This window comes from Platichthys flesus, chromosome 16, assembly GCF_949316205.1.
Source record: "Platichthys flesus chromosome 16, fPlaFle2.1, whole genome shotgun sequence".
NCBI lineage: Eukaryota > Metazoa > Chordata > Actinopteri > Pleuronectiformes > Pleuronectidae > Platichthys > Platichthys flesus.
The window spans coordinates 16,589,599-16,711,494 of record NC_084960.1 but is presented as its reverse complement, the minus strand read 5'-3'; the positions used below and the strand labels follow the sequence as shown (position 1 = coordinate 16,711,494).

The 121,896-nt window shown below is 40.6% G+C and overlaps 5 protein-coding genes, 1 non-coding gene and 2 pseudogenes across 7 annotated transcripts; 3 read left to right on the top strand and 5 right to left on the bottom strand.

Annotated features, from left to right (window-relative positions):
* The first annotated feature begins 299 nt into the window (after positions 1-299).
* Positions 300-12,194, top strand: grap2a (GRB2 related adaptor protein 2a). The gene is made up of 8 exons (XM_062408900.1): positions 300-482; positions 6,336-6,498; positions 6,615-6,706; positions 7,227-7,346; positions 9,446-9,635; positions 10,549-10,641; positions 10,772-10,888; positions 11,623-12,194. Exons 2-8 carry the CDS (start codon positions 6,421-6,423, stop codon positions 11,803-11,805), a joined length of 873 nt encoding a protein of 290 aa, XP_062264884.1. The 5' UTR covers positions 300-482; positions 6,336-6,420; the 3' UTR covers positions 11,806-12,194.
* A 673-nt stretch (positions 12,195-12,867) lies between these two features.
* fam83fa (family with sequence similarity 83 member Fa) lies at positions 12,868-26,497 on the top strand. Its single transcript, XM_062408528.1, has 5 exons — positions 12,868-13,398; positions 19,664-19,831; positions 21,368-21,489; positions 24,053-24,825; positions 25,728-26,497. The coding sequence occupies exons 1-5, from the start codon at positions 12,925-12,927 to the stop codon at positions 25,775-25,777; spliced, it is 1,587 nt and encodes a 528-aa protein (XP_062264512.1). The 5' UTR covers positions 12,868-12,924; the 3' UTR covers positions 25,778-26,497.
* Positions 26,498-27,089: 592 nt separating this feature from the next.
* On the bottom strand, positions 27,090-37,933 carry LOC133971248 (cytohesin-4-like). Of its 2 annotated transcripts, XM_062408529.1 has the most exons (13): positions 37,835-37,933; positions 37,110-37,180; positions 36,784-36,839; positions 35,763-35,829; positions 34,493-34,611; positions 33,503-33,583; positions 33,252-33,364; positions 32,909-33,057; positions 31,927-32,038; positions 31,758-31,834; positions 30,569-30,640; positions 30,198-30,346; positions 27,090-29,362 (listed from the first exon to the last, which is right to left on the bottom strand). In XM_062408529.1, exons 1-13 carry the CDS (start codon positions 37,872-37,874, stop codon positions 29,284-29,286), a joined length of 1,185 nt encoding a protein of 394 aa, XP_062264513.1. In that variant the 5' UTR covers positions 37,875-37,933; the 3' UTR covers positions 27,090-29,283. The 2 variants fall into 2 exon arrangements, with proteins under 2 accessions (XP_062264513.1, XP_062264514.1); XM_062408530.1 differs by lacking the exons at positions 37,110-37,180; positions 37,835-37,933 and having other exon boundaries at positions 36,778-36,837.
* A 35,549-nt stretch (positions 37,934-73,482) lies between these two features.
* sstr3 (somatostatin receptor 3) lies at positions 73,483-75,138 on the top strand. Its single transcript, XM_062407215.1, has one exon. The coding sequence runs from the start codon at positions 73,483-73,485 to the stop codon at positions 74,938-74,940; it is 1,458 nt and encodes a 485-aa protein (XP_062263199.1). The 3' UTR covers positions 74,941-75,138.
* A 7,765-nt stretch (positions 75,139-82,903) lies between these two features.
* eif3d (eukaryotic translation initiation factor 3, subunit D) lies at positions 82,904-90,302 on the bottom strand. Its single transcript, XM_062408177.1, has 16 exons — positions 90,172-90,302; positions 88,489-88,614; positions 88,349-88,394; positions 88,090-88,226; positions 87,640-87,725; positions 87,413-87,485; positions 86,916-87,031; positions 86,699-86,831; positions 85,970-86,117; positions 85,480-85,610; positions 85,122-85,207; positions 84,585-84,714; positions 83,914-84,056; positions 83,537-83,729; positions 83,332-83,425; positions 82,904-83,015 (listed from the first exon to the last, which is right to left on the bottom strand). Exons 2-16 carry the CDS (start codon positions 88,609-88,611, stop codon positions 82,999-83,001), a joined length of 1,656 nt encoding a protein of 551 aa, XP_062264161.1. The 5' UTR covers positions 88,612-88,614; positions 90,172-90,302; the 3' UTR covers positions 82,904-82,998.
* On the bottom strand, positions 88,725-88,821 carry LOC133971651 (small Cajal body-specific RNA 18). The gene has a single exon (XR_009924401.1). It is a non-coding gene; the product is annotated as a small Cajal body-specific RNA 18 (non-coding RNA).
* Positions 90,303-91,115: 813 nt separating the features above from the next.
* LOC133971461 (uncharacterized) lies at positions 91,116-97,482 on the bottom strand (annotated as a pseudogene).
* Positions 97,483-102,395: 4,913 nt separating this feature from the next.
* LOC133971463 (uncharacterized) lies at positions 102,396-116,840 on the bottom strand (annotated as a pseudogene).
* Positions 116,841-121,896: the final 5,056 nt, after the last annotated feature.

The following is a 121,896-nucleotide window of genomic DNA, read 5'->3' as shown; positions in this document are numbered from 1 at the left end:
ACTTGTTTGATATCTAAACAAACCTATGATCACCTCCTCTGAATCCCCATTTCAAAAGATTTTATCCAATGCAGCTTCATATTCAACAATTGAGATTGGACAACTTTACTTTCTTTTCTATAAATCCCAGTAACAAAATATAAAAAAACTACTTATTTTAATACACAGGCTTTGACGCTTCGGCTTAAATTAAACGCCATAACGCTATGTTGCCTGGATGTATTTTGAAAATCCGGCCGGAAATGGCACCTCACACTTCGTGTGGCTGATCCTTCAGAGAGGGGGTGCTCGAGCTGCCGGTTTGTTCATCTTCCGTTTTAACGCGACATCACATCAAAACACAGAAGCAGCGCTTTTATTTTGTCCGGCGACTCAACTGCGGACTCAGAAATATGCAGCTGTGTCCTCAGCTCGGCGGGAGAAGAGGCGAACCTTAGAATCGACTTCGGACCAGTTCAGCTCCAGCCCAGAGAGGAGGAAAGGTGAGCTGATGGACTCTTTCATATCTCAGGGAACTTTCGAGAAATCACACGCCAAACTTCACAGTGCATTTCAAAGACTTTTACTAGCAACTTATCTCTCTTCCTCTTTCACTCCCCAGCTGTTTCTCACTTCTCTATTGTTCGTGTTACATATTTACTGTAATGTCTAACTATACGTATTATAAACATGAATTTGTATAAATGTCTACACATATAATCACGATAATCTGGATTCGTTTTTAATTCATTGTAATGGTGCAAATCAAGCCTGCACTCCACTCTGGGCATTAATATCCTCAAATACTGGCAGACAAGGCTAAATCTTAACTTCTGGAGCATTTGTTTGTTTGATTTTTTATTTATTGTTGTTGTCTTTGTTTTTTTATTTACTGGATCTTCTTTGTTCAATTGTTCATGTGCGCCTCGGCTGCATGCTTTGACGTGCCTCGCTTTCAGGAAGTGGTTATAGAAAAGGCTGCTGTTGAGGTTTTGAATGAGAGAGAGCTCGGGTTTGCAAGGGTCATAACTGCAAAGATTGATAAGAAATAAATATATTGTGAATTATACATAATTGAAATTTAATTTGCCCATATTGTTATTTTGTGTGAAGCAGTTTATGTCTCTGTGACCAGAGCCCTCAGACATCAGGAACAACCCACCACTGCACTAAACTAATGTCATGTATAAAAGCACATCAGTCACAGGGACATTAAAGAATTAAATGTAGAAAGTAAATCCATTACTTCTAATACAGTATTTTTACATTGTCGTCTTTGACACACTTTTACCCATAAAGCACTGATCCTCCAACAGTCTGTACAGGCTAACTGAGTCAGTGTTATTCCTGGAATGTAAATGTTTGAAGAATAATTTGCCTGTTCAGCCATGACCGTGTTATTTGACTGTGGAAATGGTTAGCCTCCTCTTCAATGACCAATGAGCAGCTGTCTACTTACAACAGAAAGAAACACCTGCAGCAGTTATGTACAGTTGAGGAAAGTAACTAAGCACATTGTAGGATTTTGAGGCACTTGATTAAATAAATTATTTTCTGTATTGTACTTCTACTCCACTATACATTTCTGGGTGGAAATCTGATTCGACGTATAAACATGATAATGGTTTACGGTATAAAACAGACTAAAACATTTTTTTCTGGACTTTAAGTACTTTTACTTTAGCCGGGGCGATAAAACAATATAAATTATAATTGCAATATAACTTGAAGCTATAATAGCAAGACAACACACACACACACAGTTAATATAATGCACAATGAGGAGATATAACACATAGGTGATGTACCTCAGATTTGTAATGTTTTGCTGTTATGCGTGTTTGTTATCCTCATGAAGAAGAGTTTAAAACCCCAACCTTCACTAAGGAGCACAAATCAGTCTTTAAACTTTATATAATAAATATAAATAACTTTATACAATAAAGTTTAAAGATTGAAAATTATCAATCAACCAATATGAATATTGTATCTTGATATAATTGTTTTGCCATTTTGTCCAGCCCTGCTTTTACTTTTGGTATTTTCAACAAGTTCCCCAACCTGGAAGTTCTTGTGTTGTTGGTTCCCACCCTCTGATACAACCCCTGGTGTCCCTTGAAATAATAATCCAATGGTTGCAGGTCAACCAGACGTTGGTCGCCATGGCAACAATAGTAATTACACATTTAAGATTATGGAACAGTAACAGTTTGGTAAGGTTTATTATCTTATAGGAACAAAATCTGGTTTTGGGGTTAAAATAAGTACTTCCTTGGTTAACGGTTAACAGTCATGGATGAAAGAAATAACATAGACTGTTCCACATGAGAAAAGAACAATGGTGTCAACCCATCCATCTCATCTCCCCCCTTACATGGACTGGGACGCTTAATGCTACACTTCACCTGACTTCCTTCTTTTGTCCTGTCAGAGTTACTAAAATCACTAGAGGTCACCTAACAATAAAACGTAATAGACGATCTATGAGGTCATCTTTTCCTTCTTTTTTACAAGTGGACAGTCTCTCTCTTTCAGGAAACTTTTGCTCACATACAGAAATATTACTTGAGATGGAGTATCTTCGTATTGCAGGATTGCATGTTTACTAAAAAAACAACTAAATACTTGACTTCTGTAAAAATTATTCTGATTTCAGTCTTTTCTCGTAAAAGCCGTAACTGCTTCTCAATGATTGTTTGCAAAAAGTCACTTCATGCAACACTTGCAGAATAAGAAACCACCTGACACATTGCAGATTGCACCACTGCAAGCAACACTTCTTACAGCTGAATCTATCGGCTTTTTATCACCACTGATAAAAATACTGCATTTTGAAATAATCTGACCTCTATATATCCTCCGATTGTGTGAAGCAAAATATGTATTAAATTCACGGAATATCCTATAGTCTATAGATAACATTTAAAAAAAAAACTTTCAGCTCATTAGACTGGATTATTTATATTGTCACTAAAAAAGCAAAAAAAAAATTGGATTGTCATTAATTGTTTTCGTTAATCAATAGTAAAAAAAACTGTTAGTTGCAGTCTTTTCTGTCGAATGTATGTAACTTGTTCTAATTATTTCTAATTTTACATTTCAAATATGTGACAAGCACAAAAAGGCTGAGACTCAAATTTTGCTGCAATTGTAGGAAAACTATTAGTGCTGCTGAAATGTCGATAACAGTTTTGTCAGTGATACTGTGGTTATGTCCTGAGCCAATAGTGCCACTTCAATCACAAAGATGTCACCATTAACAGAACCATCTGACCTTATTTCAAAATGACAGGAATTGACATTGTTACCTGATAGTTAAGTACATTCTATTAAATGTAAATACAAAAAAGAATACAATTTTCAGACAACCTGTCACATTCACTGGTTTTTGGCTTGAAAAGCAAACATGCCCCTTAATTTTTTATATATAATAAGTTAAAAAAGTAAGTTCATTTTACTGAAAATAGGCTCATGGATGGTATCTGCACCTCTGCACTTAACTAATCCTTTAAATCATACTAAATCTAAGATCTGTACCCAAATAAAACTAAGTCAGAAGTCAAAGAACCATACGGTCCATGACTTCCAGTAGTTTCAATAATTTGGTGAACCTATGAAGCCATTTGGCTAGTAATGGTTCATGAATTGACGATCACATCCTGCTTTTACACTCTTCAAAGAGTCCTCTTGTTGCCAGAAGCGGATACGAGGCTGTGTGATATCAATCATTACGTGTTGACTTAATCATGGGAGATGTGAGTTAGAGCAGATAAGATAAAAAGTCATGTAAGAACAGCTTTATGGTCCAAAACCGTGCTTGGTATCCCTTTTATCAGCAGAAGAGACTGGAATGAGAAGAAGAGAGGTTATTTTTACGGCTCGAAGACGAATTAAGTGTCAAAATTGTGAACCTTAACCAAATTAAACTTGTCATATCAAGATTAAGGTAAAATATATGTTGAATAAGTGACAATAAAGAGCAATCAAATGCTGTAAATATTCAAAAAGTCATATCGACAGGGATTCAGTCCTTTGAAAAGTTTGATTTGGATTTTTTACTGTCAGATTAACAAAGTTTGTTTATATAACTTTCAACAGAAAACACTTCAGTTGGTAACACGAAAATGTATTCCTTTTTTTTTTAATATAAAGTTACGAATTATGTCAATATAATTTGTTAACATCAACAGGAACCAATTTAATCCATCCTTGCGACACTCAATGGTATCGCAAATATACTTATTGATTTAGCGTTTTTGCAGTGTTGTTTATCCGACAGTAAAAGATGAATCAATCTTTGGTGCAGCCAATTCCAGAGTGGAGGAACTTTGACACATAGGCCATTCATCATTCAAGTTATCGATTTCCGTAAGCTAACTATTTAATCTGTTTATCTGTAACTTTTGTTAATGGTTTAAACTCCATTACTTTTAGCTGTTTCACTGCTTATCATTACATTAAGCTCACTGTTTCATGAAGGGTTAATGTCTACCAAATTGTCTTCTGACGATGGGATGGCATTGGGGACTTATTCGGTTTAGGATCCTGCATTCATTTTCATTATTGTTAGTAAAAATCAACTGTCTGTATGTGGGACGTATATCTCGAGAACTGTTGATTGAATCGGTTTCACACATGTGTATTATAAACAGCCCAGGGAAGTGCAGAGCTGTGTTTGGTGTGAGTTGGACATGCAATACATTTATTAGTCATACAAATTTTTTGAAGCAAGCTCTCTGTAGCAGCTGTCAGTGTGCCTTCAGTCTGTGGACAGTTGAATATGTCTTCATCTACGTCCTTGGATAATCTACAGCAGTGGTCAGAGGCCAATAGCACCTGGCCATCCAAATGATATAGATTGTCTTATTATTTTTATGTGAGCATATTGGACTAAGACACAGACACACGGCACAGGCCCAAAAAAAGAACATCCATTTAGGAAATCATTCAAACAAATATATAAACCCCAATAATGAATAAAATCCTCATTGCAGATAAACCAGGTAGTATGAACACAATGTTCATACTACAATAAAAAACTAGAAATTAGTACATAAAGCATTAAGTACTCAAAAGGCACTTCTGGCAAGAGTGAGTGTTATCATATGGGAAATATATTTAAGTGTGTATTTACAGACTTTAGTTTTCATGATTAAAAATCAACAACTACTATATATTATATCACCTCAATATTAACAGCAGTGTCTTGTTTTTAGCAGGTGTTGAGCATAACAAACATCCTGGTGGTGGTTTATCCTCAAACTATTAAACTTGATGATAGAACTAAATTAAACTTGGAGAATTACACTGGTTGGCTCTCAATTCATGACGAGTATAACGAAATTCGGATTTGTTCTAGATTTAGCTTCAAACTGTTTATTCATTACTTTTACTTGAACATTTTCACAGTCTATCCATTGCTTTGATTTCTCGAATGATTTAACTATATTCAACTGTTTATTCATCTATTGTTGCTTAATTTGAGGCATTCCAGGAGTCTTGTTTTATGGGTGTGTAGACTCTTTTTATTAAGGGACGTTTGGGGGAAAGGAATTATAGAGAATGTTTGACATCTCCTCACTTTGCCACAGGTACATGTTCAGTGATAAAACTTGTAATCTTGCAAAGCGCTCTACAGCTGCTTCAGCAAAGGTATTCAGTATTTTTTTTTTAAGATAGCTCACCACATCCTTCACAACGAAACCACAAACATAAGGTAAGTTTTCACAGCTGTGGGAAAATACTAAATTTACACATAAGACAGAAGCTATCATAGGAATTGAATTTGACTTTTCATCCATGTTTCACTGTACTGCTGTTTACTGTACTGCTCTGTATCACTGTCACGTAGGTAAACAGAAATTGGGGAAGTGGCTTGTCACATCCCAATTTAGATATAGCTGAATGAGCTTTACTTCCCGCATGTCATTTCCATGAATTCCTTAATATAAGTTGTGTCACATGAAACCACATTCCACATGTTATTGGTTGAGTCAAGTAAAAAAGCACTCTGCTTTAATTATGACCCCTAAACATTACAATAAAATATTAGTTTAATTTCAACTCGATGCCATAGTCAATTTCAGTGATAAATTCAGGTGCAGATGAACTAAGTCAACTTTCAGACCAAAAAGCTATTTTTGTATCATTAACATTATTTCAATCATTTGTTTTAAAAAAAAAAATCTGAGCTGCTCTCGTGTCTGCTTCCACAGATCAGTTTTGTATCCAACATGCTGGTTGAAGCACCATGTTGAGCTGTTTAGAGCAGAAATCTTAATTTAAGGACAAACTGCGGAAATGTAACCTTTTACTGGATTAAAATATTTGTGTATTCTTTCTTTCTCTCTGAATAGAAACACTTGTTGTAGACCCCCGGAAGTTGCTCTCCTCATTTTCTTCTTCATTTTCAAAACCTCTGTGACACTTCAGACAGTCCTCATGGAGGCAAGAGCAAAGTTTGACTTTGTTGCAACAGCAGAGGACGAGCTCAGCTTTAGAAAGGGTGATATCCTTAAGGTCAGTATATGTATATAATTATATATATATATAAATATGTTTGTATACATATGTGGTGGCTTCATAATATTTCATAACTAATGTTTAGCTTCTTGTCGTTATCTTATTCTGATCAGCTTCTAAGCTCACAAGATGATTGGTATAAAGCAGAGATGAACGGACAGGAAGGATTCGTACCACAAAACTACCTTGATAAGCAGCCTCCTAGGTGAGACACAGTCGTACTCATTAACAAACACTGAGCCTGGACATGGGTTCATCACCTTGATTAGGATAATGTTGGATTCTCACTAAATTTTCATAAATATACTCCACTTAAAGCAGAATTCATTGTGATCCTACGTTTCTTTAAAATAATTTTTCAACCTGAACTGACTGTGAGCTGTCATTTTTACTGTAAATGCTGCTATTAGTCTACATCTGCTACGTATTTATATATTTTTTTCTACTTATACATTCACACCAGGGAATAAGGGCGAAATGGCCTTTCATTCCCATCTGCGTCCTGTTCATGTTGCAGAATTGACAATAAAGTTGAAGCCTAACATCAAAGTGACAATAATTGTGAAATTTATAGCCAGAACTGAAATCAGAAGAACAGGAAGATTTATGGCATTTTTTACAGAAAGAAAAATAGCACCTTTAGCTGTAGAATCTGGCTGTAGCTCTGTGTGAGGTTTACAGCAGATAAGCAGAAGCTCATGGCCTCCGTCCGTTTGTGTGTCCAGATGGTTCCAGGAGAACGCCAGTCGTAACGCAGCAGAGGATCTCCTGAGGCACAAAGACGTCGGAGAGTTTGTGATTCGAGGGTCCCAGAGCTCCCCGGGAGACTTCTCCATCTCTGTCAAGTTAGTGAAACAGTCTTGTGTTCTTTATTCTGCCAAAAACAATGCTCATGTTAAGCCTGCCGTGTGGTTTTAGATTCAGTCTATCTATTTTACGATTTGCGAGGATGATGTCCAATGCCAGTAAACCTTGATGAAAATGTTGATCAAAGTTTTCTGCAGTCTCCAACCTGTGTTTTTACCAGAAGGTTATTGTACTCAACCTCATTTTTATCAAGATCTAAAGCCTTCTTTTTCAAATTTGAAAAAAAATTGTTCAACATTGCACCTTTTTCTCAGAGTATCTTCACGTATCATGTATCTTGATGGAACAAATCAGTTGTGTAAGAAGGACTGATATGTAGGAGTGTGTGAAATGTAGTGTCGCTTGATTTAATACAAGGTGACTATTGGGCCTTGATGGCTTGTGCTGCACTGAGTGATATTCCAGGGGTCAGTAAATTTAATTGAGTATTTGAATTAGAGAATTATTATTAATCTCATTGCTCATCCGGTGCTTTCAGTCTTTGAAATCATTGAAAAGATCTGTGAAATTATTTAACCAGAGAAATTGTGAACCAATATTTCTACTCTCCTCACACTGTGTAAACAGTTAATTGACTCATGTTGCCAGCTTTGAGTTTCTCATATGTGTTGCAAACTCTGCAGGAGTTTATTTACAACCAAGAGACTATGCAGAAGCAGCGGCAGAATAAATAAGACAGCGGAAGAGAGATGGGGTGATGTTGATCTGAAAGTGTCTGCAGTCGCACAGACCACCGGGGAAAACGATCAGTGTAGTAGAGTGACTTGTCTCTCGACTCATTTTAAATCTCTGTTCACTGCAAGGGTTTAAATAACTTATTTTTACTTTAAGGATTAATAAAACCAACAGTGTATGGAATCGCTTAAATGCTAAACTAAATTATTATTATTATTATTATTATTAAAATGCATTTTAAAGCATCTTTAAGACTCGCGATTTAAGGGAATTTGCATTTCATTGTAGATTATGGAACAATAATGCCTACAATATGTATCCATCACAGTAAATCTCATCCAGTAAGGGCCTGGTAGGTCATCAAGTGAAGTAATGTTGTAATTTTCCAAACTGACCAGCAGAGGGCGTTGCTGCTGAGGAAGCAGTCCGGAGATCCAGGCATGTAGGAGACAGGGAGCTAGTAGTTGTTCCAGTTGTCTTTTTGGTGATTCTTCATAACTCTTGAGGTTGAAAGTGGCGGAGCGTGGGGGAGCAGAGTATATGGGAGCATTCAAAGATCTGCTGTTGGAAAATTAAACTCAGTCCCATCCTTTTCGGAGGAAAAGTTGGGGAAACTCAGGGGTTTTAACAAGAAGAACAAGTTTTGACAAGAGAGTGACTGAGTTCGGGTGGTTGCATCATGGATTTGGATTCAGAAACGCGTCTCTTGGATCGCCAAACCGACAAATCAAGGACATGCACTCACAGGTGGAGAGTGTTGAGTTTATTGAACTATGCTGCACGTGAAAGCATTCGGCTAACATTGATCCCAAATAAACCACCAAGCTCCAACATTCCCAGAATGGCATTCATTTAACCGCTTACCTTTGGAGAATTTAACATATAACTGGTTTGGAGGTAAAGGTTTATGTTTTTGATCATATATGGATTCCAGTCCTAGATGAAGTGGATCCCAGATACGCCAGTAAATTCTGAAAGGCACTGCCTAAACCAATGACTAATGTTTGAATGATGAAGGGAAGCCTCGTTTTTCAGATTTTTATATTATTTTTAAGGAATCCTCCTATACATGAGAACTGGAACTGTGCTGTGCTCTTTGTGTTGGGGAGGGGGTATAAAAATGAGGGAGGGGATTTCAATCTAAAATCTCTCTATATATCTGTGAGTAATATGTGGATTTGATATCTGATTTTTTTTTTTTAAAAGACAGACACTGAGTCAGTCCTTAACTTTCTAGGTGTCAAACGTAAAAACAAAACTTTCACTGCTCAAACAGGTATTACTACACACAGATCTTGTCAGCGACATTTACGTCACATTCTTGAGAAAATTCAAGAACATTTCGATTTTATTATTGGAAATGTGCATAACGCTTTTTCTGATTCTCCATCTTTTCCCCCAGACACGAGAATGATGTTCAGCATTTCAAAGTGTTGAGAGACAACAAAGGACAGTACTTCCTGTGGTCGGAGAAGTTCACCTCCCTAGACAGGCTGGTGGAGTTCTACAAGAACACGTCCATCTCTAAGACCAGGGATATCTACCTCTATGATGGCATCTCTGCTAATAAGAACGCCTCCTTGGCCCCGCCGGTACGAGACCTTTCTGTCTTTTGCTTTTATTCACTATTAAACCTCCTCAGACTGGATTTCCTAAAGTCACCAAAGGATCCGACAACAATGACCACAGACCACTTACATGGGCTGTTTGTTAATAGTATATCAAACCTGTCTACAGGTTGGATTGAGTAATTTAGTCTTATCATTGTTTTATCTAACAGGTATTCTGGAAATTAATTGATTTATTGTTTGGTCTATAAAATGGCAGAAAATATTATAGTATAAAGTTAATCCCAGCATCAAAGTTGTAAAATGTAGTCAAAGCAACTACTCCAAACTTAATTTTTCCATATCATAATCCATCGTTTCAGCTTGAAACACATTTAAAGTCTTATTTCACATTAAAGAATTTCAGTAAAAACTTTTCTTTGCTCAATGTGAGAGCATCAATTAATTTAAATTTAAAGCACTGTCTAGATTTTTTTTATCTTTTATCTCTTCCATATGTGGTTTTTTTAATAATTTCTGAATTTGTATTTGTCAGCAACAGTTTAAAGCTACACCTGATAAAGCCATGAAATCGTAACATGTTATGATGTTGAAAGGAACAATTTGAGTTATTAATTAGTTAGCAATGTTGAAAATTGTTTAACTATGATTTAAACTATGTTTATACAGAACTGCAATGACAATGCAAAGAAAAGTAATAATCAATCATTTGCTAATTAATTTCAGATATTTATAAAGAAGAAATACCGAATATTTCATGACTCCAGCCTTATTGTAGATATTTTATGTTTCATTGTTTTCTATGACAGTAAACTAAACATTTAGGGGTTGTGGACTGTACAAACAACACTCGCGTTGTTAAGATTTCTACAGAAGTTCCTAATATATTTATGTTGATGATGCCATGGTAACTTTGTTTCCCATTTCTATCATCCAGGCAAAGAGGGGAAGTTTGCCTGAACAAAATCACTCTGCTGCAGCGATGGCTACAACACAACGCAGAGCATCAGACCAGCCTCACAACCAGCTGGTACACTCTCCTTTTTATAAATACACACAACTCAAGAGCCCTCACAAACTCTCTATCTACCTTTATAGTAATATCAGTTTCATTCGGTCAAAACAGAACCATATACTGGAGTTTCTTTCTCCCTCTTTAGGTTACGAGAGTGGGTCTGGAGGAACGTGCTCACACCATCGGTTACTCAGGAAGAAACAGCCCCGTCAGCTCAGCTCAGCCTCCCCGTCGTACATCTGAAACCTTGCCTCTGCCTCAGGTCAGCTTGCTGTCCTATCTCCAAACACTTGGATTTAGGTTGAAGAAGTCCAAAACTAAATTCCTGTCACCTGCTAGATTCAAATTGTTTACCTTCATCTTTCAGCCGATTCTCTAAAACTCAATGTACAGAAAAAGGGAGGAAAACAAGTTTTCCGTTTTGAAAATTTAACCAGCAGTTCATTCTTGGTGACTGACTTGATTGATTAATTGACTATAAAATGTAATGACTGGATAATGTTCTGTCAAATGACTCATTTTATAATTTATGCAGCAATTCAAATGTATAGATAATGTGGGGTAGTTAAAGTAGCCTAACAGTAGCATTTGTCTATCAAAACATGTAAATCTCCAAAGCAATGAGGTAGGTAAAAACAAAAAGGCTCAATGATCCAAGATGGAACTACATTTAAACATTATTTGAATCTACACTAAATTTCACAGACTCATAAATATCCTTCTCCCTTAATATGCCTGATTTTCTTCATCAAGATATATGACTTCCTCTCTGGGCAATCAGTGAAATATCCCCCCCTAAAAGAATACCCTCTGTCGCCACAAATTTTATCCATTTAAATCAGAACTTGAATTTGTAATTTGAGAAACTTGTCTGCAATTGAATCTACTAAAAAGATAAATGTTGGACAAAGCTACTGTAAATGTTGGATTTTTTTCTTTTCAATGCTCCACTGTCAGGTAATGATCAGTGTTTGGGTTTCCTCCACTGTCCCACAGAGGTCGTCTGCTGTGCAGGTGAAGGCGCTGTACAACTTCACCGCAGAGGAAGGCGATGAGCTTGGTTTCTCGGCAGGAGATGTCATTGAAGTGCTGGATCGCTCGGACGCCTCTTGGTGGAAAGGGAGGCTGCGGGGGAAAATGGGTCTGTTTCCTGCCAACTACACAACAGCGCAGCTGTGAGAAAACACCCCAGACAACATACTTACTCTGCCTGCACACATCCACAGACTCGCTCTGCAGGTGCAACGGCACTGAATATGTGTGTGTTTTTTTTACACTGAGTCAGTGACTCATCTAATCTCTGCACCGCATGTCTGCACTTCATCAGCACTCCGGTTTCCAAATAAGTGAGTCAGTTTGTGTTTTCAGATCATATTCGTATATATATACAAACTTGTTGGTGCTGTGCTTGTTCAGGTTTTTTTGGTCTTACCTTTTAACAAAGGAGCAAAGGCACATCCTCAAACAGGAGCTGCTGCAGATGGCATCCGTACTACATGTCTGTCAGCATATTTATTTGCTCGTTTGCCTTTTATACCAATAAAACGTTTTGAATAAAAAAGGTTTATGGATTTGTCAATGCAATGTCCTGAATGGTCACTGACGTGGTTATAAATAGTAATATGATATAATAATGATATTTAATCCTACTCTGAATGACGAAGGCTCTCACAGTTGATTTTTATATTCTGACATTTATATGGAATCTTGGCTTATTCTTTTTCATCAAATGATTTTTGCAAAAGCCACAACTACTATGAATACAAGCAGAAATAAGACGGTAGAGTAGGCCAAAAAATGGCTGCACTAGATCCTGTACCCTAGTTTAAGCTGCATCCTTTGTGCTGGAGGCTTCTTAGCATGTGGCCTTATATGTCAGCTATGGTAGAGTTACCAATGGATCTGTGAGAAACTTGTAAAGTTAAACATTTGAAAGTTTGGATTCAGGAAAAATGGAAAAATCTTCAATATGCAAATATAGAGAGATTAGCAGCAGCTTTACAGGAAAATAAAACAAGCAAATAAGAAAGTAAGAGAAAGACTATCAAAATAAAGAAGAAGCAGCATCAACATTGCTCACCCTGTAAACATAGATCCAGATATAAAAGCACTCACAGCTTGGGCTCAAATCAGGAGCTTAGTTGTAGCTAGAAGAGACAGTTTTATTCTGAAAGGTGTGTAACAGGAAGCTGTTCAACACCAGAGGGGCTTTATTCAAACGGTGGCCCCGCCCCCTGCTCCTACCTGTGCGCTCAGGTAGAGTCAGGAGCCGCTGGACCAGGAGAACTGTTATCTGTCATGGCGGAGTCGCAGATGCTGTGTATGGACGATGAACACGTCAACGAGAAGATCCCGGAGTCCAGACCCGAGTTTTACTACAGCGAGGAGCAGCGAGCGGCCCTGGAGCAGCTGCTCCGGAGCGGGGACGGCGCCTTCAAGATGCGCCTCAAGGAGGACAACGTCAAGGACTTCCTCTCCGCCCGGGAGGTCAAGTCCATCCGCAAAAGCTTCCAAGAGTACGACTCCGAGAGCGACTCCGAGTCCGGTGACCCTGACAAGTGCAAGGGCTCCTCCAGCGCCGACTCCGGGGTCCACTCCACCTACTGGCCCGAGATGTCCGACACCGAGGTCCCGTCCCTGGACATCGGCTGGCCCGGCAGCAGCAGCCACTACAAGGGGGCGACCCGCGTGTCCGTGTACACCCACCCACCCAAAGAGCCCGGGCCCCACATCAAGGAGGTGGTGAGGAGACTGATCCAAGAATCACACAAGGTCAGTTCAGCTCCAGTCCAGGTCTGCAAAATCCGGGTTATTTTTTATCCTTTTTATATTGAATAACCACTTTGTCTATTAAAAGGTCAGAAAACAGTAAAACCCAACACGGGTGGTTTCTTGGATTTGACCTAAAGTCACAAATCTGACAAACTCCCGAAGGAAGCTTCAAACCATCACATGATTAGAGGCAAGAGCAAATATTAGTCATGTGTAATGGATGTGTAATAGATCAAATAGTTGATGATTAATTGTGTAAATAGAGAAATTATAGCTGAGAGAAGAGATCACATTCTGCAAGATCACTGGAAACCGAGTCAATCTACAGTTGACAGATGAAAATTTGTGTAAATAATGACTTGTGTGGTAAATCACTTCTTTATCAAGTAAGGCACTTCAGATGCTCAATTATTTAGAAAAGAATAATCACATCCAGGGCCGGCCCTGGCAATGTTGAAGCCCTATAGGCGAGATTTCCGATTGGAGCCCCCCCTGGCCTCCCAACATACACACGCAAAACTGCAAGCGCCTGGGGCCTCATTATATCCGCTGCCATTTTAATACTTAAGTGTGTACTCCACTTCTCACGCAAACTTTGGGATCTATAAAATCTAACTTGACGGGAGGATGTGCGCACTTGTATGCACTTGCAAAAACTTGCACTAGCTGCAGTTACTGCAGCACTAACTAGGATAACAGCGGAACTCTAGGCTAAAAATGTTATGTAAATTACACTGTTTTAAGTTGATTTGATTATCAGGGCTTACGGACACTTGGACGACACCACAGGGGCAGAATGGAGACATTTTGTTTTTTGTTTTTGAAAAACATTTACTTCATTTGCATTGTATCTGTTTATCCCTGAACCTCCACCCCTGGACTTAAACACTTCACCCTACCCTCCATTGGCATATCAGGGTGAAGATAATGAGTGAATGTTCAGTTTTTGGTGTACTACCCCTTTAACTCGATCAACAGGATCAGCAACTCGTTGCCACACGATGTATTTTCTTTTAGTAATGAGATCACTGCTGTGGCCACCAAACAATCTGTCTTTCTTCACCTCCCACTCACCAACAAGCTCCTCGATGTCCATGTCATAAAGTTGAACTTCTTCGTCTCATATCGCTTGATGCCAAACAAAAAGAGGGAAATACCTTGATACATCCAATATTGATGAAGGTGGTGGGTTTCAATGGCCTAGGAGCTTCATTACGTATTTCTTCATGTCCGTCTGACAGTTCAAAGAACTCCTGCAGCAGTTAGCACCGAGGTTATAGTTCTTTTTTGAGTATTTACTTTGACGAAGGTCCCATTTGTTTGTAAACAATCTGAGTAGTGCACGTTTGGTTCTTTACTTTGCTGTTGTTTCGCCTGATGCTTGATCCTCCCTATAGCTTCAAGTTAGCTACATCACATCCTGAATTTTTGACCAATGGCTAAAGACAAACATACTAGATAAAATGAAAAACGTTAAATCTGACTGATGAAGAAGCTCTACTACAAAATGTGAAGTCAACAACACACATTCTGATTGGTTAAATTAGTTTGGCCCTTAGGATTCAATTACTGCCTTTTTGTGTGAACTCTCCTTCATTAGACACATTTATTACACCGCTATCGTGTTGGGTAATAACCGACAGTGTAATAAAACTCATCAGTGTCTTCTTCATGTTACTTGGCCCACAGCCAAGTAACCGATCCTGATATTATTTAAAACTCATTACATCTGGTGTTAATGTGTGTACATTGTCCACAATGAGATCTGATCGCTCAGTTTATCTCTCGTCATCCTCCTTCGATCTCCACGATCTCCAATTGTACCAAAAGGAAGCAAAAATATCTCTGATTTGGAGCCAGTCTGTGCACTAGTGAGCATGTGTATTTTGATATTTTTGGGTTATGACCCATTGCAGCTAGTCCCCAGGACGTGATCAAAACGGCTTGGCTTCACTTTTAGAAGAGCCGTCATGTTGCCCAGCTCTCTGTACGGTATGTTACATTTTTAACAATCACGTCCAATCATTATTTTATGTGAATTGAAAATGATCACCTCCAGAAGTCATCTGTCTGATCAGGTCACAGGGTGCATTTCCGCCTGAACTGTCCTGTGATAAAACTCTGTCCTGGTGTTTCACAAGAAATACTTTCTTATGCAGCCTGGTGTATATTGAGCAATAGTTTTTGTGGTCGGTTCTTGTTGTGTAACAATTCTGCAGCACAACAGACCTCTTCCTCCATAGCAACGTTTCCGCTGACCCCCCCTTAAAACACTTTCAAGATCTGAACATTATCGCCTTGAGTGAAGTAGGAGCCTACTGCAGGACCATTGTATAACTACACCGCATTATTTTGTAATATGTGTACATCTTGAAATGTACTCAATGTACAAAAAATAAATACATTATGCACCTGGTCCAAAATTCAAACTGTAAAAGTTTGATGTCTTTTTAATTTCATCGTGAAGAACAGTACAGTAAAATCAGTTACAGGTAAATTATCCACAGGTGCTCTCACCCCCAAATACAAGTCGTTATAACTGTTGTATAACTAAACATCATAAAACCAAATGTGTATGAACATCATATTTTGCCCGTGCAGAATTTTCCATGGACTGGCTCCCAAAGCCAATGGCATTAATTTCCATTTAAAACAACGGGAAAGTTGTGAGCAAGTTTTTACAAGCTTAGTCACCTTTGGTTCAGGCTTGAGGGGCCGAGCTTCTGTAAATGTCGGCTGCACATCAGGACTTGCACCAGAGAGATTAAGACTCTCAGCCTGTAGCCCAGTCACTCAGGACTTCTTAACAAGCCTCTCCTTTATTTCTCCCACTCAGATTCCCACTGATCATTGACCTGCTAGGTATGCACAAACAAAAAAAAAAGCTGACGAGGGGAACATTCATGTAGGATTGGGCTGATGTTAAGCACCAGAGGCTATAACAGTTTGGTAAAGACATACAGTTTGTTCTGAATAGAAAGAACAGAGGTGCGGAGGATCGTACAGACTGTAGCTTGATTCCTATCTGATATTATGATATTCTTGATCAGGGTAACTGTTGTGTTTTTACAGGAAGTGTAATATCAGTAAATTTATTTCCTTTTAAACGCACAATTTAGCAAGCGCAAATTTTAACCGAAATAAAATGTGAGTAAATGTGACTATTCCATCCACGCGCACAGTGTGAATATTAGAAAATAAAGACTTAGAGATGCCATTCTCCAGTAGAGTGCCATAAAAGAAGGTTTATCAAGATGAGGTAATTAAAAGAAAAGTGAATAGAAATACAGTATTTAGGCTTTAAAAGTTACACTTCCCTCATCGCTCCACACAGATCTGATGTTTTCGTCCGCTGAGTAAAGACTTTTCTGTCTTTTCGAGATTTCTTTTTTCACTTTGACATTTCAACTCTTTTTTCACATCCCACATCAAAATACACACGAATACTTGAATACAAATCAACCTCATGTCAACATTTGATTAATTTCAAGTTTATCCCAAGTGAGACTTACACAACATGCTTTTCAATTCCTTACAAAAAAAGTACAAAATTAAAGTCTTCGTATAGTTGCTGCCACAAAGTCTACTGTGACCATTTCTGTTTAAGTCGTCAACGTATGAAACAAAGATTTAATCCCAACTAGTTGTGCCAACGGAAAGAGTCTGAAACCTGCTCGAATAAATGTTACATGGTTCATTACAATATCATCATGAATCCAGGATTAGTTACTTTAACATTTGATTTGCTGCGTATCTGCCTACATCGACATCCACGATGAAAGATACGACTAAATGTTAGTCTGACTCTGCCGTCACACTGCCACTGACCTTCACTGATGTGGCTTAGATCATCATACCGGGAAAGCTCTATTTACCCAACGCACAGTAAAACACACATTGGAAGCTGCAAACATGGTTTTAGACTGGAAGAGAGTGAAACTGAAAGAAAAGGACGCTCAGAGGTAAAAAAAAATGTATCCGGTTTAAAGTGGATGCCCTGCGAAAGAGTAAATTGATTATCTCTAATATCAGTTTATAGGAGCTTTGACAACTTAATTAGCTGCTCATATGCTGAGATTGCTCCTCTTGAGGTGTAGTCATTCTTTACCTGTGAAAGGCTGCCAAATACATGACACAGTAGTTCTGCATATCAGGATCCTGAAGATCGATTGTTGCTATCATACCTTGCTCTTTGTGATGGGCTGAGGTAGAAAGGTAAGAGGTTAGGAATGGAGAACCACGTGCAGATAACATCAGACTTTACTTATCACATTTTGTTCATAACAGAAGTTCAGTCAGACGACTCAGGTTCCAACGTTTATTGCAGCAGTGGAACAGGTTTAGTGTTTGGCGTCTAGGCTCCAACTTAATCACTCCCCCAAATGTTTACACAGGAACAATGGGAGTGATGGGCGACTACTGGTAGCCCCCGTCGGAGCCTTCAGGTGGATGCATGGGTATCGGAGGGGCTGAAGCAACTGGTAGCAAATACTGCAGCAGCAGTGCGAGCTAAGGGGATGATGGGACATTTCTCTCTGATCTTTTGAGGATTAACATCAGATTACACAGATCATCAGATAACAAAACATTGTCACTCATCAAGACCAGTGCCAACGGATGGAGTCTGACTGTCCATCAGTTGCTTTGAACCAACTATTTCACAACTCTTTGTCTTCCTGGACTGACAGGCTGATAATGTCTCGACATTTAATAAAGTTCATATTTAACCATCAGCTACAAACCCTTGAGGCAGACAACATGTCGCAACCTGCCTTTTAGCCTTGTCAGTCTACAGGATATTTCAAAAGAATCGACTGCATTTAAAATAAAGATTCTCTCTCGCAACTGACTAAACTCTTCTAGGTTTAGACTGTACACTGCAAAAGTGAGGCTAATTTGTGGTAAAGTTGTGTTTGATGAAATTGATTAACATAGAAAACGTAATCTGCAAACTAGCATTATTAACTCATAGAATTAGTGTAAGGTAGCAAAGTTACCCCTTTGTGACAAAATGTAATGGGTAATCCCCCACCTTTCCACCAAGTTTTGTGGAAATCCATTCAACAGTTTTTGTGTTATCCTGCTGACAAACAAACAGCAAAGAAAACATCACCAGCTTGACAGAGGTAATAACTTGAGACCAATTCAATGTTGGCAGTTTTGCTTGAGACAAGACTAAAACCATGCATCATTAACAAGTTCTAACCTTTTAAGTAGTAAACATAAGAGGAACACAGAGGTGCTTTCCTCAATACACGATCCAACCCTCAGGTAGGATGAGTAACTGTTAACGTGCACTTCATTCAGACTGATGCACTGATTACTTGTCACAATTTATGTTGCTTACCTATCGTATGATTGTGTTTCACACACACACACACACGTGTCTACCAGTAGAACCTGTTTGATCAGGCTGATGCATGAACACCAGAGCCGCAGGAAATCAGGACCTTGAAAAACTCTCACATGATCAGGCTGAACTGTAAAACGCTCCACGTGTTTGTCTATTAAAATATACAATGCAATTAAATGGACCATAATATATCTTGTGACAGGCTGATTTAACTGTGCAAGGTTCCTAAAGACACAATCTGTGTGCCATGTATGTTCATCAGGGCTGGACTGATATCAATGCGCCTTTAATTGTCTGGGAAAACAACTTCCACTGACTCATCAACTGCTACTTTCCACTTACCATTTGAATCCCAGCTGTAATAGCAATCATTGTGTTTACCTGCAGAGGGAGGGTTGGAAATTCTTTTATTGGTCTTAATGGTGCAGCAGGCGGGGTATACAAACATCAGTAACGCAAATAGAGCCAAACAGGAAAATAAATAAATGAAAGGGGACTGTTGGACCTTGGCCAAGGTATAAACATTTTACTGAGTGTCAATCTAGTTAGTGGTATATTTTGATACAGTTCCAACACAGGGGTTTTGTGTAGTTGCTTGGGCATTCAAGGATTTTGAAAACAAGTGTCACTGGCTCTGCTTTTTTGTGTTTATCAATATTAAAGATAATTAGCTATTGTAAATATTTCTTATTTTAGTTTATTAAGAATATTTCAATTCAGAATTCAAGATTTCAGAGGAAAACTGATGACCTTTCTTTTGGGGAGAGGCTGCTGCACTTGTATTAAATTCAAATTTTGTATGGATATATTACAGAATACTTTTAATGTGTCGGGATCAGGCTCTACAGGATGTGAACAGCCTCCATCGCTGCTGCATTATAATTGTCCCTCCCAATTCTAATTGTTTCTCAGGTGGTGGCCATAGTCATGGACCTCCTGACGGACCTGCAGATCCTTCAGGACCTGCTGGATGCCTCGTCGCGTCGCGGGGTGGCCGTCTACACTGTGCTGGAGGCCAGGGGAGTGCCCCACTTCCTGGATATGTGCGCTCGGCTGCAGATTAATGCGGTGCATCTGCGGGTGAGAACTGAGCTCAGCAAACAGTGAAGGGCACGACACAGGGAGGAGACGTGCTTGTACAACACACAAAGAACTTAACGAGTTTGAAGGAAGAAACCTAAATGGGTCAGTGCTGTAACTCCTGCAGTAAACAATGGCACTGACTGCAATAATTGTCACGGCTTAAAGTGTCTTATGTATCCTGGCCTTTGAGAAGGTTGGAGAGAGTTAGTTTATGTGCTTAAGGTACAACATTAACAACTGTTAAAACATGACAAATGGCTTCTAAATGGATCCTTTCTAAAGGGTGAATAACTGGTTTAATTCATTCATATTTTACCATAAAATGTAAGCCAGTGATAAGAACACATTTTGAGTTGACAGGTTGTGTAAAATCTGATCTTAGCTCTTTATATTAGACAAACCTCACCAAAGGAATGAAAAAGTAGCTGCAGCACATCTACATTAAAATCCACTTAGACTGCTTACCGACATGTAAAACTGAAGTAGGTGTAACACTTATTAACTATGACTATAGATATTTGTTTTGTGCAAAACCTAAAATATTACAAATTAAGAGAAGCTACAGTTAATTGGTTTGGAACTTTCCCATTTTGTTTGAGTCAAATGCATAGTTGTGTGTAGTAAGTAATAATCTTTGGCTTTCATTTGTAAGTAAAGGTGTTTTGTTGTTTTTACTGCATGTGTCCAAATTAAGTATTTTTTTTATTCCAAGTTTTTAAACTTGGGTTAGGGTTAGTTTGGAACCTAAAATAAGCTAGCTAGCTAATTTGAATATAAAAGCAGATTTTCATTTCTACCTAGACCATAGACAATAATAGATACAACATTTTGACCCACCTGTGGAAGACTGCGGTAGAAATACATAAACTTTATTTTCTTTTGAATACCTGAAGCATGACCCAATATTACAACCATAGGTTGAATAATATCATATAGTTTTATATGTGCGCATTAATATTATAAGTTACAGGTCCTGTAAGAAATGACCGTGAGTGCTGATCTAGATCAACAGCGAACCGCAGTACACTGAGCCAGACTGTCATCCTATCTCCTCAGGGACCTAATCTGCTGTAAGGCAGAGTTTCCTCGCTCCAGTCCAGTTGAACTGGAGCGCTGAAGTACCTGGCAGTTGTGGTGTCAGTTGATAGGCCTTTTCAGAGCGCTGGGCTCTGTTACTCTTACTTCTTACAAATGAACATTCATAGATCCTGAGAACAGATCCGAAAACTGTAACTCGATGCTTCAACCACACACCGGGGTTGACAGGCAAGGAAAGCCTCCTCCCAGTGTGTCTACTCACTATTTATGTTTCCCTTTTCTTTCTTAACTTCTCAACCTTTTATTACTTGAGAAAGATTACTTTATTTTGAAAGGTGTGACCGCAGAGTTTAACTCGGCATCACCTTTGATCAACCAGTCGTTTGTGATACAACAGGGGACCGTCGCTAGCTGCGGCCCAGTGCGTTTACTCAGGCTTACCTGTGTGATGTTAAGCCTGCTGAAATGTGTAATCAAGCGGGTGTTTCTTTACAGAACCTCCGTGTGCGGATTGTGAAAGGTGCAGGGCTGCCAATGTCATTTGGAAAACTGCCGGGCTCCCTGTGCTCCAAATACATGTTGGTGGACGGAGAGAAAGTTATGTTTGGGTCTTACAGGTGAGCAAATTATTTCTTAATATTACATAATATGCAATAGAATGTGTTCCATGATCAATGTCTTCAAAGAATTGAAAAAATATAATTTCAGTAATTCCACTTGTCAACTGCACGTCTTTATTTGCTACCTTTGGTAAATAGTCTTTAAAAAATTAAGTAAATGTTTAAATGTCACACTCAAGCACATTTTGTTTGGAAATTGTGTCAAGCTATAACTGATGATAATTACACTGTCCATCAGATCCTAATGTAAATAACTGGCTTTAAATTGAATATAGCCCGACAGATTCATCAGTTAAATAAAGATAAAAAGGTTTAAAACAAAATAATTAAATGGACGATATCAGTATCTGAAATGAAAACTTGTTTTACAAAATAAACAATACCAATATATGTGCATTCATGTTTATATTAGAAAAATTATAAATTAGAATTCTCAACATAATTCTACATATTTTGTTGTATTTGTGTGTTTTTATTTATAGTTATTATACAAGTAAATATAATAATAGTTTTCATAATAAAGACAATGATTCAACTGTCAAATATCAAACCTCCATCAAAGTTACATTTCTTTGTCAGAAGGGTTTGATGATGACATCCTAATAATCATTGCCCCTTGACATGTACAAGATTTGAACCTATGTATGTATGTATAATGTGTCCACGGAAAGATTGTCTTGTATGTACATATGTGCTGATGTATGTATGCGTTCACTTATGCATGCATGTTAAGTTGCGTACATCATAAGTTGACATGTCAGGCCTGCATGGATATCGATGTGGTGTTTTGAATATTATTTGCTCTTGATATCACTATCAGCCTCGGTCAGACTCCACTTAAAAGCACATTTCTCTCAGAAGCAGCAGCTACAACACAGGCAGGAAGACTGATGACCGCCCTACCCGCAGCACATTTTAACATGTTGACTGACTGGAATGCTTTCTTAATTGCTCTATTGTTGCAGATCAACTTGTCGTCCATTATCACTCGTGTTGGCAGACGTCTTGTATTAAACCTGAGTGAGATTAATCTGAGGTGGAAATCTTTCCCAGTATAATTAACCAGGCTCAGAGAAATAATCAGTACACCTACATTTGTTAACCCTTGTGTATGCAAAGAAAGGTTTTCATCACATTGTACAATATGCACTTGTTGGAGCGTGAAGTACAGGAAGAGGAGTTGACAGCCATTGACTCGCACGGCAGTTTTTTACCCTGCAGTTATGCTTATTGTGGTTGTACGGTTTTTTCGTTCTGTGACAATGTTTTTATAAATGGGTCCCTGTTGTGTATGCACATGAAATCCACTTTGTATTCCATCTTTACTTGAAATTGACATATACGTGACCCAGACTCCTTTTAAAAAAGAATCTGATTGAACTGTGTTGGATACAGAATTAAGAGATAAGCTCCTGTGTACAGCCGCATGTGTCTGAATGCAGAAGACTCATCTGTCAGCACGTCATCTCTCCTTACCTGGAAATGACTTACACTGGTTAAACACGTCAGTCCGGAAGCAATTTTCAGTTCTTATCACGGACACGTTCGTGATGCACAAAATACAGAAGTGCAGTGACAGCTTCGTGCCAAGTGACATGAGAACATTCATGTTTGGATTCGTCACGCCGCTTTAGGAAATAGAAGTTTAAATGAAAAATTCATGGCAAAGATTACAGAGGGTGTCAAAACAAATCTGTTGTAGTTTCTTAGGGCTGATATATATTATCAAATGCTTTGAAAGGATTCAAATAAGAGATGAAGTGTGGTAGATAGATGATAATCAGCTTCAGCAGTCATCAGTTGCTTTACTACAAAAGTTGACCTACCAACAGTACAGCACTCTTGGAAGCTTCATAGTGTTTATATCTTTATAGAAGACAATATTGTTAAAATGCCTTAAAAACAATAGCTAAAGTATGCCTATTCTTACTTTACAGAGTTAAATGAGAAGATTTGTTTATACTTGAAACCGAGGCTTAGCTTATCTTAGAATAAAGACTTAAATTTAAAGCACCTCTGATGTTTACTTATTAAAGTGTTATAACATAAATATGACTGGGGCCTTTATCTAGGTTGGTGTGAGAGATAAATTAGGCTTTTATATCAGGGCCTTAATTTCCAATTTCCCTTTTTATGCAAACATCCTCCATATAAACCTGTTTATCTTGATAAATTCAATGAAATTTCCATCTTTGTAGCCTTTGTTCAGTCATCCGTGCAGCAGCAGTCACACCAGGCAGTGGCTGTATACTGTTTTAAAGGGACTATAATTGACCATGTGAGCAGTGGTAATTGATGCCCTCAGCTGTTGAGACACTGCCATTATTTAGATAATAGCCGTTAAATGACAATATCCATTATGCTGTGTAATTTGTATGAAATCCAAGGTGTTGAAAAAAAAAAATTGTGTTAATTGATGAGCTGGTGGATTTTGCTTCTTTTTAGAAAATCTCGCTGTTGACACAAGTTAACAGGCAGAGTGCGTTGTCAATCTTCTCACTTAACCCTCGCAAGATTCCCTGAAGAGTTTGCTTTGGTTAACACCCTTTTCCTCTTCCAGCTTCACCTGGAGTTCGTCTCGGATCGACAGGAACACGATCACAGTGATGTCGGGACAAATCGTGGACTTCTTCGACAACGACTTCAGGGAACTTTACGCCGTGTCTGAACAGGTGGACCTCTACAAGGAGTTCAACATCACCAAGCCACCCATCGCTGCGCCAAAGCCAAAGGTGGAGAAAGCTATACCTCTGTCAGTCTCCACATCTCGCTTTCAAGTATCGGTCGGGGACTCCAAACATATCGACCTGAAGGTGCCAGCTCATAAATACCACAATCCAAAATACTCTCTGGTTTTTGGGAACAGCATGGGCCACACAGGCTCCCTACAAGACCTTTCGACTCATACGGACTCGCTGCTTGGACTGAACCAGAGGAACGGCCTGCAGCGAAACTTCCTTCCCCCCAGCAGGGAAAAGGAGGAAATAGTCTCCCCGCAGAGTCCAGCTTCACCCACAGAGGAGGAAGGAAAAGGAGGCTTGAAGAATAACCTGTTCCCCCGCACAAAAAAACAGCGTAGCTCCTTCAGGCACTTCTTAAAAGGCAGAGGAGCCAACCAGTGCACAGAGACTATAAAGGAAGGAATAGTCACTCCTCAGAGCCCACCGCCTGCCTCGAAAGTTTCCGAGACCAAAGACATTGTCGGAGATGCGGTGGAGGACTCTTTTGACATCATCGAGAAACCAGGTGTACTAAAATCCAAAATAAAGAAGCCGCCAAAGGTCATGCAGAGGAGCATGTCTCTGCAGACCATCAACACAGGAGATGAAGACGGTACGTGATCCAATATCTATTATTTCACTTTGTTTCATTTGAATGAGGACTGCAACAATTATTTTCTTAATTTGTTCACCTGGCTGTTAAGACTGTATAAATGGAAGAATGTAGTGTTTACAATTGGGCAGAGCCCTAAAAATTGCAATATGGTTTACGCCAAACATAATCTTCACAAAAAAAAAAACAATCATATCTGTTGATTGACAGATTAATTAACTAATCACTTCAGCTCTCATCCAATTACAACCAGAGTTTTAGAGACAAGAACGAAATGAGTGACTGCAAATACCAATTTATTTTATTTTATTTTTTCAATCTTCTTGTTTTGTCATGTAACGGTGACTCTGAATCAAGACAAAAAAAAAAAATCCTTTTCTGATCAATTAATCAACTCAACTAAGTCCTCTACAGAAAACTAATAAGAGCATCACTCACTGCTCGGAACAGTGAGTGATCTGAGGACTGCAAATCTGAGGAAACATTTGACTTCAACGTGATTCACTTGATTTAAAATGGCTATAATCAATATTTTGTCATAATTTATCAAATGACAACGTGACAGTCTTAGGGCACTCAGAGTTACTCAGCAGCAAACAGCTTGTGCACTAGGGGTGGAGAACAAAAACAGAGATAAAAGAGAATCAATGTTGAACTTAGATTAATCAAATGAAACGAACATGACTCTTAAAGAAAGTTTTAATAATGTTGCACTGTAGGTAAAATATAAAGAGACAATTAAGTGATATATTTAAATGAACTTGTTTCCACTGCCGTCAAAAAGATTATTGCAGGTTTAACCAATCTTGAGACACAAAACTGTCTCAATTGTGATAATAATATCTTCACCTTGATAATTCAAGTAATTTCTTAATGAATCTCGTCTTTTTTTGTTTGAACAGGACTGAAAAGCCGGAGGCGTCATCAGAAGAAGAACTGCATCCAATCATGAGATCAGAAACAAGAGTTGCGTCTGTTAGAGCCATAAAGAGCAGATGGAGGATCTGATGGTTAAACATTAATCAACAATTGAGTCACAGTGTCACCTGACAGCAACCAGGTGATGTTACCTTAGGAGAAGTGAGTTAGCGCTGTGACACTGCTTCAGTGTGGGTGACCAGTCCTCTGCTGTGCATCATGGGAATCCCCATTAAGGAGATGTTTAACTGATCATGAGGAAAAACTGAGGCAAATCTTCAACTCTGTAGCCAAAGTGTTCTGATGGAGGAGATCTCATAGCCATCATTTTGTTTCTGTTTTTTGGTATTAAATTATTCTACAAGTGTTTTCATATTTGACGTGCTTGAACACAACAGAGTCGCCATGGCGTTGTCCAGGCTGCGCGGTTGGATTACATGATGCCCCTGGTTGCTATGGAGCCAGGAAAAGTGATCAGTTGTGCTGTTGTCCCTGAGTTTCACCTTACAGACGACCCTTGGAAACAGAACCAGCATTCATCAGAGTGTGCTGTACAGGCTGTGAATAATGTAGAGTCGGCACAGTCTCGCTGTGTCAGATCTATCATTTCTCTTCTTTAACCCAAGTGAAATTTGTAAGAGATAAAAAATGTGAATCCTTGAGAACCACTTGATAAGCAAATGATGACTGTTTTGTAGCATAATTTGTATAAATAAAGTTTTTCTAATTTGATAATGAATCAATACTGGTTTTTGTGATTAAATGTAGTGAAATTAAAAGTGAAATTCGGTGTTAATAAATTAAACACTTTTTCGTGAAGCCAAAAATCATAATAAAAGGTTCAATAGTTTTCTTGTCTTCAGGACAGCTCAAAGTGATTTACATTCAACAACCCTATACAGAGCTTTTCCTACCAGCCCTCTGGAGCTGAATACCCCTACTTTAAAAAACATGGCTGCCTCCATAGAGAGTAGCTGCTCCCAATTTAAATGTAAGTATTTAAATATAAGGGGGCCAATAAAGGGCAAAAAAAAAAAAGGATCCCTGCAATTTTGGTGAAACACACATTAAAACATCGCAAACACTATGAACACTGAACCTTTTAAGGTGCAGATTTAAGTCATTCCTTTTTTTATCGTTAGCTCTATAGCTTATCCCCAGAATATAGGCCACTGGTCTGTGCAGAGCGTCACTACAAAATGTCCTTGAGGTTTGAGAGTGAATATCACGCCTCTGTGATTCCGTCGCGCCGAGGACTTGAGCCGTTGATAATTCCAATGTCAAGATAAATGTCCGGATTAGTAGGAACTCAAACACGAAAAGATTGAAACGGAAACTTTCCATCATGTTTATTGCTCTACGACCCACATTTAACAAGTCATTTAGAATAAGTGTAACAGGCGAGCAGGGCAGTAAGATCTCAAACAGCTTTGAACGGATAGAGGCGACCTTCTACCAGAAAACAAACAGTGGGCCACAATCCCAGGACACTCAAGGCCCAACAGTCCCTTGAATTCAATCAAGTTGCACCAAAATACACACATACACATATATCAGTCCTATAAACATGTGTAATTTGATAAAAATTACAATCCATGAATTATTCCCTGTGAAATCAACAAAAATTATGAAAAAAAAAACAATATTAAAAGAGTGATCCACACGACAAAATTTAAAACTAATGCAGAGGGGTGAAGACATAAGCTCCTCGGAGGAGATTAAAAAGAAAAAGTAGGGCCGCCCGTCGTTTTCATTGAGTCAAACTTCTTGCAAAGCTTCCGTACACGTTGTCTATGAAACTGTATTGAGTTTGCTGATGATTAGAACAAAATATCTTAATTTTAAATCATAAATAAAGTACAAAGAAAACCACTGTGTTGAATGTCCTGACCTCTATCAGGAGACTATTACTTTTCACAGGTGGGTCAGTGCTCTCACACCTTCTCATGTTTGAAGAACACTGTGATCAAATACATTGAGCAAACAGCAAATATGTTTCGTGCAAATAAGTGTGTAGCTGCTTCCAGGAAACCACAGCTCTGTATCAAATCATCACAGACTCTCAGACAGGAAGTGCACAGGAAAAGTCTTAAAGTGCCACGACGTCAATTCATCTGAAAATCCTTAAACTGATAATAACGAGATAAACTATGGTCTCTCTCTACACCACACGTTATAATCTGATTTTAAACTTAAACTTCAGTGTTTCATGTTAAAAGTAAATATTTGAACATGAGCTACCTGATGAAAGAGCAAGTGACATGTGGTGATAGCGCCATCTGTTGGAGAAACACTCAACACACTTAGAATAAACAACTTTATTGTACAAAAGATCATTGATTCCCTGTAAATTAAATTATACAATACATTGAAATTATGCTGAAAGAATATATTTACATAAAATGTAATTGTTGTTTTTAAGCTTTTTGTGCAGTTAAAGACATTTACAAGAAAAAGGAAAAGATTGAAATTACATTTCATCACAAAGTGAAGTCAGAAAAGTGTAAAGTTATAACCTTCCCCTGTGTTCTTTTTTACCTGATGTAAAATCAAATCATCCACAACAGGCATAACAAAGTGCTCCACTCTCATCTGCTGAACTCGAACCTTCAGACGTGAATTCAGCAGGTGAACATATATGATCATCATTAGATCTTTCAACAAGTCGGGTCATAAATGAAATAAATAAATTGAATCAATATCAGTAAATATCTGCTGTTTATATCTTCAGTTACACTACAGCTATGGACTAAGTATATTAGAAATGAGGACATGCAGGCCCCCATACCTTCGCTATGCAAGAGCTTTTTTTTAAATAATTTTGTGAACAGTTTGCATAATTCTGTGCTTGTTTGGTGTCTCGGTATAGTATTTATTTTACATTTTGTAGTAAGTTTTTGATACCTTTGCATTAATGATATCTTTATTTTTTTTTGTCATTTTACATCCCTTTATGTATCTTATATCTATTCTTTGTGTTTTTGTGGTCGTTTAGTGTCTAGCCGTTATTTGTTATTATTTGTATCTGTTTATTTATGGCTGTTTGTAGCTTTGTGTCTGTTTGTTTGTTTGGATCTCCGTGGAGTATTTTTGTGTTCTTGTTTACTGGTTGTACGGCATCTTGTGCTTATTTGACTCTCCAGTAAGAAATATCAACAGTCACTTCATGCAGAGGCTTGGTTGGAGGGCCTCTGGGCCTCTGGTCCTGCACACAACTCAGTTATCAATCCTGGATACTAACACTCCAACCACTACGGTCACCTTCTGACCCTGGTGGCCCCCTGGGGCCCTTTGGGATCTGTGTCAGCCCCTGAGGTCGGAGCAGTAGTGCAAGCAGTTTGCAGAAGTGAGTGGAAGTATCACACCATGAACTACAAATAGTTCATCGAAGTGTCACTTCCCGGTTTGTACATATATGAGAAAAGCTGTGTAATTCAGTTTGAGTTTTTCCTGAACAATCTGTGTCATAAAAGCCAAGAATGTTTCATCAATAAAAACATGTCCATGGACCAATCGTTTCCCATGAGGTCTGTTTCAGTCCTATGAAGACGTGTTGTTGATGAGCCGCCTCTTACGTGAAGACACCAGGTCATAAAAAGGAGCCTTGGTGACACTTGCCCTGAGAAAAAGATTAAGGTTAGGTTTTAATCTGAAAATTTGATTATAGTAAAACAAGGTGACACATCATGATTGACAGCTGAAACTGACTAGTCATTGGTCAAAAGCATCGATGGGACCTTGATACTGTGGCTCCCCTCCACAATCACTACTGCACTGACTCTGTCTCCAATTTCCATCCATTTGGAGGAAGTAGAGACGTGTTGTCCATCTTTATGTACACCCTACGTATATATCGGCTGTAACCAGCAGGTGGCCATTTTAGCTTACCATAAAGACTGGAAACAGGTAGAGCTAGCCTCGCTCAGTAAACAAAAGTAAACAATGACAAGATACACTGTCTTTATTAAATCATCTTTTCACAATTCGCCCACTCTTTTTGCACCTCCTTCCACTATCCAGAAATGAAGCCAAACTTTCACGAATACAATTGACGCCATCTTGTGCTGCTAAAGTTATTTGGAGCCCTAGTCTGCACAATAGCAATCGGAGATGGATCTGCAGTAGTGTCAATTTGATCAAAATAAATAACATCATATAAATACTTAAAACCAAACATGAACTCTTGAACATTTCAGTGTGATAGGAACAACCTAAAGTGACATAAACCACCTTTAAGAAACATGTATAAACTTGTTCTTTGACTATTTAGCATAGTCCATATCCGATCTGCTAACATGAGAGGGAGTTTTTAAGCCCTATACTACAGCCAGCCACCTGGGGGTGATTGAGCTGGCATTTCGTCCATCTTTATATTCAACCTGTGGTTCAACCCCTGCTGCTGATTTACACTTCTTCTAACTACGTGTCCCGTCACACTGAGGCACATGTCTCACCTGATGGCGTCCAACCAGTTGTCCCGTTCTTCTTCGCTTGTGGCGCTCAGCTTATAGGACTGGTGTTTACCCTGCACCACACGGCCTTTGTTCTCCGTCTTGCAGGCCTTGATCTTTTGTCCTTTCGTATTATATAACTCCAGACAATACTGAACAAACACAGACAAACATGTGAGCGCCGCCATCTGTGTGTGTGTGTGTCCATTTCTGTTTAATCAACACTCCTCTGATTTCCTAACTCTTTGGAGCACACGTGTAAGAACTGTAGCAGCTGCAGTGATTCATTAAGTTCTGTGGCGGCAGAAAATGGGTTAGATGAGGCTCAACACTTGTTAATATGCTGTGATAACAAAAGAAAAAAGATTGTGTACCGGTTTACTTGTGTCTTGTGACTTCCTGATGCTCAGGTTCTCCAGAGGAATAATTCCAATCGGATCTGTATCCTAGTGGGGAAGATCGGAGATTAAAGATTATACACAGTGTAAATATAGTGGATACTAAAAAGAGCAAAAGAAAATATTTGTTGTTATTCAGAATAGTTTTTACACAGAGCTAAAAGTAGAGTGTTTCAGGTTAGGTGTTATAGTAATTGTTTTCTTATTATATTTTCATCTGTTTAAGGTTTTTTTTTAAAGTGTTATTAGTTGTTTTTGTGTTCTCCCCTAGATGGAGGTATTTTGTAAAAGGGTGTGGACAGAGAATTATTTTTGAACGGAGGGGAAATATCCACAGTAGTCGAGACAAGGCCTCAGCCTCACGTTTATTACAAACCAAACGCATACTTTATAGCATAGGTCTTCAACAGGGGGTCCGCGACCCCTAGGGGGTCCGCGGAGGTACTGCAGGGGGGTCGCGAAATGTTTGGTTGATTAGACAATTTTTTACATTTTTGTGATTTATTTTCTAACAATTTTTTTTCCACAAATTTAAATGTCTTTAAATACTGATAACAAGCATCCGACATATTGAAAGGCTGATTTGACCCTCTGCCTGACAACCTCCATACGTCCAAGGTTAGATAAGTTGTGTGCTACCCATCAGGGTCTGACATTTCACTAATGTGGGAGTATGTGTGCCATCCACAGATGGCTTGAGGATTCACTGTCTCTTCTACATATATGTTTAAAATAAAAACATGAATCTGTGAATTACTTTAATAGCCCTGTTTTGTATGCAAGATGTATGTTTATAAATGGCAGTGGCATGGCCATCCTGTGCCGTGCACATGTTTAAATTAAAAACATGAATATATGAACCTGTTTTATATTTGAATAGCTTAGTATTGAATGCACAATAACAGGGTAGCTATGTTTATATATGGCACTAGGCCCAGTTTGATATAAATCACAATTTTTTTCAATATATAAAGTAGGGGGTCCCTTCTCCATCTCTCCACCAGTTTGGGGGTCCTTGTCCTGAAAAACGTTGAAGACCCCTGCTTTATAGCAGTTTTGCCAAAGCATATTTACATAAGATATTTTATTCTAATGTTCTTTCATTTTGTCTGTCCTCATCAAACAAACAAATTATGGAATAAACTGAGCATTTGCAGATACTCACTGTGGTGTATTTAAAGTAGTAGAGGCAGCTGTCTGTCAAAATAAACCACCTCCTCCTCCACGTTTTAACACGGCCACCTTCAGCAAAGACAAACAAGCACTTACATTAACTCAAATGCAAACCTACAGCCTCCTCAGGTTTGTCTGGGCAGTACTAACATCATTCTCACCCATTTTAACTAGCCAGCCCTCTCTGTCTGGATTAAAAAACGTCAGCGTCAGGTCGTTCCCGTCATCCTCTGGGATTTTAAACGGCTCGCTGCGGATGCTCGCATACAGTTTCTGTGAAAAAGATTTAGAGCAGGAGGAAACATCAGCTTCAACATCAAATGTATATACGTTACTTTCTAGAGATTCATTTAAATCACCTTATGAAGCTGTAAGGTCAGAGGTCAAGGTCATGGTGACCCCATATTATTTTGATGTATCAGGAACACCAATAGGGAAACGTATTCCATCTGGTGCAAAAATTCACTTGGACTCCAAATGAACTGATTCGATTTGGGTGGTACGAGGTCAAAGGCCGAGGTCACTTTGACCTCATAAAACTCCTTTTTGCCTTTTCAACGTGTTATATAAAGAGCGCCTCAAGAAAATCCTTTTCCATTTGGCAGAAATGTTCATTAAGACTAAAAGAATAACTGATAAGATTTGGGTGGTAAATGAAAAAGGTAACTGAGGCTTCAGAAAAACATGTTTGGAACATGATAACTCAAGGTCACAGTGACCTTTGTGAACTTTGACCACTGAAATCTTATCAGTTAATCAGTGAGTCCAGGTGAATTGTACCAGATGTAGTGAAGTTCTGTACGGACAGTCCTTCTATATCACATCACAGGGATGTGAGGTCCCTGTGACTTTGACCTCCAAAAACTAAAATCAATTCCCTCAAGAGGTTCTTGAGACATTGCATTGATGGGAATGGGACAGACGGACGGCCACTTGCTTTCACCTGCGTGGAGGCCTAACAAATTGTATTTCGACTGAAACTGAAGCTCTGTATTTTAAATGTTTCTCCCTCTTTTTTTTTTATGTATCACAGAGATCCCTGTTTTGCAAATCGGTGGCATCTTGTGATCACATGCCTGATGAACCAGATGTTTGACGTGAGACAGAAATTAAACATTGATACAAAATCATGGAGCCGCTGACCGCAAGCAGCTCGGAGGGCAGGTCCTCCCCGTTGTTGATGCCTTTGTTCATTGAAACAAATAGCTGCAGACTGGGTTTCTCCTTCACGCTGGGGTTGTGGAGACTCGTGTTGAGCATGATGATGGCGAAGGACAGGATGTAGCAGGTGTCTGTTTCAAGAGAAAAGCACAGTGAGTTTTCTTCAGCTGAATATTCTGCATTTTTCCATATTCTGCATATACCATTAAAAGTAATAGGGTTTCCAACCGACATGCTCCTGTGAAAGGTGTCAACATTGATTCCTTTATATTGCAGACGACATGTGTCCTGTCGCCGGGCCACACAACGCCTAATAAGCCGGTACCTGTGGACTGGAAGACCCCTGGGTTACAGTCACAGTAGCGAGTTGCAAACGCCTCCATCATCCTGTCAATCTTCTGAGCTTCTCCTGGGAGACGAAAGCTCCACAGAAACTGCCTGTAGAATGAAAAAGACACACACACTCCAGCTGGTAAGAAAGATAACGATGGATGGAATGAGGATGGAAATTAAGCTGAAGGTGAAATTGCTGCAATGTTTTCACACAGACTTTTCACACTGGTTTGGGAGACAGACCTTAGCGCCTGCACCAGATTCAGGTCTGAGAATTCATGCAACTCCACAAAGGCTTTCAGTATCTCCAGATGCATCTTCTCCCTTTGTGACAACCAAGGCAAATGGAAACAAATGGAGAAAAGAATAACTGAAACAACAAATTCAAGGTTATTCTTAAAATTGAAAAATGAAAATAGATTCTCTAAGAACAGAACAAGTGTTGTTAACAGTTGTAAGTTCCTCTTTTTTTTTTTTAAAGGAGAACCTGCCTCCTCTATGAACTGACTGGGGGGGGTGGATGAGTTGAAAATGAGTCGTCACATTATTGTTCCGTAAAGGAAGAAATTTCTGAAATTGACTAAAATTGATATCAAGTTTTGACCAACAGCGGCAACAGATCCTCTTTCATGTCAACAACAGCCTCTACATCCACCACAGGCAGTCATGAGGATTTATAATCACTCACAACATTAAACACACGTTAACTACAGAGTTTAACCAGTTGTTGATATGCACACAAAAGACATATAACAAGAAGCGTTAAGAAAGTTAATGAAACATTAAAGATCATGATAGAATAGAAAAACGGGTTATCCTGTAAGTATGTATAGTATAATATAAAATGATATAATATATAAGTTACTTGAGATTTGCACCTTCATATGTTTCCTTCTGGTTTTGAATTCAAAAGTCTGTTATTTAAGTAAAAGTAAGTGAAAGAACATCAGCAATAGATGTCAAAGTACTAATGGAAAGTCCTCCATGATATATTTCGTTATATAGTTATTTTTCCTGATAATTTAATGTATAAGCAGCATTTCAATGTTCATCGTTTTTTAGCTATCTTGTTAATCCCCACCTATGAGGTTCTGTTTTCATCCCCGTCTGTCAGCAGGATCACTCAAAATCGACCGAACCATTTTAAATTAAATTGTCTAGAGCGGTGGGTCGTGCAGTGAGTCACCGGTCACATTTTTCAGGCGATCCAGCGAGGACTTGTGATTACCGTACCTCTCCCCCAGAACATTTCCAATAGCCGTCTTGTTAAGTCCCTCCTCTTTGTAAAGAAACTCGGCCACAGACACTGCTCGCCACTCCAGCAGCTCATTTTCAACCAGGTAATTGAAACCCTGCAGGAATGAAGAATGGGAAGTAGACAATTATATGAAAAGGGTTTGGAAAACAGGAGCTTGAAAATCAGTCAAGTCCACATTTACACACAGAAACTTGAATCTTACATGATGCCGGATAGAGGGGTTCGTGTTCAGACTATAAAACAGGGTGTGATCCGTCAATTTGCTTTAAAAGAGAAAACTCTTGAGTGGTTGAGTTGATGGATCAGAAGTTTTATTTGTGTTTCAACCTAGAGGGAAGGAACTAAGAGCCACAGCGATCTCCCCTGTTCAATTAACTTAAATTCTTATCAGTGCTGCACAGTCTTAACCAGTCATATTTTCTTCTTCCCTTTAGGGTCGCTGCTGTCATTAATCACCGGAGCAGAAGCGGAGAGAGGTTGATTGAATATTGCATGCTGGTATCTCTTAATCTCACTGGGTGTTCAGAGCCGGAACTTCAAAATGCGAGCCATTATTCTGGGTTGGTACTCCTGCTAAGGTTCGTCACCTCAATTCCAGTTGAAGACCAACTTAACCCTCAAGAGGTCTCAGAGCAGCTCGTTCAGCCCCCTGCGCACGTCCTCAGACCAGAGCGGAGGTCACAGGACGCACACAGGAAGGATCGAAAAGATGAAAGTCACTGCGTTGAAGTGGTGCTTCTGCCCCACTTCAGGGAACAGGATGTGGTTTTTTCGTGCTAGTGCGCCTTCACGCCGTGTACTTCTGCACCTCACACACACAAAAACACACACCGCTCCAATCCACATCCGCTGCCTGAGCTATATCCGCTGTGTCGACCCTCAGATCAAGAGGAGCTGAAGTGAGTGAAACAACACATACAGTCCACTGTTCCTCTGCTGAGTCTCAGGTGGACCACAGGAACAGAGTTTTCACACCAAGCGCTGAATCAAGTGACCTGTTGTCTGTTCAGGGTTCTCGGTGTCCACGTGTGCGGGTGAGCTATTGGAAGGTTTTTTCTTAAGGTCAAGTCAGTTCACAAAAATACTCATTGAATATTGTGATTTAAATGAAAAAACGTAATTGAGGCATAAACTTTCCAACCACTATCAAGATTTAAGAGGGTGCAGCTACACGTCACACCTGCAGAGCAAGAAACTATGTATACATATTTAAACTATATAACTATATATGATATATAAACTCACAGTTTTGGGGTCCATGTTGAATTTCTTTTTTCCTCGTAGGAATCTTCTGTTCCTCACCACAGTTTTACTGCAATAAAAGAGATCAAATATATTCAAATAAAATAATATTTGTTTATAAAACCTCGGTTGAACAATATCGTTCTTTGTTTGCTACAGGTTTATTTTTGTGAGAATGTAATATTGATATGTTGAGTCCAAAGGTTGGACCTTAGCAATTTACCAAAATCTTGAAAATAAATAAAAATATCTGAATCATTTTGAGGATAATGACAGGTTTATAAATATAGCTTGTAGATATCTGATGGAGTTTTGTTTTACTTTATGAGCAGCATGTGGGTTATGGTGGTAAATTATGTTACAAGAGCAGAGCAGCACAAAACTGTGGCAAACCAGTTTACTTCTATATTTAAACAAGATCATTCAACATGCTTTTAACCTAAAAGTACTCAAGTGTAAACCTAACATTTAAAATGTATTATGGGAATTTCCACAGGTCAACTTTGTTGCTGTAAATGTCATAATCTTGCAACAAAGATAAAATCCAAGTAGTGTCCAAAAGGGATTTTTCTTTTGCTGATGAGCTCACTATATAATCCTTTCACAAATAAGTCCCTGAATAGTAGTGTAGGGTGTGGTGAATGAGGTGGTGCTTTATGACTCAGCCACAGTTTAACACTTAGCTAAAAGTAGAAGTGATGTTTTAACAGTGAAACTATTATTATAGACTTATTGGTCAACAACTGAAACTTAAGTAGCCTTCAACTCAAGCTTTAACATTGATCAGCACTTTAAAACTGCTGCTCAAAGTTGCTTTAAGTTGCTGACGCACCACATTGAAAACTTCTGGACTTCTGAATCAGGCAAATCTAAACGGCTCCGCAGCCTATTGCATGACTGACAAGGTCAAGCTGAGCATCTTGTGTCGTGTGGGAGACTTAAGTGCACTGACGTGTAAGTTAGGTAAGAGGAAGAGGTTGACTGACTCATGGAGGAGCGTCTGTAAAAATGTGCTCACACTCACGTCTGCTCAGAGCTGTGGATTTCAGGTCTGATGTGATCGATCTCCAGCCTCAACTTCTGTGAGAGAGATGTAGTATGAGAGCAGGTATGTTAACCAAGCTTTGGTATAACATCTAACACACATATATTTATATCCAATTGTAGGCTATATGACCATTATCAACCCTTCCAACAGCTGTTATAAAATAACCTTCATTGCTCTAAAGGTGTGCAAATGGAATTCTTTTGTGTGCTGTGAAAAACTTTGCTGAGGCTGCCGGCTGTGGGTAGATAGAGGAGAATAATGAGGCATTCTAAGGTTAGACCTTGGAGAGACATATTCACCACCTGAATGTCATCCAGCAACTTCAAGGTTTCATTCGGCCTCCTCTCAGCCGGGGACAGAATCGGTGGTGGAGCTGCGGGGGAAACAAGAATCATGGACACTGGGATGGGTGGCGTTCAGGATGGAGGCACATATTTTACTTGATGAAGCCGACGTTCAGCAGCAGCCACTCTCCTAACAACCTCCCTCACACCTACGCCCGCTCTCACAGACCGGAATGAATCACAACTTCATCCTTCACTGCTTAGAAAAGGGGTCAATGACTGAGAAAGGGGAAGAGAGCTGAAGCTATTTTTTGCCTTCCCTCTTTTTAATGAGCCAGGCTGACATTGTCTGCTCTGTAGCCATAAAATGTCAGCTCTTATAAGCCGGTACCTAGGAAGAATATATGCAAGATAAAAACACTAAAATTTAAGTTATTGGCTGTTCAGGTATTTAGTTTGAAATGATTGAAAAATTGAAAAATTGAACGAAATTGAATAACACAGCCATATAATACGTGGTACTTGTAGTTTTTGAAATATACATATATTAAGACATTATCTGAACAGTTTGTAACCCCCAAAATCTTAATTTGCTGCATTTAAACTGAATTCTACAGACTAAACCAGACATAAGGTTTGAACAATAAATACTCTAAACAGCACAATAACCATATTATTTAATTTTGAGCAGCAGTTCTTTAGAAATTCAACTAAGTAATATAATAACAATAATAAAGGCGTACCTTTTCCCCAGAGGAAGCTGTCTTTTCTGCGTATGGCCATGTTTTTACTGGTGCAGAGCGACTGAGCAAGTGCACAGGAAACAACTTGTGTCAGAGTGAGAAAAGGGCCGGCGCTGCCATTCTGAGAGCTGTGACACCGAAGAGACTTCATACTCAGGCGTCACACTTACCACAGATCAGATGACGTGCACGGCAACATGTTGGCACGTATGTTTGTGGACATTTCATCAGGACACAGAAATCTCATTCACGTTCTGCTACAACTTTTGTTACATAACATTACGAGTTCTACCAAAGCAACAACTGCTGCTGCCACTGATACTCACATCAGAAAAATATATAACATATAATATTTCAACAGGGTTTTCAGGACTTTAAAAAGTCACAATTGAGGTATTTACATGTATTGTATTTTGTAGACTACATTATTAAAATTATTGTCTTGTCACAGACCTTCTTTCAGAACACTGAAATTGAGTATTATAAGAACTTGTTCTTGATCATTGTATCAATGTAATTTTCTCAACTGCCTCGTTCTGTACCTTCAAATCAGGGATTAAATTGTCACTGGATTTTTAAATGGAAGTGGTTTTCAAACTTCTTCTGCTGGAAGGATACAAAACCTGAACAGAACGGGGCTTCTTTCATTTCCAAATATGAAGCCCCATCTAGTGGGGGAATGCTTTTCACCTCCCACAGATGGACTTTCAGGAAACAAATTTATCTATCATATAATATTAATAATAATTATATAAACTGTGAGCTGTATCTCACCTTTAAGGAAAGGTCATATTATTTATTTACTTTACCACCTCCAGTTCTTCAATCCTTAAAAAACTGGTCAGACAGTTAACTTATTCATTTGATTAAATAAGAACTAAATACATAAATTAATGATTAAATATTGCACTAAAATATTTCAAATCTTCTCAGCCCTAAACCCTAAAATACTTGTTCTTGAGAATTGGGGCCCTAATTATCCCAGAGAATATAGATTTGAGCTACAGCTGCAACTTACGTGCAAATGCCACAATGTTTCTTGTGATGCTATAAATATACATGTTGCAACTGATGGTCTCTATAATCCGTCAATATCCATTCAAGTGTTTCAGAATCAGTAGCCTTTTTTAATGCACGGTTTTATTTTAAATCTCACTACTATTACTCATATTTTTGTCACACTAACTTTATTTGATTCATAGAAATCATCTTGCGATGTTTTTTTCTGTTGGATTTTTCAGTTTGAGGAAGTGGTAACCATTTACTTAAATTGTATATTGGATTTGGCTACAACACAGTTTATCCCTGTACTCAAAAAGTGTTTTGTGGACTCTTCACCAACCCCTCCCACTCATTATCTACACACCACTGTACCGATGAACAGTGGTGTGTAGATAATGAGTCAATTTTCCTTTCTCTGTGAATAATCCTTGACTTCTGTCTGTGTAAAGAAAGATTGGAGGACAGCCACCAATGTTCAGCAGGTTTAAGGTGTACACACTCTCTGCTCTCATCACACACACACCCACACAAAAACACACACGCACACACATACACTAACGCTATAACACTATTAACGTTGTTAGATTGCATTCCTTTTTCACTCAAGGACCCTTGCATGTGTTGATCCAGTATCAATCTACAAATGTATTCAGGTCAACAGCTTGCCGTAGCAGTAGCTACATCCCAGCTTATGGCTACACAAAGGACATCACACATGGATTTTCCACACGATTATAGAAAACAGAAAAGGAAATCGAAGTAAAGACAAAATACAACAAGATTTAAATGGCGTGGAAGCCAGGAGGGAGCCAAACAAATCGAACTTCATCCATCATGACCTGAGGCCTACACTTTGAAGCAGGATTTGCGGTTATTCAGATATCTTCGGATTTAACTCGGAATATCCAGACCCGCGAAGCTGGCTCACTTCTTATCATCATGGTAGCTTATTCTTAACTGTTAGCCTGCTCTGGAGAAGGTCAACTTTGGGACAAAAGATCAGATCCTGTCAATGACCAAACTGCTGACCAATCAGATTACTGAAAAACCTGAGTCATCGATCTACAGTATACTGAAAGGGACATATTAAATTAATCTACAGTAAAGTCAGCGGATCCCTTTGTAGATTTTGTTTGGCCATAGACTGTATATAAAGATGAGTGACAGCCCCCAAAAGTGATGCAGAATCCCCTTTATCACCCCCTATCGGCCGACTGCGGTAAAGGTCATTAACCCTGCTTCACCCATGTTAGTAGACGAGACATAGACCAAACTCTAAATACTTTTTTCATTTTAGGGAGTTCATATCACAAGATGTTTGCTCAAGTGTTCATCGTTCTGATTAATTTGGTTTGAATTATTAGTTTTTTGATGATATAAGCGCATGGTTAAACATCATAAACTTTGGTTTCATCTCTGGATAGTGGGAGGAAGTGGAGCTACAACGTCCATCTTAACTTACAGTTTATGGTGTAGCCCATGCCCACTGATATGGCGGAGGACCTTTACTGCAGGCAGCCACCAGGGGGCTATCAATTGTCTTGGCTTCACTTTTGGCGTAAACATGCAAAGCAAAGTGGTCCTGCCTGGTCTGCTTACTCATAGGATACAAAAGGCTATAGAAGCATTTGGACTCAAGTGATGACGACCATCAGCACAACAGCAGGAGCATTATAAAGAAAGATTATATCCCCCGACACTTGTGACGCAACCCCCACATGTTGCTGTGTGAATGAGACATAAACACACATTATCATGCCTGCAGCAGAGGAAGATGCAACTCATTCTGGCCACAACTGGACATAATTCATGCAAACACACCCGGCCGTTAACACACTGGGAGACTGTACAAGATGGAAGGTCGAAGTCCTCAGAGAGTTTGTGGATGCTTCATTGCTGGCAGCAACACCTGTAGCCACATACAGCAGAAGCTTATTTATAAAACAATTCCAATGCAATTCTATAAAGAAACTGATGGATATAAACACAGCTTCTTAGAGAAATGTGATGCAAGTGTTTGAATCATTAATGTCCATCTATAAAAGCAAGGAAACGTGCCTTTAAAAAAAGCATACTCGCTCTCATGCTCCAAGGTAGATTCAAATGAATGCCAGGAGTTGATTGAGAGCAACAGGATTACTGGAATATACCTGATCTTCCCTTTCCTGTTGAACGTCATTTGTGCTTCTGACATTTTGAACCGTGGTGAGATGCCAAGAAAACAAAGGTTCCGTCCAAAGAAATGTTATCATGAAGACGGGGATTAAATTAAAAATGAAGCGGCGCTGTGAAGGTGACAACCTGAAAGGAGAGCTCTTATCTAATCGCCTGAGCAGCTGGTTTCCTGACAAAGAAGATATAAGGTGGACGGGAAACAGCTTTGGTTTTTGATTTAGCGTTGATAAACATAAGCAGTTGACATACCTGACAACATAAACACAAAAGATGCAGCTTTGGTTTTATTTCCATGTGGGAGTGGAGCAATGATTTGATATCTGACTCACAGACTAAACCAAATTTATATAGAACTACTTTAAACTTAGCTGCATGAATCGATCAAAGAAAAAGGTTTCTAAAATCTCATCAATTTCAAAATATGACTATATACAGCTAGGCAAGCAGCTCTGTTTGCAAAATAGTAATTGCAGCTTGTTGACGAGCAAAACAACAATGTAAGAGAAAAAACTCTTCTCTTCACCAAATAAAGCAAATTTATGTTATTCTGTTTGCTATCATTTTAAATGTGCACTGCTCCCTGACACTGTCATCTTTCACTAAACTGTATTAGAAAAAAAGATTTGAGGAAATATAAACAACACCAACAGGAATCCTCAGAAAGCTGAAAAGTGTATTGATAATTTCACAAAAGAAAAATCACAAAGTATGTTAACAATTCAAATGAAGCTAGCGTAAGTTCAGTCAGGTAGACTTAACCTGCAGATGATCAGCTGATCAGGGGCGTTCCTATACATAGGAACACCCAATGGAGGACTTAACCTGCCTAGTGATCAGCTGATTGGGGGTGTGCATTATCATCCAATCAGGTCGGGCGCGGGCTCTGTCAGCCAGTCATTTAGCAGCTGTCAAAACTTTAAAAATCCCTTTCCTCTCTCCCTCAGCCTGCCATCATTCAGCGTCTCACGAAACCGTCAGCGTCTCTCAGTGGCGCGCGTAGTTGATCATCTAGTTTATTCACATCGTTCATCTCGACGCCGGATCCTGACACAGATTACTCCCGAAGAGCTTCAGACCTCCTCTTCGGCTCCGTGACCCAGCGGTTCAAGTAAACCGTCCGAGATTCTACCGGATCACAGGTTGGAGCACGATCCAGCGGGTTCAGCGGGTCCAGCGGGCCCCCCCCCCAGCGGACCCCGCCGGTCGCGGTCGGGAAAAGTTTCAACAAGCGACCTCTTCTAAAGCCCTTACCGAAGATAAGTATATTATCATCCTTTAAACACTCATGATACTACTTTAGCTTTAGATAATATTCTGAAGACCGCTTTCCAGTCCCCGGTCCCCACCGAGCAGCACATTTACACTTTTCTTAAAAACACTTGAACGCCGCAGCGAAGCTATACTGCGGATCAGTCGCACTCAGCGAGTGTGTCCCGTGATCAAACGGAGATGTCAGCTGTTCCTCGTTGCTTCTGCATTAATGAGAACACAGTCTGTTTCGTCGGTAGAGTCAACAACTCTACGTATCGGTGTATTCAGCGATCTAATCTGAGACCGGAAGCAATGCACCTTTCAGAATCATAAACCGCGCTGTGCATAAAGCATGCTATGTACACCTGAACTGGCCCGAATTACATATCTTCTAATTGAGTACAGGTGCGCGTGCACCTGATGGCTGTCTCGCACATTCCGAGTCCATTGTAAGTCAGTCGTGCACGTCCTCAGAAACTAACGTTAGGTGAACGCCAGACGCAATATGCACTTAAATATATGCTATAAATAAATATAAAATAAATGATTAAATTATTACTGGTAGCGAATTTCATCAAATTCTCGCATCAGTGAACTTAGAAACATACTGGCGTCACACGTACTCGATGGATGGGCACATTGACAATCTACAGGCCGCGCTGGCTCTTCTGCGTAAATCTTAAAAATTAACAAAACAGTAACCTCCTCCAGCGGGTTGCACGCTATTTAGGTCATGCAATTCCAGGAGTCCTACACAGTCTGAATTATCAGATGTGCCCTCCAGTGGTATCCTCTGGACACACGTGTAATACGTTGGCAAGGATGCACACAACAATTCAAGCATCAAATTGTTCCCCTCATGTCCCCAGCGCACCGACAGGCCCAGTTGCATAATTAAACAAGTTCCCAAATTGAAATCAATGAACTTTGGAGTTCGTACATTCCAACAGCTAGTTCCTAACAGCCACAAGACTCTCATCCCGGTCAGTCTATCGGGCGCTTGATCCCATGATGGATTTTACATATGCAGGAGACAAGCGTTGATCTCCAACCCCTCTGCGGTCTCGTATCTCCAACACGAGGAATAATGAGACCTAGGCGGTCGACAAAGCAAATAAACGAATAAACTCACAGGTCAAGGCGCTTAGCCTCCTTAAGCAGACATAAGGTCAGTTCATATATATATCCTTGGCGGCGCTGGGAATTACGCGCCCGACTTCAGGTGCAGACCACCAATAAGTTGCCAAATTCTCAGCAATTTCGTTATTGTTGCTAGGGTTTCCGGTTTAATGGGTAAATACATGAATCCATGTCACACTGCTCATTTTCTCACTGACTGTGAGAGTCACGTGTTGTATCGAGTGCAAATTATCGAGTAAATTTCATGACGTTCAAAGGCTGACTCCGCTTAAACTCTTGAACGAGTTCAAATAACATAAGTTACTTCACGTTCTGATCAGGTCCTGGTAACTAGGGATGAGTGGTTATTAGTTCAAGCGAGAGCAGAGTGGAGGAGGTCATATAAACTCCTTCTCGGCACAAACCAAGTGAAGTTTCTGCTCCGAGCCGAGCAGCCGTGACCAGAGAAACCAAACACACACAACACATTTGCGTACCTTGTATTTCCCTTTATGGTCTGCTACTATGATTTCAAAAATAAATAAATATATATAGATAAATAATAATAATTCTAAAATTAAAAACATTATTGTTTACATAAAATAAATAATAATGGACGCATTCTCTTATGCATTTTATACAAACGGTCTCCAGTGGCGAGATAGTAGGCACGGCTTGACTGGACCAAGGTGCAAGTGCAACAGCTGACTTAATTTTAAATTGTCAGACGCATGTACCTGAGAGGTCCTGCAGTTCATCTGTGCGGGGGGATTCCCCGGTAGTTCCCCAGAGTCAGGCGCATCCCTCTCCAACTAAACGCTTGAATCACTCCGCGCCCCGCGGTCCGAATTTAAATAGTAAATATAATTGTATAGCATATTCGTGACATCACAAAATCCTCCCTTGCAGCTAAAGATGTCAATAAATACATAAACAGACTAATAATAATAAAAAAAATTGGTTATCTGCAGTCATTCACAAATGCACTCCATTTGTGAGTTTTTGGGGGATTTTTCAAAGTAAGCGGCGGTCCCCTCTTTCCCAAGTTGCAACTGGCTTCTACAAAACAAGCCTTCTATTAGCATTTGTCCCGTATTCCTCATCCTGGTACTTGCTCGTCAAAGCAAAACATGGCTCTATCACCAGCCTGGAAGAGTCTTAATAAAGCAAACTATCGCTGTACTCTACTCAGCTCACGCATTTAGGATATTAGTGCTACTCTTCAGCCAGCCAAGATGTTCTTTTGTTCCGCCAGAGCAATTTGGAGATTATGTTTTCTGCCTTCACTTCGTATATACGTCTTCAAACAAACGCACACTCTTTCTGTCTCAAATTTTCGAACCCTGATATCGGTAAGCCATGCATATAACTGGTGGTGGTTTGTATGTTCTGCTCACTCCGTGCGAGTTATGCTAGCTATACAGATAACTATTCATGTAAGACACCCGGGCAATCTCTATGCTCATTGCTACGCGGTCTTGCTGACCCTGCTAGGTCGGAAGGACCTCACACATGCAGCAACGGTCGCATGCAGTCTATTTACTTTCGGTCAAGCGGACCCTGCACTCACCATGGCTTAACTTGGTCCGGCGACCTTTAGTGAAGTGTGCCATGCAATTTAATTTATTTTGTTGGTTGCTACACCACCTCTCCTGGAACCGTCACCTTATCGTGGTGGAGAGGTTTGCGTGTCCCTATGAATGTGAGGGCTGTGTTGTCTGGAGCCTTGTGCTCCTGGTAGGGTCTCTCATGGCAGAGTGGTCTCAGGTGAGGGGCCAGACTAAGAATGGTTAAAAAAAAAAACCTCAATGAATAACGGAAGGAGAGGAGATGTGACCCGGCCCGGAGGAAGCCCGGGGCCCCCGTCTGGAGCTAGGCCCAGACGGAGGGCTCGATGGCAAGCGCCTGGTGGCCGGGTTTGCCACGGAGCCCGGTCGGGCATAGCCCGAACAAACTACGTGGCACCCCCCCTCTCTTCATCCCACGGGCCCACCACCTGTGGGAAGACCCGTTGGGGTCGTGTGCGCAGCCACATGGGTGGCAGCGAAGGTCAGGGGTCTCGACGGACCAGACCCGGGCGGCAGAAGCTGGCTCTGGGGATGTGGAACGTCACCTCGCTGTGGAGAAAGGAACCGGAGCTTGTGAGGGAGGTGGAGCGCTATCAGTAAGATCTGGTGGGGCTTACCTCCACGCACAGTCTCAGCTCTGGTACCGTACTCCTGGATAAGGGTTGGACTCTATTCTTCTCCGGAGTTGCCGAGGGCGTGAGGCGCCGGGCGGGTGTGGGGATACTCATAAATCCCCGGCTGAGCGCCGCGGTGTTGGAGTTTACCCCGGTAGACGAGAGGGTCGCCTCCCTGCGCCTAAGGGTTGTAGGGGGGAAAACTGACTGTTGTTTGTGCGTATGCACCAAACAGCAGCTCAGAGTACTCGGCCTTCTTGGAGACCCTGAATGGAGTCCTGTATGGGGCTCCAGTAGGGGACTCTGTAGTTCTGCTGGGTGACTTCAACGCCCACGTGGGCAACGATGGAGACACCTGGAGAGGCGTGGTGGGGAGGAACGGCCTCCCTGATCTAAACCCGAGCGGTCGTTTGTTATTGGACTTCTGTGCTAGTCATGGATTATCCATAACAAACAACATGTTCGAACATAAGGGTGCTCATAAGTGTACCTGGTACCAGAGTACCCTAGGCCGAAGATCAATGATCTATTTTGTGATTGTGTCATCTGATCTGAGGCCGCATGTTTTGGACACTCTGGTAAAGAGAGGGGCGGAACTGTCAACCGACCACCATCTGGTTGTGAGTTGGATCAGGGAATGGGGGAAATTTCCGGATAGACCTGGTAAGCCCAAACGAGTAGTGCGGGTGAACTGGGAACGTCTGGAGGAGGCCCCCGTCCTAGGTATCTTCAACTCACACCTCCGGCGGAGTTTTTCTGGCATTCCTGTGGAGGTTGGGGGCATTGAGCCAGAGTGGGCGGTGTTCAAAGCCTCCATTGCTGAAGCTGCGGTGGCTAGCTGTGGCCTCAGGGTCTTAGGCTCCTCAAGGGGCGGTAACCCTCGGACACCGTGGTGGACACCGGTGGTCAGGGAAGCCGTCCGATTGAAGAAGGAGGCCTACCGGGATATGATATCCTGGAGGACTCCGGACTCGGTTGCAGGGTACCGACAGGCCCGAAGGGCTGCAGCTGCTGCCGTGTCGGAGGCTAAGCAGTGGGTGTGGGAGAAGTTCGGAGAGGCCATGGAGAAGGACTTTCGGTCGGCACCAAAGTGTTTCTGGAAGACTATCCGGCACCTCAGGAGGGGGAAACGGAGACCATCCAAGCTGTGTACAGTAAGGATGGGCCTCTGTTGACCTCAACTGAGAAGGTCGTCGGACGTTGGAAGGAACACTTTGAGGAACTCCTGAATCCGAATAACACGCCCTCTATGTTGGAGGCAGAGCTCGAGGTTGATGGTGTTTCGTCGTCAATTTCCCTGGTGGAGGTCACTGAGGTAGTCAAGCCCCAGGGATTGATGAGATCCAGCCAGAAATGCTAAAGGCTCTGGGTGTTGAGGGGCTGTGTTGACACGCCTATTCAACATCGCGTGGGAGTCGGGTACAGTGCCAAAGGAGTGGCAAACCGGGGTGGTGGTTCCCCTGTTCAAAAAGGGGGACCAGAGAGTGTGTACCAATTACCGGGGTATCACACTTCTCAGCCTCCCTGGTAAAGTCTACTCAAAGGTGCTGGAAAGGAGGGTTCGGCCGATCGTCGAACCTCAGATTGAAGAGGAACAATGCGGTTTCGCCCCGGACGTGGAACTACGGACCAGCTCTTCACTCTCGCAAGGATCCTGGAGGGGGCCTGGGAGTATGCCCATCCGGTCCACTTGTGTTTTGTGGATCTGGAGAAGGCGTATGACCGGGTCCCCCGGGAGAAACTGTGGGAGGTGCTGCGGGAATATGGGGTAAGGGGGTCTCTCCTCAGGGCCATCCAATCTCTGTACTCCCAAAGCGAGAGCTGTGTTCGGGTCCTCGGCAGCCAGTCAGTTTCATTCTCAGTGGGCGCTGGTCTCCGCCAGGGCTGCGCCTTGTCACCAATCCTGTTTGTGATATACATGGACAGGATATCGAGGCGTAGTCGTGGTGGGGAGGGGTTGCAGTTCGTGGTCTGAGGATCTCGTCACTGCTTTTTGCGGATGATGTGGTCCTCATTGGATCATCGGCTTGTGACCTTCAGCACTCACTGGATCGGCTGGTGGCCGAGTGTGAAGCGGCTGGGATGAGGATCAGCACCGCTAAATCTGAGGCCATGACTCTTAGCAGGAAACCAATGGATAGCTTACTCCGGGTAGGAAATGAGTCCTTAGCCCAAGTGAAGGAGTTCAAGTACCTCGGGGTCTTGTTCGCGAGGGTACTATGGAGCGTGAGATTGGCCGGAGAATCGGAGCAGCGGGGGCGGTATTGCGTCCGCTTTACCGCACCGTTGTAACGAAAAGAGAGCTGAGCCGCAAGGCAAAGCTCTCGATCTACCGGTCGATCTTCGTTCCTATCCTCACCTATGGTCATGAGGGCTGGGTGATGACCGAAAGGACGAGATCGCGGGTACAAGCGGCCGAGATGAGTTTTCTCAGAATGGTGGCTGTCATCCATGAGGAACTCGGATTAGAGCCGCTGCTCCTTTACTTAGAAAGGAGTCAGCTGAGGTGGTTCGGGCATCTGGTAAGGATGCCCACTGGGCGCCTCCCTTGGGAGGTTTTTCAGGCACGTTCAGTGGGGAGGAGACCTCGGGGAAGACCCAGGACTAGGTGCAGAGATTATATCTCAACACTGGCCTGGGAACGCCTCGGGATCCCCCCGTCAGAGCTGGTCAATGTGGCCCGGGAAAGGGAAGTCTGGGGCCCCCTGCTTGAGCTGCTCCCCCCGCGACCCGACCCCGGATAAGCGGATGACGATGAGTGAGTGAGGGGTTGCTACACCAATTTTAATTTCTGTTGGTCCTGCGACTTAAATTTCTGTTATCGTTCTCATTTCTGTTGTCATTTTATTTGATTTGGTTCTCGGACCTTAATTTCCTTTCGGTCAATAGACCTTTCATTTAAGTTCGGTCCCTGCGACCTTTTACTAAGTTCCACATCTAGGCCCTGCTCTCACCATGGCTTAACTTGGTCCGGCGACCTTTAGTGAAGTTTGCCATGCAATTTAATTTACTTTGTGGTTGCTACACGAATTTTAATTTCTGTTGGTCCTGCGACTTAAATTTCTGTTATCGTTCTCATTTCCGTCGTCATTTCAATATTATCTGTTTCTCTGACCTTTTAATTTCTTTCGGTCAATTGACCTTCTACTAAGTTTGGTCTCCACTGACCTTTGCTTAGTTCTACATGCTCTCACCATGGCTTAACTTGGTCCGGCGACCTTTACATAAGTCTGCCATGCAATATAAATTCTTTGTGGTTGCTACGCCTATGTTAATTCTGTTGCACTTCATCATCCATTCTGGCACTTTAACTTCTTTATGTGTGTCTACATTTTAGATCCCGGGTCATCTCTATATTCTATCTGATAAATGTTATAATGATTGTCTGTTTTCCAAACATGTTTATTTGCTTAGGAGGCCACTTATGAGGTAAGACTCATCATTAACTCACTCTCCTGTTCCCTTCTTCGTCTTATTTCTTTTTGGGGGTATTCCTGTTCGATGCTCTGCTACACCCCCTTCTAAATCCTGATGACATCTCACAGGGGTCTAAAATGCCAAAGACTGTTTAACATTCTCATTTCTGTGCGTGTAGAAAGAAAATAAATAAAATCTGTTAATTGGAAATCAAGTCTCTCCGGATTGAAATGAAGCCAGCGTAAGTTCAGTCAGGTAGACTTAACCTGCAGATGATCAGCTGATCAGGGGCGTTCCTATACATAGGAATACCCAATGGAGGACTTAACCTGCCTAGTGATCAGCTGATTGGGGGTGTGCACTATCATCCAATCAGGTCGGGCGCGGGCTCTGTCAGCCAGTCATTTAGCAGCTGTCAAAACTTTAAAAATCCCTTTCCTCTCTCCCTCAGCTTGCCATCATTCAGCGTCTCACGAAACCCCTCCTCCACCCCATTCTCCTCCCGGCTCGAAGGACATTCACCTCATCCGGACCCCGACCTCAACGGATCCCAGATTACGTCAACGGATCAAGGATCATAGCAGCGCCCAATCATGGTGGCAGCTGATCGCGGACAAAGAATATTCAAAACTGCCTATCAAGATACGATTACTAGTGGCATTCATTGCACTTCTGTCCATCCTGGAAGAGGGATCCCTTGCATGCGTCTCTTCCTGAGGTTTCTACTTTTTTCCTGTCAAGGTTTTTGTAGTCTTTCCTTACCCTTGTGAGGGTTGAGGGCAGAGGATGCCACACTAGCAAGCTCAATAGGACTACGAGCATTAGATTTGCCTTCCAAACGTACATTAGACAATAAACCACCAATGGCTTGAGCCATTGTTACAACCACATGGCTCAAGCATGGCATAACAAATTGGGAGACACGCAGTGACAAGTTTTTGGTATATTTATTTAACAATAAAAGGCCCTAACAAGGAAATTAAGTATCAGTGTAGATGGCAGCTTAACTATGTGTAATGTGTTATGGACTGGTGTAATGAGTCTTCAAACCAAAATGAAGACGATGAGGTTTGGCAGCAGCTTCAGTCACCCGAGACGAGAGCCCGACAGGCTGGATGTCTTCCTCCTTTTATAGGCCAACCAGGCCAATCAGGTCAATCAGTTGCACCTGCTGCAGAAAGGGAAGAGCCAAATGGCCCAAGTAGTGAAGCAGCACCTCCCCCCACCACACAGGGGAAGGACACCTTCCCTGACCGCCAGGGAAGGGGGACGTAACACCCTCCCCCTTAAAACAGAGGCCCAACATATGTATGTGGCCTCTGTAAACAAGGCTGCGGCAACAAAGAAATTAAACAATATTAATGTCAAAGGGAGGAAAGGCAAAATGTTAAATGGGATCGGTCAGGGAAAACGGGAACTGGTTTACTTGAAACCTTCTGGCGCCCGCGACAGCGCATCGGCTATTACGTTGTCCACACCACGAATGTGTCTGATGCTCAAGTTATAGGGCTGTAAAAAGAGTGTTCACCTCATTAACCGCTGGCTTGGACTCTGCAGAGAGTGGAGGAAGGTTAGAGGGTTATGGTCTGAATACACAACCACCGGATGGACCCCACCTCCCACGTAAACATCAAAATGCTGCAGAGCCCACACCAACGCCAGCGCCTCCTTCTCTATTGTAGAGTAGTTCTGTTGATGACGGTTGAACTTCTTAGAAAAGAAGCTGACCGGTCTAACCACTCCCTGATCATCACTCTGCATCAGGACACCCCCAGCCCCAACCTGACTGGCGTCCACCTGCAACTGGAATGGCTGATCTAGGTGAGGCACTGCCAGGACAGGAGCTGTACTCAACAGCATCTTCACTTGGCCAAAAGCCTGCCGACAGGCCAGAGACCATTCAAACTTGACCTTCTGCTGTAGTAGGCCGGTCAATGGGGCGACCACTGAAGAAAAATTAGGGCAAAAACTTCTATAGTAGCCAACCATACCCAAAAATCGTCTAAGCTCAGTCTTGGAGACAGGCGGTGGAAACTTGTCGATAGCACGGACTTTGGCCCTTACTGGGTTGACCTGTCCTTGTCCCACAACCTTCCCCAGGTACGCAACAGTGGCCCTGGCAAATTCACATTTAGCCACGTTAACTGTGAGGTTACCGTCTTGGAGACGAACCAACAATGCATGGACTCGATCCCTGTGCTGTTCCCAAGTGTCACTGTATACTACGACATCATCTAAATAAACAGCTACGCCCTCCAGCCCTGCCACTACTTGGTTCATCAGACGCTGAAAAGTGGCAGGCGCATTTCGGAGCCCAAAACTCATGACCCTGTAGGAATACAGCCCCGATGACATAATGAAAGCAGCGATCTCTTGGGCACGTGGCGTCAGCGGGACCTGCCAGTATCCTTTTAATAGGTCAAATTTACTCACAAATCTGGCAGATCCTACCGCATCCATGCCATCCTCCATCCTCGGTAAGGGAAAAGAATCAGGTTTAGTCACTTCGTTTACCCTTCTGTAGTCTGTGCAAAACCTGTCTGTCATGTCTGATTTTCCCACCAGTAGGCATGGAGAGGCCCAACTGGAATTTGAAGGCACAGCCAGCTCATTATCTAGCAGATACTGAACCTCAGCGTCCATGCGGCGGCGCTTCTCCAGGGGAACTCTGTAGAACCTTTGCCGAATTGGCTTTGCATCCCCGACATCGATGTCATGCTGCACTAAGTGGGTACAGGAAGGAGTATCAGAAAACAGGGAAGGGAAAGCAGCCAACAGTCCCGACAGATCCCTGCCTTGTTCTTCTGACAAGTGGCAGAATAGACCTCTTAAATCTGCAAGCGTTTCTGAGTTTTTGAGCCGAGGACGCAGCACGCCATCCCCAGGCCCTCTCACATCCACCTCTTCCTCATCCCCCGTTTCCCCTACTGAAACAGATGCCGGGAGCATGTGAGCTATGGTAGTCAACATAGCAGGCTTAACCTCCTAAACCACATCCGCTCCTGGCACAGATATACGGGCATAGTAAGCTTTCAGCAAGTTCACATGACACAGTTGTGTTGACTTTTTACGGTCTGGAGTATCAACCAGATAGTTCTGTTCAGAGACCTGTCGGACCACGGTGTACGGTCCAGTGAACTTGGCCTGGAATGGCGAACCAAGGATAGGCAGCAATGCCAACACCTGGTATGATCAACCATGTATTTTTTTTACAGTCTCCTTATCTGTCCCACCAATTGTACCAGTCAAAGTAATTTCCCGTTTGATCAATCACAGCAGTGCTACCTGCAAAAAAAGTGCAGCCAAAGACATGGACGACACTGAACTCACATTTTTGTTTTTAGGTGTTAAGATGTGTCACGAATATAATGTTAAATGACAAAAGTTACTGCTGGAGCTAATTGCACTGCTGTTCGGTTTTTGTTCTGCGAGTTAGACAAAATAAATACAAAAATAAATTGTTTGCATATTATAAATACTGATAAAAATAGTTCAAGCATGATCAGTGTTGAAAGCTTTATACCAATAACTACAAATATTTTGTAATTTTCACTTTGTAATGTCATTACGACAAAAGCCTAAAATCATCGACTGCAACATCCCTCGAAATCCTAAAAAAAAGCTTTGGGGACATCAGTCTCTAAAGGTTGGAACAATTTCTCCCAAAATCCTGGAGGGAATGAACTTTTGATGAACATCTGCTACAGGAAACATCGAACTGTTTTATCTTGAAGGAAGAAGAAATGATTGATTTCCCTGACGGTTTTAGTCCCAGCGGAAAGGAGGAACCATCTGTTCTTTTAATGTTTTTCATAAAACCCGCACTGGCAAGATGGTGGTATAATTAATCCAAATCACAAAGTCTGTCTGCAACAAAAGATGAGGGTCTGATCCCCACTGAGGCAGTTTAGATCAAGTGGTTTGGCCACATGAAACATCTACCTTAATGGGTTCTGTACTCAAAGTTATTGAAATTTGAATCAAATAAGATTAAAATCTTGTTAAATTGTACTGAAGTAATTGTTTTTACGTTACAATTTTATAGATATGCCGTATGGTTTGATCAGCGTTGCCAGATGGGAAATAGCATCGTAGCAGAAGCTTTAAAATATCTTATTTGAGAAAATTATTGTTCACGACTAGAGTAGGGATGGGACACTCAATACAAACTAATCAAAGCCGTGTCGAGATTCTGAAGCGAATTTGTTTTGAAACTGTGACAGTTTAGACCACTGTCCCTGTTTGGCTGCCTGTCGGCGGCGCGCATTGATGGATGGTGTGAGCGGCAAGGCCCTCAAGCATACATTCTCTTTGTTCAAACACTCACAAACAATCTTACCCGCTCACCACGGCTCTGTACTGCAGACGAAAAGAGTCAGGGTGGGGCTGAGGGCTTTAAATATGGTGTCAGGAAATACCTGCTGCAACTGATTGGACTGATTGGCCATGTTTCGGCCAAACCATTTTCCCTTGTGTCAAAGGGGGACACTGGACCTTGACATTGGACATTCATGAGTGACAATTTTAAATGTACTAGTGAAAATCACTAATCTGCTAAATGAAAGTAAGCTTAACATGCATGCTGTATTTTTTGATGAGTGTATTCATGGTTGGTTGGCAAAATGCTCAGTATTATAATCCCCCTGTTGATTGGGCCTGTCTAGTGGGAGGGGCCATGGGGTATATAAGGGGTGAGCTGCTGTCCTTCTGACAGTCTGCTGCATGCTGTTGCCGGAGGAGGTTGTCGGTGTTGTGCAGGGTGCTCAGCTCTCCACGGAATATCTACTGAGATGTTTGGGTTTTGGCCTCCTATGTATGTTGTGCACTTATTTTGACACTTTGGGAGAATAAATGTTGTTATAAACCAATTTGCAACTGTGTGCCTTGCCATCTTTGGGTTTGAAAGTCCAGTCTTTTTAAGGTTACATTACCTTCACCCGAGGCGGGGTGTGACAGAAACACTGCTCCAAAAATGTTTAAAACAATCTGTAAAACTTTAAAGATTTTTCTCAAGTGTAGCGAACCGGATGTGCTTTGCCGATCACGTCGAGGTTCATCATCACATCATTCAGGATTTGCTGCAAAAACGTCACGTCAAAAGAGACGCGTAAAACACAGATGTGATCCATATTTTACCATCTAGATACTGATAATACTAAGTCTCACAAAATTACAAAATGATTTTAAATCATGGACATATTGGCATTATTGATTGTACACAGAGCAAAATTATCGTACAACAATGTTAATTTTACTTTTGTAGTCTCAAAAAAAGAAATCTCAAAACGTTAAGAAGCACTGGTTTAACTGCCAACTGGTTTAACTGCCAACAGTGCATAAATATTTCTTAAATAAATATACATTTTATAAACGTGGTGGAGTAAAACGTGTAGATCAAATTTTCCACCACGTCAAGAAGTAACCTATTAAACCTTTCATAATGATGTTTGCGTCTTTGTGCTATTTTACATAAAATTGCTCACAGATTTCCAAGGCAATGAAGCTCATCAGACAGCTGACAGGGAGGAAGCCCATAACTGATGACGATGATCCTCTCTTTGTTTTAGAATGGCGTTCACCCACACCTCATCATTCACGACTGACTCATCAGACTCCTGCAGAGCTCTAAAAATGGTCAAATAGCTAAAAGTCAAAAAGCCTCTCCCTCTCTGGACCATGATGCTTTATTTGTTGCGGAGATGCTTGCTGGCAGCTGGTAACCCTCTTTCAACCCTCTGGTATAAAACACAATAATCTCCCACGTCCACCCGGCGTGCCAAGCTCTCTCTCTCTCTCTCTCGCTCTCTCTCTCTCTCTCTCGCTCTCTCTCTCTCTCTCTCTCTCTCTCTCATGACAACTTAAATACACATTGCACCTGGTTATGTACTCAAGGTGGAAACAAGGACTCTGACATCTCCATTCGCATGCTATAAAGACTTTCAGAGGAGGTTTTAATCCGACAACTTCATGATTTGCACTGATGTTATTGTAAGGATGAAGTCAGGCAGGGAGGACGTGGGCGCTGTTCATGACCTTTCAGACACTGTAGGAGTCCATTCCCTGAGGCAATCATATGAGGGCTAAAGAATTGTTATCTACTGTTGGCTCTAGGCTGACAAATAAGATGCATAACCTTGATTTTACCAGGTAAGGCCAGTTTACAGATGAGGCCTGTGAGTTTCTGTAATATGCATGCTTCAGCGACAACATGAAAACTAGTGGTGAATGCGTGATTACTGTAAGTGGATAATCTGCTCGTTAATGGTCAACTTATCAGTGAAGAAAGTGTTCAGGAGGCCTTTGATGTCGTCTGCCGAAATATTCTTTGAAGCTTGGCGAAGGAGAAAATCGGAACCCCTCAATACAACAACTGTGCATCTCATATTCTGAAGTCTAATTTCCTGTGGTCACACTTTAAACCCCTACAGATCAGGTAATCTATGTTTCTGCTAGTTCCTGAACAATTAAGTGTATTTTCTAGCTCTAGAAACAGAACTGCCTGTTGACGCTGTCTCATATCTGTGGTGTCTAGGGAGTGAAGCCTTTAACCTTGGCCAAGCTCTCGCACTTCTGCAAACACAACAGTCAGCTGCACCTCTCTGCACTCTGACTAAGAGAAAGGAGAGACAGCGTGAACTGTAAATAACTACTCCGTGCCTGTAGGAGATAGGCATAGAAAATATTTCACCAGTGAACACATGAATAGCCTTGAGTCCTAACGCATCTGTGTCTTATTTATTATATCTTTTGGATATGATAATGATTTCCTAAAATTAAATGTCTTGATTGTATTTCTTGCATTTGGGATTAGATCCAGCCGTTGAAAAGACAGAGCGTCACCTGTGTGATGTCGGATTGATCCTTCTATAGCCTAATTTATGCTCAAGTACGTATAAACAGACAAAGCCTTCTGTCCATACTCAGTGCTCATTTAGTCTGTATTTGTGCTCGTCTTTTGAAAGCTTACACACAGATGAAACAGAGCAGTAAACCACCGGGCATACCGGGGGGGGAGGGGGTTTAAGACAAATGATCATCAGGACATAAGGAAGAAAGTATCTATGCCATTTACAAAGTGGCTTCTTCTTTCCAAAGAGGAACATTATCACAAGCTCCTCCACCATCGCCATGTTTGTAGTTGTCAGAGACTCTCAACTCTGCACTCCCCTCAAGTGGATGTATGGCGTAACGATTATGCGGCCCATGGAAGTTTCATTTGAAACGGACATATCTCTTTTTATAGATAAAGGCAGCACAAATAACCTTTACTAGAAAGGGAGAAACACACGGTGCATGATAGAAGTTGTTGTCTTCAAACAAACCTCTGAAATTATCAAGCTTTTGGCAGAAAGTTAGTGACACGGGGCCTCATCAGGGGAGTTTCTGACTGTAGTGTCATTGCAGTCTCCTGTAGATTGCAGATTAAAGAATTTCTCACAAAATTATTGCTGCGGATCCGTTCTCAGGGGCCCTCTCTCTCAACTTGGAGCCCCAGGCAGTGGCATCTTTTACCCACCCGGTTGCCACGGCCCTGGTTGGCGAGTATCTCTCTGATATGTTCAGTATCAACATACTGTACATATCTGCAACTTATCAGACATGTTACAATAATCAGAGTTATGCTGCAAATGGTTTCATATAAAACATATTTGCTGTTGCAGTTTATCAACATAACATAATTGTATAATCGTATCTTAATAAAGTGATTTCAAATTATATTGTAACATCTTTACAATTGCAACTCATATTGATTTCCCCTTTTTTTGCTGAAAAATGTAAAATACTTGCTGAAAGGATTTAAGATATTAAAAGTCTCTGCACAGCTTAATATGTGAAAGATCTATGGTACATTTTCAGCTGGAATATTTATATTTATATTATTAAAGATAAAAAAAAACTTAAATCTAGGATATGTAGAAAATATTCTTGTTTTTTTGGGGCTCTTGTTTCGGAATGAAACTCACCAGCATTATGTTATCTTCACAGTCGAGTCTGAGTTCACTGCCAATGTCCATTTGCTGTTGCTTGGTGCAGTGCAGATGCAGTTTAGGTGCGGATGGAGTTGCAAAGGGAAAAAAACAACAAGAAATTATTCTGTGGAAACAAGCTGTGAACACAAGACTGACATATTGTCACATAATTAAGTTGATATGGTGAAAGTGTTAACAAACAGTTGCCTGTAGAGCTTTCTTCCCAAGCAAACATGTTGGCTTTTCAAAGCAGGAAAAGCACAGAAGCTGATAACATTAAAAAACACTTCATTCCACTGAGGTGAGCTTTTTCCAGGCTCTGGGTTTTGTAGACTCTGGTTCACTCACATGGTTTGATGAAATTTGTTTTTTCCTGCTGTGACAAGTCAAGATTTCTGCTGTGAAAATTATGTATTTGCTCATCCAGAAGTTACAGTGCGACATAACCATTTCTTTGGAGTTATGTTTTTGGCAACTTGATGAGTGTAAGTCCAACATTTCATCTCTTTAACGTCTGTTTTTGGTCTCCACCACGTCTTTGCTTTCGCAAAAACACATTGATAACAAGTGCGAGGCACCTGAGGCGGAAATAATCAATCTGCTTTTTTGAACTATTTGCTTTTTTACATATGTGCAAACCTCATTGACATTTACTTTTCCTATTTTCCTATTTACACATGTACATATTTACACGTTCGTGAACAAGTACACAAATCTAAGTAAACACTTATAGAATTTTAAACCCATTAACTTTCTCAATACACATTGACAGCCTTGTGCAAAGTTATTTTTCAGTATCTGAAAGAGTACCTGTTTTTTCCTGTGGCTGAAAAACACAATAACTAAACAATACCTGTTGCTAATGTACATTAAACCTCTCATAGATTCCAAAAGCACACATATGTTTTATTTTTTCAAGGACACCCAGTTTGGTGTCCTTCATGTGAAATGTGGAGAGAATCTTTGTTTGAAAGACCCAGAGACAAACTGTTGTCATGGCCCTTTTAACACGAGAGAAGACCTTGTGTTGCATTAGTGGGAGAGCGAGCCATTAGAGCAGAGAATGGTCCGATTGTGGAAGCACAACAGAGATGATAATAGTGTGCCAAGGTGGGGGAGCTACTTCAGCAAATAACAATCCATTGATCGGTTGTACCCACGCTGCTCAATCAATACACCTGAAAGAAAAATAGGACACATCTGCTTTATGAGACCCAAGACGACTATCAGCCAGGGGGGGCTGTAAAATACCCCCACACACACATAATGAAACATCTTCTCTTATTTGTCACAGAACCACAACATAACTTAATCCAGGATGTCAGCAACCACACGAACAGTTGAAGCATGTATGATATCTGTAATGCTTTTTTTATTACTTTTTCAGGAGACGATTTATAAAAAATCTGTTGTGACAAACCAGAGGACTACATATATCACACAAGGACATTTGGAAACCACCGAATGAAATTATATGAATATAAAGGTTAATCCTCAGAATAGGTTAATGTCAAAGTTAAGTTAAATACGCCTTTTTAAAAGAATCTGAGTTTACACATTTAATCCAGAAATTTGAGTGTTGAAATTATACCAAAATCTGCTTTATAACAGTAAATCTTTTTCTGTTGTGAAATTTTGTTTCGCCTTCAAACAAATCTGTAAATATGGTATATAATATGGAATTATTGGCATTACAATACCCATTAGCAAAGATTTAAAATACAGTACAAACATTTTTACTTATTTCCCATGGGAATAATTTATGGATCTAGGATTTAAACAATCTGGTATGTTTAAAGGATTGATATTTCTATGAGGGCAAAACCAATTTAGGAAATATATCACCTAAATGTGTGTGTGTTTGTGTGTGTAGGACTTTAACACCTCCTCCCTGTGTGCAGCACACGGAGCTGTTACCTAGTTACAGCAGAGCCTGTGACGAGCTGCTGCTGCAGAGCTGGAGACTGTCGGTTCTTAGGAACAGACCGAACGAACAGCCGCTGAGGAGCGTGCAGGAGAGGAGCGTGTCACCGCGGAGGATGAAGAGGAGAAGCACGTCCTGAAGAGAGTGAGCGCGGACCAGATGAGAGGAAGGGTTTCTGGGTAAAAAGTCTTTGCACCTTCAGGTAAGTTGTAACAGAGCGTTGGTGTGGTTTTCCTTATTGATTATAGATGATTAATGGTTTTAGTCTGAATGAGTGTCAAGCAGCAGCAGCCTGCGAGAAGTCAGTGATGTTTCATTGTCATACACATCACACACACTGGATCACTTCTGCGTCTTTGTCTCCTTCTGCATCTCTGTGTTTGCGTTGTGGCTCCTTGAAGTCATCGTGTGTCTCCGTGTGTTCATTTGTATCAGCTGCTCGTCACTTTGCTTCTCTTTGTTGAGGCTTTTAATCGTGTGTGTGTTTCTTTGCGTTTGTGTCACCTTTAAGTCGTTTTTTTGCATCAGTTATTATTTTGCATCTCACTCTCTTGTCAGTCGTTTTGAGTCTTTGGGCTCATTTTGAGTCTGTATGCTCATTTCAGAAAGAATGAGTGTTGTCTTTATCAGTCAAATTCACCTCACTTTCAAACATCATGATGAAACTTCAGTATTGTAATCTGAAGGTGTGAGATGTTAAATCATTTGGAGTTAAAGGGATGTAGATGATTTCCTGAGCAGACTAGGTTTAAGTATCTTTCTTTTTGATTTAATTGTTATTTGTGTTTTAGTTGTTTTTTCTTAGTTGTTTCCTTGATTAATTAAGCAATTGTGAAGGATACCTAAAATAATATTTACGCTTTAAATAAACAATAAGACATCTTCAAATGTTACTTTTTATTTTGAGAACCTGGAAACAATCACATCACGGTTTTCGATAAAATATTTTATTGATTAAATAATGGGCCTGTTTAATTAATCTGAATCCTGCTCCCGTCCTCCCTCTCTGCTCGTCCTTGTGACGCTGCGTCACAATCTGAGTTTTATTTAGTTAAAAGCAAACTTTTTAAAAGATTGAAATATGTCACTGAATCCAAAATCCTTTTTATTTTGGCTGATCTGAATGAGTTTCAATATTTGTGTTTTACTTGGAGGATGAGAGTTTTGTCAATTATTTCAGTGACCCGAGGATCAATTATCCTGAAAAGAAAAGAATTTTTTCTCTCCGCAGGAACAGAAACATTCCCCACTGTGTTAGTGACACTGTGCATGTGATTACCAGCTGACGTGATTTGTTCTGTTCATTTCAGAGGAACAAAACAACATCATGTCTTCTTAATGTGAAACCAAAGAGGCTGTGTCTTTATCCTGCATTTTAATGAATCAAAATTAAAGAAAAAAATATGATATGAAAGAACAGATTCCAATATGACTCAATATGTCATCTTGAATTTTATCGCATCAACACAAAAACGTCCACACACGCACACAATCTCGATTTGAGTCTTCGACAATACATCCTGATGTAAAGTTTGTAAATGAAGGTCCCATTTAGAGTAAAAAAACACGATAAAGCACCAATGCATATCGTGCATTAGGCGTAGATGCCATGTGATTGACAGCTATACAGCAGTGGCAGCCATGGTGGGTCCTTTAAGTGTCATTTTGCCACCAGTTCTGTGTTCGATCCTCTGTGTGTTCTGTACATGAAGGAAAAGAAAGAAGATATGGAACCTGAAAAACAATCAAACATGAACCAACATCTAAGGGAATCGTTTAGATTTTGGTTTCTCCTGCAGTTTCTTGAAATTCTTAAGAAGCGGGTAAAATGCAAGATATAAAAGTTGACAGGTGGGGGATTTATAACATCATGCATCTAATCTCTGATCATTTCAACCTTGTGCTGCAGCTTTTGCGTCTGATGGATTTCAGTTTAGACTTGTTGCATTTTGCAAAATTGCTTTCTGGACTTTAATGCGAACTCAGGCACTTATGAGGACATCATATCAACATTATGAAATTTAAACAAACCTATCAAGGACCATAACTCTTGAAAGTGATGGTAGAAAAAGAAACCAAAAAACATGTAAAACGGATATTTCCCTTTTGGTTCTGATGTTTTTTTTCCTTGAGATTCCTATTTATTTCATATCAAGGACCTGGAAGAGGCAGGGCAGCAAAGCTTAAAAACTAAAGGAAAAATGTTGATGCCAGGCTGTTTCTGAAAATCTCCGGGTTTAATAAGAAGCTCTGACTCACCGAGCCCCCGGGAGATGCCTCCTTCGCTCCTCTTAACCCTCATGAAAGCAGCAGCGCCCTCAGACAGGCCTCCTGCAGAGTTTAGAGGAGAGCTGGTTAAAACATTTAAGGCAGTCACTGTTTAATATGCGTCGATCAACACATCGAGCCACGAGCCACAGATTTATTCAAGGACCCGCTGATTCATTCTGAATAATCACTGAAACAGATTCTGTGACATCTGTGATCCTCAGCCAGCGTGTCTACGCACAAATGGAACAAACACTGTTAGTAGGACTTTAATTTCATGTTTATTTTTATATTTTGACAACAAATGCTCCACAAAACTACAGGATTCATCACTTAATGAAATGGTTGATACTGATATCCGAATCGTTACCTCTGCTATAGACGTTGGGTTTTTACCTCTGTCCATAATTTTAGTCCTGGTTTGTATGTCATGGTTACACAAAAACCAGTATACAGATGTGGTGGAAAAAATCTGCCGACTGATATTTTTGAGTGTGTGTAATTTGATGAATTCATGGGGACTGTTGGGCCTTGGCAGAGCTATGTGCTTCATTGAGTGACATCAAAGTTTGTTTATGTCATCTTGAACGCAAAATGTCCAAATATTCTCCAATATAGAATTTGTCAGAGAGTATTTGCAGCTTTTTTTGTTGTATATCCTCGTAAACCGATTATCATCAGAGTTGTACTTTCGGACAAAATAAGACATTCAACATCACAGATACAACATCACTTTGAGATTTATTAAACGGACGGACATTTTTAACCATTTTATGACATTTTATTGAGAATTTTCAATTAAAAAATGATTGTCATAGTTCAGTCAAACCATCTGCTACCGTGACCATCCTCCGCCTGTCAAACCTCCCCAGCTCGGCTCAGTACACAGGAGAACAGGTTTTCAAAGTTCTCAGCAGGAGACTGCTTCAAAGAATCTTGACGTGTTTTTACACCATAGGTTTCTGCAGCCCATTTTGTGATTATGTGATTTGTGTTTCCATGGTTGCAAAGCTCAAGGAAAACAAGACAATAAATCTTCTCACGGCCTTCTTTCACTCCATTTGTATGCAAGGACAGAATAGACAACTGCTATATAGAAAATATTCAAGTGTCCAAAACATTCAACACAGTACTGATGTGCTGTCATGCACGTGAATTTACCAACAGTATAATAACCATTAAAATGACAAGATAAAATTAGCACCAGTCAGGGAACATTCGTGTTTTTGTCACAGCTGAAAAAATAAAAAAATGAGGAAGTCAATGGTAAAAAAACACGACTTTCTTAGAAGCGGTGCTCATGAGAAATTAATGAAGAGTGAAATGAAATGGTGACTCTCTGCATGCACTCCCGTCCCTGAACCCTTCAAATAGAATGGCACTCAGTAGAGTGCATACCTGCGTCAAGACCCAACAGTCGCAAACAGGCTGCACCACTCAGTTACATACATCTCTTGTTTTTCATACAGATCCATGAATTATTCCCTGGAAAATCAGTGATTTTGTTTGGCTATTTCAGTCAAAATTGGATCCCGACATTTTCTGGAGATTGTCTTTCACAAATGAAGTACGCAGTAAGAGATTGTAAAAATTCAACGTTCAGGCGAGGGGTGGATCCACGGTTGAACATGCATGAGGCAGAAAATAATGCATAAAAACTGGTGTGGAAATTGTATGTTTTTGTTTAGAGTACACCGTCATTGGCATCTGCCCTTATTATTAAAAGCTCTCGAATCTCATTGTCTTACCAACTTGACATCCTGAGATCTTTGTGGGCTTTGTGTTTAGTTTTTTTCTGCGCTGTGTGTCAGACATGATAGAGACCGCGCCATGTGCATGTCTGAAAGCAGCTGAACAAGCCAACAAACCAAACAGTCTGCAGAAATATAACCACCTTGGTGGTTTTAATAAAACTGTTATAGGTTTCATCAATATTTCTCTACATACTGTATGTGTGAATGCAGTTGTCTGGATAATGAAAATCATTCGAAGGGACAGCTGGACATCAAACACTGGATAAATTAATTCATAAACATTCAGGTTGCAGGTGAAAGTAAATTGTCATTACTGCCGATGCATTCTATCCTGTAGAATCTATTTTTACTTTCACATCCAATCAGAATTCTCAACGACTCATTGGATCCTGTGCTGATATCAGCTGCTCCAGCAAAAGACAGACTTGTTTTTTTCCGAGGCGTAGAGTTTGTTTTACTTCCTGTGCACCTTAGTGGCCTGAATGCTGCACAATACAAAATAATTTAAAAACTTGAAATCCTGTTAAGACAATGACCAAGCTTTAACTCGAGGCAGCATAACCAGGTAGACGGCCTCCCACTCACTCAACAAATCTCTCTTTGTAGTGCTCAGCAAGGTGTCCTAGTCCAAGATAGTAACAGACAAAGTGGAAGTAAAGGTTTTTCTTTTATAAATTCACAGTATTTTCAAGGACACCGCAGAGTATAGTACTTTACCTGCATGGAACTGCACAGGAAAACAATCTTATCATAATCATTAATCTATGGTCGCTCACTGCTCTGTGTGTCCTGCACCAGATGGGTCAAAAGCAGAGATTAAATTTCCCTACCTGCATGAGTGTGCCTTTGCATGTCTGTGCATGTGTTTGGGACTAATAAATGCATCTTAATCTTAATCTTAATCTTAATTTTATGCCTGTGCTGCTGGTGCGTGAATGGGATCTCTAAATGATTGTGACCTGTAAAGGGCTTTGAGTGGTCGTACAGAATTTAAAAGCTTGTGGATTGTTACTATAGTTACCTCCCGATGGATTTCCCTTTGACATGGAATCAAACTGTACTTGCACTGCTGACTCATAATGTTTGATTTGCACTGACATTAATGAGGAGGATTTTCCATGACTGTGACCCAATTGTAGTCTCATGTAAAAACACAGATCTTCTAAGTACACTATTATAATATCGAGGCTAATGTTATTTCAATATGTCCCTCATAGCTTGTCATCCCAGGACCGACTCCTGAACATTGACTCACGGCTTCGAAGAGGAGAGAACACAAAAGAAAGCAAAGTAAATATACTATTCAAACAACTCAGCTGACGTCCTTTACCATGACCCTGACCTGCGTTCTTACTGTGAGACTCAGTTCAGAATAACAGGTTTTGTGAATATCATAGCGGGTTCAGTCGCTTTTGAAAATCCAATTTTTCTTTATTCTTAACCTATTTTTATTGCCAAGGTTTTTTTACTCAATTACAAAAGATTTCCTTCATCTGGATTTATGTTGGGGTCCCTATTTAATTTAAATAGTAACGTTGAGAAACTATGACTTTTGTTGTCATGTATTAATTTGAGAAATATTTACAGTCTCCACACAGATCAGATGTTTTCGTCTAATCGTCAGCAGACGTTTAAAACATAGGCCTCTTTTTTTCTTGAATTTCAGGCAATTCCACTCAGATTCTTTTTATGCACAGTTTGTGGTTTATGTTAAAAATTATTTTAAATGTTGGGTGAAAGGGAAACAGAACAGTTACATTTTGATCCATACAACTCAATGTTCACTTTAAGAGCTGGAACGAGTACTTGATTTCATGGAATAATCTCTATAATCTGCTTGATACTAACTGAGTTGTGAGGTTTGTTACTTGCTTCAATGCTTTTTTAACTAAATAAATAATTTCCATCGTGTATATCCTAACATTCGAGAATTTATTTGGTACTCACATCAAACCTGTGCTCTCTATGCATTTGCTGATCTGTGTCAGGATGACGGATTTCCTCCCTGAAATACTCTGAACCTTTCAAGCTCCCCTCCCGTCACAGCCTCTGACCTTTGTGCTGGATGCTCATCTCAACGGTGCAGCAATGCTTGACAGCTAATATGTTGGCATTTCCGCTCCTGCAGTGGGCAGCACTTCAGGCTGTGAACTGATCAACAAGCTCAGCTTGTTCAAATTCAATCAATCAATCAAATTTTATTTGTATAGCCCATATTCACAAATTACAATTCATCTCATAGGGCTTTAACAGGGTGTGACATCCTCTGTCCTTAACCCTCAGCAAGAGTAAGGAAAAACTACAAAAAAAACCCTTTTAACAGGGTAAAAATATGTAGAAACCTCAGAGAGAACCACATGTGAGGGATCCCTGAAGTGCAATAGATGCCACGTGCAGGACAACATCATCAATAATTAAAGTCTCTAGCAGCATTGATGAGGGTAGACATCCCGAAGGACAACCCCGACATGACATGCCAAGCAGTCCCGCTGCAAGCACAGTCCATGCTCAGCAACCATCTAGACCACGATCCACCATCCAGACCAGACGCCACTCCAGTCCTCAGTCACCGTCCATCGCCGCCCACCAGGAGGACCCATCACAAGCCACCACCGCGGTCCTGGTCCACCGCCCATGCCCAATGCCACGCGACACAGGGTCCGCCACCAGCACCACGATCAGCCCACATGACTTAGAATCCGCCACACTGGATCCAACACCGCGACCCCCGGTGCGCGATCCACAAACCGCAATCCATGGTGCGGCCACAGAGGCCCTGGATCTGCGGGTGATAAAGCAAAGGGATTCCGGGGAAGGGGGATAGGGATGGAGAAGAGGAAGGAGAAGCTGGAAAGAGAAGCTCCGTGTGTCATGTGTCACAAAATAGAACAAGTAACGTTCTGGCGCACTAATTAGCTCTAACTATAAGCTTTATCAAAAAGGAAGGTTTTGAGCCTACTTTAAACGAACAGATGGTGACTGCCTCCCGAACTGAAGGTGGTAGATTATTCCACAGCCGAGGGGCTTGATGGCTAAAAGCTCTGGCTCCTACTCTACTTTTAGAGAATTTAGGGACGACAAGTAGGCTTGAATTCTGGGAGCGGAGTGCTCTAGTGGGTTAATAAGGTATTAACAGCTCTTTAAGGTATAAAGGCGCTATATTATTAAGGGCCATGAAGGTGAGGAGGAGAATTTTAAATTCTATTCTAGATTTAACTGGAAGCCAGTGTAGCGATGCTCATACTGGAGAAATGTGCTCTCTTCTCTTTGTTCTCGTCAGGACACGTGCTGCGGCATTTTGGACAAGCTGTAGAGTCTTTAACGACTTCCTGCTGGAGCCTGATAATAATGAATTACAATAGTCCAGTCTCGATGTAACAAAGGCGTGGACTAGTTTTTCTGCATCTTTTTGTGAAAGGACATGTCTAATTTTTGAAATATTACGCAAGTGGAAAAAAGCGGTCCTAGAAATTTGTTTCAAGTGACCATTAAAGGATAAATCAGGATCGAAGATCACTCCCAAGTTCCTGACTGTTTCATTGGAAGCAAGGGCAATGTCGTCTAGCGCAGCTATATCATTAGATAATGCATCTCTAAGGTGTTTGGGGCCAAGTATTATAACCTCTGTTTTGTCTGAGTTTAATAAGAGAAAATTGCGGGTCAGGTTTTTATGTCCTTGAGACATGTTCGAAGTTTAGTTAATTGATTACTTTGTTCAGGTTTTATTGACAAATATAACTGGGTGTCGTCCGCATAGCAGTGGAAATTTACCGAGGGTGTCCTGATAATGTTTCCTAGTGGAAGCATATATAATGAGAATAAAATTGGGCCGAGCACAGAGCCCTGTGGAACACCATGATTAACTTTGGTGCGCACAGATGACTCATCATTAATTTGCACAAATTGGGAGCGATCAGAAAAATACGATTTAAACCAGTTAAGGGCGGTTCCATTAATGTTAATTAACTGTTTTAGTCTTTGTAATAAAATTTGATGGTCAATTGTGTCGAATGCTGCACTGAGATCTAACAGAACGAGGACAGACACAAGTCCCTGATCTGAGGCTATTAAAAGGTCATTAGTGACTTTTGCCAAGGCTGTCTCTGTACTGTGATTGGCTCTAAACCCTGATTGAAAGTCTCCATATATATTATTTTCCTGGAGAAACTCACACAGCTGATTGGCTACCACTTTTTCTAAGATTTTAGAAATGAAGGGGAGGTTAGATATTGGTCTGTAATTGGCTAAAACCTCTGGGTCTAGGGTGGGTTTTTTGAGTAGGGGTTTGATGACAGCTATTTTAAAAGACTGTGGTACATAACCTGATGATAATGACAGATTGATAATGTTAAGTAACGAACTATCAATTAGTGCAGAATTTCTTTAAGTAATTTGGTAGGAATGGGATCTAAGATACAGGTTGTTGGTTTAGAACCTGAGATTAATTTGGTAAACTGATCACGGGTGATCAGAGAGAAGCTGTCTAAGTAATGGGTAGGATTCTCAGCCGTTTCTGAGATCTCTTGTTGTTGACAGGTGTTTTATTTTGTTCCCTGCTTGTTCTGACAATGGGGCATTTGCATTAGCAATCATTGGAAAGCTCACTTTAGAGTATATGTTTGTTTTTTACTTTTACTTTCTCCTGTTTTAGAAAACAACACTTATAAATAAATAGAGTAATTATGCCCTATAAGTTATACCCTAAAAATACTGGGTACCTATGTGATACAGTAGAGACATAACTTTTTTTTTTTCACTTGGGATTAAAGAGTAATTAGGAAGACCATAAAAAAACATCTAAATGTTTGATTAATACAAACTCTAACTAAACTGCAGAAACCACCAAGGAAGTTATGTTTTCACGCATTGTCCGTTTGTTTGATGGTTGGCTCGATTTTAAACAAGATTATACAAAAACAACTGAATATATTTGCACAAAACTTGGTAGAAGAATGTGTTATGTTTCAGGGAAGAAGCCATTCAATTTAATGTGGATCCAAAAAAAGTGACAGATCCAGGAATTTGATATCACTTCCTTTAAATCTGTGAGTTTCGATGTTTTTTTATCGTTTCATCAATTCCCGAGAGAATAATTCATGGATCCGGAATTTTAAAACTCTGACATATTTATGGGACTGATATCTATGAGTTAGTGTAAGAATGTAAGAGGACTGTGCGGCCTTTACTTTAATGTATGTATTTGAGAAGTTACTTTAGCATTGATAATGAATGCTACATGATATTTTTTTTCTGTCAAAATATTAGATTTTCCAACTTATAGTGACCCCAGCAGTAAATCTTTTCATGGTAATCTTCAAACACTCAGCACTTGATTAAGGTCCTGGAAATATCATGGTTTTGTTTATTACAGGAAAAAGTGTGTTAACTAAAACCACCATGTTTCCCTCACTCAGACCTCAATGTAAAAACATGTTTTTTCCAACTCACAGCAGTTTTAATTTGTGTGTAGGTCACTTCCAAGGAATCAGAGTTTCCCAGTACGCCCTCATGTTTCAGATAAGCTGCCTTATCTGCTCCGATAGCTGCAGCTTTGTTCTTCTGTAAGGCGGAACTTCTGGTAAAGAAGCTGCACATAGTTTGTTTGATTAGTCCAAGATTGTTTGAAAGACCAAAGTGACAATATTTTGTCCATGATAATTTTGAGAACAGGCTTTTCTTCAAAGCTTACAGATATCCCAGTCTGTATATAATGTTAAGCTGAAAGCATCCTATTAACAGCCAAATGCGCACCACAAGGCTCTGTGCTTGGCCTGGCATGGTTTACAATTTACACAAACTGTCCATACTCAACTAACACAATGATTTTGTCTGCAGTTGATACAGTGTTACAGTCAATGTATTTTTATTTCAGTCTGGACTCAGGTAAAATACATTAGTGCAGTTTTGAAACACTTGATAATGACATCTTACTTACATCTACTTTCTGCTTCTTCTAAACATTTCTGAGGAAGATTTCACTTCATTACTTTTTTCAAGGAGAAATAAAAACTGGTAGAACCTCCAGTAGAAGGCTGATCAGAGGCCAGATGCCTGAACTTGAGCCGCTATTTTTCAACTGTGATGCCTCAGAGAAATCGATTTAGTCGCTGTAATATCTGAATTGTATTTGTCACGTTTCATTCAGTCTCATTAATGAAACGTGACAAATACAATTCAGATATTACAGCGACTAAATCGATTTCTCTGAGGCATCACAGTTGAAAAATAGCTGCTCAAGTTCAGGCCTCTGGCCTCTGATCAGCCTTCTACTGGAGATTCTACCGGTTTTTATTTCTCCTTGAAAAAAGTGTTTTCGGGTTGTCCATCCATTAATCCGTCCTTCCCATTTTTGAGAACATGATATCTTAAGAACACCTTGAGGGAATGTCTTCAAATTTTGTAAAAATTTTCAGTTTGACTTCTTATTATTCACCCATTACCCCGACCACTTGTTCCAACCTTTTTGTTTTGCGTGTAGTCGTGAAGGGGTAGTGTTGTCCCATTTGAGACAGGGCCAAAGATGAATGCATTAGGGTGGTCAAAGGTCAAGGTGCCAGTTGCCACACAGTACATGTGTTTGGCCTCTTGAACATGAGATCACTTTGGGGATTTTTTGCCTAAAATTTCTCACATGTCACCTGGATTTAAAAATTAATTGGTTTGAAATCAGTTGTCAAAGGTCATGGTGACCTCATATGAGTGTGGGGGATAAATGCATGTAGACTGAAACTGCACTGGTTGGTGAATGCCACCAACTGCAGGGCAGTAATTCTGGTACTAACTGGTTGTTGGAGCTTTATCTTTTGTTCTTTCCCTGACAACAATACATCTTTCTGCTGTTTTTGTTTTCGAAATAGATGTATTAAATACATTCTCTTATAATGGCAAGCTGACATTTTCTTTTCAGACAGTTTGAAACCGGAACATTTCAGTGATATTAAACAGATTTATCTTCATAACAGGGATGATGATAGTCAAATAGTTAATCTGAGGCAGTTGCACCTAATGATGGAGATGGAGAAGAAAATTGTATTTTAACTATGAATAAATGCAAAGGAAGCTCACAAACATTATTACATGTTACTTTCATGGATTGTAGCTGTGATGATGGAAAAAAAAGAGAGAAACGTCTGTCATCCGGTCAATAGCTGATATTTAATTAAAGGACAATAATGGTTCAATGTACCAGGACGATTTTGTATAGGGTTCAAATCCTGGTTACTACTGAGTATTTCATTAAGCAACACACTCATGCTCAACTGGAGCTGCTGCTGATGTTATTTTATCGTTTTATTATAATTGTTTCATATTTCTTCACCAAGGATGAGGGAAGGAGAGTTTCTCTTGCTCCTTTTAGCCAAGATGTGACTCGAGAGGAGAGGAGAAAAACATGTATTTGCAGATGCCTTCTTGTTGTTTATTTGGTTCTGTTTGATTTACGACTAAGGACCCCGGCTTTTCTCTATCTTTGTTTCCCTTGGTGCTGGTAATTGACAAATGCAACACAAATTGTCCGTGATCGGGTATTAAGTAAGATATTGAAAAATGATGAATGTGACGATGGGCTGAAATCATAGAAATGTATCAGGTCTCCTCTTAATGAGAAAAAAAAAGACCACACTTTGATGGTTGTTTGTTCTTGTTTTGCTGTTTCAGGTCATTTGTTCTCCCTCATGTGTCATGTGTTTTAAATTGAACCTCAGGAGGGCAGAGAGACTGAATGGGATTTTTTTCCCCGATAGACTGTACAGCTGTCACCATTCAGGTGACAATAACCTTTCATTCAATTTGTTTGCTGAACTCTATCAGTGCATTTTATCAGGGCACATCTGTGCTGTTCCCCAGCTGATTTCCTCCCAGCAACATCAGACATTTTGTCAATTCCCATTTGAAAGGAGGCAATGGTCAGTATTTGTCTGACATGACTCTTTTGAAATCATGTTCACGACATGTTTTAATACAAGATTAAATACTGAATAGTAATGCTCTGTTGTTAAGTAAGAGTGAAATGAATATTGATTATTTGAATGAATTTTTTTTTTCATTAAGTGCTACTTGAAATGTCCGTGGGAGTGACACCATCTGTTATACAAATGTATGGACATTTGTTTTCTGTTTTTTCTCCTCCATTTATTTTTTTTTACAACAGAGCCACTACAGAGTATTCAGCTTAGCTAAAATAGCCACACAAAACACCCCTAATAAAAATAATACCAAATTCACATTCACACTTTTTGACATAAATGATAAATAACACAAGCAGCTTTGGAGATGCTAGTTGGCACTTCTGTTGCCTTCGAATGGAGTTTAGCTAACCCCTGTTCCCTCAATCTCTGCTAAGCTAAGGTATAAGCTACCTAGCAGGAAGAAAGACTTTTAATATTATAATGTTTAAGATCAACATAACCCACAACTAACTATAAACTCACCATCATCCTAATGTACATGTATATAAAGTCTATGTTCTGTACATACAGTATATACAGTATCAACACTGAACCAATGATGTTCCAATTGATTCATTGAGCCTATATAGTATATTTCTTTACATTTGGCATTTTACCATTTGGAAAAGTCTAAGCGACTCAAAACAATCCTTCCAATTGTAGAGATATTTCACTCTGGATCAAAGTGGTCATTGCCATCCCTGTCCGCACCGTGCCAGCATGGTTATGAAAGCTGAACAAAAAGTGATTCATTACATCAAAAGAACAAGACGATGAATGTGTGAGTAAGTGTACCAGCTGTTACGGTCAATGCAGATGTTTACTAAACGTGCGTCTCCAACCGCAAACACAGTCTTGCCCCCACAGTCACGGCTTGTCCCTGTGTGTTCCTGGTTCACGTTAACCAAAGTGCTGCTGGGCATCCCACCATGTGTGGGAACACACACTGTTTAATTTGTCTGCCGTATCAGCTGCTGTGGTCAAATCATTGTACCTGCAAACATCCATCCTCACACCAGCGTTAACTGTTTCCTGTCTGACTCATCATCTCATATCCAACTCCATCCTATCTCTATCCGGTGTTGTCCTTTTGTCCCTCGACCTCTCAGTGTAATCTTTTCCACATCCTGCGTTTCTTTCATTGTAGACATGTTGTCACCATACATTATTCACATTAAACTGTTTTAAGGGGGTTATTGGTTCTCATGACTCTCAATACAAAGAGCAGGTCTGATTATATAGATTATTTCCTTTTTATTAAAACAAAATGTTGATTACAAATGGATAAACTTTTGTAGTGCCTTATTTGGAGGAGACAGGAAGACTGCTTTACTTGTTCTTGTTGCACTCTCAATAAAATAAAATACATATTGAGAGCTGGAAGTCTATATTTAAATTAATATATGTGAAAAAGACACTTTAATTGAACAACAATATAACCTTCATGAAGGATTTAGTGAGAGATATATTATACAGCATAAAGAAGTATATACAACCACCACTAAACAGGAAATCTTCAAATGTTGGGAAATAGTTCATAAATAGTTCACTCATTATCTACTCAATACTATGCTGATGGAGGGGTGACTGAAGGGTTTGAGTCCACAAAACACTTTGGGAGTTTTCAGGTGTTGAAGCCGAATTCAATACAATTGATTTAACTGGGAACCACATCTAACGTTAAAAAAAATAAGAAAAATGTTATGTCGGGGCTAACGTACACTTGGATCACATTATGGGGGCATTTTATGTTGTTTTTTTTACCTTTGAAGAAATGGTGACCGGTTACTTAAATTTGGATGCAACGCTGTTTACCCCTGAAACTCCCTAAGTGTTTTGTGGACACTTCATCCACAGCTACATTGGCAAAGTGGTGAATTTTCATGTGTATCCCTTTAATGTAGTGTTTTTCTTACATTACATTATTAAATGTCATTTAGAGGACGCTTTTATACAAAGACGACTTACGATTAGTGCATTCAACAGATTGGTTGCTACTGTCTGTGTACTTGTACTTCTATCTGTGTGAGGAACGGTTTGTTGGTTAGATCTTACAAAGGCACAAAGGTAATTCCTTACTTTCCAACTTCCCCAAAAGGCGGACAGTTTAAACTTGGTTTTGATTAGGTTTAGGTTTCGGTTATGGTAAGGGTTGGGCATTTAGTTAAGCATTTAGGAAATACATTCAAGAAATGTTACTATTTACTTTGCAACAAATATGAAGATCCAATAGTAAAAAATAAATCAGAGTTGTGATGCTCTGATAAACGATGTGCTACGTGTTTAACAAAGCAGATATGACAATTTCTCGTCATATTGTGCCATTTTACTGTAATTTGTAACTGGCTGCTGGAAAGGACCAGAATCTTTCTTGAATAAGATTGAATGAGCTAAATCTGTGGAGCAACTTTATAAAATTTGACAACAACTATTTGAATGTTAGACCACAAAACTGTCAGCATGCCTGCTGATTGATTTCAAAGCTGAAATATGCAAACAAGCAGTTCTCTGTATTTCTCATCTACATTGATTACTTTCTCCTCTGAGATTAAAATAAATATAGAAAAAATATTTTTTCTCTTCCAACAGATGGGTGGGAGCTAAACGCCAGAAGGACGGAGCAAGAGGAAGAGCACATCCATGGGTGACGCCACGCTTCTTGGGCTAGAGATGACGAATGGGATGTGGGAGAACGACAGCTTCGGCGGCCCCTCGCCTGGACTCCCCCTGCTTTTGCTCATGTTCAACGACAGCGATCTGAACCAGACACTGTTCAACTTCAGCTCATCCAACTGTACCAACTTCACCAACCCAGATGTCTCCTCAGGTCCCAGCGTGGCAGGGGTCCTCATCCCACTCATATACATCATTGTGTGCATCATTGGCCTGGGTGGAAACACTATAGTGATTCACATAGTGCTGCATTACTCAAAGATAGAGTCTGTCACCAACATCTACATCCTGAACTTAGCCATAGCTGACGAGCTTTTCATGCTCAGTCTGCCTTTCCTGGCCGTTCAGAACACCATGCAGTCATGGCCCTTTGGCTTGTTCATGTGCCGCCTGGTCATGACCGTCGACTCCATCAACCAGTTCACCAGCATCTTCTGCCTGACCGTGATGAGCATCGACCGCTACCTTGCTGTAGTTCACCCCATTGTGTCTTCAAAGTGGCGGCGACCTCGGGTGGCCAAATTAGTGAATGGCACTGTGTGGGCTTTGTCGTTTCTCGTTGTTCTGCCTGTGATCATCTTTGCCAACATCCAGAGGGCCGGAGGCACCTGTAACATCTCCTGGCCTCAACCGACTAACATCTGGAGCGCGGCTTTCATCATCTACACCTCCACTGTTGGATTCTTCTGTCCTCTTCTTATCATCTGCCTCTGTTACCTGCTCATTGTTTTCAAGATACGCAGCTCGGGTAAAAAAGTCCACGCCACCTCCAACAAGCGCAGAAAGTCGGAGCGGAAAGTGACACGCATGGTTGTGATTGTTGTTGCAGTGTTTGTCTTCTGCTGGTTGCCTTTCTACATCCTCAACATCATCAACCTACTGGTGTCCCTGCCCTCAGACTACCAGGGCCTTTACTATTTTGTCGTACTGCTCAGTTATGCTAACAGCTGCGCCAACCCCATCGTGTACGGCTTCTTGTCAGACAACTTCAAGAGGGGTTTCCGGAAGGCGCTCTGCCGCTCCACAAGGAAGGTGGAGAACCACGAGCCCATGGAGCGCCAGCAGCCGCAGGAGGAAGGGCGGAGGGCGCTCATGCCCAGGGAGAGCCTGAGACGGGGAATCGGGGACGAAGTGGACGACGATGAGGAAGACGTCTCAGAAATGACTGAGATCTACAGAATCGGCCAGAATGGAAACAGCAGCTTCCAGCCACAGAGCTCGAGGCCACTGCTCTCAGAGACGACTGCAGAAGAGCTGCCGTCCCCGGTCAAGGACAAAGCTGGTGACACAAAAGGGAAAGATCCAGTCAATGGGTCCACACTTGCTGCTCCATTGCTTCTCAATGGAGCCAAAAATGGAAACATAAAATCTCTGCCAGAGGAAAACTTGGAGCAGGGCACCTCATTGGAGATAAGTTATTTATAGTGTAAAATATGGACTCTGAGCTTGTGTTACTTGAAATATTACTTGAAGTATTATAGTGCAGGGCCTCTAATCCACAAGAAATACCAGACAAGGTTAAGAAGCGTTTATTTTTGATTAATGAGCTCAGAAAGAATGTATGACAGTTTATAATGTGTACTTTTTGTATAATATGTATAAATTCATGGTTGAATGTACAGGTTTGTACCTTTATTTACTGTTATGACGTTGAATTATAAGGATTTTTGTTCCATAATGTGACAAACTTTTCTCCAACTTTCAGCTTAACCCACTGCAACATGTTACACTTAAGTTAAAAGGTATATTGACAAAATGGGTATACCTGTATTTTAGACAGACATCTCCTGCCTTAAATACCTGTTTCCTAGAAGTTTATATATTACTAACTAGTTCTGTTAGGTTTCAAGAGGAGTGTCAAGCTCAAAACCCTGAGCGTGTGGTTGGGTTAATGCAACAAAAACACTTTGGTTAGTGTTGGTGAAAGATTAGAGCTACTGTTAAATATTAATAAACACATCTTGTCCCATGCATCAAATTGCTTTTGACTTTTCCAAATCAAACCATAGCAGGATCTCTTAAAAAAACATAGCTATGTGAGTGTGAGTGCCTAAGCATAGCCATAATAATTTTCAATCATATTTTTTACTTGCTACATGGAGATATTATTATTATAGGAACATGAAATGATTTTATATTGCTGCGACTTTGCAGCAGTGGTGGAGTAAGTAATCAAATCTTTTATTTAGTAAAAGTACAAATAAATAGATGGTGATATTGATGGACGTGGCCTTTTACAACTCCATTTCAGGAGTTTCTTCTTCACCAGTGACACTGCTGCTGCAGGAGGCGGGGTCTAATGTTACCTGCCCGCCCTGATAGGATCAGAGATCCAGTTCTAATTATTGATTTTTTGGTTACTTAAAAACTATGGGCACATGTAAAATGTTATTGTACAAAATTGAAGTGGAGTTGGAAGTATAGATATTTGATAACATATGTAGTGGAGTAAAAGTGAAAAGTACATGAAAATAAGAACAGATACATGACAAATGTACCTTAGTATATGTACATTGGTGTGCCAATTTGCAGGTACGTTCAGCAACTTTTTCGTGTTTGTAAAAACAAAAAATGCTTATGTTAGCATAATTTCTTAGAAGGTTTGAATGACTATACATGTTGTAACTGGCTATTTACCTTATATATAAATATTGGCTTATGTTTAGATGGCTTTTGTTGAGGGCCTGACTGTGGCTGCTATTAGTTAGTTAATTAATCTAAACTTTGCTGTTGAAGAAAATGTGACTGTAAAGGAGGTGTATCTGTTAATGTTGCAGAAGCCCAGACTTATTTTTTGTGTTCTATTGCACATTTGATGACGTCAGATATAAAACTTATATTGTGCTGCCAAATGCCTCCACATCAGGAAGAACCAATATATTTATATGTGTCATACAGCAGCAATGTTGTCTCTTTCTCTTTATCATATTTTATTAGGCAACATAATTTCCTGTGCTGTGGTTTAGTTTTGAATCAGTAAAACATTCATTAGACAGGTTATTCTGGATCTTAAAATAGATCATTATGATAAAGCTTGTACAACATTGACAAATATGAAAAGTGAATAATACAGTATTTTGCATTGAGTAAGCATTTCAGGAATGTGAGTTAATAATTACACACAAAACAAGTAGTTCAAAACGTGTTAGTTATTAAAGTTGTTGAAGTTTAAGTTAATTACCACAAAACCTTAAATTGTATCTTTCTCAAAGTTTGTCAATTTATTCAAAATCTGAATCAGACTTTTTGATACCCATTGTGACCCAAAGTCAATGTAATGTATACTTTTGGGCTTTAACCCTGAGACCTTAAATGATCTGAAGATGCAAAAAATACCTTAATATGTAGAGTATATAAATTTGTCAAAGTATTTCATTCTTTCAAATCTGACATTTCTGTTCTATGCTGCTCTTATATGTTGTAGATACTCACATCTTCCTTCATACTGAAATAATTCAAAACAAATCCTGTGCAAACCACAAATGAAAAATGTATGAATAGTCCCAGTGTTAGTAGCTTGTATAAATGCAATGTGGCCTGCTAACTGGTGCAGTACAAAATACATTTAATTGTTTTTTATTTTACTACTAGATAAAGAATGCTACCTCACTAAGTCAACTTCAGGGACTCAGAGAAAAACACTCCAGCATGCTTCAGACATCAGGCTGATATCAATTCATGAGGACACGGTAGGATAAGACAAAAGTAGTAGAATATTACATCCAGTGGTATTTCATCTACCCCAACCATCTTTCCATCCAGAGATACAAAATTCTCGCGACTCAATGGGCATGTAACAAATCTTCATCATAAAGTTAGATGGTTGATTTTTTTCCTCTATTTAACGAAATTTGAGATATTTCTTGGGCTTTCACATTGGATTTGATGTCTTCATTCAAGAAAAGACTCACGCATGTAAGAGCTTTCACTAACTGCAGAAGAACCAGGTCAGAGTTGCAGTTGAATAGTATGGACACTACTGATGACAACTGCAACAATTATAACATAATGCTGTAAATGCAAATTAGTTTTATTAATCCTTATTATTAACTTTTTGGGGATTTTTTATGGAAAGTACTGGAAAAAACATTTTGTGAAAGTTCCAAGGATACCCCTCTTTCTGTATAAAGGTAATCATTTGTGGTTACATTTTACTCTAGCCTCCCTCTTATTTATCATTCATAAGTAATAGATTTAGGAAATTGTTTCGTAATACATATCACGTAATACACATCGCGTGTATAAGAGACATTTTATAGGTGGACAGTATTTATGAACAGTTATAACTTATCCCATGATGACAAACTTTACATAATTGCGGCTGTGTTTTAAAATATCACCATTTATAATTTGTGTGTACACCTGCCTCTCCCGCAGTTCATAAACCCCCATGCTGTACACTTTGTGATTTATGAAAATCGCCTAGTCGTGATCTGCAGCGATGGTTTCGTGGTCTGTTCTTTTATTTTTGCTCGCCATGAGCGAAAAGTGGCAGAAAACACATTTAAAAAGTATATTAAACGATATAAATGATATATTATATATGATATAAATTATGAAATATGCATCCCATACTTTTGATGACACTGTACTCCTTGAGTTTCAATTACACAGATTTTTGGCCCCACATGATGAAATTTCCCCCTCTTTAATTATGTAATTTATCCACACATTTGTCAGGTGTGTCTAAACAGACAGACACACACAAGCACACAATTTCTTATGTGTGTGTGTGTGTGTGTGTCACCAAATGTATTCTGATCATTTTATACACATCCAGTATTTCAGTAATTCTTTTTTATTAAATAATGAATGTAACCTCTGGAGTCAAGGAAGGATTTGCATTTGTGTTTGGGTGTGTTTGGGTGTGTGTGTGTATGTAGGGGGGCCTGGGGTGCAAACTCAGAGCTCAAACTTTTCTATGGCAAATGTATCGTCAAATACAATCAAGATTCCAATCTATCCCAGTTATGAAGAGTTTCAAGAAGCCATGGATTAAGGCACACAAATCTGATTTACGTTATTACATTACCTTTGTGACAGAGGTAACAGTTTTTTGTAATGCTGCAAATGTGCAACTTTGTTTTTTCAGTTTTAAGTCATGTTTGTATAACTCTACTTGGACCTCTAAATTGGACCTGCACCCTTTGTTATAGCGAAGCATTCCAAACCACTCCATTTAACAAGGAACACTCAGGTTAATTGATTATTGATTTGATACTAAGATACTGGTGATAAAGTTTTGAGGAACAATAGTTACAAAGTTATATTGCGACATGTGACATTTGTTACTTCATCAAAATTAAGGTTTAAGTTTGTCCGTAAAATTAAAAAATAAAGTTTTTTGACTACTAGGGGACAATAATCTACCTAGTCAGCAGTTACTTTTAGACACACTATGTTGTCTTGAAAAAATAAATACAGATTCTTTCAAAGCACTGAACTACAGTCAGGTTCATCACTTTTTGGTTTACTTGATACATTTCTGTTGTGTTTGTGGCTCGTTGCAGGGCATGTCTGTATTTGCATGTGTTGACACTTTTCGTTGTGCATGTGTCGTCACTGGATGAAGTTGTTATCTAAATTTGCACATTTTTTCTGTTTGAACTCTTTTTCCGCGCTTTCTCACTTTAACGCTTGTCAAAGTAATCGGCGGTCAGTGGTTTCTCATTGTAAAGAAAAATCGGATTAAAAGGAGATTAATAAAACGGTCAAGAAATTCGCGTGGATTGCAGCTTGTAAATGTATGGAATAAAATTAGTTTTTCTATGCTACAGTTTTTCCCTTTCAACTTTATATAGATTTTGAAACAGACTTATCAATTTTATTTATCTTCTACTCTTTTATTATCTTATTTTTAGTGAGTCTTATTTTTATCCAATATTTAAATAAAGTGTTACTTTAATATTAAATTATTCTCTTAATCTTTTTACCCTGAGTTCTCCGTTCCGTTTATTATTTTGAAATGGTGCTCCTTTTGAGTCTTGAGGGCTTGCCTTTGTCCGGTTTTCCTCTCCAGTTCCGCCGGCGGCCTCCAGAGAGATCCCGTCTTCGCCAGTGCCAACCTGCTCAGCTCCTTGTGAGACCCAGCCATGGTCCCTGGCTCAACCTGTCTGCCTGGTCCCAAGGCTCTGACTCTTCAGTCTACAGAAGGCTATATCCGTTTCTGTAAACATATCTAACATTGGGCATAAATGAGCCTTAAGAAGAACATTGGGCTTCCACCCTAACATTCGGCTTCAGATTCTCTGACAGCCGCTCCCCATTATTCATCAAAAGCTTGCTTTCCCTATGTTCATTCATGAGTTTGCACATGAATGCTTCCTCTCTGTTTTACTGTGCTGCAGCTGGTCTTGAGCCCACATGCCCATGGACACCCTACAGCGAAGATCCACTGAGGAGCACAGAACCATCATTAAAGATACATTAAAAAAGGATTTGTATGTCTGATACATATTTGCAATGCCCCTGGGGTTTGCTGTGTGATGGGAATTAATATTTGTTCAGGGGCGAAGGGAGCTGGGAACGGTTGTGTACGTTCTCTGATCTTTACTAGTGTCTTTATGTACAGTCTTAGCTTTGTGCTTTTGTGTGTTGGGCTATAAATATTGTTGGTTTGAGCTGCCTGTGTGATCCCCGGCTCCCTGTGGTGATAACCCACCTTTGCTTACTGCAGATGGAGAGGTGATAGTCAGTTGCTGGTGGCATCGCAATGACTCAGTGTGATTCTCTGCCCACGGGCTCTCACCCACACACAATATGGACAAGACTCAAGTTAGCACTAAAAGCCTATTATTCACTTTTTATTGGGCAGCCGCAGCTATGGAAACTTATTGTAAACGATATCAGCTCAGGACCTTGAATACAACAAGGTCCACAAGGGAATCCTAATAAATGGTAAGGCATCAGTGACCCAGGCAGAATATTTGGTCACATTTATCGTATTTTAATTAATTATTATTATTATTTATGTTTTTTTGTATAAACACTACCTACATCGAGTAATAAGTGGTTTAACCAAGGCATTCGTACTAACAAAAGTTAAAAACGAAATGTCAACAAGACATAGTATTATATACTGCTCCAAGCAGCAGAAGGCAGTTAAGCTCTGTTTGTAGTTAGTCCCCAAGATGACATTTGTCATTTATAAATAGAACACAGCTGCTATATAAAAAGTGGGTGTGTCTGTTTTACAGCTTGATAATGGGTACAAACTGTTTAATGTAAACAATGAATGTGTAATTACAGCCTAACTGTGTATCCTTGAAGGTACCAGAGGAGGGCAGTGGTGAGAGCCAGAGTGCTCCCATGGGATAAAAGCCCAATCGGCTTTGCACTCTCTCTCATTTGTTCCACATAGGGTTTGTTAGGCTGATTATCTGTAGTGTTGTGGCGAAAGTGGTTGAAGCCTTTGCTTGGGAGCATGTCCATGGTTTCGGGAGGGTTGCTGGTTAACTAGTCATTCTAGTCAGCCTGCCACAATTACTCCAAGAGCACATCGACGACTCATCCAGGAGGTCATAAAAGACCCCAGGACAACATCTAAAGAACTGCAGGCCTCACTTGCCTCAGTTACGGTCAGTGTTTGTGATTCAACAAAAAGAAAGAGACTTGGCAAAAATGGCATCCATGGGACAGTTCCACGGCGTAAGCCACTGCTGACCAACACAGCATTTCATAAAAACAACATCATACCAACAGTCAAACATGGTGGTGGTAGTGTGATGGTCTGGAGCTGCTTTGCAGTTTCAGGACCTGGACGACTTGCCATAATTGATGGAACCATGAATTCTGCTCTATACCAGAAAATCCTGAAGGACAATGTCCGGCATTCAGTTTGTCAACTCAAGCTCAAGCGCACTTGGGTTATGCAGCAGGACAATGATCCGAAACACACCAGCATGTCAACCTCTGAATGGCAAAAAAAATAAAATATGAAGGTTGTGGAGTGGCCTAGTCAAAGTCTTGACTTAAATCCGATTGAGATGCTGTGGCATGAGCATGAACAAACTTTTACAACATCAAATTTGCTGCAAAAGTAATGACTTGTACACAACATGGATATGTAGACACCACTCAGTCTAGCTGATAGAAACACTGAACTGAATTTATATCCCCTTTAAAATACATAATGAACATGACTTCTGCACACTTAACGTTTACCTTTATCTGTTGTCAGGGCTGTTTTGAATGACTCCTGCTGGGAGGATTAAACATGAAAAAACATGTAAAACAGCAGTATAATTTGCAGAGGTTGTGCACGCAGCTGGGGTTAAAGGTGTTAGTGCTCAAGAAAAATAGTAGATTTTTTGGTTTTCAATGTGGGTCGTTGCAGTTAAGTCGACATCAGTTACACAGACCGTCACCTTTATGTGTGTTAATCAGTTTTCCTGACCTTTGCCTTGCATGAATAAGATATTAAATCCATTCAGGGATTAGTTTAGAAAGCAGACACGGGACCTGACCTGTGGCAGCGGAAACGAGTTGTGTGTGTTTGTCGCATTGAGCTCAAATGAGCTGCTCAAAGCAAAGTATCATGGAAACACAGAGCTCCTCTGACAATACTGTGTGAATAACCTAAATAAACTGTCATTATCTGTTTCACATGTTGTTCAACATGTGAAACACAGTTATTGAAGCTCGATTAACTTTTTCCTCCAGAGTATGATAAGATGGAAAAGACAAGGATTAAGACACTAAATACAAAATAATAAACTCAAAAGGACTTTCTTTAAAGGCTGCACAGTCCAGCAGAACATTTCAATCAAACCAGGTCAACAGTTAACATTGTGGATAATTAGGGCATTCCACCCTAATACACAAACTGGTCTGCAAACTCTATCTGCAGATAAGCAAAGAAGAAAAAAGTTTGTTTACTGATCTGCAGCCTCTCTCTGCTCAAGTCCATTTACCTAGGACAAGTTCTCTTTTTTATTGCAATTTTTTATGGGGAACGACCTTAGTGAAGCAGCCATCGAGCAAGCTGTAAAGAAATCTACATTTAGGACAATAAAAAGACTCAAAAGCCAACTATGAGTTTTTTCAAAGCGGCTTCATGCATTAAGGTAACATCACACAACTGCTGCGTGTGCGTGCAGAAGCATGTTAACAGATATGTAGGTGTAGCTGTTTTTTATTTTTATCTTTATATCAGGGCAGATAGGTGACTGGAAAAACTTCTTTGCTGCTGCTCAGACAGAATTGATTGACTGCTTCTGGAGAAACATGGAGATCTATCTGGGAAGTTCATCTGGGAATAAGCAGAGAAGCCTGAGCCACTTCAAGATCTTACTCACAGAAAAAATTAAAATTAAGGAAACATAATGTTCCAGAAAGATATCCCGCTGTATGAGTCAGGGTCTGTAAATAAACAATACAAAATTAAAAATGCATTTTGCCAATCTGTTCTTTATTGAATTTCAAAAGGATTTAATTTGCGTTTTAAATGTATGGTGCAGGCTGCTTTGGTCACCGGAGCCGACTTCACAAGTTCTCTTCATCTAGAAAGAGAGGAAGAAAAAAAAACTATCAGTAAACACAACTAAATTTATGTGGCAACTGGTTCAGGGTCATTTTCACACCTACTTGGTTTGTTCCGGCCCTTCTGACTTTTCAGTCAAATAGTAAACAAGCAAAAGGCTTACTCAAACAAGACTACATGACCTAAAAATAAATTATACATTTTATAAAAACCTTTCTACGCGTTTTGGAAAAAGGTATTCTTATTTGATTTTATAAGCCAACTCAAAAGGTGAATAATAGTTTATAGTCAAGTCTACAACATGAAGTAAAGTAGCATCAACTATTGAATTTCACCTTCTTCCTCCTCGTCCTCTTCATCCTCTTCTTCTTCATCCTCCTCATCAGAGCTGAAGGTGCCATCAGGCAGGCTGTACACCCGAATCACTTGCTGTGGACAAAGAAAGGACCCCCAAAAAAGTGTTAGCTCTAACCGTTTCTGTCGACCTCCTTATTTATAATCCTGCATCATAGAGCCTGAACAAACACTGTGATCTCTCACCTTGTTGGGGTCCTTGAGGATGAGGTACTTGCCCTCATCCAGCTTGCGGCAGATGTCAATGACACAACGGAGGATACCCCAGGCGTTCTCCATGCTCAGGTTGATCTGGCTGGCGAATTCGTTGGGTTTGAACTGCTGGGTACCCAGGACGACGTGGCGAGCAGAGTCCTTTGCGTGGTAACGGGAAACGTACCTGAAGGACGCAGAGGAGATGAAATGAATACAGACTAATCTTTTACTGGTCAACAAGCCCTGCTGCGAGATGTTCTGCTGTTGCATGAGTCAAAGTAACAGATTTTATATTTTTATCGTTTCATAAAATCTGTACTGATAACTACAGTCCCTGTGTTTCTCTGTCACTCGTGCATGTCCCTTACCCCAGTTTAAGGTATTCTGATCCCGCCAGCATGGCACAGCAAGTCCAGCGAGCCAGTTTGTAGCTGTTGTTCTTCAGTTCGGTGGCCAGGACGGCTCCTCTCTGAGAGTCCAGCTTCTGACGCCAGTCCACGCCATTACAATGCTGATGACCAAACAAAAGGAGCAAAATCATTGTAACAGAGCGGTACACCCGAATTACTTGCTGTGGACAAAGAAAGGACCCCCAAAAAAGTGTCAGCTCTAACCGTTTCTTACTTACTACAAAGACTCAAGATGCTCATATTCAGGTTGATTATTTTAATTTGAGTAATAAGATTTGACATGCTCTACTGTTGAGAAAACCCATCACTTTTCTCATACTGTCCATTGTTGCAGGTCTTCTTTTCAGCCTCTGTCAGAAACACTTGATTTAAGCTCCTGTCTCCCTAAGAACCCCCTACTCATAAAACTCTGATTTATCAGCTGGCCTACTCGTGCATTATGCAAATGCAGGGCAAAGAAAGGTCAAGTGACATCACAATGATACGGAAAACAATACAGGAAAGCTGAAGTATCCCACTTGTCTGCATGACTTTATGCGGAACCTAACATATCAGCCTCCTGTCTCCTTTAAAAATAAATCGTAAAAATGATTCAGTTTCACTACAAAGCAGCTCCGCCCTCTTCTTACCCTCGAGTCCCACTCGTTTAGGGTCTTGACATTGATGAAGGACACTTCTCCGTTGGCACCAGTCATCACCCCATCGTGCTCACAGCGCACAATCAGATCGATGTCCTCCCCGAGTTTCCACTGGCGGTACCTGAAACACAAAGATGAGAACACATGAGGGTTAGGGTTAGTGATTTACGTTTTAACAGGGATAAGATAAATTTGTCTCTCAGGACTAAATTATTTACCATTTAATTATTAAGATAGATGTAAGCTCATTCACATACACTTGCCCGGCCATACACACTGCATTAAGTCCTTTTTGTAATGCTTTACCCTAGGGATGTAAAGATACGTGTATCTGAACCAAAACATTTCCAGAAATTATTTTGCGTGCCTACGGGAGAGGTTTGATTAAAAAGTAATACTAAATATGTTCAATGTTTGCTGTTCCTTTTTCCTGCTGTGAATAAAACGTACCCTGACCTCACAACCAAGGTGCTACCAGACCGCGAGCCCCCGCCCCCCGCCCCAACTCTGTGGGGGTTCAGTGTTTACCTGTAGGCTACGGATGCAATCTCACTCTTGTCTGTGTCCTCCTCAACAAATGGGTTGGGGTTAGGGAACTTGTGCCTCTCTCCACCCTGAATAAAACAAATGAAAAAGTGATATGAAAAAAAAATGTATTTAGGCTTCAGGCAGATCATGTTTTACTAGATGCCCGATTTAATGGCCTTGGGGGTCCTGATTAACATTGGTGAAAGTTTTTTGTCCAAAAAAATTACAAACTGCATCAGGCTTCCCCAAGACAAATGTTCTATGAGGAAAATGTCCTGCTTTCAAAGTATTGTACAAATATGAAAAGAATCACATTCAATTTGACAAGAGGGGGGTTATAACACGTGTATGTTCTTACCATTCGTAAACACTGCTGACTGAAGTTGTGGTTGATGTACGTGGCCTCCATTGCCAAGTTACGAGGGGAGTTGAAGGAGTTGCCTTCATCCTGCGGAGGCTCATTGGCCGTCTCACTCACAGTCAACAAATCTGAGTAGACGTAATAGACATTAGTGTTAGGTTTAAAAAAAAAAAAAAAGGTAATGAAAGCTTCCATGCATGGTTTTTAACACTTCCTCAAGGACTGTCATATTAAAGTCCTTCCATTTTAGCTTTATAATGTTGCTTTTTGTATGAAAAAAAACTGCAAGATGCAATAACAGTGCTTAACATTGATTTACAAGAAAAGTAATGACTGATAAGACAATTATTTCAGCTAATATTATATTATAAATATTGTATCATGTGAGCTGCTGTTGTCGGCTATATGTGATTTAATATTTCATATGTATATTTTGTAATGTACGGCTCGATCACCAGAGATTTCAGCTTCTTTAACAAAGTCTCACCAAAGTCAGAGTTGTCCCTCTTGTCAAAGAACAGCTTGTTGCCCACTCTCTGTACAATGATGTCCCAGGAGTTCACTGAGCGTGTACAGCACATCAAGGTGGCCAGGATGGCATCAGTGGCAAACACGTTGCCCTGAGTCTTAGCCAGCTGGAGAGAGAGAGAAAGAAGAAATATTAATAAATGTTAAAAAAGTGTCAGAACATTGAAGTGTTCCCCTGAATGGAAAGTTCTCAGCCTCTTTCTAAAGACTGGAGACACATTTAGCAGATCATTTGGCACTGCCATTGGGAAATCTTTCAGATATCTGGAGAAACCAACATGAGAGAAAGTTGTCATTTTTACTGAATTGGCCGGAAAAAGGTGCAATACAGAGTTCAGAGGGACTGGAAAATGTTGCAACAGTGGAGACTTTCAATCAAATTGATCAAATTACACAGACTCTGGCTCCAAATGGTGTCATTGGAGCGAGATATCACTGTTCGTGTTAGGGATATTTTGGAGGAAGTGAACACATCGTCTATCTTTTACATACAGTCTACGTCTGTGTTAGTTAAGTATCATACAGGTGTAGCAGCTTTTTTCAGTAATGGCCTTGTCATGTCTGAGTAAGAATAAATGTAAAAGCAACTCAGTCTCAATGACACTTTAACAGCATAATCACATGTTAACAGGCCAATGTTGCCATGTTGTGCTTTATTGCAGCAGCTTATAATATTAAAGACTAAGACCTTGCGGATGACGGGATCATCAGTGGTAGTGACAGTGTGGAAGATCCTCTTGATGCTTTTCAGCTGCTTTTCATTGCGGGTGGTGACTCGGTCAAATGCTTTATCGTAGTACTCCAAGGCACCGCAGCACTCGCTGGAAAAATAAACAACAGCATCTGTAATTCACTTCTTGAACGTGTTCAAAAGACCAAATGGTAAAGAAATCACTGTAACTTACATGTCGAGAGGGTCGGCCACCTCCATGTATCTCATCTTCATCAGTCTAGGGAAGTCCATCTCCTCCTTCACCTCCCAGTCGCTCCTAACCTCCACAGAAGAGTCTCTTGGCTTCAGCTGTGTTTTGACCAACCAGAATGTCGGGGGAGGGAGGAAATGTATACATATGAGAATTGTATGAGATACTCGTCTTACATACACCATCATCTGGAAAGATTTTGTCTTGTGCAGCTGGTACAGAGCTTCAACTTGTAAATTATATTCATTAGTTATTAATCTGTAAATTATTTTCTTGATTATTGTTAACTGAATGAGGCGAAGGTGAATAGTTTAACTGTCTTAAATTTTAAGATGTTGGTTTTTCCATCATATATGACAAACAAAAGCAGTAAGCAATTCACATTTTCGAAGACAAAAATGATTTTCAAAATAGATGTTGGTTAATTGTCTTGTTGTTGTTCCTAAAATCCAAAACAGAATCGATGATCTGATCCACACCTGGGATTTCTGGTCCCACTTCTGACGGACACCAAACTGCTTCTGGAACTTCTTCTGCAGGCGCATACGATCCCTGAGAGAAAAAAAAACCAGAGCTTAAACTGATGTTTTAACAACATGACAAACTGTGTATAAAATAAGACAGTAATGTCATGCTGTGATCCTTCTCTCCCTTGTGTGAGGCTTGGAGGAAGAAACTTGGCTGGACATTTCCCTCAGGATCTCACCTCTCCTTCTGCTTGGCGCTTTTCGGCAGAGTCTGCATGTTGAACTGGGTCAGGTTCCTCCGGTCCTTGTCCCTGCGCAGATTCCTCTGTTGAAACAAATATCATGCTGTTATGGGGCTGGATCAAATGTAACACATTCAAAACTTACATTTTAAATCAACTGACAGATTCAGGGTTCTGTAACATACATTTTTTATTTTTTTCACTACAGAGGATTTCAGAAAATACCTGTTTTATGATAACAACATCTATAAAAGGCAGAAACATTTCTGGCTGTATTCTTGAACTACACAACAGTAATTCTTTGCATTAGAATAAATTCAGTTAACATGGACGCAGATGAGCAGCGAATATATTTACCTTTCTGTGATGTTCACTGAATATTTTCTAAATGTACTTATTCAAAAAATGTTGTCAGCATTAAGTGTTTCTGTGGTGTCTCTGTCTTACCTGAGCAAACCTCATGCGGTTCCTCTGGTAGGCCGTCTTCTGGGTCTTGGCGGTGTCCACCAGCTGGAAGCTCGTCTCGTCCTCCTCATGAAAGTAGGCGTACTGACTCCCACCTCCGAACTGAGAGGAATACTTATCTGGAGACAAAATATGTACATAACCCCGTCAGAAATAAACTTGAGCCAATGCAGTTATTAGTGTTTCATAAAGCAATAAAGATAATTTACACAAGTATATTTTAACTAGCCGTCTCACTCACTTGTGTATCTCTTGTCTTGGTAAGTTGCTCCAGTCCAGTCAGCAACCTGAAAAAAGACACAGCACAACATGAGGAAAACTGAAGAAATCTTTATTTTTTCAGTCCAGAATTTTGGGCGTGTCTTAAGAGAGGTAACAAACCTTCCCCAGGCGGTCTCCTTTGCTGAATGGCTGATAGGGCATGTCTTTAAACTTATCTGGAACCGCACATGGACCCCATCCAGACGGATTGTCCTGGATCACAGGGGCGTTGAACTTCGCCATCTCCTGTGGTCAGAGTAAAAAAGATGAGGTTTCTGTGACCATCGAGAAAACTAGAGAGATAGAGTTTGTGTGGGATTAAAATCTAGATGAATGGTCTATATCTCACATGCACAGGGTCTCAGGCAATAAGCAGCACTGAATTCTTCAGCAATGCACTATAAATATATAGGCACTGATCAGTTTGCGCAGTGGTCTAGTCATCACTGACCCGTGAACATCCCCTCAGCTGTTTGAAATGAGGCTTACATAAAACACAAGACTCGCATACACAACCTACAAAACACAAACCTGGGGTAGATGTAGAGGCAAAGTATGTGCAAAGTATGTGCAAATAAAAAGATAGTATGTGCAAATAAAAAGGCAGTAAGGTAAGAATGCGTCGCAATTTCAACAGATGATTCTCCTCTGTGCTCAGAGGGGAGTCATAAAGTGAAACTACCATGGGTAAAAAAACAAAAATGTAAACTTTAGTTTATCAGCGACTTAAAGCTGCAGCAATTAGTTGATTTACAACAAATGAACTGGCCACTGGTATTATAATTCCATAATAATTTCAATTTTTCAAACCGCATCATACATCACCACTATTGTTCATTGTTTGCCTCCAAATTCTTCGCTATTTCACGCCGATTTATCACCTTTTTATTGTATTTTATGTATTTAGTTACTGCAGAGTATTTAGACTGAGCACATTTTGGAACATATTTCATTGCTTTGATGATATATCTAAAGTGATTATCAATAATCAAAGTATAAGTCTATCTGACTGTTTATCTAAATCCAAACTATTTCACACAACTCGTTGACAGAGTAAAGACACCGAGCTTTCACTGGATTAACAGAAACATTAAATACCATAAATTCACTAGATTCCCATATAACAATTTTCTTGATCTACATAACAGCTGCTGAGTATGGAATTGATAGAGCAGCTAAATATTACAAAAATCTACAAATGATAGATCAGATTTCACCCTTTTGCTATTGTGTATTACTCCTAGTAGTATTGTATGTATTGCTTAGTGTCTTTGTCTCCCGGAAAATAGAAAGATCTCAACGAGGAAGCTGAAATTACGTAAGACTAATTTAATATAGATATAACTGAATTAAAATCGTTGAAACATCGTGTGACACATGTGTTACTGCAAACACTGAACTTGCGAGTCCTTCAAAGAACCTGGGACAATTAACACTGAAGAAATTATTATTTTAGAGAATAATATATGGCATCGCAGCTAAAGCTAGCATGTACAGGAATCTAGACAGGGTCCCAAAATGACTCATTCAGGAGGGAGAGCAAAACTACTTCTGGATTGAGGATTATGTATCGTTTCATCCGATACTTATTTTAGTAATACGTGCGACTCGGCTCGCTAACAGTGGCTAAGGCTAACGCTAGTCATCCTGCCAGGTGGCCGCCCTAGAATGGCTAGGCAGATGGCTAGGCTAACTGAGCGGCGGGCTGCTAAATCCCTCACATGGCTCTAGAATTAACATCCACATACACGACTGAGATCAGGGTGTTTTCAACTGTGTGAACATGTTGCGCTGTGGTCTCACCGTAGACGATGTTACGCCGACCCGAGCGGTTAAATCCTCCAGGTCTTCACGCGGAGAAAAAGCTGCCCGTAACCCCGGGGCAAAAGGAAGTAGAAAACTGCCGTAAAGCAAAACGATGATGTTCCTGTCGTATTACGAGTACAGCTGTCGTAATCGTCTTTCTTCTTCTTCTTTTTCTTCTTCTTCTTCCTAAGTTTATATCTTGCGACATAATGGTAATGTGGTTGCACTTCACCAATTGTTTTATCGAGATAAAAGTAAAGTAAATCATATTTATAAAATAATAGTACGGTAATAATATATTTCACTAGAAAAAAATGATATTCATTAATTTTCAACCCATAGAAAATACACTGTAAGTATTGACAATATTTTTTGTTTGATTTTTTAAAAGAAAAATAATTCATGATTGACAGCTGGAACCGTCTCAGGATTGGTCGACCACATGCATTGACATTGTTTGGTCGCTACTGAGCAGACTGCGGCTCCAAATGCTTGGCTGTTTTCGTATCCGGGATATTTTGGCTTGATTCCTGGACAGTGAGAGGACGCGGAGACGTGTTAACCATCTATACTTACAGTATCTACAGTTGTCTATGCACAGTTGCACACATGATTGTGTGTAGTCTTTGCCTCTGACAATTTATTGTTTAAGAATGGTTATTTGGTGCCTCTGAACTAGAAGTATACTACACCTGTAGTTGGTGATGTTGGTAGAATTTTTTTTTTTAATATTACAGTCGGAACTAAATTAATTGGTTCAATAATTTTCTCGACACGTAGATGGTGACGACAGGACATATATATTTCATACAAAATTCTTAAGTGCCCCCCATAAATTACAATGTGAAACCAAAACTGACCAGATCTATAAACAACATGACAAACACATTCAAAATGGTTCTGATTTTCTGGTGTGAAAATGCTATAACTCTGCCAATCAAGGATATTCCAACCTAACCGTTTGGCTGCTTTGGCGATCGGTTCAGGATCCTGCTGAAACGTTAACTCCTGTGTTTTGATTTCATTTTGGATAAATGTGAGCACAGAATGATTATATGAAGCTCAGCATTCACCCTACTGTTGCCATCACCAGTGAAATCCTCCTTCAATGGTAATAGGATTTTTGTCTCAATCAGAAGACATGTTTTCCTCAGTCGATCAGCTTGTTTTACAACTTAACCTGTTTTTTCCCCCCAAAACATATGTAACTGTTGATTATGACAAACCAACCCTTCTTAACTTTCATTATCACCTCTTTGATCGTCAACACACAGCTGCCCACAACACATTCACAAGCCAAGTTCCCTTTTATCTATTTATTAGATTCTACCAGAATAATGTGCAGATAGAATTGTACACATAAATAATACAGATTACACAGATTGGCCATATTATTGTGATCAGACAATACATAACATTTCTTATTTTTCTATTTACAGTTTGTTTCTAGCTCACTAGTGAAATACTGGTGAGTTACAGTCTAAATGGATTTGTACAATTTAACTGCAGGACCTTGTGATGGAAATTTCACTTGGTGAGACTTCGGAAATAAAGATTTCTTTGTGTGTGAAGACAGAGATAAGACATAGACATCATGGTCCACTCTGACACACTGAGGCACTGTAGTATTCAAAGAAACCTTTTTCTGTGCAGATTTATTCGTTCGTTCACGGTCATTTGCCCTTTCATCAAATTCATTCCCTTGGGTAACAAAAAGCATTTGTTTTGCATCATTTCTTCTTTCCCTGCATCCACAATCCTTCTTCCACACACTTTGTGATTTCAAAATGTGTTTAAAATTCATTGAGATCCTTCTTAGACACTTTTCTTTTTGACTTGTGACAATACAGTTATTGTAACCCTAATACAGAGATACTCTCTCTGCACTGACCACTGCACTGTTAAGCAAAACTTATTTTATTTCAGTTTTTCTTCAACTTTAACAGGAGAAAATTCCATTTCTACTTCACTTTGCTTCTTCACATCCATCTCCGGATAAAATGGTGTATCCAGAAGAGCTTTTTTTTTCTCTGACCTCTCCCAGCCTTCACACACAGAGTCGTGGATCCCCTTCCATGAATCCATCTCTGAGCTCCAAAGAGTAGCTCTGGCCCTGATCCACTTTGAGCTGTCGGTCTCATTGCCTTTTGCCAGACTGATGCTGTCCTTACAGATGAAGAAGATATCCATGCCAAGGAAGAGAGCATTGAGTCCTATGAAACCTGCCCTGGCTGACTTTGAAAGAGCGAGAGGACCTTTGGCGACCGCCTGACCAATATCTGGGATGTCTGCGGCCACCCTGGGCACATTCCGTAATGCTTTACCTTCCTGAGCCACCACCTTACCAACACCTGCAATCAACTCTTCGTTTTTCAACAACTTAGCAGCAGAGGCACCATCAACCAATGCATCAATACCTTTTGCAATAACACCAACTTTACCAAGACCCTTGCCAACTCCCAGAGCCACTGTGATGATACTGTCTTCCATTTTAGTGTCAGTTTGACTGGTGACCTTGTCCAGACATTTCTGGAGACTCTGCACATCCTCCATGAACTTCTGGAAAACCTCTCTGGCTTTTTTCTGTTGAGTTGCATTTACTCCGATCTCTGTGGCGGTGGTGACAAGGCTGTTGACTCCGCTGGTGATTCCCATACCTATCCCCGTCATTGTCAGAGCGAGAGACACACCTGCCGTCACAGGAATTAGTGCCAAGCCAACAATGGAGAGCACACCTCCAGTCGCCCCAACCGAGCTGCCTACAACGCTGGAAATCCTTGCCCCCTTATTCATCCTGTCGAGCTGAGTAGAACTCTCCTCCAGGTCGTTGAGAAACTCCAGCATCCTGTCCTGTCGCTTGCTGAAGTCAGTGATGAATTCAAAAAATGATTCCTCTTGAAACAAGAACACAATCCTGAAGTGCTTGTTCATCCTGATAAAGATAAGAGAGGGAATTAAGTGAAACATTTATTTAAATTTCAAAGTTTCAGATGCACCTTAAAGGCACCACAAACTTAACATTGTCACATTTTTAATACCATGTCCTTGTGCTAATTGTTTTTGCTGATCTGTCTTTTCTCCTGGAACTTCTTCTGGAATTTTTAACTCCCTCCCAATAACTATAAATTCTACCAGGACTTTAAACAGCATTTGATTCTCTGACGAGGAGTAAAATGATAAATGACATGACCAACACATACAGGCTTAACAAAAAAGGGCCAAGGATGGAGCCTTGTGGGACCCAACATCACAAGAATGCAGTAGAAGAACTGAATGAAAAACGATAAATTAAAAGCAGTTCCGTCTTAAGGCCAATCAGGCTCCTGAATCTTTTCCGAAGAATTATATGATCAGCTGAAACAAAGGTTCCACTCAAGTCCAGTAAGTAGTTTGAAAGCAGCTTAGACAACATTTACCTGATCTCATCCAGCTGATTAATATGATCAAGCATCCTCCGCATGTCATCTTCAGACAGATCCACATCGAAGTTCACCACAGTTTCCATCGTCATTTTCGAATGAAAGTCACTGAGGGAGTTGTGAAAGACAGTTACACTTACTTCCTGCCCTAAATGTTACCCACTGCTAAATGTGTCATGTTGATGCACGTCTGTTCACCTTTTTCCTAACGTCTCGCAGATTTTCTGCGTGGTCCGTATGTACTTGTCCAACTCATACGAGAGCACTTCCACATTCTGAAGTCTGGGCAGGAAGAAGACTTGTGCGTCTCTTTTGAACTTGAGGAGGAGAGGGCAGATCCAACGTGCCGCAGTGATGACAACCTTAACACAATCGAGGGTGATCCCTTTGGGCAGACATAGCGCCTGGTTCTCCGTAAACACATGGAGCGAAGTGACCGCCAGCTTCTCCACTGCATCCAGGAAGTAGTCGAGCTTCGCCAGGCCAACTAAAGTGTCCTTGAGCACGGCATCCAGCTCCTCCTGCAGCTTTGCACGCCTGCTGTCTGCGGTCACTTGGGTCAGCTTGCTCTTCAAATATTCACAAAAGGCATAACCCTTTTGCTCTGACTTAGAAACATGGTCTATGTTTAGGTTGATGCTGTCAACCCTCTCTTTGATATCTATCATCATGTTTAATTCGGTCTCCCTATGGAGCCCCCATTTAGAGACGTCCTCACAGAATCCTCTTACAGTGTCGATGTAGATGAGGGTGTCTGTGACATAGCGGCACAACACCTGCTGTAGCTCTTTTCTGTAATAAGATATAAAGCATCAATCACTTTGGGACATTTCATTTAACTTCTTCAGCAGAAAATGTCACTGAAAGACTGAATGTATCTCAATCATAAAGTTGACGTGCCTTTTGTCTCTTTTTAGATGTTTTGGTTCTTTGTAGATAATTTTTGTTGGTTTTTAGTTGTGTGGTTGTAGACATTTATTTTGTCTTAAGACTGTTTACATAATTTTTGTGGTGAAAATGGATCCCTTTGTGGTTGTTGTGTGTCTGTGGTTGTTTTGAAGTAATTTGATGTCTCTTTGTGGTTGTTATGTTTTCAGTTTGTTCCCTCAGTGTTTGTGTTGTTTCTCTTCTTCTTTGTTCGTTTTATTGGCAAGTGGCAAAGTGCATTAACATTATCTTCATGGTTGTTCCTTTTTGTTGTTCTTTTGATTCTGTTTGTGGTCATTCTCTCTCTGTTTACTATTTGGTATTATATGTCTTTGCAGTTCATTTTTTTGTCCCTTTTTTGATGCTTTGGTCTCTCTGTCTCTCTGTAGTTTTCAATTTGTTTGTCAGGAATTGGGGAAAAGCAGGTTCTGAATACAGCAGCCAGTAAAATAACAAAAACAAACGCAACAAAAGTTAAACAGGATTCCGAAAAACAAAGATCAAACACTGGAAACATGACAGCGAATAAAACAGGAAACGCAAAACTCAGACTGAACAGGAATATAAACCCAAGGAAAAATGCCATAATAAAAAGTCTTTAGCTAAGAGCTTAGAGCTCAGATGACATTGTCCTTGTTTTTTATCTCTTTGTGGTTATAATCTCTTTGTGATTGTTTTCTGTTTAGTTGTGGTAGTTTTGTGTCTCTTTCCATTTAGTGTTTGACTGTGTCATGTCATGTGTTACATGTGTCAGAGCCTTTAGGTCAGGGAGCTCAATGTCAGCAGGTGTCTTCATTCAATACACTTTACCTTAAATGGAAAATAGTTGTTGGTTGTTAAAGATCTCAAATATGGATAGCAGTTTTAAAAGAGCACCACAACTTTAACTCCAAAAGAGCACTTGAAGAAAGGTACTGAGGCTACTTTCCACTTGTGGATTTCTATGTTTATTTGATACAAAAAAGAAAAAAAACTCAGAAGCAACAAGTTTGAGTGTACTATAAGGATTAAAGACACTCAACTCCCAAGTTTATTCAGAAAAAGTTACTTGAAATAATGTCTCTCTCTCTCTTCTGCGTAAAGTAAAACTTACCTTACAGCAGACATTTCTCCTTCTGCCGCCATTTCTTTACTGGGGCTTCGTCGCTTCGCTGGTCTCTCTGATACAATGAAAACCGACTGCTTGTTTCTGGACGGCTTGTTGCAAGAATTAAATCCTCAGCAGGCTTGAAAAAAGTAGACACACTTGTTAGGTTTCATTTTCCTTTCTCCACATCAGCAGGCTGAGCCACACCCAATCCTGCACTTAACTCATTCAACTCTGAATGAGCAGGCAGCTGGTGGCTGGCTGCAGTATAAGTCATAGATCCTGCATCCTCCCTGGTAATGGATCCTCCCTGGTTATGGATGGGACATATACTAGAAAAACTAAATAGGTCGAAGTACACATCAAAATTAATGTCTAGGTTAAATTGAATAGACCAGTTAATGTTACATTAAGAGCTTCATTACATCCACTGCATTTTAATTTGTGCATGTCTTCAATAAAAATTGATCGAATAGATTTTGATGTTTCAGAATTTACACTTTGCATTTGTGTCATGTTATAGTATCTCAACGTAGATTGAATGTGAAGATGGCCAAAATGACAGCTCCCAAAAGACAAATCTTAGACAGTGATTCCCAACTGGTGGGTCGTGGGCCTTTGCCCAGGCAAAACAAAACCCTTTGCTTTTATTTTGAAGGGGATCTTTTTATGCAGCAGATTGCCATCTATTCACATTCCTTTACAGTATTTGTTAAGGAGTGTGAATAAGATCAGTTTTGTTGGTTGTCATAGATCCGTTGGTTGTCATGGATTCAGAATTGTTATGCAAGCTCGCCATCTGCTGGTCGTTTTGGCTTACCATGATTTGTTTGTGTCTGTTTGCATACTGTGATAATCTGTTCTATCTCAGGTTGAAATGGCACCATCTTTTTACAAGATGAATTTGAGAAATTAAAAATTTTCCTCGATTTGGGTCGCGGCTTGTCATTAAGGGGTGACGGTGGGTCCTGAAGCCAGACCAGTTGAGAACCACTGATCTAAGAGTCATTAGCGCCCCTGGCGGCTACCTGCATTATAGGTCAAGTATCCTGCCTCCTCCTTTTTAGAAGATGGGAGACAGACTAAAATAACTAAAAAGTGAAAATACAAACCAGTATTTTCTCTCTAGGGTGGATTTCGGTCATTTTCTCACACTGATGTTCCAGTGTTATTTGATTACCATGTAACGTTATGGTTTTCACGAAGACCTCGCTCGACCCCTCGATCCCGGACTCTGCCCCTGTTCCCGAGGGGGTCTCCATTCACAGCCACGACCGGACAATAAACTTGGGGAATAGCAAGGGAGGAGGTGTCTGCTGCACGGTGAACAATCTGTGGTGCTTAGATGTGGAGATTATTTATCGGGCTGTTCTCCGGACCTGGAGCAGCTCATGATCAGATGCCGACCTTATTACATCCCGAGGGAGTTTACATCGGTCGTTATAACTGCGGTGTGTATTCCGCCCCATGCCGTAACTAACCAGGCACTGGACGAGCTGCGTGCGGTTATCAACAGGACAGAGATCTCACGGACCGAGGCTGCGTTTATTGTGGCCTCAGTTCTGCTGATGCCTTCCTATAGTCAGAAACTCAAACGTGACAGACCAGGGACTCGGACCATTCAGACTTCTACAGCACTACGGAGTGGTGTGTGTTCCAGGACAACAACATCAACACATACACGGCCGCAGTCATCTCTACATCAACAAATGCATCGATGACGTCTTACCGAGGATTACTGTACGAACATTCCCAAACCAGTAGCCCTGGAATAATGGTGATGTCCAAGCCAAACTCAAAGCACGGACCCTTGCCTACAACTCAGGTGATCTGGAACTGTGGTCAAGCAAGCCGACACTCGCATCTCCGTGGTAAAATCAGCCTACACAGGAATTCTACTGCACTCATATACTGACACTTATGGTAAACGCATCCAAACCGCCCAGAAGGGGGACGGTTTTCAAAATAAACTGTTGACATGGAGCCCATACAAAATTCATACTTGAAAAATATTTTTTTGGGTTAAATCCACAAGATGTATATATCGTCTTACCTGTGTCGTTTTTATGAATAGCATTTTGACAGTATCAATTATGAGATTTTACAAAATAAGTCACACATTTTTAGTTTTTAGTAGCTAATTTCTGGATACAGAGGGGTCCCGGACACAGGCATATCAGTCCCTCTCTGAACTTATTCAGCAAAGTGTTTTTACAGTACTTTGAAGTATCCAGAAATTAGCTACTTGAAGCTAAACATGTGTGGCTTTTATTTGGTTAAATCTCTAAATTGATACAGTCGGAATGCTATTCATAAAAAATGACACATAAGACAATATATATACATCTTGAGAATATAATCCAATCCATTTAATTTTAAATTATGCATTTTGTATATGCGCCATGTCAACAGTTTAATTTGAAAAAACGATTTGGATGCGTTTACCATAAATGTCGGTATATGGGCGCAGTAGAATTTCTGTGTCGGCTGATTTGACCACAGATATGCGAGTGTCGGCTGGCTTGACCTCAGTGATCTACTGGAGTACAGGAAGTCCAAGTACGGGCTCCGGAGTGCTATTAGAAGTGCCAAGAGACATTACAGGCACAAAGTGGAGTCTCGCTACCAGGGCTCCAACACAAGGAACATGTGGGCTGGACTAAAAACCATCTCAGACTACAAAAGAAAGACCAGCAGTGCTGATGTTGTGTCTGCATCTCTCCCAGAGGAACTGACCACCTTTTATGCTTGCTTTGAGAGCAGGTGTGGAGATACAAGAGGCCAAGAAGGACTGCTTCCCTCCTGTAACATGCAGGGCAGATGTTTGGAGATCACTTGACACACGCAAGGCACCTGAACCTGATAGCATCCCTGGCCGAGCCCTCAAGGTGTGTGCAGATCAGCTGTCCGATGTGTTCACAGACCTTTTCAACATCTCACTGCTCCAGTCTGTATTCCCTGCATGCTTCAAGGAGACCATCATTGTCCCGGTTCCGAAGAAAACAAAAACCCTTGGCCTGAACGACTACCGCCCAGTAGCACTCACCTCCACTATCATGAAGTGTTTTGAGCGGTTAGTCAAATCCTTCATCACCTCCTCCCTCCCTGACTCACTGGACCCACTTCAGTTTGCCTAGAGGCCAAATAGGTCGACTGCAGATGCTATCTCCCTCAACCTTAAACTGCCCTCTCCCCCCTGGACCAGAGGGACACATATGTGAGAATGCTGTTCATTGACTACAGTTCAGCATTCAACACCATCGTGCCCCTGAAGCTCGTGAGATGGAAATCTGAAAATACAAGAGGCCTCGAAAATCTAATTTGTCTTTGTGTATTTTAATAGGGGCTTTCTGCAGAAAAGGATCAACAAAGAGAGTCACAGGGATCTCAGAGTGAATATGGAGAACAGTAAAATAAAAGGATCTCATATAGGAGAACAAAGGCTGTTTGTCTGAAACAGTTCAGACTGGTTCTCTAGAAGCAGTTTGAGACAGGAATGAACACACAGAAAACTGATTTACATATGTTTCCTTTGGAGATAAGCAGAAATAAATTCAGTTCTTTGGAGAGTTAATAAGTGGTAAAAAGGTCATAAGGATTTCATGTCATAAAAGTTCCGATCATAAAACAGTTTAGGTCAAAAACAGTATTTAGACAGTTCATAAAAGTATTTAGACAGGTCTTCATAAACTTACTTTTCATCTAAAAAATAGGTTTCAACCACACTTTATTTTCACACAGTTATTTTCCACTACATCAGCCAATCAAGGATATTCCATCCTAATCGTTTGGCTGCTTTGGCAATAGGTTCAGGATCCTGCTGAAATGTCAGCTTTGTGTTTCGATTTCATTTTGATAAATCTGAGCACATAATGATTCCATGTAGCCCAGCAGATGGTTGTGGACTTCAGAAGGAACCCAGCCCCACCCACCCCCATCACCCTGAGAGACGCCCCAGTCGTCACTGCGGAGTCCTTCCGCTTCCTGGGCACCATCATCTCCCAGGACCTCAAATGGGAGCTGAACATCAGCTCCATCACCAAAAGAGGTCAACAGAGGATGTTCTTCCTGCGGCAGCTGAAGAAATTCAACCTGCCAAAGACAATGATGGTGCACTTCTACACCTGCATCATCGAGTCCATCCTCACCTCCTCCATCACCATCTGGTTCGCTGCTGCCACCGCAAACGACAAAAGGAGGCTGCAGCGTATCATCCGTTCTGCTGAGAAGGTAATCGGCTGCAATCTGCCATCTCTACAGGACCTGTTTGCCTCTAGGACCCTGAGGCGTGCAGGCAAGATTGTGGCTGATCCTTCTCACCCGGGTCACAAACTCTTTGGGGTTCTTCCCTCGGACAGGAGGCTGCGGTCCATCAGGACCAAAACCGCCCGCCACAAGACCAGCTTCTTCCGGGCTGCAGTTGGCCTCATCAACAAGGCCCGGGACCCCCACCTGACTCGGTCATTTATTCCGCTCCCACACCACAAGGATATGGAGGACCATACATGACATAAGTAAAAATAAATAAATAAATAAATGTATAAATAAATACAGAAATAAATAAATAAATGAATAAATAAAAATGGAAATAAATAAATAAATACAGAAATAAATAAATAAATATGTTAATACCAAAAGAAATGTCAAAAGAAATGTCTTAAATATATTTTAACATTTATTTTTTCCCTGATACATTTCCTTTGCATTTGCAGTGTCCTTATGCTAATGAGAAAGGCGGGCCTAACCGCAGTCTCATGCAGGATTGGTCACAGGAGTGTAATGATCCAGCCCTACTACTTCTGCCTTTCAATGCTGGTGTCCAGTAGCTGTTTGCAGCGTTGAGCCAGTTCACACTTAAAATGAACTAGTTCAAGTTCAGAGGGTTAGTTAAGGTTATTTTTTATTGGGATGATTTAGGTGTCAGTAGTCCTGACTGTGAGCGTCACGTCTCGTGTTGTACTGAGCACAAGGAGCGAGCCGAGAGGAGGAGGAGGAAACAGAAACTCCAGCTCGGTACAAACCACCTGCCGCCTCTGCTCTGATCATGAAGCCGCTGATCTCTGAGCAGATGTGACCAGAGAAACTCTGTGTTTCCACTGTTTCCACTGTTCCACAGAGTCACTAACTGGCTGTTTCACGGTGAAGAGCTCAAGTCTCAGTTACTGCCTGTGTCTCTGAGCGAGTGTGTGGCACAGCGCAGGGGCTGTGTGTGTGTGTAGCTCAGTTGACCAATCCTGCTCGAGACTGAGGTTAGGCCCGCCTTTCTCATTCGCATAAGGACACTGAAATCGAAAAATAAAAGTTGGAATAAATGTGGAAATAAATAAATAAATATGGAAATAAATGCAGAATTAAATAAATCAATGTCTTAAACTTATTTCCACATTTATTTATTTATTTCCACTTTTATTGCAACTTTTATTTATTTCCACATTTATTTATTTCCACATTTCAGTGTCCTTATGCTAATGAGAAAGGCGGGCTTAACCTCAGTCTCGAGCAGAATTGGTCAACTGAACTACACACACACACACACAGCCCCTGCGCTCCGTCACACACTCGCTCAGAGACACGGGCAGTGACTGAGACTTGATCTCTTCACCGTGAAGCAGCCAGTTAGTGACTCTGTGGAACAGTGGAAACAGTGAAAACACAGAGTTTCTCTGGTCACATCTGCTCAGAGATCAGCGGCTTCATGATCAGAGCAGAAGCTGCAGGTGGTTTGTACCGAGCTGGAGTTTCTGTTTCCTCCTCCTCCTCTCGGCTCACTCATTGTGCTCAGTACAACACGAGACGTGACGCTCACAGTCAGGACTACTGACAGCTAAATCATCCCAATAAAAAATAACCTTAACTAACCCTCTGAACTTGAACTAGTTCATTTTAAGTGTGAACTGGCTCAACGCTGCAAACAGCTACTGGACACCAGCATTGAAAGGCAGAAGTAGTAGGGCTGGATCATTACACTCCTGTGACCAATCCTGCATGAGACTGTGGTTAGGCCCGCCTTTCTCATTAGCATAAGGACACTGCAAATGCAAAGGAAATGTATCAGGGAAAAAATAAATGTTAAAATATATTTAAGACATTTCTTTTGACATTTCTTTTGGTATTAACATATTTATTTATTTATTTCTGTATTTATTTATTTATTTCCATTTTTATTTATTCATTTATTTCTGTATTTATTTATACATTTATTTATTTATTTATTTTTACTTATGTCATGTATGGTCCTCCATACAAGGATGTGTTAAATTAACACATTATCTCATATTATATTATACTGCATTACATTGCATATTGCAATCGGACACTGTTTACTGTTTTGCATTTTGCATTTCACTTTTTACTTCACTTTTTATATCTTTTATCTTTCATATATTTTTATTCAGAAATGTTTCCGTCAAAATAAATGCTACATGGTATAAATATTGGAAAAAAGTGAGTAAATAAGAAGTAAACAGTGAGTAAATATAAACTGGTTTTCTATTTTTTATTGCTTTTCCTATGTATGTTGTATTTATTGCATTTGTATGTTTCTATGTTCATTGTATGCACCAATAACCAGAGCAAATTCCTTGTAGCTGTAAACCTACATTGCAATAAAATACTTCTGATTCTGATTCTGATTCACCCTAATGTTGCTATCACCAGTGAAATCCTCTAATGTTCTTGTCATGAAGTCGTCTTTTCATTTTCTGGACTAACTTTACAATTACAAAGAAGTTTTACTACTTTTTTTTCAAGACATATCCAACTGCCCAAAACACATTTAAAAAGCCAAATTCCCTTTTGTCTATTTATTAGAATGTACGAGAATAATGTGCAGATTGAATTGTACATTTAATAATACAGATTATACAGACTGGCCGTATGATCTTGAGAGGCGGTGGACTAGTGGCAGAAACTTGGACTATGGGTAGAGAAGGTCTCTGGTTGACTCTGGTTCGACTCCACGGAGAAGCAACAAAAAGACGAACCTGGATTGATCTATCCAGAAATCCAAGAGGATTCTCCCTACCCTGTCTAGTGCCCCTGAGCAAGGCACCTTACTCCCCCAACATCTGCTCCCCGGGCGCTGTACATGGTCGCTCACCGCTCTGTGTGTCCTGCACCAGATGGGTCAAAAGCAGAGGTTTGATTTCCCTACCTGCATGAGTCTGTGCATGTGTTTGGGACAAATACATGCATCTTAATCTTAATCTTAATCAGACAGTGCTCAAAACTTTCTTTTGTCATTTAGGGAATTAGAAGTTTCTGTTCTGTAAAAACATTTTTCTTTAATAGAAGTGTAACATATATAAAATAAACACCTAATAAAACAATAAAAAACCATAGGTAAAATAAACAACTAACAACTAAAACACTAGATAAGATGGACCGTCTAGTCCCATTAAGAAAAATTGCTCTTGAATTCATATCAATCATTTGACACAGGATATATATGTTACAAGCTCAGTAAACTGCTTCTCTAATTGAATTGTTAAAATCCAAACATTCATATTGAACATTTACAAAATTATTGGGACAGATATGACCTAAGCTTTTTACCTTCACACCCTTGGGATAAGAACAGTTTATTAATCAGATCAAATAGGAGCACTAAAATTGATTAAACCAAAGATATGCTCAAACATAAATTTAAACTGGGACTTAAATATTCTAGTCTCAATATGTTTGGGTGAGAGGGATTTTCCCTCTGCCGTGATCACATGACCCAGAAAAGTAACTTTTTTTTAAGAAATTGCTATTTAGATTTTTCCCGTTAAAAAAAGGCATGCGTACTGGTGAGTGATGCCATGGAATGATTACTCTCACTTTTCGGAATGATTCGAAAACTGGAGTAATGCCTTAAATGGCTTCAGGTTTTGATGGATATAACTGTTGGCAGGGCCTCAAGTCAGATTTAGGCATTTCTATAAGTCAACATCATGTTTGCCCTGAGCCCACAGTATCTTAAGGATTTCCTGTAAGGCGGAGATGTTCACAACAGCTATTTGAGACCAAGATGATGAGTCGACGTCATTAAAGTTACCAGATGAACAGTTCTCTGCACGTGCACTGAAACAGAAAAAAAACATTTTATATGCTTGCAGTTGGGGGCTGATGTACAATGCAGAGAATGTCCTTTTTAATTTCTAAGAATCTGATTGCTTCCTATATCAATGTGTGTTTTTCCCTATCCTGTTTGTGTGGTGTGGATGTGATACCGTGTATCTCAGGCGTCGAATGAATCAGAGTTTCCACCGCTCTCTCCTGGCCCCCCTCCTCCAATCTGCCTGAGCAGATGCACAGTGTACCTCCAGACAGTCTCTCGCCCGCAATATCCTCACTTTAGGATACAAGGAAACCTCTGTACAGATTTATCTGTTGGTTCACATTCATTTGCCTTTTTATCAAATTCATTCCCTTGGGTAACAAACAGTTTTGTCTTGCATCATTTCTTCTTTCCCTGCATCCACATTCCTTCTTCCACACACTAAAAGCTTTCAAGCATGTTTTAATTTTATTGAGATCCTTCTTAGACACTTTTCTTTTTGACTTTTCTTTTTTAATTCCCAATTCTATTTTGTCTTCCAATCCTAGTTATTGTCTTTGACTAAATGTTCCCCCACTGGGAAAGCCAAAATCATTAATCCGTATTGATAAGCCTCAAAATCTGGCAAATTATCAGGGTTCCATTTAGCTCCTTTTCTGGAGAAGCAAAAAAAAAAAATTATTTTATTTCAGTTTTTCTACCACATTATCAGGAGAAAATTCCATTTCTACTTCACTTTGCTTCTTCACATCCATCTCCGGATAAAATGGTGTCTCCAGAAGAGCTTTTTTTTTCTCTGACGTCTCCCGGCCCTCACACAGGCAGTCGTTTAGCTCCTGCCATGAATCCATCTCTGAGCTCCACAGAGAAGCTCTGGCCCTGATCCACTGTGAGAAGGCGGTCTCGCTTCCTTTTGCCAGACTGTGGCTGTCCTTACAGATGAAGAAGATATCCATGCCAAGGAAGAGACCATTGAGTGCTATGAGACCTGCCTTGGCTGACTTGGTAAGACTGAGAGGTCCTTTGGCGACACTTGCAATCAAGTCTTCGTTTTTCAACAAATTAGTAGCAGAGGTAACATCAACTAATGCATCAATACGTCTTCCAATAGCACCAACTTTACCAAGACCCTTGCCAACTCCCACAGCCACTGGGATGATACTTGCTTCCATTTTGATGTCAGCTTGACTGGTCACCTTATCCAGACATTTCTGGAGACTCTGCACATCCTCCATGAATTTCTGGAAAACCTCTCTGGCTTTGTTCTGCTGAGTTGTATTTACTCCGATCTCTGTGAAGGTGGTGACAGCGCTGTTGACTGCGCTGGTGATTCCCATACCTAACCCCGTCATGGTCAGAGCTAGAGACAGCCCTGCCGTCACAGGAATTAACGCCAAGCCAACAATGGAGAGCACACCTCCAGTCGCCCCAACCGAGCTGCCTACCACGCTGGAGACCTTTGCCCCCTTATTCATCCTGTCGAGCTGAATAGCCCCCTCCTCCAGGTCGTTGAGAAACTCCAGCATCCTTTCCTGTCGCACAAAACGATTCCTCTTGAAACAAGAACACCATCCTGAAGTGCTTGTTCATCCTGATGAAGATAAAAAAGGGAGTTAAGTGAAACATTTATTCAAATTTCAAAGTTTCGGATGCACCTTAAAGGCTCAACAAACTGAACATTGACACATTTTTAATACCCTGTCTGTCACGGTTTGAGGAAGGAGATGGACCCAGGATGCAGAGGTTATAAAAAAAAGGTATTTAATATAAAAAGGATTCTTTAAACCAGAAAAAAAATAAAAAAAAATAAACATCAACTCTAACAGGTGACAAGGCACACAGAGAGCCGTGGCCGTTCAGGGACAGAGTTCTGAGGCCCGGGAGGACGGCACTGTGGCCGCTCAAAGGCAGAGTTTCTAAGGCTTGTGGGGGCGGCGCCGTGGCCGCTCAGGGACAAAGTTCTGAGGCTCGGGAGGGCGACACCGTGGCCGCTCAAAGGCAGAGTTCTGAGAATTGGGAGGGTGGCCCCGTGGCTGCTCAAAGGCAGAGTTCTGAGGCTCAGAAGGGGCGGTCAGGAGCCAAGCACGGGAGCTCCTCAGGCGGGCAGCCCGAAGACCAGTCAGGGGCAGAGGGCAAGAGCTCCGACCTCAGCCACGGACGGGGGGCAGGGACTGGAGCTGGCACCACGAAGACCTCCGACGCCAGAACACAGGGGACGTCAGCCAGAAGCTTCCGGCGTGGGGCAGGGACTGGAGCAGGGACTGGAGCAGGGACTGGAGCCGGTGCCGTGAGGACCTCCGACGCCGGAAACAGAGTGCCGTCTGCCAGGAACCTCCGTCGTGGGACAGGGACTGGAGCTGGGACTGGAGCTGGCACCGGGAGGACCTCCGACGCCGGAAACAGAGTGTCGTCTGCCAGGAACCTCCGTCGTGGGACAGGGACTGGAGCTGGCACCACGAAGACCTCCCACCCCCGGAACACAGGGGACGTCAGCCAGGAGCCTCCGGTGCGGGGCAAGGACTGGAGCTGGCACCGCGAGGACCCCCGACACCGAAACACAGGGGACGTCAGGTTGGAACCTCCGCCGCGGAGCAGGGACTGGAGCCGACGCTGCTGTGAGGACCACTGACATCGGAGAACTACAGACATCAGCTGGGAGCCTCCGGCACGAAGCAGGGACTCGAGCCGACGCCACTGTGAGGACCTCTGATGTCGGGAGATGAGAGATGTCAGCTTGGGGCCTCCGGCGAGGGACAGGGACTGGACCGACGCCGCTGTGAGGACCTCTGAAGTCGGAGAATGAGAGATGTCAGCTGTGAGCCTCCGGCGTGGAGCAGGGCCTCGGTGTGGCTGGGGCCCAGTCGGGGCTGGAGATGCCTGTGAGCCTGCTGCTGGAGAGAGAGGCTTCTGCTGTGTATGCCCCCTCTCCAACGTCCGCAACCCGCCACAGGAAATCCCTTGAGGTTGCGGGGTCCCCAAAAGGCCCCGCCGCTTCCAGCGTACAAGATTATGGCTGGGGCTGGAGGATGGTGCCTGCGAGCTGGCCTAAGAGATGCGGGGTGTCGTGGCAATTTCTACAATCCCACCTTTAGCAAGGAGGAAACGAGACACAATTCTCTTACAGTATTGTCACACATTTAATGCTCGAGCATGGTACATACAACAGAGTTGAGTTTGTCATATGCACCCAGATAGGAAGACAGTGGTTGGTATTTATACATTTGGCTAACCCACCCATTCAGGAGGGGGGTGTTAAACAGTTGATGACACGGGAAAAGCAGCACTTCAAACATCTTCAAGCTCCTCCTAGAGAGGAACAAACTCATCGATCAGCCTCTTTGATATAAAGGAAGTAGGTGACCGATAACGTGTCCCCTGCTCTAAGACCCCTGGAGTCAATCCCCCGTGCTGTAAGGTCTTTGTTAGGTGAATCAGCATGGGTGAGAAAATCATTATAATATCAGTTGGTCGAGCAACATCCTGAATTCTCAAGGATACGTTTGCTCACAGTTGTAGACATCAAAGGACTTCCTCACATCAACCATTTGCCTGAATAGTAAATTACTCTCACACTGTGTCCGGGCTAATTAGATTACTGTGTCTGGACTAATTAGATTACTGTGTCTGGAGTAATCAGGCTAACACTCATTCAGTTCAACAGGAAATAGCAACATCAAAGTGACATTTGTTAGAGATTCAATATTGATCAATCAAAGTATACCACATGTTACATTTCCCTTACAATCCTTCATTTTGATCATAATGGATCAATAACACTTTATAAGGCCATCTCTTCCTTGATCTGCAACAGCTGTTGGCCTGTTCCTTTCCGCAATGGCTGGCGTGTGTTGAGGTTTATGAAACTGGCCCTCTGCTGGTTGCGGGATTGCTGCATTTACCTGTGTGTATAAGGCTCAACATTTTGGTTATGTACACACAGTACATACCTGTACTGGCCCATCCCCTCCGTCTCTTGGTCAGTAAACACTACCGGTAGTGCTTTGATCCATGAGAGTTTTTTTTGATTTCATGTGGGATATCTAGGGTGAATGTTTTCTCGCACTAACACCTTTGCGACTGCAGAGGCATCTGCTTTACCTTTAGGGAAAACATGTCAACAGCCACATGACAATATTTCTTTCCTTCACATGGTGTTAGTGCAATGCAACCCGTTTGCAAGCGATCAAACGGTTGGCCAGGGGCTTGTATGTCCTGGCCTCCTGTAGTGTTGCCTGTCAGAAAATTTAAACATTTTGAAGTAAAAGGTAAAAGAGTAATTTGTGAAACCAGACAATTTTCAATAAAACAGGAACAACAAATAAACATTTAAACAGACATGGACGGCCGTCCTTAGATTGACATACATTGTTAAAACATTTTAATTCTGCTTTCTCTATGTTGTTAGTGTGGCTCTGTGCTTCTGCTAAATCTGTGAGAGAAAGGAAAAAGGAGTATCAATTACAGTATGTTGGTTAGTTGCCGCTTCCTCTGCTGCTGTATCTGCTTGAGCATTTACCTGTTGAAACAGAATCACCTTTAGTGTGAGCTTCACACTTTTACAGAGTAAAATGGCTGTTAATAGAATTAGGTTGCTGCTCTAGCAGAATAGAAGATACAGAATATGGCATAAACAATTTGACCTCTTGATATCATTCCTGCTCTTAGACAGAGAGGCTGACCCAATGCCAAGCTATCTAATTTCTCTGAGGAGATTGACGCCACTGGTCGTTTGTACTAAACTGTCATGAAACCCCCTTTCTCATTTACAGTCTGTGTAAATGATCTGTTTTGATCTGGTGGACCCAGTGTAGGTGTCGAAGTCTGTCTGTTGCAGTTGGGTAAATGCTGTGTCAGCGTCTGTCGTCCACGTCAGGTTGTCGGTTGGTGTCAGTCCTTGGCCATGCATAACATACATGAGTGGAGCCTCCAGGGATGCATAATCACAGATCCACTGTTTACAGTTGTCTGTCATCCATAAAATTACATTTTTAGTACGCGGTGCTGGAATCTTGAGGATGGCTTCCACTCATTTGAGCTCAAAATTTTACCGCTGCTAGAAATTTTGTGTCCTAGGAAAGTTATACTTTTCTGGACAAATTGCAGCTTAGCCAGGCTGGCCTTGTGGCCCCGGTCTGCAAGATATTTTAGCAATGCTACTGTGTCGACTTTACAGGCCTGTTTTGTTGGTGAACAAATCATCAAATCATCAACATATTGTATCAGCATGCTTCCCGCTGGTAATGCCAAGTCCTCAAGACTTGCATGTAAAACCTGTGAGTACACTGCAGGGGATTCCACAAAACCTTGGGGCATACGTGTGAACGTATATGATTTGCCCTGAAACGTGAAAGCAAACCAATACTGAGAGTGTGGATGAACTGGGACACTGAAAAATGCATTATTCAAATCAACAATTCAAAATAAACAAAAACCACATGCTTTCTGGTGGAACCAGAGAAACTTTTCTATTCTCTCTTTTTTATTTTATTTTAATTTATTTAATAGGCATTCTTACTGGTGAGTGTGCACATGGAATGATGACTCCGGTTTTTACCAGTTTTTAAAATACTGGCGTTATCCCTGCTACTGTTTCTGATTTGAGTGGATGTTGTGTTTTGACATTAACACTGTGCTCTTTGGTGTCACATTGAGTGGTTCAATTTTTAAATAATCCCAGGTCATATTTATCATTAGCCCATACTTTTTGTTGCACTTCTTGTAACTCTGAAGAGTCAATGGTTAACTCCAAACCTTTTGATTAAATTTAGCAGTTTTTTTTTTTAGTTTTTTTTTTCTAAATACACAATTCTTTTTCCCCCAGAAAAGTGCTCTGAAATGGGCATCTGTATGTTTGCATTTGGGAAGAATATTGAATTCCTTTTTCACTGTCCTCCCATTTACAATCTTGTGAACACTCAGTGACCCTGGGGGCCACATTTTCCCACTGCACATCATTTGCTTTAGCTATAAATACATCTGGTGATGGGTTTAAGTATATTAAAGATTTACCTATTGTGGGGTCAACACAACAGTCAATGCTTACAATATATTATTATAATACACCCAATCACTAGTAATACAATTTCTTTCTTTAATCTTCCTGGAACCAGTTTTTTTTTTTTTTCTTTTTTTTTTTTTTTTTTTTGGTCCTTCACTAACTGTTGCTGTGCAATGTAAATCAGATACTTGCATGACGCTGTGTGTGCTATTTCAAGCAGATCTGAGGTTATAAACCTTGGTCCAGAGGGTAACAGGTCCCATTGGTGTAGGTACAGTACTTAACCATGATCTGGTTGTACATATTCACCTGGGATATCTCATGTTCTGTTGACCTAAACCCCTTCCTGTTTATTATGCAAAAATAAGCCTAAGACCACATTTTGTGTCCTAACAAATTTACAAGTCAACATGTAATTAATATCCCCATCTGTTTAGGTAACAGACCAAGGTGTGGTATATGAGTATTTAATTTTGGTGCCTGATGCCCCAACAGTAAAAATATATATATATACCACCCAATTTGGAAGATAATGTTGTTTTGTGGCCCCAGAATAAACAAGAAATGTGATATCTTGCCTGCTACATTTTGAGTTATTTCAAGTAAAACTTCAGATTCACTTGCTTTTTGCCATGTTAAACAATTCTTAGTAATGTTTGTGTATGTATGTGCTGTTGAGGGTGCGTTCACCTGAATCTGGAGTCTCCTCCACCTCTGCCGCAAGCCATGCCTCATCCTCTGTGCAGTCTCTGGGATACGTGAAAAATAAGTCCAGTGGATCTCCTTTTCAGCCTTGTCGTGTTACAGTCTCTCGCACAGTTGTCAGGGTCTTCTGGTGGCAACATTCAGTGGTTTTCTTTGAAGACTTTAATCAATCTGACCACCTTTTCATCAGGCTGTTCTCATATTTTCTTCACATGTCCGCGAAACAGCATCTGTTCTCCAGTCATAGCGCATGTCTGTCTCTGGCCAGTGTCCTTATACTCTGCCCCGTTTCAGTTTTATGCTGTGGAGCAAGAGACTTCTGGTTTCTCTAAAAGTCTGCCTTTACTGTTATACAAGTTGGGACAGTACTTCAGAAATTGCAGGCCCTCCTTGGGTCGCTATGGCTGACAGTTCACTGGAAATTCAGCGCATCTCCTCTGGTGTCCACGCTCTGTAGACATACATCACTGCATCGGCGTTTGATCTTGGATTTGGCACCTCAATCATCGGAAGATTGTGGACGTCGCGTGCTCTTGTTCTTGTGGATATGGGGCTGAGTTTGTGTTGTGCCGTCATGGTTGCAGCTGCCTCATCCAATTTCTGGTGATATGGGGGTGGTGCGGATGCTGCCCCTCCTGTTGCGGCCGACTGTCCTTGGATGTCTCGGTATGAGAGAGCAGGCTGTTGGTTGACCTGACTATTAACTTTGACAACTCTGTGTTAACCCCCACTCCGACGGCTAGGAACCTGGGTGTAACACTCGACAGCCAACTCTCCCTTACTGCCAACATTTCTGCAACAACACGGTCCTGTAGATTCATGCTGTACAACATCAGGAGAATACGCCCCCTTCTCACTCAGAAGGCGGTGCAGGTTCTGGTCCAGGCTTTGATCATCTCACGTCTAGATTACTGTAACTCGCTCCTGGCAGGTCTACCTGCTACTGCCATCCGACCTTTGCAGCTCATCCAGAATGCAGCAGCTCGACTGGTTTTTAACCAACCTAAATTCACTCACACTACTCCTCTCCTCCGCTCCCTTCACTGGTTACCAGTGGCTGCTCGCATCCGGTTCAAAACACTAGTACTTGCGTACCATGCTGTGAACGGATCCGGTCCAGTCTACATCCAGGACATGGTCAAACGCTACACCCCACCCCGTTCACTCCGCTCTGCTTCGGCCAATCAGCTCGTTGCTCCCTCACTGCGAGCTAAACAATCATCAAAAACACGACTGTTTTCCGTCCTGGCTCCTAAATGGTGGAATGACCTCCCCATTGACATCCGGACATCAGAAAGTCTACACATCTTCCGCCGAAAACTAAAAACATACCTCTTCCGACTTTACCTTGAATAAATAAAAAAAAAAAAAAAAAAAACACTAACAACTTTTTGAAACTAACACTTTACTAGCACTTAAATGGCACTTACTTATAGCACTTTGTAGTTTTGCCTTATTTGAAGAAATTGTATTTTCTTGATTCTTGTCGTCCTTGGTATGTACCCTCGGGTTTGAATGCACTTATTGTAAGTCGCTTTGGATAAAAGCGTCAGCTAAATGAAATGTAATGTAATGTAATGTTGTGGCGACTTTGATGAGCGGCAGAGGCAGGGAGAAGATCCAGTTCTTTCTGTGAATGTGAGAGCTGGGGACATTGATTAGTTGCACCCCCCTCCCTGTTGCCCCCCTGTGTACTACATTGCTGTCTGTTCCTTTTCTCAGATTCGCTCCTCCATTTCATAAATGCTATCCAATTTATTTTGGTTTTACCCTTCATTTTCTCATATTTTTCCATTTTATTCTGTAGCGCCTGTATTTGATTTAAACTAAAACTACCATTGTCAGGAAATCCAAATTTCTCTACCCACACCAGAAGCTGTTTACAGGAGTCATCACCATATTTCTCACACATAAGTTTTTCACATCCCATTAGATCACACACTTCAGTAAAAGGTTTGCTATTAAGTTTCCCCATTTCGATAAATTTGCAGTTACTCACTTACCAGCACACAAAAATCAGATGACATTAATTGATATTATTCTTATTAATTCCTTTATCAATGGGTCATCACCCCTAAGTAATGTCACTCTACCTCACGCGTCACCCCGTGCTCTTCAATACTGTATCCTCCTTCAAAGAAAAATTTCAGATGCCGTATCGAACAATCTTCATTCCATAATCTCACAAGCAGCCTCTTCTCACCCTGGGAGTCGATTACGACTTGCCCTTCAGGAGAGGTAGACTTCGGGTCTTGGGCAATAATAATTAATAAAAAGAAAATCCCCTCACCGACTGCGCGCAGATTTAAACTTGGTCTTGAGAATGGTTTGAAGCGTGAATGAGTTAGGCATCCCGGACGAGCCCCCAAATTGTCGTGGCAATTTCTACAATCCCACCTTTAGCAAGGAGGAAACGAGACACAATTCTCTTACAGTATTGTCACACATTTAATGCTCGAGCATGGTACATACAACAGAGTTGAGTTTGTCATATGCACCCAGATAGGAAGACAGTGGTTGGTATTTATACATTTGGCTAACCCACCCATTCAGGAGGGGGGTGTTAAACAGTTGATGACACGGGAAAAGCAGCACTTCAAACATCTTCAAGCTCCTCCTAGAGAGGAACAAACTCATCGATCAGCCTCTTTGATATAAAGGAAGTAGGTGACCGATAACGTGTCCCCTGCTCTAAGACCCCTGGAGTGAATCCCCCGTGCTGTAAGGTCTTTGTTAGGTGAATCAGCATGGGTGAGAAAATCATTATAATATCAGTTGGTCGAGCAACATCCTGAATTCTCAAGGATACGTTTGCTCACAGTTGTAGACATCAAAGGACTTCCTCACATCAACCATTTGCCTGAATAGTAAATTACTCTCACACTGTGTCCGGGCTAATTAGATTACTGTGTCTGGACTAATTAGATTACTGTGTCTGGAGTAATCAGGCTAACACTCATTCAGTTCAACAGGAAATAGCAACATCAAAGTGACATTTATTAGAGATTCAATATTGATCAATCAAAGTATACCACATGTTACATTTCCCTTACAGGGGGCACTGCTCCAACCTCTGCCACCAACCGCACACCTCCACTGCAGGCTGTGGGGTCCACCAAGGGCCAGGCGGGTTCCCTCAAACGGGTTAGAGGATGGGACTGCAATGCTGCGCATCTCCCTAAACCTCTCCTGCAGCTCCGGGAGGTACGGCACGGTGTGGCTCACCCAAGGGCGATCCTTCAGCCAGATCTCCATCACCAAGATCTCTGCAGTGTCTTGGCCTCCCCACTCCAGCTCAGACACCAGACAATCAAAATAATAAAATCTCTCAAAAAATAAAATAACCATATTTTTGGTTGGTTCGTTCTGTCACGGTTTGAGGAAGGAGATGGACCCAGGATGCAGAGGTTATAATAAAAAAAAAGGTATTTAATATAAAAAGGATTCTTTAAACCAGAAAAAAACAAAACATAGTAATGAGGTAATCCACTGGCGACAAGGTGCACGGAGAACAAGGAAAGATAAGCAGGGGAAGCTGGACGAGACAGCAGGACAAGACAATCCATATACGACAACGTGTAGAAACGAGTAAAGAACCGACACAGGGCAAAAGGAACACAGAGGCTTAAATAGAGACACATGGAAGGCTGGGGTAACTAGCCAAAGGTGAGGACACATGAGGACTGTGAAAGACAATCACCAAGACAGGAAGTGACACACCCAAGAAGCTGGAACAAGACACAAGGAAAGCGAGGCTACAAAACAAAACAGGAAACAGAAAACACAAAGAGACAGAAATCCACAAACATAAATGACCGAATGTCACACTGTCCTTCTAATTGTTTTTGCTGATCTGTCTTTTCTCCTGAAATTTCTTCTGGAATTTCTTAACTCCCTCCCAATGACTATAAATTCTACCAGATTTCGTCCAGCCTGCAGGGAACTACGCTCTCTGATTCAACAGTTAAATCCTCAGGCGTAGGCAAAGGTGGTGGAGAGAATAAAAATAGTATTCCAATAGAGTTTCAAGGAGCAAAAATTTAATATAATTGCAAAATGTGCAAATTATATATATATATTGATTTTTAAAGGCACTGATCTGATGTAAAGTTTTTGCCAAACTGTAGCTTTAACAATAAAATGTCCCTCCCTTTTATAAGCATGGATTGTGGGACTTTAAGTAGCATTTGATTCTTTGATCATGAGTAAAATGATAAATAACATGACCAACACATACAGGCTTAACAAATGAATGCAATAGATGAACTTAATGAAAAAACTATTAAATTAAAAGCAGTTCTGTCTATAGGCCAACCAAGCTCCTGAATCTGTTCAGAAGAGTTGTATGATCTGCTGTGACAAAGGTTGCACTCAAGTCCAGTAAGTAGTTTGAAAGCAGCTTAAACAACACTTACCTGATCTCAACCAGCTGATTAATATGATCAAGCATCCTCCGCATGTCATCTTCAGACAGATCCACGTCGAAGTTCACCATAGTTTCCGTCGTCGTTTTCGAATGAAAGTCACTCAGGGAGCTGTGAAAAACAGTTACACTTAAGTCCAGCACTAAATGTTACCCACTGCTAAATGTGTCATGTTGTTGCACGTCTGTTCACCTTTTTCCTAACGTCTCGCAGATTTTTTGCGTGTTCTGTATATACTTGTCCAACTCATACGAGAGCACTTCCACATTCTGAAGTCTGGGCAGGAAGAAGACGTGTGCGTCTCTTTTGAACTTGAGGAGGAGAGGGCAGATCCGCCGTGCTGCAGTGATGACAACCTGAACACAATCAAAGGTGATTCCTTTGGGCAGAAATAGCGCCTGGTTCTCCGTAAACACATGGAGTGAAGTGACCGCCAGCTTCTCCACTGCGTCCAGGAAGTATTCGAGCTTCGCCAGGCCAACTAAAGTGTCCTTGAGCACGGCATCCAGCTCCTCCTGCAGCTTTACACGCCTGCTGTCTGCGGTCACTTGGGTCAGCTTGTTCTTCAAATATTCCCCAAAGGCCTTACCTTTTTGCTCTGACTTAGAAACATGGTTGAAGTTTAGGTCGATGCCATCAACCCTCTCTTTGATATCTATCATCATGTTTAATTCGGTCTCCCTATGGAGCCCCCATTTGGAGACGTCTTCACAGAATTCTCTTACAGTGTCAATGTAGATGAGGGTGTTTGTGACATAGCGGCACAACTCCTGCTGTAGCTCTTTTCTGTAATAAGATATAAAGCATCAATCACTTTGGGACATTTCATTTAAGTCCCTGATCAGAAAATGTCACTGAAAGACTGAATGTATCTCCATCATAAAGTCGAAGTGCCTTTTTGTCTCTTTGTGGATGTTTTTGTTCTTTGTCAATAATTGTTGTTGGTTTGAAGTTGTTACATTGTAGTCATTTACCATGTATTTTGTTTGTTTTCTTTCTTTTTGTGGTGACACTGTATCTCTTTGTGTTTTTTGTGTGTCTTTAGTTGTTTTGTAGTCATTTTATGTCTCTTTGTGGTTGTTATGTTGTCCCTCTGTTCTCTTGGTGATTGTTTTGTTTCTCTTTTTCTTTGTTTATTTTAATGGCAAGTGTTGAGGTGTTTGTGGTCTGTTTTTAGTATTTGGTATTATATGTCTCTTTTTAGGTGCTTCAGTCTCTCTTTCGTTGTTTGGTGTTGTTTTGTAATTTTTTGTCTATTTGTTTGGATCTGAATGCAGGAGCCAGTAAAATAACAAAATAAATCTCGGCAGAAATAACAATACAAAAGTATAAAAAACAGGATTCCAAAAAACAAAGATCAAAACTCAATATGCAATCAAAAATTAGGGGAACAGGAATAAACTGCAAACCACAAGGCATACGACCAAGAAGACACTGGAAACATGACTGCGATAAGGAGCACATTTTCTAAATTATACAGGAAATATAAAACTCAAGGAAATACGCCACAACGAAAGTGTTCAACAAAATCCCCAAGCTTAGAGCTCAGATGACATTGTCATTGTTTTGTATCTATTTGTAGTTTATAATCACTGTGGTTGTTTTCTGTTTTGTTGTGATAGTTTTGTTTCTCTCTATTTTGTGTTTGATTATGTCAGCTCACGTGTGTCAGAGCCTTTGGTCAAAGTAACTGTTGACAAGTCTAGGTCAGGGAGCTCAATGTCAGCATGTGTCTTCATTCACTAGACTTTACCTTAAATGGTAAATAGTTGTTGTTTATTATAGATCTCAAATATGTATAGCATTTTAAAAAAGCACAAAAACTTTAAATCCAAAAAAGCACTTGAAGATAGGTACCTAGGCTACTTTCTACTTGTGTGTAATATATGGATTAAAAACACTTGAAATTTGATCTCTCTCTCTTTTCTGCTCTAAAGTCAAACTTTACCTTGCAGCAGACATTTCCCCTTCTGCCTTCACTTCTTTACTGGGGCTTCGATGCTTCGCTGGTCTCTCTGATACAATGAAAACTGGCTGCTTGTTTCTGGAGGGCTTGTTGCAAGAACTAAATCCTCAGCAGGGTTGAAAAAAGTTGACACACTTGTTTGTTTTCATTGTACTTTCTCCACATCAGCAGGTTTGGCCCCACCTAGTCCTGCACTTAACTCTTTCAGCTCTGAAACTCATGTTGGTAGCAAAAGTGAATACAAAAATAAGTAAGTAAATAAATAATTAGGGGGAATTTGGGAAATCTGAGACATTCTAAGGGCCACGTTAACTCCAGTTTGTTTAATTCATGTAAAAAAAAATCTAGTCAACAGGACTTTTACTTTACACAACATCAAAACCCTGGAATTGCTTGACAATGTCAATACGATTAATATGAATGATATAAATGTGTCATAAATAAGACAATGTTCCTCATTGTCATAGAATTTTGTTTGTGATGTATTCAAGGAACAAAATATGCATTGATTTGTTAAAAATTAGTTTTATGTATTTATTTTCTTCAATCATGACAGCATCAAAAAGTAGAGCCTTATGTTCCTGATCTATGACAGTGATCCCAACTGGTGAGGTTGCCACCCCCGTTGTCTCTGGGTCGTGGGCCTTTGCCTGGGTAAAAAAATTCCTGTGCTGTTATTTTGAAGGGATCTTTGTATGCAAGGGATTGCTGTCTATTCTCATTCCTCAACAGTATTTGTTAAGGAGTGTGAATAGGATCAGTTTTGTTGGTTGTCATAGATTCAGTGAGTGAGTTTTCTCAGCTAGAGCTACATAATTTGATTTTGATACTACTTCTCAGTAGTTGGACTTTTTTCTTTCAAAGCACTTCTTTCAAACAGTCTGTTAAAAAAGGCTGAAGTTACTGAATTGTTGTGTATCTCAGGTTCAAACGGCACCATCTTTTTATAAGATAAATTTGAGAAGTTGAAAATTGTCCTTGATTTTGGTCATTAAGGGGTGATGGTGGGTCCTGAAGCTAGAACCACTGATCGAAGAGTCATTAGCGCCCCTATTGGCTGCCTGTATTATAGGTCATAAATCCTGCCTCCTTCTTTTCAGAAGATGGGAGCAGTGGCGATTTTAGTCTGAAATTTCTGGTGGGGCAATTTTGTATGACGCCATGTCACCTTCACAAAAATAGAGGTAGCTGATTATTATAAGCAGTAGGCCTATATAGACCAGTAAGATATACTATGGGCTGCATTTGAGTGCCAGCAGGGAGCAGAAATCCATTCAGTTTAGGAAATAGGTGGTGGGTAAGATTAACGATGTAAAAAACTAAATGTAGCAGACAAGATTAGTTTTCACTGTAACGCGTTACAACACATCAATATCACTACCCTGAATAAAGAGCTTTAGGGGATGAAATGCTACTTTAAACAGCTGCTCTTAAAATGCAGATGTGACTTTAAATACTCACGTTTCAGTTGATCACAGTAAATCTGTTTCTGCAGAATAATAATCTGTGTCACGTATTCAAGTCAAATGGTTTGGCCAGTGAAAAAACTTCACATAACATTAGATATCTTAAGTGGTGGAGATTATTCTACGGACACACACAGTCTCCTGTCTCCATAAACTCTAACGTTCATATAAACTTGAACGTTGGAGAGGCGGTGGTCTAGTGGCAGAAAAGGTCTCAGGTTCGTTTCTGGTTCGACTCCCGGGAGAGACAACAAAAGACGAACCTGGATTGATCTGTCCAAAAATCCAAGAGTCTCCCTACCCTGTCTAGTGCCCCTGAGCAAGGCACCTTACTCCCCCAACATCTGCTCCCCGGGTGCCGTACATGGTCGCTCACTGCTCTGTGTGTCCTGCACCAGATGGGTCAAAAGCAGAAGTTAAATTTCCCTACCTGCATGAGTGTGCCTTTGCATGTCTGTGCATGTGTTTGGGACTAATAAATGCATCTTAATCTTAATCTTAATCAGTGTGTTGTGCATGTCTGTGCATGTGTTAGGTATAAATAAACATATTTATTTATTTATGCTCACCACAGAAATGGTAGCGCAGGCGTCTTTAGCTTCTCTGCTAGGAGAACAGGACGTACATCTAACCGTATTATTCATCCGATATGTGACTGAAACCTCTCCACACACTTGGGGAGTGTTCACAGGGATTAGCCCGTTAGCCTATTAGCTCAGCTGAAGCCGAGCAGGCAACAGGATGGGAGCTGGAGTAGCTTTTCGCATTATTCGAGTCGAGTTGCTAGGCAGATTTTGTGGGGCACATTTGAAAGTGCCCAAGCTCCGCCCACTCGCCCAATGTGAACTCCTGTTTAAAATGACCATGAGGAAAAAAATTTTATCGAGCTTATGCAAATGTATGTATCCTATAAGATGATAGATAGATAGATAGATAGATAGATAGATAGATAGATAGATAGATAGATGGATACTTAATCCCGAGGGAAATTCAGATCATCCAGTAGCTAGTACACTTAACACATCACTGACATATACACATAAATCACATAAATCACCAGAGGTGTGGACTTGAGTCACATGACTTGGACTCGAGTCAGACTCGAGTCATGAATTTGATGACTTTAGACTCGACTTGACAAACTGTAAAGAGACTTGCAACTCGACTTGGACTTCAACATCAATGACTCGTGACTTCACTTGGACTTGAGCCGTTTGACTTGATAAGACTTGCTCTTTTCCCCAAAACACAAAGATTCAAAAGTATGTTATTAAGGAGCGCTCTGTATCTTTCATCGTGTTTGTGTGCTTCTGTGTGTGCAGCGCCGCCGCTCCCAAAATGCCCACTACGCGCTGTGCGTTGGGCACCAAGTCCTGAGGGGGACCAAAAAAAAAACAACTGAAAAATCATCATAGTTATAATAATTATGTAGCCGAGCGTTTGGTTGTATCATAAGTCCGGCTTCAGCCGACAAAGGACACGAGAGCAGGTCATGCACTGGGACAGCACACCCGTTTATTCTCCGTTCATTTTACAACTTCACTCGTCACAGCACCCACTTCCTTTAGAAACCCTTTCAAAATAAGAGTCATTACCAACAACCCACTTAAAACCGGAAATACAAATCAACCCTCAACAATAACGTCATTAAATAAATTAGCTTACAATTATAATGCCGATATTATTTCAGTATAGAAATATTAGGTACCTTTTAGACATGTATATCACAAAAAAGGCAGAACAAGAGATATGTTAAATTGCTCAAAAAAAGTTAAAGAAGATTGACTATTCTTGTTTGTACTTATTGATGATTATTTAACGTAATCATAGAGGAGTTGTGCTTAGGGCACCAAAATGGCTCGCAGCGGCACTTGGTGGAATCATACTACGTCCACATCGTGCACAAATGACTGACAGACTTTTGGCCAATGTGGTCTTTTGCAAATGTAATGCAGCATAGGGCCCTGTCATATAAAAAGCACAACCCTGTTCATTGTTATGTTCAAGTATGTGTTATGTTTCTCACATGTACACCCACACACACAGACAATATGACGTGAGATAAACACAGGACAGGACAATGTTGTACTTTTGTACAAATAATTACAGTTGCACTTGTTTTTTCAAATGTGTTCATTCTGTAGGAGTGGTTTAAAATGTAGAATATTCTTGCAAAATATGAGTTAAATGTTAAAAATGACTGGTTAATAGTGCAATAGGGAAGTGCAATGTTGGCACAATTTTTTTTCTGTAATTTCAATTGCACTTGTTTTAATAAATAAATACAGATTTTAAAAGCATACATGATCTGTGTAAATATATTACTCAGTGATCAAAAGGACTCGAAAAGACTCGAAACTCAAACTGCAGGACTTGGACTTGACTTGAGACTTGTCAGTCTTGACTTTGGACTTGACTCGGGACTTGCCTGTCTTGACTTGGGACTTGACTCGGGACTTGAGGGCAAAGACTTGAGACTTACTTGGGACTGGCAAAAAAATGACTTGGTCCCACCTCTGTAAATCACATATATCACATACGGAGAGCATATATACAGATACAGGTATGGAATGCAATGATGTGATTGTGTCAGTGTCAATACGATTAATATGAATGATATAAATGTGTCATAAATAAGACAATGTTCCTCATTGTCATAGAATTTTGTTTGTGATGTATTCAAGGAACAAAATATGCATTGATTTGTTAAAAATTAGTTTTATGTATTTATTTTCTTCAATCATGACAGCATCAAAAAGTAGAGCCTTATGTTCCTGATCTATGACAGTGATCCCAACTGGTGAGGTTGCCACCCCCGTTGTCTCTGGGTCGTGGGCCTTTGCCTGGGTAAAAAAATTCCTGTGCTGTTATTTTGAAGGGATCTTTGTATGCAAGGGATTGCTGTCTATTCTCATTCCTCAACAGTATTTGTTAAGGAGTGTGAATAGGATCAGTTTTGTTGGTTGTCATAGATTCAGTGAGTGAGTTTTCTCAGCTAGAGCTACATAATTTGATTTTGATACTACTTCTCAGTAGTTGGACTTTTTTCTTTCAAAGCACTTCTTTCAAACAGTCTGTTAAAAAAGGCTGAAGTTACTGAATTGTTGTGTATCTCAGGTTCAAACGGCACCATCTTTTTATAAGATAAATTTGAGAAGTTGAAAATTGTCCTTGATTTTGGTCATTAAGGGGTGATGGTGGGTCCTGAAGCTAGAACCACTGATCGAAGAGTCATTAGCGCCCCTATTGGCTGCCTGTATTATAGGTCATAAATCCTGCCTCCTTCTTTTCAGAAGATGGGAGCAGTGGCGATTTTAGTCTGAAATTTCTGGTGGGGCAATTTTGTATGACGCCATGTCACCTTCACAAAAATAGAGGTAGCTGATTATTATAAGCAGTAGGCCTATATAGACCAGCAAGATATACTATGGGCTGCATTTGAGTGCCAGCAGGGAGCAGAAATCCATTCAGTTTAGGAAATAGGTGGTGGGTAAGATTAACGATGTAAAAAACTAAATGTAGCAGACAAGATTAGTTTTCACTGTAACGCGTTACAAAACATCAATATCACTACCCTGAATAAAGAGCTTTAGGGGATGAAATGCTACTTTAAACAGCTGCTCTTAAAATGCAGATGTGACTTTAAATACTCACGTTTCAGTTGATCACAGTAAATCTGTTTCTGCAGA

What these genes read in the sequence shown, in the direction of transcription:
- grap2a (XM_062408900.1), top strand. Translation starts at nt 6,421, where the DNA reads ATGGAGGCAAGAGCAAAGTTTGACTTTGTTGCAACAGCAGAGGACGAG. An exon ending in GAAAGGGTGATATCCTTAAG is followed by an intron (nt 6,499 to 6,614) that starts GTCAGTATATGT and finishes TATTCTGATCAG; the next exon opens with CTTCTAAGCTCACAAGATGA. An exon ending in GACTTCTCCATCTCTGTCAA is followed by an intron (nt 7,347 to 9,445) that starts GTTAGTGAAACA and finishes CTTTTCCCCCAG; the next exon opens with ACACGAGAATGATGTTCAGC.
- fam83fa (XM_062408528.1), top strand. Translation starts at nt 12,925, where the DNA reads ATGGCGGAGTCGCAGATGCTGTGTATGGACGATGAACACGTCAACGAG. An exon ending in TTAATGCGGTGCATCTGCGG is followed by an intron (nt 19,832 to 21,367) that starts GTGAGAACTGAG and finishes GTTTCTTTACAG; the next exon opens with AACCTCCGTGTGCGGATTGT. An exon ending in GTTATGTTTGGGTCTTACAG is followed by an intron (nt 21,490 to 24,052) that starts GTGAGCAAATTA and finishes TTCCTCTTCCAG; the next exon opens with CTTCACCTGGAGTTCGTCTC.
- LOC133971248 (XM_062408529.1), bottom strand. Translation starts at nt 37,874, where the DNA reads ATGGCCATACGCAGAAAAGACAGCTTCCTCTGGGGAAAAG. An exon ending in AGTTGCTGGATGACATTCAG is followed by an intron (nt 36,840 to 37,109) that starts GTGGTGAATATG and finishes TCTCTCTCACAG; the next exon opens with AAGTTGAGGCTGGAGATCGA. An exon ending in AGGGGTCTTCCAGTCCACAG is followed by an intron (nt 33,058 to 33,251) that starts GTACCGGCTTAT and finishes CTCTTGAAACAG; the next exon opens with ACACCTGCTACATCCTGTCC.
- sstr3 (XM_062407215.1), top strand. Translation starts at nt 73,483, where the DNA reads ATGGGTGACGCCACGCTTCTTGGGCTAGAGATGACGAATGGGATGTGG.
- eif3d (XM_062408177.1), bottom strand. Translation starts at nt 88,611, where the DNA reads ATGGCGAAGTTCAACGCCCCTGTGATCCAGGACAATCCGTCTGGATGG. An exon ending in CCAAGACAAGAGATACACAA is followed by an intron (nt 88,227 to 88,348) that starts GTGAGTGAGACG and finishes TTTTGTCTCCAG; the next exon opens with ATAAGTATTCCTCTCAGTTC. An exon ending in TCAGAATACCTTAAACTGGG is followed by an intron (nt 83,730 to 83,913) that starts GTAAGGGACATG and finishes TGCGTCCTTCAG; the next exon opens with GTACGTTTCCCGTTACCACG.